Source organism: Macaca mulatta, chromosome 12, assembly GCF_049350105.2.
Source record: "Macaca mulatta isolate MMU2019108-1 chromosome 12, T2T-MMU8v2.0, whole genome shotgun sequence".
Lineage (NCBI taxonomy): Eukaryota > Metazoa > Chordata > Mammalia > Primates > Cercopithecidae > Macaca > Macaca mulatta.
In genome coordinates, this window is record NC_133417.1 from 35,377,155 (window position 1) to 35,521,333 (window position 144,179).

The window sequence follows — 144,179 nt, forward strand, 5'->3', positions numbered from 1 at the left end:
ACGAAATACAGATGTAACTCTGTGAGTGGAAGTCACATATCACAGAGCAGTTTCTCAGAAAGCTTCTTTCCAGATTTCATTGGAGGATATTTCCTTTTTCACCATTGCCCTCTATGGGCTTCCAAATATCACTTTGCCAATTCCACAAGAACTGTCTTAGAGAAAGGCTTCTTGAGGGGAAAGCTGTAACTCTGTGAGATGATTTCACAGAACACAAAGAAGTTTCTCAGAAAGCTTCTTTCTCTTTGTAATCGGAGGATATTTCCTTTGGCCATATAGTCTTCAAAGGGATCCGAAATATCTGTTCTCAGATTCCACAGAAATAAGGCTAGCAAAGAGATCCACGAAATACAGATGTAACTCTGTGAGTGGAAGTCACATATCACAGAGCAGTTTCTCAGAAAGCTTCTTTCCAGATTTCATCGGAGGATATTTCCTTTTTCACCATAGCCGTCTATGGGCTTCCAAATATCACTTTGCCAATTCCACAAGAACTGTCTTAGCGAAAGGCTTCTTGAGGGGAAAGCTCTAACTCTGTGAGATGATTTCACAGAACACAAAGAAGTTTCTCAGAAAGCTTCTTTCTCTTTGTTATCGGAGGATATTTCCTTTGGCCCTATAGTCTTCAAAGGGATCCGAAATATCTGTTCTCAGATTCCACAGAAATAAGGCTAGCAAAGAGATCCACGAAATACAGATATAACTCTGTGAGTGGAAGTCACATATCACAGAGCAGTTTCTCAGAAAGCTTCTTTCCAGATTTCATCCGAGGATATTTCCTTTTTCAAGATAGCCCTCTATGGGCTTCCAAATATCACTTTGCCATTTCCACAAGAACTGTCTTAGCGAAAGGCTTCTTGAGAGGAAAGCTGTAACTCAGGGAGATGATTTCACAGAACACAATGAAGTTTCTCAGAAAGCTTCTTTCTCTTTGTTATGGGAGGATATTTCCTTTCTCCCTATAGTCTTCAAAGGGATCCGAAATATCTGTTCTCAGATTCCACAGAAATAAGGCTAGCAAAGAGATCCACGAAATACAGATGTATCTCTGTGAGTGGAAGTCACATATCACAGAGCAGTTTCTCAGAAAGCTTCTTTCCAAATTTCATCGGAGGATATTTCCTTTTTCACCATAGCCCTCTATGGGCTTCCAAATATCACTTTGCCAATTCCACAAGAACTGTCTTAGCGAAAGGCTTCTTGAGGGGAAAGCTGTAACTCTGTGAGATGATTTCACACAACACAAAGAAGTTTCTCAGAAAGCTTCTTTCTCTTTGTTATCGGAGGATATTTCCTTTGGCCCTTTAGTCTTCAAAGGGATCCGAAATATCTGTTCTCAGATTCCACAGAAATAAGGCTAGCAAAGAGATCCACGAAATACAGATGTAACTCTGTGAGTGGAAGTCACATTTCACAGAGCAGTTTCTCAGAATGCTTCTTTCCAGATTTCATCGGAGGATATTTCCTTTTTCACCATAGCCGTCTATGGGCTTCCAAATATCACTTTGCCAACTCCACGAGAACTGTCTTAGCGAAAAGCTTCTTGAGGGGAAAGCTGCAACTCTGAGAGATGATTTCACAGAACACAAAGAAGTTTCTCAGAAAGCTTCTTTCTCTTTGTTATCGGAGGATATTTCCTTTGGCCCTATAGTATTCAAAGGGATCCGAAATAATTGTTCTCAGATTCCACAGAAATAAGGCTAGCAAAGAGATCCACGAAATACAGATGTAACTCTGTGAGTGGAAGTCACATATCACAGAGCAGTTTCTCAGAAAGCTTCTTTCCAGATTTCATCGGAGGATATTTCCTTTTTCACCATAGCCCTCTATGGGCTTCCAAATATCACTTTGCCAATTCCACAAGAACTGTCTTAGCGAAAGGCTTCTTGAGGGGAAAGCTGTAACTCTGTGAGATGATTTCACAGAACACAAAGAATTTTCTCAGAAAGCTTCTTTCTCTTTGTTATCGGAGGATATTTCCTGTGGCCCTATAGTCTTCAAAGGGATCCGAAATATCTGTTCTCAGATTCCACAGAAATAAGGCTAGCAAAGAGATCCACGAAATACAGATGTAACTCTGTGAGTGGAAGTCACATATCACAGAGCAGTTTCTCAGAAAGCTTCTTTCCAGATTTCATTGGAGGATATTTCCTTTTTTACCATTGCCCTCTATGGGCTTCCAAATATCACTTTGCCAATTCCACAAGAACTGTCTTAGAGAAAGGCTTCTTGAGAGGAAAGCTGTAACTCTGTGAGATGATTTCACAGAACACAAAGAAGTTTCTCGGAAAGCTTCTTTCTCTTTGTTATCGGAGGATATTTCCTTTGGCCCTATAGTCTTCAAAGGGATCCGAAATATCTGTTCTCAGATTCCACAGAAATAAGGCTAGCAAAGAGATCCACGAAATACAGATGTAACTCTGTGAGTGGAAGTCACATATCACAGAGCAGTTTCTCAGAAAGCTTCTTTCCAGATTTCATCGGAGGATATTTCCTTTTTCACCATAGCCGTCTATGGGCTTCCAAATATCACTTTGCCAATTCCACAAGAACTCTCTTAGCGAAAGGCTTCTTGAGGGGAAAGCTGTAACTCTGTGAGATGATTTCACAGAACACAAAGAAGTTTCTCAGAAAGCTTCTTTCTCTTTGTTATCGGAGGATATTTCCTTTGGCCCTTTAGTCTTCAAAGGGATCCGAAATATCTGTTCTCAGATTCCACAGAAATAAGGCTAGCAAAGAGATCCACGAAATACAGATGTAACTCTGTGAGTGGAAGTCACATATCACAGAGCAGTTTCTCAGAAATCTTCTTTCCAGATTTCATCGGAGGATATTTCCTTTTTCACCATAGCGGCCTATGGGCTTCCAAATATCACTTTGCCAATTCCACAAGAACTGTCTTAGCGAAAAGCTCCTTGCGGGGAAAGCTGCAACTCTAGAGATGATTTCACAGAACACAAAGAAGTTTCTCAGAAAGCTTCTTTCTCTTTGTTATCGGAGGATATTTCCTTTGGCCCTATAGTGTTCAAAGGGATCCGAAATATCTGTTCTCAGATTCCACAGAAATAAGGCTAGCAAAGAGATCCACGAAATACAGATGTAACTCTGTGAGTGAAAGTCACATATCACAGAGCAGTTTCTCAGAAAGCTTCTTTCCAGATTTCATCGGAGGATATTTCCTTTTTCACTATAGCCGTCTATGGGCTTCCAAATATCACTTTGCCAATTCCACAAGAACTGTCTTAGCGAAAGGCTTCTTGAGGGGAAAACTGTAACTCTGTGAGATGATTTCACAGAACACAAAGAAGTTTCTCAGAAAGCTTCTTTCTCTTTGTTATCGGAGGATATTTCCTTTGGCCCGATAGTCTTCAAAGGGATCCGAAATATCTGTTCTCAGATTCCACAGAAATAAGGCTAGCAAAGAGATCCACAAAATACAGATATAACTCTGTGAGTGGAAGTCACATATCACAGAGCAGTTTCTCAGAAAGCTTCTTTCCAGATTTCATCGGAGGATATTTCCTTTTTCAAGATAGCCCTCTATGGGCTTCCAAATATCACTTTGCCATTTCCACAAGAACTGTCTTAGCGAAAGGATTCTTGAGAGGAAAGCTGTAACTCAGGGAGATGATTTCACAGAACACAATGAAGTTTCTCAGAAAGCTTCTTTCTCTTTGTTATGGGAGGATATTTCCTTTCTCCCAATAGTCTTCAAAGGGATCCGAAATATCTGTTCTCAGATTCCACAGAAATAAGGCTAGCAAAGAGATCCACGAAATACAGATGTAACTCTGTGAGTGGAGGTCACATATCACAGAGCAGTTTCTCAGAAAGCTTCTTTCCAGATTTCATTGGAGGATTTTTCCTTTTTCACCATAGCCCTCTATGGGCTTCCAAATATCACTTTGCCAATTCCACAAGAACTGTCTTAGCGAAAGGCTTCTTGAGGGGAAAGCTGTAACTCTGTGAGATGATTTCACAGAACACAAAGAATTTTCTCAGAAAGCTTCTTTCTCTTTGTTATCGGAGGATATTTCCTGTGGCCCTATAGTCTTCAAAGGGATCCGAAATATCTGTTCTCAGATTCCACAGAAATAAGGCTAGCAAAGAGATCCACGAAATACAGATGTAACTCTGTGAGTGGAAGTCACATATCACAGAGCAGTTTCTCAGAAAGCTTCTTTCCAGATTTCATTGGAGGATATTTCCTTTTTTACCATTGCCCTCTATGGGCTTCCAAATATCACTTTGCCAATTCCACAAGAACTGCCTTAGAGAAAGGCTTCTTGAGGGGAAAGCTGTAACTCTGTGAGATGATTTCACAGAACACAAAGAAGTTTCTCAGAAAGCTTCTTTCTCTTTGTTATCGGAGGATATTTCCTTTGGCCCTATAGTCTTCAAAGGGATCCGAAATATCTGTTCTCAGATTCCACAGAAATAAGGCTAGCAAAGAGATCCACGAAATACAGATGTAACTCTGTGAGTGGAAGTCACATATCACAGAGCAGTTTCTCAGAAAGCTTCTTTCCAGATTTCATCGGAGGATATTTCCTTTTTCACCATAGCCGTCTATGGGCTTCCAAATATCACTTTGCCAATTCCACAAGAACTGTCTTAGCGAAAGGCTTCTTGAGGGGAAAGCTGTAACTCTGTGAGATGATTTCACAGAACACAAAGAAGTTTCTCAGAAAGCTTCTTTCTCTTTGTTATCGGAGGATATTTCCTTTGGCCCTTTAGTCTTCAAAGGGATCCGAAATATCTGTTCTCAGATTCCACAGAAATAAGGCTAGCAAAGAGATCCACGAAATACAGATGTAACTCTGTGAGTGGAAGTCACATATCACAGAGCAGTTTCTCAGAAATCTTCTTTCCAGATTTCATCGGAGGATATTTCCTTTTTCACCATAGCCGTCTATGGGCTTCCAAATATCACTTTGCCAATTCCACAAGAACTGTCTTAGCGAAAAGCTCCTTGCGGGGAAAGCTGCAACTCTGAGAGATGATTTCACAGAACACAAAGAAGTTTCTCAGAAAGCTTCTTTCTCTTTGTTATCGGAGGATATTTCCTTTGGCCCTATAGTCTTCAAAGGGATCCGAAATATCTGTTCTCAGATTCCACAGAAATAAGGCTAGCAAAGAGACCCACGAAATACAGATGTAACTCTGTGAGTGGAAGTCACATATCACAGAGCAGTTTCTCAGAAAGCTTCTTTCCAGATTTCATCGGAGGATATTTCCTTTTTCACTATAGCCGTCTATGGGCTTCCAAATATCACTTTGCCAATTCCACAAGAACTGTCTTAGCGAAAGGCTTCTTGAGGGGAAAGCTGTAACTCTGTGAGATGATTTCACAGAACACAAAGAAGTTTCTCAGAAAGCTTCTTTCTCTTTGTTATCGGAGGATATTTCCTTTGGCCCTATAGTCTTCAAAGGGATCCGAAATATCTGTTCTCAGATTCCACAGAAATAAGGCTAGCAAAGAGATCCACAAAATACAGATATAACTCTGTGAGTGGAAGTCACATATCACAGAGCAGTTTCTCAGAAAGCTTCTTTCCAGATTTCATCGGAGGATATTTCCTTTTTCAAGATAGCCCTCTATGGGCTTCCAAATATCACTTTGCCATTTCCACAAGAACTGTCTTAGCGAAAGGATTCTTGAGAGGAAAGCTGTAACTCAGGGAGATGATTTCACAGAACACAATGAAGTTTCTCAGAAAGCTTCTTTCTCTTTGTTATGGGAGGATATTTCCTTTCTCCCTATAGTCTTCAAAGGGATCCGAAATATCTGTTCTCAGATTCCACAGAAATAAGGCTAGTAAAGAGATCCACGAAATACAGATGTAACTCTGTGAGTGGAAGTCACATATCACAGAGCAGTTTCTCAGAAAGCTTCTTTCCAGATTTCATCGGAGGATATTTCCTTTTTCACCATAGCCCTCTATGGGCTTCCAAGTATCACTTTTCCAATTCCACAAGAACTGTTTTAGCGAAAGGCTTCTTGAGGGGAAAGCTGTAACTCTGACAGATGATTTCACAGAACACAAAGAAGTTTCTCAGAAAGCTTCTTTCTCTTTGTTATCGGAGGATATTTCCTTTGGCCCTATAGTCTTCAAAGGGATCCGAAATATCTGTTCTCAGATTCCACAGAAATAAGGCTAGCAAAGAGATCCACGAAATACAGATATAACTCTGTGAGTGGAAGTCACATATCACAGAGCAGTTTCTCAGAAAGCTTCTTTCCAGATTTCATCGGAGGATATTTCCTTTTTCAAGATAGCCCTCTATGGGCTTCCAAATATCACTTTGCCATTTCCACAAGAACTGTCTTAGCGAAAGGCTTCTTGAGAGGAAAGCTGTAACTCAGGGAGATGATTTCACAGAACACAACGAAGTTTCTCAGAAAGCTTCTTTCTCTTTGTTATGGGAGGATATTTCCTTTCTCCCTATAGTCTTCAAAGGGATCCGAAATATCTGTTCTCAGATTCCACAGAAATAAGGCTAGTAAAGAGATCCACGAAATACAGATGTAACTCTGTGAGTGGAAGTCACATATCACAGAGCAGTTTCTCAGAAAGCTTCTTTCCAGATTTCATCGGAGGATATTTCCTTTTTCACCATAGCCCTCTATGGGCTTCCAAGTATCACTTTTCCAATTCCACAAGAACTGTTTTAGCGAAAGCCTTCTTGAGGGGAAAGCTGTAACTCTGACAGATGATTTCACAGAACACAAAGAAGTTTCTCAGAAAGCTTCTTTCTCTTTGTTATCGGAGGATATTTCCTTTGGCCCTATAGTCTTCAAAGGGATCCGAATTATCTGTTCTCAGATTCCACAGAAATAAGGCTAGCAAAGAGATCCACGAAATACAGATGTAACTCTGTGAGTGGAAGTCACATATCACAGAGCAGTTTCTCAGAAAGCTTCTTTCCAGATTTCATTGGAGGATATTTCCTTTTTTACCATTGCCCTCTATGGGCTTCCAAATATCACTTTGCCAATTCCACAAGAACTGTCTTAGAGAAAGGCTTCTTGAGGGGAAAGCTGTAACTCTGTGAGATGATTTCACAGAACACAAAGAAGTTTCTCAGAAAGCTTCTTTCTCTTTGTTATTGGAGGATATTTCCTTTGGCCCTATAGTCTTCAAAGGGATCCGAAATATCTGTTCTCAGATTCCACAGAAATAAGGCTAGCAAAGAGATCCACGAAATACAGATGTAAATCTGTGAGTGGAAGTCACATATCAGAGAGCAGTTTCTCAGAAAGCTTCTTTCCGGATTTCATCGGAGGATATTTCCTTTTTCACCATAGCCGTCTAGGGCTTCCAAATATCACTTTGCCAATTCCACAAGAACTGTCTTAGCGAAAGGCTTCTTGAGGGGAAAGCTGTAACTCTGTGAGATGATTTCACAGAACACAAAGAAGTTTCTCAGAAAGCTTCTTTCTCTTTGTTATCGGAGGATATTTCCTTTGGCCCTTTAGTCTTCAAAGGGATCCGAAATATCTGTTCTCAGATTCCACAGAAATAAGGCTAGCAAAGAGATCCACGAAATAAAGATGTAACTCTGTGAGTGGAAGTCACATATCACGGAGCAGTTTCTCAGAAAGCTTCTTTCCAGATTTCATTGGAGGATATTTCCTTTTTCACCATTGCCCTCTATGGGCTTCCAAATATCACTTTGCCAATTCCACAAGAACTGTCTTAGCGAAAGGCTTCTTGAGAGGAAAGCTGTAACTCAGGGAGATGATTTCACAGAACACAATGAAGTTTCTCAGAAATCTTCTTTCTCTTTGTTTTAGGATCATATTTCCTTTCTCCCTATAGTCTTCAAAGGGATCCGAAATATCTGTTCTCAGATTCCACAGAAATAAGGCTAGTAAAGAGATCCACGAAATACAGATGTAACTCTGTGAGTGGAAGTCACATATCACAGAGCAGTTTCTCAGAAAGCTTCTTTCCAGATTTCATCGGAGGATATTTCCTTTTTCACCATAGCCCTCTATGGGCTTCCAAGTATCACTTTTCCAACTCCACAAGAACTGTTTTAGCGAAAGGCTTCTTGAGGGGAAAGCTGTAACTCTGACAGATGATTTCACAGAACACAAAGAAGTTTCTCAGAAAGCTTCTTTCTCTTTGTTATCGGAGGATATTTCCTTTGGCCCTATAGTCTTCAAAGGGATCCGAAATATCTGTTCTCAGATTCCACAGAAATAAGGCTAGCAAAGAGATCCACGAAATACAGATGTAACTCTGTGAGTGGAAGTCACATATCACAGAGCAGTTTCTCAGAAAGCTTCTTTCCGGATTTCATCCGAGGATATTTCCTTTTTCACCGTAGCCCCCTAAGGGCTTCCAAATATCACTTTGCCAATTCCACAAGAACTGTCTTAGCGAAAGGCTTCTTGAGGGGAAAGCTGTAACTCTGTGAGATGATTTCACAGAACACAAAGAAGTTTCTCAGAAAGCTTCTTTCTCTTTGTTATCGGAGGATATTTTCTTTGGCCCTTTAGTCTTCAAAGGGATCCGAAATATCTGTTCTCAGATTCCACAGAAATAAGGCTAGCAAAGAGATCCACGAAATACAGATGTAACTCTGTGAGTGGAAGTCACATATCACGGAGCAGTTTCTCAGAAAGCTTCTTTCCAGATTTCATTGGAGGATATTTCCTTTTTCACCATTGCCCTCTATGGGCTTCCAAATATCACTTTGCCAATTCCACAAGAACTGTCTTAGCGAAAGGCTTCTTGAGAGGAAAGCTGTAACTCAGGGAGATGATTTCACAGAACACAATGAAGTTTCTCAGAAATCTTCTTTCTCTTTGTTTTAGGATCATATTTCCTTTCTCCCTATAGTCTTCAAAAGGATCCGAAATATCTGTTCTCAGATTCCACAGAAATAAGGCTAGTAAAGAGATCCACGAAATACAGATGTAACTCTGTGAGTGGAAGTCACATATCACAGAGCAGTTTCTCAGAAAGCTTCTTTCCAGATTTCATCGGAGAATATTTCCTTTTTCACCATAGCCCTCTATGGGCTTCCAAGTATCACTTTTCCAATTCCACAAGAACTGTTTTAGCGAAAGGCTTCTTGAGGGGAAAGCTGTAACTCTGACAGATGATTTCACAGAACACAAAGAAGTTTCTCAGAAAGCTTCTTTCTCTTTGTTATCGGAGGATATTTCCTTTGGCCCTATAGTCTTCAAAGGGATCCGAAATATCTGTTCTCAGATTCCACAGAAATAAGGCTAGCAAAGAGATCCACGAAATACAGATGTAACTCTGTGAGTGGAAGTCACATATCACAGAGCAGTTTCTCAGAAAGCTTCTTTCCAGATTTCATCGGAGGATATTTCCATTTTCACCATAGCCGTCTATGGGCTTCCAAATATCACTTTGCCAATTCCACGAGAACTGTCTTAGCGAAAAGCTCCTTGAGGGGAAAGCTGCAACTCTGAGAGATGATTTCACAGAACACAAAGAAGTTTCTCAGAAAGCTTCTTTCTCTTTGTTATCGGAGGATATTTCCTTTGGCCCTATAGTCTTCAAAGGGATCCGAAATATCTGTTCTCAGATTCCACAGAAATAAGGCTAGCAAAGAGATCCACGAAAAAAAGATGTAACTCTGTGAGTGGAAGTCACATATCACAGAGCAGTTTCTCAGAAAGCTTCTTTCCAGATTTCATCGGAGGATATTTCCTTTTTCACCATAGCCGTCTATGGGCTTCCAAATATCACTTTGCCAATTCCACAAGAACTGTCTTAGAGAAAGGCTTCTTGAGGGGAAAGCTGTAACTCTGTGAGATGATTTCACAGAACACAAAGAAGTTTCTCAGAAAGCTTCTTTCTCTTTGTTATCGGAGGATATTTCCTTTGGCCCTATAGTCTTCAAAGGGATCCGAAATATCTGTTCTCAGATTCCACAGAAATAAGGCTAGCAAAGAGATCCACGAAATACAGATATAACTCTGTGAGTGGAAGTCACATATCACAGAGCAGTTTCTCAGAAAGCTTCTTTCCAGATTTCATCCGAGGATATTTCCTTTTTCAAGATAGCCCTCTATGGGCTTCCAAATATCACTTTGCCATTTCCACAAGAACTGTCTTAGCGAAAGGCTTCTTGAGAGGAAAGCTGTAACTCAGGGAGATGATTTCACAGAACACAATGAAGTTTCTCAGAAAGCTTCTTTCTCTTTGTTATGGGAGGATATTTCCTTTCTCCCTATAGTCTTCAAAGGGATCCGAAATATCTGTTCTCAGATTCCACAGAAATAAGGCTAGTAAAGAGATCCACGAAATACAGATGTAACTCTGTGAGTGGAAGTCACATATCACAGAGCAGTTTCTCAGAAAGCTTCTTTCCAGATTTCATCGGAGGATATTTCCTTTTTCACCATAGCCCTCTATGGGCTTCCAAGTATCACTTTTCCAATTCCACAAGAACTGTTTTAGAGAAAGGCTTCTTGAGGGGAAAGCTGTAACTCTGACAGATGATTTCACAGAACACAAAGAAGTTTCTCAGAAAGCTTCTTTCTCTTTGTTATCGGAGGATATTTCCTTTGGCCCTATAGTCTTCAAAGGGATCCGAAATATCTGTTCTCAGATTCCACAGAAATAAGGCTAGCAAAGAGATCCACGAAATACAGATGTAACTCTGTGAGTGGAAGTCACATATCACAGAGCAGTTTCTCAGAAAGCTTCTTTCCAGATTTCATTGGAGGATATTTCCTTTTTCACCATTGCCCTCTATGGGCTACCAAATATCACTTTGCCAATTCCACAAGAACTGTCTTAGAGAAAGGCTTCTTGAGGGGAAAGCTGTAACTCTGTGAGATGATTTCACAGAACACAAAGAAGTTTCTCAGAAATCTTCTTTCTCTTTGTTATCGGAGGATATTTCCTTTGGCCCTATAGTCTTCAAAGGGATCCGAAATATCTGTTCTCAGATTCCACAGAAATAAGGCTAGCAAAGAGATCCACGAAATACAAATATAACTCTGTGAGTGGAAGTCACATATCACAGAGCAGTTTCTCAGAAAGCTTCTTTCCAGATTTCATCCGAGTATATTTCCTTTTTCAAGATTGCCATCTATGGGCTTCCAAATATCACTTTGCCATTTCCACAAGAACTGTCTTAGCGAAAGGCTTCTTGAGAGGAAAGCTGTAACTCAGGGAGATGATTTCACAGAACACAATGAAGTTTCTCAGAAAGCTTCTTTCTCTTTGTTTTGGGAGGATATTTCCTTTCTCCCTATAGTCTTCAAAGGGATCCGAAATATCTGTTCTCAGATTCCACAGAAATAAGGCTAGTAAAGAGATCCACGAAATACAGATGTAACTCTGTGAGTGGAAGTCACATATCACAGAGCAGTTTCTCAGAAAGCTTCTTTCCAGATTTCATCGGAGGATATTTCCTTTTTCACCATAGCCGTCTATGGGCTTCCAAATATCACTTTGCCAATTCCACAAGAACTGTCTTAGCGAAAGACTTCTTGAGGGGAAAGCTGTAACTCTGTGAGATGATTTCACAGAACACAAAGAAGTTTCTCAGAAAGCTTCTTTCTCTTTGTTATCGGAGGATATTTCCTTTGGCCCTTTAGCCTTCAAAGGGATCCGAAATATCTGTTCTCAGATTCCACAGAAATAAGGCTAGCAAAGAGATCCATGAAATACAGATGTAACTCTGTGAGTGGAAGTCACATATCACAGAGCAGTTTCTCAGAAATCTTCTTTCCAGATTTCATCGGAGGATATTTCCTTTTTCACCATAGCCGTCTATGGGCTTCCAAATATCACTTTGCCAATTCCACGAGAACTGTCTTAGCGAAAAGCTTCTTGAGGGGAAAGCTGCAACTCTGAGAGATGATTTCACAGAACACAAAGAAGTTTCTCAGAAAGCTTCTTTCTCTTTGTTATCGGAGGATATTTCCTTTGGCCCTATAGTCTTCAAAGGGATCCGAAATATCTGTTCTCAGATTCCACAGAAATAAGGCTAGCAAAGAGATCCAGGAAATACAGATGTAACTCTGTGAGTGGAAGACACATATCACAGAGCAGTTTCTCAGAAAGCTTCTTTCCAGATTTCATCGGAGGATATTTCCTTTTTCACCATAGCCCTCTATGCGCTTCCAAATATCACTTTGCCAATTCCACAAGAACTGTCTTAGCGAAAGGCTTCTCGAGGGGAAAGCTGTAACTCTGTGAGATGATTTCACAGAACACAAAGAAGTTTCTCAGAAAGCTTCTTTCTCTTTGTTATCGGAGGATATTTCCTTTGGCCCTATAGTCTTCAAAGGGATCCGAAATATCTGTTCTCAGATTCCACAGAAATAAGGCTAGCAAAGAGATCCACGAAAAAAAGATGTAACTCTGTGAGTGGAAGTCACATATCACAGAGCAGTTTCTCAGAAAGCTTCTTTCCAGATTTCATCGGAGGATATTTCCTTTTTCACCATAGCCGTCTATGGGCTTCCAAATATCACTTTGCCAATTCCACAAGAACTGTCTTAGAGAAAGGCTTCTTGAGGGGAAAGCTGTAACTCTGTGAGATGATTTCACAGAACACAAAGAAGTTTCTCAGAAAGCTTCTTTCTCTTTGTTATCGGAGGATATTTCCTTTGGCCCTATAGTCTTCAAAGGGATCCGAAATATCTGTTCTCAGATTCCACAGAAATAAGGCTAGCAAAGAGATCCACGAAATACAGATATAACTCTGTGAGTGGAAGTCACATATCACAGAGCAGTTTCTCAGAAAGCTTCTTTCCAGATTTCATCCGAGGATATTTCCTTTTTCAAGATAGCCCTCTATGGGCTTCCAAATATCACTTTGCCATTTCCACAAGAACTGTCTTAGCGAAAGGCTTCTTGAGAGGAAAGCTGTAACTCAGGGAGATGATTTCACAGAACACAATGAAGTTTCTCAGAAAGCTTCTTTCTCTTTGTTATGGGAGGATATTTCCTTTCTCCCTATAGTCTTCAAAGGGATCCGAAATATCTGTTCTCAGATTCCACAGAAATAAGGCTAGTAAAGAGATCCACGAAATACAGATGTAACTCTGTGAGTGGAAGTCACATATCACAGAGCAGTTTCTCAGAAAGCTTCTTTCCAGATTTCATCGGAGGATATTTCCTTTTTCACCATAGCCCTCTATGGGCTTCCAAGTATCACTTTTCCAATTCCACAAGAACTGTTTTAGAGAAAGGCTTCTTGAGGGGAAAGCTGTAACTCTGACAGATGATTTCACAGAACACAAAGAAGTTTCTCAGAAAGCTTCTTTCTCTTTGTTATCGCAGGATATTTCCTTTGGCCCTATAGTCTTCAAAGGGATCCGAAATATCTGTTCTCAGATTCCACAGAAATAAGGCTAGCAAAGAGATCCACGAAATACAGATGTAACTCTGTGAGTGGAAGTCACATATCACAGAGCAGTTTCTCAGAAAGCTTCTTTCCAGATTTCATTGGAGGATATTTCCTTTTTCACCATTGCCCTCTATGGGCTACCAAATATCACTTTGCCAATTCCACAAGAACTGTCTTAGAGAAAGGCTTCTTGAGGGGAAAGCTGTAACTCTGTGAGATGATTTCACAGAACACAAAGAAGTTTCTCAGAAATCTTCTTTCTCTTTGTTATCGGAGGATATTTCCTTTGGCCCTATAGTCTTCAAAGGGATCCGAAATATCTGTTCTCAGATTCCACAGAAATAAGGCTAGCAAAGAGATCCACGAAATACAAATATAACTCTGTGAGTGGAAGTCACATATCACAGAGCAGTTTCTCAGAAAGCTTCTTTCCAGATTTCATCCGAGTATATTTCCTTTTTCAAGATTGCCATCTATGGGCTTCCAAATATCACTTTGCCATTTCCACAAGAACTGTCTTAGCGAAAGGCTTCTTGAGAGGAAAGCTGTAACTCAGGGAGATAATTTCACAGAACACAATGAAGTTTCTCAGAAAGCTTCTTTCTCTTTGTTTTGGGAGGATATTTCCTTTCTCCCTATAGTCTTCAAAGGGATCCGAAATATCTGTTCTCAGATTCCACAGAAATAAGGCTAGTAAAGAGATCCACGAAATACAGATGTAACTCTGTGAGTGGAAGTCACATATCACAGAGCAGTTTCTCAGAAAGCTTCTTTCCAGATTTCATCGGAGGATATTTCCTTTTTCACCATAGCCGTCTATGGGCTTCCAAATATCACTTTGCCAATTCCACAAGAACTGTCTTAGCGAAAGACTTCTTGAGGGGAAAGCTGTAACTCTGTGAGATGATTTCACAGAACACAAAGAAGTTTCTCAGAAAGCTTCTTTCTCTTTGTTATCGGAGGATATTTCCTTTGGCCCTTTAGCCTTCAAAGGGATCCGAAATATCTGTTCTCAGATTCCACAGAAATAAGGCTAGCAAAGAGATCCATGAAATACAGATGTAACTCTGTGAGTGGAAGTCACATATCACAGAGCAGTTTCTCAGAAATCTTCTTTCCAGATTTCATCGGAGGATATTTCCTTTTTCACCATAGCCGTCTATGGGCTTCCAAATATCACTTTGCCAATTCCACGAGAACTGTCTTAGCGAAAAGCTTCTTGAGGGGAAAGCTGCAACTCTGAGAGATGATTTCACAGAACACAAAGAAGTTTCTCAGAAAGCTTCTTTCTCTTTGTTATCGGAGGATATTTCCTTTGGCCCTATAGTCTTCAAAGGGATCCGAAATATCTGTTCTCAGATTCCACAGAAATAAGGCTAGCAAAGAGATCCAGGAAATACAGATGTAACTCTGTGAGTGGAAGACACATATCACAGAGCAGTTTCTCAGAAAGCTTCTTTCCAGATTTCATCGGAGGATATTTCCTTTTTCACCATAGCCCTCTATGCGCTTCCAAATATCACTTTGCCAATTCCACAAGAACTGTCTTAGCGAAAGGCTTCTCGAGGGGAAAGCTGTAACTCTGTGAGATGATTTCACAGAACACAAAGAAGTTTCTCAGAAAGCTTCTTTCTCTTTGTTATCGGAGGATATTTCCTTTGGCCCTATAGTCTTCAAAGGGATCCGAAATATCTGTTCTCAGATTCCACAGAAATAAGGCTAGCAAAGAGATCCAGGAAATACACATGTAACTCTGTGAGTGGAAGACACCTATCACAGAGCAGTTTCTCAGAAAGCTTCTTTCCAGATTTCATCGGAGGATATTTCCTTTTTCACCATTGCCCTCTATGGGCTTCCAAGTATCACTTTTCCAATTCCACAAGAACTGTTTTAGCGAAAGGCTTCTTGAGGGGAAAGCTGTAACTCTGACAGATGATTTCACAGAACAGAAAGAAGTTTCTCAGAAAGCTTCTTTCTCTTTGTTATCGGAAGATATTTCCTTTGGCCCTATAGTCTTCAAAGGGTTCCGAAATATCTGTTCTCAGATTCCACAGAAATAAGGCTAGCAAAGAGATCCACGAAATACAGATGTAACTCTGTGAGTGGAAGTCACATGTAACAGAGCAGTTTCTCAGAAAGCTTCTTTACAGATTTCATTGGAGGATATTTCCTTTTTCACAATAGCCCTCTATGGGCTTCCAAATATCACTTTGCCAATTCCACAAGAACTGTCTTAGCGAAAGGCTTCTTCAGGGGAAAGCTGTAACTCTGGGAGATGATTTCACAGAACACAAAGAAGTTTCTCAGAAAGCTTCTTTCTCTTTGTTATCGTTGGATATTTCTTTGGACCTATAGTCTTCAAGGGGATCCGAAATATCTGTTCTCAGATTCCACAGAAATAAGGCTTGCAAAGAGACCCACGAAATACAGATGTAACTCTGTGAGTGGAAGTCACATATCACAGAGCAGTTTCTCAGAAAGCTTCTTTCCAGATTTCATTGGAGGATATTTCCTTTTTCACCATTGCCCTCTATGGGCTTCCAAATATCACTTTGCCAATTCCACAAGAACTGTCTTAGAGAAAGGCTTCTTGAGGGGAAAGCTGTAACTCTGTGAGATGATTTCACAGAACCCAAAAAGTTTCTCAGAAAGCTTCTTTCTCTTTGTTATCGGAGGATATTTCCTTTGGCCCTATAGTCTTCAAAGGGATCCGAAATATCTGTTCTCAGATTCCACAGAAATAAGGCTAGCAAAGAGATCCACGAAATACAGATGTAACTCTGTGAGTGGAAGTCACATATCACAGAGCAGTTTCTCAGAAAGCTTCTTTCCAGATTTCATCGGAGGATATTTCCTTTTTCACCATAGCCGTCTATGGGCTTCCAAATATCACTTTGCCAATTCCACAAGAACTGTCTTAGCGAAAGGCTTCTTGAGGGGAAAGCTGTAAATCTGTGAGATGATTTCACAGAACACAAAGAAGTTTCTCAGAAAGCTTCTTTCTCTTTGTTATCGGAGGATATTTCCTTTGGCCCTTTAGTCTTCAAAGGGATCCGAAATATCTGTTCTCAGATTCCACAGAAATAAGGCTAGCAAAGAGATCCACGAAATACAGATGTAACTCTGTGAGTGGAAGTCACATATCACAGAGCAGTTTCTCAGAAATCTTCTTTCCAGATTTCATCGGAGGATATTTCCTTTTTCACCATAGCCGTCTATGGGCTTCCAAATATCACTTTGCCAATTCCACAAGAACTGTCTTAGCGAAAGGCTTCTTGAGGGGAAAGCTCAAACTCTGTGAGATGATTTCACAGAACACAAAGAAGTTTCTCAGAAAGCTTCTTTCTCTTTGTTATCGGAGGATATTTCCTTTGGCCCTATAGTCTTCAAATGGATCCGAAATATCTGTTCTCAGATTCCACAGAAATAAGGCTAGCAAAGAGATCCACGAAATACAGATATAACTCTGTGAGTGGAAGTCACATATCACAGAGCAGTTTCTCAGAAAGCTTCTTTCCAGATTTCATCCGTGGATATTTCCTTTTTCAAGATAGCCCTCTATGGGCTTCCAAATATCACTTTGCCATTTCCACAAGAATTGTCTTAGCGAAAGGCTTCTTGAGAGGAAAGCTGTAACTCAGGGAGATGATTTCACAGAACACAATGAAGTTTCTTAGAAAGCTTCTTTCTCTTTGTTATGGGAGGATATTTCCTTTGGCCCTATAGTCTTCAAAGGGATCCGAAATATCTGTTCTCAGATTCCACAGAAATAAGGCTAGCAAAGAGATCCACGAAATACAGATGTAACTCTGTGAGTGGAAGTCACATATCACAGAGCAGTTTCTCAGAAAGCTTCTTTCCAGATTTCATCGGAGGATATTTGCTTTTTCACCATAGCATTCTATGGGCTTCCAAGTATCACTTTTCCAATTCCACAAGAACTGTTTTAGCGAAAGGCTTCTTGAGGGGAAAGCTGTAACTCTGACAGATGATTTCACAGAACACAAAGAAGTTTCTCAGAAAGCTTCTTTCTCTTTGTTATCGGAGGATATTTCCTTTGGCCCTATAGTCTTCAAAGGGATCCGAAGTATCTGTTCTCAGATTCCACAGAAATAAGGCTAGCAAAGAGATCCACGAAATACAGATGTAACTCTGTGAGTGGAAGTCACATATCACAGAGCAGTTTCTCAGAAAGCTTCTTTCCAGATTTCTTCCGAGGATATTTCCTTTTTCACCGTAGCCCCCTATGGGCTTCCAAATATCACTTTGCCAATTCCACAAGAACTGTCTTAGCGAAAGGCTTCTTGAGGGGAAAGCTGTAACTCTGTGAGATGATTTCACAGAACACAAAGAAGTTTCTCAGAAAGCTTCTTTCTCTTTGTTATCGGAGGACATTTCTTTGGCCCTATAGTCTTCAAAGGGATCCGAAATATCTGTTCTCAGATTCCACAGAAATAAGGCTAGCAAAGAGATCCACGAAATACAGATGTAACTCTGTGAGTGGAAGTCACATGTAACAGAGCAGTTTCTCAGAAAGCTTCTTTCCAGATTTCATCCGAGGATATTTCCTTTTTCACAATAGCCCTCTATGGGCTTCCAAATATCACTTTGCCAATTCCACAAGAACTGTCTTAGCGAAAGGCTTCTTCAGGGGAAAGCTGTAACTCTGGGAGATGATTTCACAGAACACAAAGAAGTTTCTCAGAAAGCTTCTTGCTCTTTGTTATCGTTGGATATTTCCTTTGGCCCTATAGTCTTCAAAGGGATCCGAAATATCTGTTCTCAGATTCCACAGAAATAAGGCTAGCAAAGAGATCCACGAAATACAGATGTAACTCTGTGAGTGGAAGTCACATATCACAGAGCAGTTTCTCAGAAAGCTTCTTTCCAGATTTCATCGGAGGATATTTCCTTTTTCAACATAGCCGTCTATGGGCTTCCAAATATCACTTTGCCAATTCCACAAGAACTGTCTTAGCGAAAGGCTTCTTGAGGGGAAAGCTATAAATCTGTGAGATGATTTCACAGAACACAAAGAAGTTTCTCAGAAAGCTTCTTTCTCTTTGTTATCGGAGGATATTTCCTTTGGCCCTTTAGTCTTCAAAGGGATCCGAAATATCTGTTCTCAGATTCCACAGAAATAAGGCTAGCAAAGAGATCCACGAAATACAGATGTAACTCTGTGAGTGGAAGTCACATATCACAGAGTAGTTTCTCAGAAATCTTCTTTCCAGATTTCATCGGAGGATATTTCCTTTTTCACCATAGCCGTCTATGGGCTTCCAAATATCACTTTGCCAACTCCACGAGAACTGTCTTAGCGAAAAGCTCCTTGAGGGGAAAGCTGCAACTCTGAGAGATGATTTCACAGAACACAAAGAAGTTTCTCAGAAAGCTTCTTTCTCTTTGTTATCGGAGGATATTTCCTTTGGCCCTATAGTCTTCAAAGGGATCCGAAATATCTGTTCTCAGATTCCACAGAAATAAGGCTAGCAAAGAGATCCACGAAATACAGATGTAACTCTGTGAGTGGAAGTCACATATCACAGAGCAGTTTCTCAGAAAGCTTCTTTCCAGATTTCATCGGAGGATATTTCCTTTTTCACCATAGCCGTCTATGGGCTTCCAAATATCACTTTGCCAATTCCACAAGAACTGTCTTAGCGAAAGGCTTCTTGAGGGGAAAGCTCTAACTCTGTGAGATGATTTCACAGAACACAAAGAAGTTTCTCAGAAAGCTTCTTTCTCTTTGTTATGGGAGGATATTTCCTTTCTCCCTATAGTCTTCAAAGGGATCCGAAATATCTGTTCTCAGATTCCACAGAAATAAGGCTAGTAAAGAGATCCACGAAATACAGATGTAACTCTGTGAGTGGAAGTCACATATCACAGAGCAGTTTCTCAGAAAGCTTCTTTCCAGATTTCATCGGAGGATATTTCCTTTTTCACCATAGCCCTCTTTGGGCTTCCAAGTATCACTTTTCCATTTCCACAAGAACTGTTTTAGCGAAAGGCTTCTTGAGGGGAAAGCTGTAACTCTGACAGATGATTTCACAGAACACAAAGAAGTTTCTCAGAAAGCTTCTTTCTCTTTGTTATCGGAGGATATTTCCTTTGGCCCTATAGTCTTCAAAGGGAACCGAAATATCTGTTCTCAGATTACACAGAAATAAGGCTAGCAAAGAGATCCACGAAATACAGATGTAACTCTGTGAGTGGAAGTCACATATCACAGAGCAGTTTCTCAGAAAGCTTCTTTCCAGATTTCATCCGAGGATATTTCCTTTTTCACCGTAGCCCCCTAAGGGCTTCCAAATATCACTTTGCCAATTCCACAAGAACTGTCTTAGCGAAAGGCTTCTTGAGGGGAAAGCTGTAACTCTGTGAGATGATTTCACAGAACACAAAGAAGTTTCTCAGAAAGCTTCTTTCTCTTTGTTATCGGAGGATATTTCCTTTGGCCCTATAGTCTTCAAAGGCATCCGAAATATCTGTTCTCAGATTCCACAGAAATAAGGCTAGCAAAGAGATCCACGAAATACAGATGTAACTCTGTGAGTGGAAGTCGCATATCACAGAGCAGTTTCTCAGAAAGCTTCTTTCCAGATTTCATTGGAGGATATTTCCTTTTTCACCATTGCCCTCTGGGCTTCCAAATACCACTTTGCCAATTCCACAAGAACTGTCTTAGAGAAAGGCTTCTTGAGGGGAAAGCTGTAACTCTGTGAGATGATTTCACAGAACACAAAGAAGTTTCTCAGAAAGCTTCTTTCTCTTTGTTATCGGAGGATATTTCCTTTGGCCCTATAGTCTTCAAAGGGATCCGAAATATCTGTTCTCAGATTCCACAGAAATAAGGCTAGCAAAGAGATCCACAAAATACAGATATAAATCTGTGAGTGGAAGTCACATATCACAGAGCAGTTTCTCAGAAAGCTTCTTTCCAGATTTCATCGGAGGATATTTCCTTTTTCAAGATAGCCCTCTATGGGCTTCCAAATATCACTTTGCCATTTCCAGAAGAACTGTCTTAGCGAAAGGCTTCTTGAGAGGAAAGCTGTAACTCAGGGAGATGATTTCACAGAACACAATGAAGTTTCTCAGAAAGCTTCTTTCTCTTTGTTATGGGAGGATATTTCCGTTCTCCCTATAGTCTTCAAAGGGATCCGAAATATCTGTTCTCAGATTCCACAGAAATAAGGCTAGTAAAGAGATCCAGGAAATACAGATGTAACTCTGTGAGTGGAAGTCACATATCACAGAGCAGTTTCTCAGAAAGCTTCTTTCCAGATTTCATCGGAGGATATTTCCTTTTTCACCATAGCCCTCTATGGGCTTCCAAGTATCACTTTTCCAATTCCACAAGAACTGTTTTAGCGAAAGGCTTCTTGAGGGGAAAGCTGTAACTCTGACAGATGATTTCACAGAACACAAAGAAGTTTCTCAGAAAGCTTCTTTCTCTTTGTTATCGGAGGATATTTCCTTTGGCCCTATAGTCTTCAAAGGCATCCGAAATATCTGTTCTCAGATTCCACAGAAATAAGGCTAGCAAAGAGATCCAGGAAATACAGATGTAACTCTGTGAGTGGAAGTCACATATCACAGAGCAGTTTCTCAGAAAGCTTCTTTCCAGATTTCATTGGAGGATATTTCCTTTTTCACCATTGCCCTCTATGGGCTGCCAAATATCACCTTGCCAATTCCACAAGAACTGTCTTAGAGAAAGGCTTCTTGAGGGGAAAGCTGTAACTCTGTGAGATGATTTCACAGAACACAAAGAAGTTTCTCAGAAAGCTTCTTTCTCTTTTTTATCGGAGGATATTTCCTTTGGCCCTATAGTCTTCAAAGGGATCCGAAATATCTGTTCTCAGATTCCACAGAAATAAGGCTAGCAAAGAGATCCACGAAATACAGATGTAACTCTGTGAGTGGAAGTCACATATCACAGAGCAGTTTCTCAGAAAGCTTCTTTCCAGATTTCATCGGAGGATATTTCCTTTTTCACCATAGCCGTCTATGGGCTTCCAAATATCACTTTGCCAATTCCACGAGAACTGTCTTAGCGAAAAGCTCCTTGAGGGGAAAGCTGCAACTCTGAGAGATGATTTCACAGAACACAAAGAAGTTTCTCAGAAAGCTTCTTTCTCTTTGTTATCGGAGGATATTTCCTTTGGCCCTATAGTCTTCAAAGGGATCCGAATTATCTGTTCTCAGATTCCACAGAAATAAGGCTAGCAAAGAGATCCACGAAATACAGATGTAACTCTGTGAGTGGAGGTCACATATCACAGAGCAGTTTCTCAGAAAGCTTCTTTCCAGATTTCATTGGAGGATATTTCCTTTTTTACCATTGCCCTCTATGGGCTTCCAAATATCACTTTGCCAATTCCACAAGAACTGTCTTAGAGAAAGGCTTCTTGAGGGGAAAGCTGTAACTCTGTGAGATGATTTCACAGAACACAAAGAAGTTTCTCAGAAAGCTTCTTTCTCTTTGTTATTGGAGGATATTTCCTTTGGCCCTATAGTCTTCAAAGGGATCCGAAATATCTGTTCTCAGATTCCACAGAAATAAGGCTAGCAAAGAGATCCACGAAATACAGATGTAACTCTGTGAGTGGAAGTCACATATCAGAGAGCAGTTTCTCAGAAAGCTTCTTTCCGGATTTCATCGGAGGATATTTCCTTTTTCACCATAGCCGTCTAGGGCTTCCAAATATCACTTTGCCAATTCCACAAGAACTGTCTTAGCGAAAGGCTTCTTGAGGGGAAAGCTGTAACTCTGTGAGATGATTTCACAGAACACAAAGAAGTTTCTCAGAAAGCTTCTTTCTCTTTGTTATCGGAGGATATTTCCTTTGGCCCTTTAGTCTTCAAAGGGATCCGAAATATCTGTTCTCAGATTCCACAGAAATAAGGCTAGCAAAGAGATCCACGGAATACAGATGTAACTCTGTGAGTGAAAGTCACATATCACGGAGCAGTTTCTCAGAAAGCTTCTTTCCAGATTTCATTGGAGGATATTTCCTTTTTCACCATTGCCCTCTATGGGCTTCCAAATATCACTTTGCCAATTCCACAAGAACTGTCTTAGCGAAAGGCTTCTTGAGAGGAAAGCTGTAACTCAGGGAGATGATTTCACAGAACACAATGAAGTTTCTCAGAAATCTTCTTTCTCTTTGTTTTAGGATCATATTTCCTTTCTCCCTATAGTCTTCAAAGTGATCCGAAATATCTGTTCTCAGATTCCACAGAAATAAGGCTAGTAAAGAGATCCACGAAATACAGATGTAACTCTGTGAGTGGAAGTCACATATCACAGAGCAGTTTCTCAGAAAGCTTCTTTCCAGATTTCATCGGAGGATATTTCCTTTTTCACCATAGCCCTCTATGGGCTTCCAAGTATCACTTTTCCAACTCCACAACAACTGTTTTAGCGAAAGGCTTCTTGAGGGGAAAGCTGTAACTCTGACAGATGATTTCACAGAACACAAAGAAGTTTCTCAGAAAGCTTCTTTCTCTTTGTTATCGGAGGATATTTCCTGTGGCCCTATAGTCTTCAAAGGGATCCGAAATATCTGTTCTCAGATTCCACAGAAATAAGGCTAGCAAAGAGATCCACGAAATACAGATGTAACTCTGTGAGTGGAAGTCACATATCACAGAGCAGTTTCTCAGAAAGCTTCTTTCCAGATTTCATCCGAGGATATTTCCTTTTTCACCGTAGCCCCCTAAGGGCTTCCAAATATCACTTTGCCAATTCCACAAGAACTGTCTTAGCGAAAGGCTTCTTGAGGGGAAAGCTGTAACTCTGTGAGATGATTTCACAGAACACAAAGAAGTTTCTCAGAAAGCTTCTTTCTCTTTGTTATCGGAGGATATTTCCTTTGGCCCTTTAGTCTTCAAAGGGATCCGAAATATCTGTTCTCAGATTCCACAGAAATAAGGCTAGCAAAGAGATCCACGAAATACAGATGTAACTCTGTGAGTGGAAGTCACATATCACGGAGCAGTTTCTCAGAAAGCTTCTTTCCAGATTTCATTGGAGGATATTTCCTTTTTCACCATTGCCCTCTATGGGCTTCCAAATATCACTTTGCCAATTCCACAAGAACTGTCTTAGCGAAAGGCTTCTTGAGAGGAAAGCTGTAACTCAGGGAGATGATTTCACAGAACACAATGAAGTTTCTCAGAAATCTTCTTTCTCTTTGTTTTAGGATCATATTTCCTTTCTCCCTATAGTCTTCAAAAGGATCCGAAATATCTGTTCTCAGATTCCACAGAAAGAAGGCTAGTAAAGAGATCTACGAAATAGAGATGTAACTCTGTGAGTGGAAGTCACATATCACAGAGCAGTTTCTCAGAAAGCTTCTTTCCAGATTTCATCGGAGGATATTTCCTTTTTCACCATAGCCCTCTATGGGCTTCCAAGTATCACTTTTCCAATTCCACAAGAACTGTTTTAGCGAAAGGCTTCTTGAGGGGAAAGCTGTAACTCTGACAGATGATTTCACAGAACACAAAGAAGTTTCTCAGAAAGCTTCTTTCTCTTTGTTATCGGAGGATATTTCCTTTGGCCCTATAGTCTTCAAAGGGATCCGAAATATCTGTTCTCAGATTCCACAGAAATAAGGCTAGAAAAGAGATCCACGAAATACAGATGTAACTCTGTGATAGGAAGTCACATATCACAGAGCAGTTTCTCAGAAAGCTTCTTTCCAGATTTCATCCGAGGATATTTCCTTTTTCACCGTAGCCCCCTAAGGGCTTCCAAATATCACTTTGCCAATTCCACAAGAACTGTCTTAGCGAAAGGCTTCTTGAGGGGAAAGCTGTAACTCTGTGAGATGATTTCACAGAACACAAAGAAGTTTCTCAGAAAGCTTCTTTCTCTTTGTTATCGGAGGATATTTCCTTTGGCCCTATAGTCTTCAAAGGCATCCGAAATATCTGTTCTCAGATTCCACAGAAATAAGGCTAGCAAAGAGATCCACGAAATACAGATGTAACTCTGTGAGTGGAAGTGACATATCACAGAGCAGTTTCTCAGAAAGCTTCTTTCCAGATTTCATTGGAGGATATTTCCTTTTTCACCATTGCCCTCTATGGGCTGCCAAATATCACTTTGCCAATTCCACAAGAACTGTCTTAGAGAAAGGCTTCTTGAGGTGAAAGCTGTAACTCTGTGAGGTGATTTCACAGAACACAAAGAAGTTTCTCAGAAAGCTTCTTTCTCTTTGTTATCGGAGGATATTTCCTTTGGCCCTATAGTCTTCAAAGGGATCCGAAATATCTGTTCTCAGATTCCACAGAAATAAGGCTAGCAAAGAGATCCAGGAAATACAGATGTAACTCTTTGAGTGGAAGACACATATCACAGAGCAGTTTCTCAGAAAGCTTCTTTCCAGATTTCATCGGAGGATATTTCCATTTTCACCATAGCCGTCTATGAGCTTCCAAATATCACTTTGCCAATTCCACGAGAACTGTCTTAGCGAAAAGCTCCTTGAGGGGAAAGCTGCAACTCTGAGAGATGATTTCACAGAACACAAAGAAGTTTCTCAGAAAGCTTCTTTCTCTTTGTTATCGGAGGATATTTCCTTTGGCCCTATAGTCTTCAAAGGGATCCGAAATATCTGTTCTCAGATTCCACAGAAATAAGGCTAGCAAAGAGATCCACGAAAAAAAGATGTAACTCTGTGAGTGGAAGTCACATATCACAGAGCAGTTTCTCAGAAAGCTTCTTTCCAGATTTCATCGGAGGATATTTCCTTTTTCACCATAGCCGTCTATGGGCTTCCAAATATCACTTTGCCAATTCCACAAGAACTGTCTTAGAGAAAGGCTTCTTGAGGGGAAAGCTGTAAGTCTGTGAGATGATTTCATAGAACACAAAGAAGTTTCTCAGAAAGCTTCTTTCTCTTTGTTATCGGAGGATATTTCCTTTGGCCCTATAGTCTTCAAAGGGATCCGAAATATCTGTTCTCAGATTCCACAGAAATAAGGCTAGCAAAGAGATCCACGAAATACAGATATAACTCTGTGAGTGGAAGTCACATATCACAGAGCAGTTTCTCAGAAAGCTTCTTTCCAGATTTCATCCGAGGATATTTCCTTTTTCAAGATAGCCCTCTATGGGCTTCCAAATATCACTTTGCCATTTCCACAAGAACTGTGTTAGCGAAAGGCTTCTTGAGAGGAAAGCTGTAACTCAGGGAGATGATTTCACAGAACACAATGAAGTTTCTCAGAAAGCTTCTTTCTCTTTGTTATGGGAGGATATTTCCTTTCTCCCTATAGTCTTCAAAGGGATCCAAAATATCTGTTCTCAGATTCCACAGAAATAAGGCTAGTAAAGAGATCCACGAAATACAGATGTAACTCTGTGAGTGGAAGTCACATATCACAGAGCAGTTTCTCAGTAAGCTTCTTTCCAGATTTCATCGGAGGATATTTCCTTTTTCACCATAGCCCTCTATGGGCTTCCAAGTATCACTTTTCCAATTCCACAAGAACTGTTTTAGCGAAAGGCTTCTTGAGGGGAAAGCTGTAACTCTGACAGATGATTTCACAGAACACAAAGAAGTTTCTCAGAAAGCTTCTTTCTCTTTGTTATCGGAGGATATTTCCTTTGGCCCTATAGTCTTCAAAGGGATCCGAAATATCTGTTCTCAGATTCCACAGAAATAAGGCTAGCAAAGAGATCCACGAAATACAGATGTAACTCTGTGAGTGGAAGTCACATATCACAGAGCAGTTTCTCAGAAAGCTTCTTTCCAGATTTCATTGGAGGATATTTCCTTTTTCACCATTGCCCTCTATGGGCTTCCAAATATCACTTTGCCAATTCCACAAGAACTGTCTTAGAGAAAGGCTTCTTGAGGGAAAAGCTGTAACTCTGTGAGATGATTTCACAGAACACAAAGAAGTTTCTCAGAAATCTTCTTTCTCTTTGTTATCGGAGGATATTTCCTTTGGCCCTATAGTCTTCAAAGGGATCCGAAATATCTGTTCTCAGATTCCACAGAAATAAGGCTAGCAAAGAGATCCACGAAATACAAATATAACTCTGTGAGTGGAAGTCACATATCACAGAGCAGTTTCTCAGAAAACTTCTTTCCAGATTTCATCCGAGTATATTTCCTTTTTCAAGATTGCCCTCTATGGGCTTCCAAATATCACTTTGCCATTTCCACAAGAACTGTCTTAGCGAAAGGCTTCTTGAGAGGAAAGCTGTAACTCAGGGAGATGATTTCACAGAACACAATGAAGTTTCTCAGAAATCTTCTTTCTCTTTGTTTTGGGAGGATATTTCCTTTCTCCCTATAGTCTTCAAAGGGATCCGAAATATCTGTTCTCAGATTCCACAGAAATAAGGCTAGTAAAGAGATCCACGAAATACAGATGTAACTCTGTGAGTGGAAGTCACATATCACAGAGCAGTTTCTCAGAAAGCTTCTTTCCAGATTTCATCGGAGGATATTTCCTTTTTCACCATAGCCGTCTATGGGCTTCCAAATATCACTTTGCCAATTCCACGAGAACTGTCTTAGCGAAAAGCTTCTTGAGGGGAAAGCTGCAACTCTGAGAGATGATTTCACAGAACACAAAGAAGTTTCTCAGAAAGCTTCTTTCTCTTTGTTATCGGAGGATATTTCCTTTGGCCCTATAGTCTTCAAAGGGATCCGAAATATCTGTTCTCAGATTCCACAGAAATAAGGCTAGCAAAGAGATCCACGAAATACAGATGTAACTCTGTGAGTGGAAGTCACATATCACAGAGCAGTTTCTCAGAAAGCTTCTTTCCAGATTTCATCGGAGGATATTTCCTTTTTCACCATAGCCGTCTATGGGCTTCCAAATATCACTTTGCCAATTCCACAAGAACTGTCTTAGCGAAAGGCTTCTTGAGGGGAAAGCTGTAACTCTGTGAGATGATTTCACAGAACACAAAGAAGTTTCTCAGAAAGCTTCTTTCTCTTTGTTATTGGAGGATATTTCCTTTGGCCCTATAGTCTTCAAAGGGATCCGAAATATCTGTTCTCAGATTCCACAGAAATAAGGCTAGCAAAGAGATCCACGAAATACAGATGTAACTCTGTGAGTGGAAGTCACATATCAGAGAGCAGTTTCTCAGAAAGCTTCTTTCCGGATTTCATCGGAGGATATTTCCTTTTTCACCATAGCCGTCTAGGGCTTCCAAATATCACTTTGCCAATTCCACAAGAACTGTCTTAGCGAAAGGCTTCTTGAGGGGAAAGCTGTAACTCTGTGAGATGATTTCACAGAACACAAAGAAGTTTCTCAGAAAGCTTCTTTCTCTTTGTTATCGGAGGATATTTCCTTTGGCCCTTTAGTCTTCAAAGGGATCCGAAATATCTGTTCTCAGATTCCACAGAAATAAGGCTAGCAAAGAGATCCACGAAATACAGATGTAACTCTGTGAGTGGAAGTCACATATCACGGAGCAGTTTCTCAGAAAGCTTCTTTCCAGATTTCATTGGAGGATATTTCCTTTTTCACCATTGCCCTCTATGGGCTTCCAAATATCACTTTGCCAATTCCACAAGAACTGTCTTAGCGAAAGGCTTCTTGAGAGGAAAGCTGTAACTCAGGGAGATGATTTCACAGAACACAATGAAGTTTCTCAGAAATCTTCTTTCTCTTTGTTTTAGGATCATATTTCCTTTCTCCCTATAGTCTTCAAAAGGATCCGAAATATCTGTTCTCAGATTCCACAGAAAGAAGGCTAGTAAAGAGATCCACGAAATACAGATGTAACTCTGTGAGTGGAAGTCACATATCACAGAGCAGTTTCTCAGAAAGCTTCTTTCCAGATTTCATCGGAGAATATTTCCTTTTTCACCATAGCTCTCTATGGGCTTCCAAGTATCACTTTTCCAATTCCACAAGATCTGTTTTAGCGAAAGGCTTCTTGAGGGGAAAGCTGTAACTCTGACAGATGATTTCACAGAACACAAAGAAGTTTCTCAGAAAGCTTCTTTCTCTTTGTTATCGGAGGATATTTCCTTTGGCCCTATAGTCTTCAAAGGGATCCGAAATATCTGTTCTCAGATTCCACAGAAATAAGGCTAGCAAAGGGATCCACGAAATACAGATGTAACTCTCTGAGTGGAAGTCACATATCACAGAGCAGTTTCTCAGAAAGCTTCTTTCCAGATTTCATCCGAGGATATTCCCTTTTTCACCGTAGCCCCCTAAGGGCTTCCAAATATCACTTTGCCAATTCCACAAGAACTGTCTTAGCGAAAGGCTTCTTGAGGGGAAAGCTGTAACTCTGTGAGATGATTTCACAGAACACAAAGAAGTTTCTCAGAAAGCTTCTTTCTCTTTGTTATCGGAGGATATTTCCTTTGGCCCTATAGTCTTCAAAGGCATCCGAAATATCTGTTCTCAGATTCCACAGAAATAAGGCTAGCAAAGAGATCCACGAAATACAGATGTAACTCTGTGAGTGGAAGTCACATATCACAGAGCAGTTTCTCAGAAAGCTTCTTTCCAGATTTCATTGGAGGATATTTCCTTTTTCACCATTGCCCTCTATGGGCTTCCAAATATCACTTTGCCAATTCCACAAGAACTGTCTTAGAGAAAGGCTTCTTGAGGGGAAAGCTGTAACTCTGTGAGATGATTTCACAGAACACAAAGAAGTTTCTCAGAAAGCTTCTTTCTCTTTGTTATCGGAGGATATTTCCTTTGGCCCTATAGTCTTCAACGGGATCCGAAATATCTGTTCTCAGATTCCACAGAAATAAGGCTAGCAAAGAGATCCAAAAAATACAGATATAACTCTGTGAGTGGAAGTCACATATCACAGAGCAGTTTCTCAGAAAGCTTCTTTCCAGATTTCATCGGAGGATATTTCCTTTTTCAAGATAGCCCTCTATGGGCTTCCAAATATCACTTTGCCATTTCCACAAGAACTGTCTTAGCGAAAGGATTCTTGAGAGGAAAGCTGTAACTCAGGGAGATGATTTCACAGAACACAATGAAGTTTCTCAGAAAGCTTCTTTCTCTTTGTTATGGGAGGATATTTCCTTTCTCCCTATAGTCTTCAAAGGGATCCGAAATATCTGTTCTCAGATTCCACAGAAATAAGGCTAGTAAAGAGATCCACGAAATAGAGATGTAACTCTGTGAGTGGAAGTCACATATCACAGAGCAGTTTCTCAGAAAGCTTCTTTCCAGATTTCATCGGAGGATATTTCCTTTTTCACCATAGCCCTCTATGGGCTTCCAAGTATCACTTTTCCAATTCCACAAGAACTGTTTTAGCGAAAGGCTTCTTGAGGGGAAAGCTGTAACTCTGACAGATGATTTCACAGAACACAAAGAAGTTTCTCAGAAAGCTTCTTTCTCTTTGTTATCGGAGGATATTTCCTTTGGCCCTATAGTCTTCAAAGGGATCCGAAATATCTGTTCTCAGATTCCACAGAAATAAGGCTAGAAAAGAGATCCACGAAATACAGATGTAACTCTGTGAGTGGAAGTCACATATCACAGAGCAGTTTCTCAGAAAGCTTCTTTCCAGATTTCATCCGAGGATATTTCCTTTTTCACCGTAGCCCCCTAAGGGCTTCCAAATATCACTTTGCCAATTCCACAAGAACTGTCTTAGCGAAAGGCTTCTTGAGGGGAAAGCTGTAACTCTGTGAGATGATTTCACAGAACACAAAGAAGTTTCTCAGAAAGCTTCTTTCTCTTTGTTATCGGAGGATATTTCCTTTGGCCCTATAGTCTTCAAAGGCATCCGAAATATCTGTTCTCAGATTCCACAGAAATAAGGCTAGCAAAGAGATCCACGAAATACAGATGTAACTCTGTGAGTGGAAGTGACATATCACAGAGCAGTTTCTCAGAAAGCTTCTTTCCAGATTTCATTGGAGGATATTTCCTTTTTCACCATTGCCCTCTATGGGCTGCCAAATATCACTTTGCCAATTCCACAAGAACTGTCTTAGAGAAAGGCTTCTTGAGGTGAAAGCTGTAACTCTGTGAGGTGATTTCACAGAACACAAAGAAGTTTCTCAGAAAGCTTCTTTCTCTTTGTTATCGGAGGATATTTCCTTTGGCCCTATAGTCTTCAAAGGGATCCGAAATATCTGTTCTCAGATTCCACAGAAATAAGGCTAGCAAAGAGATCCAGGAAATACAGATGTAACTCTTTGAGTGGAAGACACATATCACAGAGCAGTTTCTCAGAAAGCTTCTTTCCAGATTTCATCGGAGGATATTTCCATTTTCACCATAGCCGTCTATGAGCTTCCAAATATCACTTTGCCAATTCCACGAGAACTGTCTTAGCGAAAAGCTCCTTGAGGGGAAAGCTGCAACTCTGAGAGATGATTTCACAGAACACAAAGAAGTTTCTCAGAAAGCTTCTTTCTCTTTGTTATCGGAGGATATTTCCTTTGGCCCTATAGTCTTCAAAGGGATCCGAAATATCTGTTCTCAGATTCCACAGAAATAAGGCTAGCAAAGAGATCCACGAAAAAAAGATGTAACTCTGTGAGTGGAAGTCACATATCACAGAGCAGTTTCTCAGAAAGCTTCTTTCCAGATTTCATCGGAGGATATTTCCTTTTTCACCATAGCCGTCTATGGGCTTCCAAATATCACTTTGCCAATTCCACAAGAACTGTCTTAGAGAAAGGCTTCTTGAGGGGAAAGCTGTAACTCTGTGAGATGATTTCATAGAACACAAAGAAGTTTCTCAGAAAGCTTCTTTCTCTTTGTTATCGGAGGATATTTCCTTTGGCCCTATAGTCTTCAAAGGGATCCGAAATATCTGTTCTCAGATTCCACAGAAATAAGGCTAGCAAAGAGATCCACGAAATACAGATATAACTCTGTGAGTGGAAGTCACATATCACAGAGCAGTTTCTCAGAAAGCTTCTTTCCAGATTTCATCCGAGGATATTTCCTTTTTCAAGATAGCCCTCTATGGGCTTCCAAATATCACTTTGCCATTTCCACAAGAACTGTGTTAGCGAAAGGCTTCTTGAGAGGAACGCTGTAACTCAGGGAGATGATTTCACAGAACACAATGAAGTTTCTCAGAAAGCTTCTTTCTCTTTGTTATGGGAGGATATTTCCTTTCTCCCTATAGTCTTCAAAGGGATCCGAAATATCTGTTCTCAGATTCCACAGAAATAAGGCTAGTAAAGAGATCCACGAAATACAGATGTAACTCTGTGAGTGGAAGTCACATATCACAGAGCAGTTTCTCAGTAAGCTTCTTTCCAGATTTCATCGGAGGATATTTCCTTTTTCACCATAGCCCTCTATGGGCTTCCAAGTATCACTTTTCCAATTCCACAAGAACTGTTTTAGCGAAAGGCTTCTTGAGGGGAAAGCTGTAACTCTGACAGATGATTTCACAGAACACAAAGAAGTTTCTCAGAAAGCTTCTTTCTCTTTGTTTTCGGAGGATATTTCCTTTGGCCCTATAGTCTTCAAAGGGATCCGAAATATCTGTTCTCAGATTCCACAGAAATAAGGCTAGCAAAGAGATCCACGAAATACAGATGTAACTCTGTGAGTGGAAGTCACATATCACAGAGCAGTTTCTCAGAAAGCTTCTTTCCAGATTTCATTGGAGGATATTTCCTTTTTCACCATTGCCCTCTATGGGCTTCCAAATATCACTTTGCCAATTCCACAAGAACTGTCTTAGAGAAAGGCTTCTTGAGGGAAAAGCTGTAACTCTGTGAGATGATTTCACAGAACACAAAGAAGTTTCTCAGAAATCTTCTTTCTCTTTGTTATCGGAGGATATTTCCTTTGGCCCTATAGTCTTCAAAGGGATCCGAAATATCTGTTCTCAGATTCCACAGAAATAAGGCTAGCAAAGAGATCCACGAAATACAAATATAACTCTGTGAGTGGAAGTCACATATCACAGAGCAGTTTCTCAGAAAGCTTCTTTCCAGATTTCATCCGAGTATATTTCCTTTTTCAAGATTGCCCTCTATGGGCTTCCAAATATCACTTTGCCATTTCCACAAGAACTGTCTTAGCGAAAGGCTTCTTGAGAGGAAAGCTGTAACTCAGGGAGATGATTTCACAGAACACAATGAAGTTTCTCAGAAATCTTCTTTCTCTTTGTTTTGGGAGGATATTTCCTTTCTCCCTATAGTCTTCAAAGGGATCCGAAATATCTGTTCTCAGATTCCACAGAAATAAGGCTAGTAAAGAGATCCACGAAATACAGATGTAACTCTGTGAGTGGAAGTCACATATCACAGAGCAGTTTCTCAGAAAGCTTCTTTCCAGATTTCATCGGAGGATATTTCCTTTTTCACCATAGCCGTCTATGGGCTTCCAAATATCACTTTGCCAATTCCACGAGAACTGTCTTAGCGAAAAGCTTCTTGAGGGGAAAGCTGCAACTCTGAGAGATGATTTCACAGAACACAAAGAAGTTTCTCAGAAAGCTTCTTTCTCTTTGTTATCGGAGGATATTTCCTTTGGCCCTATAGTCTTCAAGGGATCCGAAATATCTGTTCTCAGATTCCACAGAAATAAGGCTAGCAAAGAGATCCACGAAATACAGATGTAACTCTGTGAGTGGAAGTCACATATCACAGAGCAGTTTCTCAGAAAGCTTCTTTCCAGATTTCATCGGAGGATATTTCCTTTTTCACCATAGCCGTCTATGGGCTTCCAAATATCACTTTGCCAATTCCACAAGAACTGTCTTAGCGAAAGGCTTCTCGTGGGGAAAGCTGTAACTCTGTGAGATGATTTCACAGAACACAAAGAAGTTTCTCAGAAAGCTTCTTTCTCTTTGTTATCGGAGGATATTTCCTTTGGCCCTATAGTCTTCAAAGGGATCCGAAATATCTGTTCTCAGATTCCACAGAAATAAGGCTAGCAAAGAGATCCAGGAAATACAGATGTAACTCTGTGAGTGGAAGACACATATCACAGAGCAGTTTCTCAGAAAGCTTCTTTCCAGATTTCATCGGAGGATATTTCCTTTCTCACCATAGCCCTCTATGGGCTTCCAAATATCACTTTGCCAATTCCACAAGAACTGTCTTAGCGAAAGGCTTCTCGAGGGGAAAGCTGTAACTCTGTGAGATGATTTCACAGAACACAAAGAAGTTTCTCAGAAAGCTTCTTTCTCTTTGTTATCGGAGGATATTTCCTTTGGCCCTATAGTCTTCAAAGGGATCCGAAATATCTGTTCTCAGATTCCACAGAAATAAGGCTAGCAAAGAGATCCAGGAAATACACATGTAACTCTGTGAGTGGAAGACACCTATCACAGAGCAGTTTCTCAGAAAGCTTCTTTCCAGATTTCATCGGAGGATATTTCCTTTTTCACCATTGCCCTCTATGGGCTTCAAAATATCACTTTGCCAATTCCACAAGAACTGTCTTAGCGAAAGGCTTCTTGAGGGGAAAGCTGTAACTCTGTGAGATGATTTCACAGAACACAAAGAAGTTTCTCAGAAAGCTTCTTTCTGTTTGTTATGGGAGGATATTTCCTCTGGCCCTATAGTCTTCAAAGGGATTCTAACTATCTGCTCTCAGATTCCACAGAAATAAGGCTAGCAAAGAGATCGACGAAATACAGATGTAACTCTGTGAGTGGAAGTCACATATCACAGAGCAGTTTCTCAGAAAGCTTCTTTCCAGATTTCATCGGAGGATATTTCCTTTTTCACCATAGCCCTCTATGGGCTTCCAAGTATCACTTTTCCAATTCCACAAGAACTGTTTTAGCGAAAGGCTTCTTGAGGGGAAAGCTGTAACTCTGACAGATGATTTCACAGAACAGAAAGAAGTTTCTCAGAAAGCTTCTTTCTCTTTGTTATCGGAGGATATTTCCTTTGGCCCTATAGTCTTCAAAGGGTTCCGAAATATCTGTTCTCAGATTCCACAGAAATAAGGCTAGCAAAGAGATCCACGAAATACAGATGTAGCTCTGTGAGTGGAAGTCACATATCACAGAGCAGTTTCTCAGAAAGCTTCTTTCCAGATTTCATCCGAGGATATTTCCGTTTTCACCGTAGCCCCCTATGGGCTTCCAAATATCACTTTGCCAATTCCAAAAGAACTGTCTTAGCGAAAGGCTTCTTGAGGGGAAAGCTGTAACTCTGTGAGATGATTTCACAGAACACAAAGAAGTTTCTCAGAAAGCTTCTTTCTCTTTGTTATCGGAGGACATTTCTTTGGCCCTATAGTCTTCAAAGGGATCCGAAATATCTGTTCTCAGATTCCACAGAAATAAGGCTAGCAAAGAGATCCACAAAATACAGATGTAACTCTGTGAGTGGAAGTCACATGTCACAGAGCAGTTTCTCAGAAAGCTTCTTTCCAGATTTCATCTGAGGATATTTCCTTTTTCACCATAGCCCTCTATGGGCTTCCAAATATCACTTTGCCAATTCCACAAGAACTGTCTTAGCGAAAGGCTTCTTGAGGGGAAAGCTGTAACTCTATGAGATGATTTCACAGAACACAAAGAAGTTTCTCAGAAAGCTTCTTTCTCTTTGTTATCGGAGGATATTTCCTTTGGCCCTATAGTCTTCAAAGGGATCCGAAATATCTGTTCTCAGATTCCACAGAAATAAGGCTAGCAAAGAGATCCACGAAATACAGATGTAACTCTTTGAGTGGAAGTCACATATCACAGAGCAGTTTCTCAGAAAGCTTCTTTCCAGATTTCATCGGAGGATATTTCCTTTTTCACCATAGCCGTCTATGGGCTTCCAAATATCACTTCGCCAATTCCACGAGAACTGTCTTAGCGAAAAGCTCCTTGAGGGGAAAGCTGTAACTCTGTGAGATGATTTCACAGAACACAAAGAAGTTTCTCAGAAACCTTCTTTATCTTTGTTATCGGAGGATATTTCCTTTGGCCCTATAGTCTTCAAAGGGATCCGAAATATCTGTTCTCAGATTCCACAGAAATAAGGCTAGCAAAGAGATCCACGAAATACAGATGTAACTCTGTGAGTGGAAGTCACATATCACAGAGCAGTTTCTCAGAAAGCTTCTTTCCAGATTTCATCGGAGGATATTTCCTTTTTCACCATAGCCCTCTAAGGGCTTCCAAATATCACTTTGCCAATTCCACAAGAACTGTCTTAGCGAAAGGCTTCTTGAGGGGAAAGCTGTAACTCTGTGAGATGATTTCACAGAACACAAAGAAGTTTCTCAGAAAGCTTCTTTCTGTTTGTTATGGGAGGATATTTCCTTTGGCCCTATAGTCTTCAAAGGGATTCTAACTATCTGCTCTCAGATTCCACAGAAATAAGGCTAGCAAAGAGATCCACGAAATACAGATGTAACTCTGTGAGTGGAAGTCACATATCACAGAGCAGTTTCTCAGAAAGCTTCTTTCCAGATTTCATCGGAGGATATTTCCTTTTTCACCATAGCCCTCTATGGGCTTCCAAGTATCACTTTTCCAATTCCACAAGAACTGTTTAAGCGAAAGGCTTCTTGAGGGGAAAGCTGTAACTCTGACAGATGATTTCACAGAACAGAAAGAAGTTTCTCAGAAAGCTTCTTTCTCTTTGTTATCGGAGGATATTTCCTTTGGCCCTATAGTCTTCAAAGGGATCCGAAATATCTGTTCTCAGATTCCACAGAAATAAGGCTAGCAAAGAGATCCACGAATACAGATGTATCTCTGTGAGTGGAAGTCACATATCACAGAGCAGTTTCTCAGAAAGCTTCTTTCCAGATTTCATCCGAGGATATTTCCGTTTTCACCATAGCCCCCTCTGGGCTTCCAAATATCACTTTGCCAATTCCAGAAGAACTGTCTTAGCGAAAGGCTTCTTGAGGGGAAAGCTGTAACTCTGTGAGATGATTTCACAGAACCAAAGAAGTTTCTCAGAAAGCTTCTTTCTCTTTGTTATCGGAGGACATTTCTTTGGCCCTATAATCTTCAAAGGGATCCGAAATATCTGTTCTCAGATTCCACAGAAATAAGGCTAGCAAAGAGATCCACAAAATACAGATGTAACTCTGTGAGTGGAAGTCACATGTCACAGAGCAGTTTCTCAGAAAGCTTCTTTCCAGATTTCATTGGAGGATATTTCCTATTTCACAATAGCCCTCTTTGGGCTCCCAAATATCACTTTGCCAATTCCACAAGAACTGTCTTAGCGAAAGGCTTCTTCAGGGGAAAGCTGTAACTCTGGGAGATGATTTCACAGAACACAAAGAAGTTTCTCAGAAAGCTTCTTTCTCTTTTTTATCGTTGGATATTTCTTTGGCCCTATAGTCTTCAAAGGGATCCGAAATATCTGTTCTCAGATTCCACAGAAATAAGGCTAGCAAAGAGATCCACGAAATACAGATGTAACTCTGTGAGTGGAAGTCACATATCACAGAGCAGTTTCTCAGAAAGCTTCTTTCCAGATTTCATTGGAGGATATTTCCTTTTTCACCATAGCCCTCTCTGGGCTTCCAAATATCACTTTGCCAATTCCACAAGAAGTGTCTTAGCGAAAGGCTTCTTGAGGGGAAAGCTGTAACTCTGTGAGATGATTTCACAGAACACAAAGAATTTTCTCAGAAAGCTTCTTTCTCTTTGTTATCGGAGGATATTTCCTTTGGCCCTATAGTCTTCAAAGGGATCCGAAATATCTGTTCTCAGATTCCACAGAAAAAAGGCTAGCAAAGAGATCCACGAAATACAGATGTAACTCTGTGAGTGGAAGTCACATATCACAGAGCAGTTTCTCAGAAAGCTTCTTTCCAGATTACATTGGAGGATATTTCCTTTTTCACCTTTGCCCTCTATGGGCTTCCAAATATCACTTTGCCAATTCCACAAGAACTGTCTTAGAGAAAGGCTTCTTGAGGGGAAAGCTGTAACTCTGTGAGATGATTTCACAGAACACAAAGAAGTTTCTCAGAAAGCTTCTTTCTCCTTGTTATCGGAGGATATTTCCTTTGGCCCTATAGTCTTCAAAGGGATCCGAAATATCTGTTCTCAGATTCCACAGAAATAAGGCTAGCAAAGAGATCCACGAAATACAGATGTAACTCTGTGAGTGGAAGTCACATATCACAGAGCAGTTTCTCAGAAAGCTTCTTTCCAGATTTCATCGGAGGATATTTCCTTTTTCACCATAGCCGTCTATGGGCTTCCAAATATCACTTTGCCAATTCCACAAGAACTGTCTTAGCGAAAGGCTTCTCGAGGGGAAAGCTGTAACTCTGTGAGATGATTTCACAGAACACAAAGAAGTTTCTCAGAAAGCTTCTTTCTCTTTGTTATCGGAGGATATTTCCTTTGGCCCTATAGTCTTCAAAGGGATCCGAAATATCTGTTCTCAGATTCCACAGAAATAAGGCTAGCAAAGAGATCCAGGAAATACAGATGTAACTCTATGAGTGGAAGACACATATCACAGAGCAGTTTCTCAGAAAGCTTCTTTCCAGATTTCATCGGAGGATATTTCCTTTTTCACCATAGCGTTCTACGGGCTTCCAAATATCACTTTGCCAATTCCACAAGAACTGTCTTAGCGAAAGGCTTCTTGAGGGGAAAGCTGTAACTCTGTGAGATGATTTCACAGAACACAAAGAAGTTTCTCAGAAAGCTTCTTTCTGTTTGTTATGGGAGGATATTTCCTTTGCCCTATAGTCTTCAAAGGGATTCTAACTATCTGCTCTCAGATTCCACAGAAATAAGGCTAGCAAAGAGATCCACGAAATACAGATGTAACTCTGTGAGTGGAAGTCACATATCACAGAGCAGTTTCTCAGAAAGCTTCTTTCCAGATTTCATCGGAGGATATTTCCTTTTTCACCATAGCCCTCTATGGGCTTCCAAGTATCACTTTTCCAATTCCACAAGAACTGTTTTAGCGAAAGGCTTCCTGAGGGGAAAGCTGTAACTCTGACAGATGATTTCACAGAACAGAAAGAAGTTTCTCAGAAAGCTTCTTTCTCTTTGTTATCGGAGGATATTTCCTTTGGCCCTATAGTCTTCAAAGGGATCCGAAATATCTGTTCTCAGATTCCACAGAAATAAGGCTAGCAAAGAGATCCACGAAATACAGATGTAGCTCTGTGAGTGGAAGTCACATATCACAGAGCAGTTTCTCAGAAAGCTTCTTTCCAGATTTCATCCGAGGATATTTCCGTTTTCACCGTAGCCCCCTATGGGCTTCCAAATATCACTTTGCCAATTCCACAAGAACTGTCTTAGCGAAAGGCTTCTTGAGGGGAAAGCTGTAACTCTGTGAGATGATTTCACAGAACACAAAGAAGTTTCTCAGAAAGCTTCTTTCTCTTTGTTATCGGAGGACATTTCTTTGGCCCTATAGTCTTCAAAGGGATCCGAAATATCTGTTCTCAGATTCCACAGAAATAAGGCTAGCAAAGAGATCCACAAAATACAGATGTAACTCTGTGAGTGGAAGTCACATGTCACAGAGCAGTTTCTCAGAAAGCTTCTTTCCAGATTTCATTGGAGGATATTTCCTTTTTCACAATAGCCCTCTATGGGCTTCCAAATATCACTTTGCCAATTCCACAAGAACTGTCTTAGCGAAAGGCCTCTTCAGGGGAAAGCTGTAACTCTGGGAGATGATTTCACAGAACACAAAGAAGTTTCTCAGAAAGCTTCTTTCTCTTTTTTATCGTTGGATATTTCTTTGGCCCTATAGTCTTCAAAGGGATCCGAAATATCTGTTCTCAGATTCCACAGAAATAAGGCTAGCAAAGAGATCCACGAAATACAGATGTAACTCTGTGAGTGGAAGTCACATATCACAGAGCAGTTTCTCAGAAAGCTTCTTTCCAGATTTCATTGGAGGATATTTCCTTTTTCACCATACCCCTCTATGGGCTTCCAAATATCACTTTGCCAATTCCACAAGAAGTGTCTTAGCGAAAGGCTTCTTGAGGGGAAAGCTGTAACTCTGTGAGATGATTTCACAGAACACAAAGAAGTTTCTCAGAAAGCTTCTTTCTCTTTGTTATCGGAGGATATTTCCTTTGGCCCTATAGTCTTCAAAGGGATCCGAAATATCTGTTCTCAGATTCCACAGAAAAAAGGCTAGCAAAGAGATCCACGAAATACAGATGTAACTCTGTGAGTGGAAGTCACATATCACAGAGAAGTTTCTCAGAAAGCTTCTTTCCAGATTTCATTGGAGGATATTTCCTTTTTCACCATACCCCTCTATGGGCTTCCAAATATCACTTTGCCAATTCCACAAGAAGTGTCTTAGCGAAAGGCTTCTTGAGGGGAAAGCTGTAACTCTGTGAGATGATTTCACAGAACACAAAGAAGTTTCTCAGAAAGCTTCTTTCTCCTTGTTATCGGAGGATATTTCCTTTGGCCCTATAGTCTTCAAAGGGATCCGAAATATCTGTTCTCAGATTCCACAGAAATAAGGCTAGCAAAGAGATCCACGAAATACAGATGTAACTTTGTGAGTGGAAGTCACATATCACAGAGCAGTTTCTCAGAAAGCTTCTTTCCAGATTTCATCGGAGGATATTTCCTTTTTCACCATAGCCGTCTATGGGCTTCCAAATATCACTTTGCTAATTCCACGAGAACTGTCTTAGCGAAAGGCTTCTTGAGGGGAAAGCTGTAACTCTGTGAGATGATTTCACAGAACACAAAGAAGTTTCTCAGAAAGCTTCTTTCTCTTTGCTATCGGAGGATATTTCCTTTGGCCCTATAGTCTTCAAAGGGATCCGAAATATCTGTTCTCAGATTCCACAGAAATAAGGCTAGCAAAGAGATCCACGAAATACAGATGTAACTCTGTGAGTGGAAGTCACATATCACAGAGCAGTTTCTCGGAAAGCTTCTTTCCAGATTTCATCTGAGGATATTTCCTTTTTCACCATAGCCCTCTATGGGCTTCCAAATATCACTTTGCCAATTCCACAGGAAGTGTCTTAGCGAAAGGCTGCTTGAGGGGAAAGCTGTAACTCTGTGAGATGATTTCACAGAACACAAAGAATTTTCTCAGAAAGCTTCTTTCTCTTTGTTATCGGAGGATATTTCCTTTGGCCCTATAGTCTTCAAAGGGATCCGAAATATCTGTTCTCAGATTCCACAGAAAAAAGGCTAGCAAAGAGATCCACGAAATACAGATGTAACTCTGTGAGTGGAAGTCACATATCACAGAGCAGTTTCTCAGAAAGCTTCTTTCCAGATTTCATTGGAGGATATTTCCTTTTTCACCATTGCCCTCTATGGGCTTCCAAATATCACTTTACCAATTCCACAAGAACTGTCTTAGAGAAAGGCTTCTTGAGGGGAAAGCTGTAACTCTGTGAGATGATTTCACAGAACACAAAGAAGTTTCTCAGAAAGCTTCTTTCTCTTTGTTATCGGAGGATATTTCCTTTGGCCCTATAGTCTTCAAAGGGATCCGAAATATCTGTTCTCAGATTCCACAGAAATAAGGCTAGCAAAGAGATCCACGAAATACAGATGTAGCTCTGTGAGTGGAAGTCACATATCACAGAGCAGTTTCTCAGAAAGCTTCTTTCCAGATTTCATTGGAGGATATTTCCTTTTTCACCTTAACCGTCAATGGGCTTCCAAATATCACTTTGCCAATTCCACGAGAACTGTCTTAGCGAAAAGCTTCTTGAGGGGAAAGCTGTAACTCTGTGAGATGATTTCACAGAACACAAAGAATTTTCTCAGAAAGCTTCTTTCTCTTTGCTATCGGAGGATATTTCCTTTGGCCCTATAGTCTTCAAAGGCATCCGAAATATCTGCTCTCAGATTCCACAGAAATAAGGCTAGCAAAGAGATCCACGAAATACAGATGTAACTCTGTGAGTGGAAGTCACATATCACAGAGCAGTTTCTCAGAAAGCTTCTTTCCAGATTTCATTGGAGGATATTTCCTTTTTCACCATAGCCGTCTATGGGCTTCCAAATATCACTTTGCCAATTCCACGAGAACCGTCTTAGCGAAAGGCTTCTTGAGGGGAAAGCTGTAACTCTGTGAGATGATTTCACAGAACACAAAGAAGTTTCTCAGAAAGCTTCTTTCTCTTTGCTATCGGAGGATATTTCCTTTGGCCCTATAGTCTTCAAAGGGATCCGAAATATCTGTTCTCAGATTCCACAGAAATAAGGCTAGCAAAGAGATCCACGAAATACAGATGTAACTCTGTGAGTGGAAGTCACATATCACAGAGCAGTTTCTCGGAAAGCTTCTTTCCAGATTTCATCTGAGGATATTTCCTTTTTCACCATAGCCCTCTATGGGCTTCCAAATATCACTTTGCCAATTCCACAAGAAGTGTCTTAGCGAAAGGCTTCTTGAGGGGAAAGCTGTAACTCTGTGAGATGATTTCACAGAACACAAAGAATTTTCTCAGAAAGCTTCTTTCTCTTTGTTATCGGAGGATATTTCCTTTGGCCCTATAGTCTTCAAAGGGATCCGAAATATCTGTTCTCAGATTCCACAGAAAAAAGGCTAGCAAAGAGATCCACGAAATACAGATGTAACTCTGTGAGTGGAAGTCACATATCACAGAGCAGTTTCTCAGAAAGCTTCTTTCCAGATTTCATTGGAGGATATTTCCTTTTTTACCACTGCCCTCTATGGGCTTCCAAATATCACTTTGCCAATTCCACAAGAACTGTCTTAGAGAAAGGCTTCTTGAGGGGAAAGCTGTAACTCTGTGAGATGATTTCACAGAACACAAAGAAGTTTCTCAGAAAGCTTCTTTCTCTTTGTTATCGGAGGATATTTCCTTTGGCCGTATAGTCTTCAAAGGGATCCGAAATATCTGTTCTCAGATTCCACAGAAATAAGGCTAGCAAAGAGATCCACGAAATACAGATGTAACTCTGTGAGTGGAAGTCACATATCACAGAGCAGTTTCTCAGAAAGCTTCTTTCCAGATTTCATCGGAGGATATTTCCTTTTTCACCTTAGCCGTCTATGGGCTTCCAAATATCACTTTGCCAATTCCACGAGAACTGTCTTAGCGTAAGGCTTCTTGAGGGGAAAGCTGTAACTCTGTGAGATGATTTCACAGAACACAAAGAATTTTCTCAGAAAGCTTCTTTCTCTTTGCTATCGGAGGATATTTCCTTTGGCCCTATAGTCTTCAAAGGGATCCGAAATATCTGTTCTCAGATTCCACAGAAATAAGGCTAGCAAAGAGATCCACGAAATACAGATGTAACTCTGTGAGTGGAAGTCACATATCACAGAGCAGTTTCTCAGAAAGCTTCTTTCCAGATTTCATCTGAGGATATTTCCTTTTTCACCATAGCCCTCTATGGGCTTCCAAATATCACTTGGCCAATTCCACAAGAACTGTCTTAGCGAAAGGCTTCTTGAGGGGAAAGCTGTAACTCTGTGAGATGATTTCACAGAACACAAAGAAGTTTCTCAGAAAGCTTCTTTCTGTTTGTTATGGGAGGATATTTCCTTTGCCCTATAGTCTTCAAAGGGATTCTAACTATCTGCTCTCAGATTCCACAGAAATAAGGCTAGCAAAGAGATCCACGAAATACAGATGTAACTCTGTGAGTGGAAGTCACATATCACAGAGCAGTTTCTCAGAAAGCTTCTTTCCAGATTTCATCGGAGGATATTTCCTTTTTCACCATAGCCCTCTATGGGCTTCCAAGTATCACTTTTCCAATTCCACAAGAACTGTTTTAGCGAACGGCTTCCTGAGGGGAAAGCTGTAACTCTGACAGATGATTTCACAGAACAGAAGGAAGTTTCTCAGAAAGCTTCTTTCTCTTTGTTATCGGAGGATATTTCCTTTGGCCCTATAGTCTTCAAAGGGATCCGAAATATCTGTTCTCAGATTCCACAGAAATAAGGCTAGCAAAGAGATCCACGAAATACAGATGTAGCTCTGTGAGTGGAAGTCACATATCACAGAGCAGTTTCTCAGAAAGCTTCTTTCCAGATTTCATCCGAGGATATTTCCGTTTTCACCGTAGCCCCCTATGGGCTTCCAAATATCACTTTGCCAATTCCACAAGAACTGTCTTAGCGAAACGCTTCTTGAGGGGAAAGCTGTAACTCTGTGAGATGATTTCACAGAACACAATGAAGTTTCTCAGAAAGCTTCTTTCTCTTTGTTATCGGAGGACATTTCTTTGGCCCTATAGTCTTCAAAGGGATCCGAAATATCTGTTCTCAGATTCCACAGAAATAAGGCTAGCAAAGAGATCCACAAAATACAGATGTAACTCTGTGAGTGGAAGTCACATGTCACAGAGCAGTTTCTCAGAAAGCTTCTTTCCAGATTTCATTGGAGGATATTTCCTTTTTCAAAATAGCCCTCTATGGGCTTCCAAATATCACTTTGCCAATTCCACAAGAACTGTCTTAGCGAAAGGCTTCTTCAGGGGAAAGCTGTAACTCTGGGAGATGATTTCACAGAACACAAAGAAGTTTCTCAGAAAGCTTCTTTCTCTTTTTCATCGTTGGATATTTCTTTGGCCCTATAGTCTTCAAAGGGATCCGAAATATCTGTTCTCAGATTCCACAGAAATAAGGCTAGCAAAGAGATCCACGAAATACAGATGTAACTCTGTGAGTGGAAGTCACATATCACAGAGCAGTTTCTCAGAAAGCTTCTTTCCAGATTTCATTGGAGGATATTTCCTTTTTCACCATAGCCCTCTATGGGCTTCCAAATATCACTTTGCCAATTCCACAAGAAGTGTCTTAGCGAAAGGCTTCTTGAGGGGAAAGCTGTAACTCTGTGAGATGATTTCACAGAACACAAAGAATTTTCTCAGAAAACTTCTTTCTCTTTGTTATCGGAGGATATTTCCTTTGGCCCTATAGTCTTCAAAGGGATCCGAAATATCTGTTCTCAGATTCCACAGAAAAAAGGCTAGCAAAGAGATCCACGAAATACAGATGTAACTCTGTGAGTGGAAGTCACATATCACAGAAAAGTTTCTCAGAAAGCTTCTTTCCAGATTTCATTGGAGGATATTTCCTTTTTCACCATTGCCCTCTAAGGGCTTCCAAATATCACTTTGCCAATTCCACAAGAACTGTCTTAGAGAAAGGCTTCTTGAGGGGAAAGCTGTAACTCTGTGAGATGATTTCACAGAACACAAAGAAGTTTCTCAGAAAGCTTCTTTCTCCTTGTTATCGGAGGATATTTCCTTTGGCCCTATAGTCTTCAAAGGGATCCGAAATATCTGTTCTCAGATTCCACAGAAATAAGGCTAGCAAAGAGATCCACGAAATACAGATGTAACTCTGTGAGTGGAAGTCACATATCACAGAGCAGTTTCTCAGAAAGCTTCTTTCCAGATTTCATTGGAGGATATTTCCTTTTTCACCTTAACCGTCTATGGGCTTCCAAATATCACTTTGCCAATTCCACGAGAACTGTCTTAGCGAAAGCCTTCTTGAGGGGAAAGCTGTAACTCTGTGAGATGATTTCACAGAACACAAAGAATTTTCTCAGAAAGCTTCTTTCTCTTTGCTATCGGAGGATATTTCCTTTGGCCCTATAGTCTTCAAAGGGATCCGAAATATCTGTTCTCAGATTCCACAGAAATAAGGCTAGCAAAGAGATCCACGAAATACAGATGTAACTCTGTGAGTGGAAGTCACATATCACAGAGCAGTTTCTCAGAAAGCTTCTTTCCAGATTTCATCTGAGGATATTTCCTTTTTCACCATAGACGTCTATGGGCTTCCAAATATCACTTTGCCAATTCCACAAGAACTGTCTTAGCGAAAGGCTTCTTGAGGGGAAAGCTGTAACTCTATGAGATGATTTCACAGAACACAAAGAAGTTTCTCAGAAAGCTTCTTTCTCTTTGTTATCGGAGGATATTTCCTTTGGCCCTATAGTCTTCAAAGGCATCCGAAATATCTGTTCTCAGATTCCACAGAAATAAGGCTAGCAAAGAGATCCACGAAATACAGATGTAACTCTGTGAGTGGAAGTCACATATCACAGAGCAGTTTCTCGGAAAGCTTCTTTCCAGATTTCATCTGAGGATATTTCCTTTTTCACCATAGCCCTCTATGGGCTTCCAAATATCACTTTGCCAATTCCACAAGAAGTGTCTTAGCGAAAGGCTTCTTGAGGGGAAAGCTGTAACTCTGTGAGATGATTTCACAGAACACAAAGAATTTTCTCAGAAAGCTTCTTTCTCTTTGTTATCGGAGGATATTTCCTTTGGCCCTATAGTCTTCAAAGGGATCCGAAATATCTGTTCTCAGATTCCACAGAAAAAAGGCTAGCAAAGAGATCCACGAAATACAGATGTAACTCTGTGAGTGGAAGTCACATATCACAGAGCAGTTTCTCAGAAAGCTTCTTTCCAGATTTCATTGGAGGATATTTCCTTTTTTACCTTTGCCCTCTATGGGCTTCCAAATATCACTTTGCCAATTCCACAAGAACTGTCTTAGAGAAAGGCTTCTTGAGGGGAAAGCTGTAACTCTGTGAGATGATTTCACAGAACACAAAGAAGTTTCTCAGAAAGCTTCTTTCTCTTTGTTATCGGAGGATATTTCCTTTGGCCGTATAGTCTTCAAAGGGATCCGAAATATCTGTTCTCAGATTCCACAGAAATAAGGCTAGCAAAGAGATCCACGAAATACAGATGTAACTCTGTGAGTGGAAGTCACATATCACAGAGCAGTTTCTCAGAAAGCTTCTTTCCAGATTTCATCGGAGGATATTTCCTTTTTCACCTTAGCCGTCTATGGGCTTCCAAATATCACTTTGCCAATTCCACGAGAACTGTCTTAGCGTAAGGCTTCTTGAGGGGAAAGCTGTAACTCTGTGAGATGATTTCACAGAACACAAAGAATTTTCTCAGAAAGCTTCTTTCTCTTTGCTATCGGAGGATATTTCCTTTGGCCCTATAGTCTTCAAAGGGATCCGAAATATCTGTTCTCAGATTCCACAGAAATAAGGCTAGCAAAGAGATCCACGAAATACAGATGTAACTCTGTGAGTGGAAGTCACATATCACAGAGCAGTTTCTCAGAAAGCTTCTTTCCAGATTTCATCTGAGGATATTTCCTTTTTCACCATAGCCCTCTATGGGCTTCCAAATATCACTTTGCCAATTCCACAAGAACTGTCTTAGCGAAAGGCTTCTTGAGGGGAAAGCTGTAACTCTATGAGATGATTTCACAGAACACAAAGAAGTTTCTCAGAAAGCTTCTTTCTCTTTGTTATCGGAGGATATTTCCTTTGGCCCTATAGTCTTCAAAGGCATCCGAAATATCTGTTCTCAGATTCCACAGAAATAAGGCTAGCAAAGAGATCCACGAAATACAGATGTAACTCTGTGAGTGGAAGTCACATATCACAGAGCAGTTTCTCAGAAAGCTTCTTTCCAGATTTCATTGGAGGATATTTCCTTTTTCACCATAGCCGTCTATGGGCTTCCAAATATCACTTTGCCAATTCCACAAGAACTGTCTTAGCGAAAGGCTTCTTGAGGGGAAAGATCTAACTCTGTGAGATGATTTCACAGAACACAAAGAATTTTCTCAGAAAGCTTCTTTCTCTTTGTTATCGGAGGATATTTCCTTTGGCCCTATAGTCTTCAAAGGGATCCGAAATATCTGTTCTCAGATTCCACAGAAATAAGGCTAGCAAAGAGATCCACGAAATACAGATGTAACTCTGTGAGTGGATGTCACATATCACAGAGCAGTTTCTCAGAAAGCTTCTTTCCAGATTTCATTGGAGGATATTTCCTTTTTCACCATTGCCCTCTATGGGCTTCCAAATATCACTTTGCCAATTCCACAAGAACTGTCTTAGAGAAAGGTTTCTTGAGGGGAAAGCTGTAACTCTGTGAGATGATTTCACAGAACACAAAGAAGTTTCTCAGAAAGCTTCTTTCTCTTTGTTATCGGAGGATATTTCCTTTGGCCCTATAGTCTACAAAGGGATCCGAAATATCTGTTCTCAGATTCCACAGAAATAAGGCTAGCAAAGAGATCCACGAAATACAGATGTAACTCTGTGAGTGGAAGTCACATATCACAGAGCAGTTTCTCAGACAGCTTCTTTCCAGATTTCATCGGTGGATATTTCCTTTTTCACCATAGCCCTCAATGGGCTTCCAAGTATCACTTTTCCAATTCCACAAGATCTGCTTTAGCGAAAGGCTTCTTGAGGGGAAAGCTGTAACTCTGTGAGATGATTTCACAGAACACAAAGAAGTTTCTCAGAAAGCTTCTTTCTCTTTGTTATCGGAGGATATTTCCTTTGGCCCTATAGTCTTCAAAGGGATCCGAAATATCTGTTCTCAGATTCCACAGAAATAAGGCTAGCAAAGAGATCCACGAAATACAGATGTAACTCTGTGAGTGGAAGTCACATATCACAGAGCAGTTTCTCAGAAAGCTTCTTTCCAGATTTCATCGGAGGATATTTCCTTTTTCAACATAGCCCTCTATGGGCTTCCAAACATCACTTTGCCAATTCCACAAGAACTGTCTTAGCGAAAGGCTTCTTGAGGGGAAAACTGTAACTCTGTGAGATGATTTCACAGAACACAAAGAAGTTTCTCAGAAAGCTTCTTTCTGTTTGTTATGGGAGGATATTTCCTTTGGCCCTATAGTCTTCAAAGGGATTCTCACTATCTGCTCTCAGATTCCACAGAAATAAGGCTAGCAAAGAGATCCACGAAATACTGATGTAACTCTGTGAGTGGAAATCACATATCACAGAGCAGTTTCTCAGAATGCTTCTTTCCAGATTTCATTCGAGGATAATTCCTTTTTCACCATAGCCCTCTATGGGCTTCCAAGTATCACTTTTCCAATTCCACAAGAACTGTTTTAGCGAAAGGCTTCTTGAGGGGAAAGTTGTAACTCTGACAGATGATTTCACAGAACACAAAGAAGTTTCTCAGAAAGCTTCTTTCTCTTTGTTATCGGAGGATATTTCCTTTGGCCCAATAGTCTTCAAACGGATCCGAAATATCTGTTCTCAGATTCCACAGAAATAAGGCTAGCAAAGAGATCCACGAAATAGAGATGTAACTCTGTGACTGGAAGTCACATATCACAGAGCAGTTTCTCAGAAAGCTTCTTTCCAGATTTCATTGGAGGATATTTCCTTTTTCACCATTGCACTCTATGGGCTTCCAAATATCACTTTGCCAATTCCACAAGAACTGTCTTAGCGAAAGGCTTCTTGAGGGGAAAGCTCTAACTCTGTGAGATGATTTCACAGAACACAAAGAATTTTCTCAGAAAGCTTCTTTCTCTTTGTTATCGGAGGATATTTCCTTTGGCCCTATAGTCTTCAAAGGGATCCGAAATATCTGTTCTCAGATTCCACAGAAATAAGGCTAGCAAAGAGATCCACGAAATACAGATGTGACTCTGTGAGTGGAAGTCACATATCACAGAGCAGTTTCTCAGAAAGCTTCTTTCCAGATTTCATTGGAGGATATTTCCTTTTTCACCATAGCCCTCTATGGGCTTCCAAATATCACTTTGCCAATTCCACGAGAAGTGTCTTAGCGAAAAGCTTCTTGAGGGGAAAGCTGCAACTCTGAGAGATGATTTCACAGAACACAAAGAAGTTTCTCAGAAAGCTTCTTTCTCTTTGTTATCGGAGGATATTTCCTTTGGCCCTATAGTCTTCAAAGGGATCCGAAATATCTGTTCTCAGATTCCACAGAAAAAAGGCTAGCAAAGAGATCCACGAAATACAGATGTAACTCTGTGAGTGGAAGTCACATATCACAGAGCAGATTCTCAGAAAGCTTCTTTCCAGATTTCATCGGAGGATATTTCCTTTTTCACCATAGCCGTCTATGGGCTTCCAAATATCACTTTGCCAATTCCACAAGAACTGTCTTAGCGAAAGGCTTCTTGAGGGGAAAGCTGTAACTCTGTGAGATGATTTCACAGAACACAAAGAAGTTTCTCAGAAAGCTTCTTTCTCTTTGTTATCGGAGGATATTTCCTTTGGCCCTTTAGTCTTCAAAGGGATCCGAAATATCTGTTCTCAGATTCCACAGAAATAAGGCTAGCAAAGAGATCCACGAAATACAGATGTAACTCTGTGAGTGGAAGTCACATATCACAGAGCAGTTTCTCAGAAAGCTTCTTTCCAGATTTCATCGGAGGATATTTCCTTTTTCACCATAGCCGTCTATGGGCTTCCAAATATCACTTTGCCAATTCCACGACAACTGTCTTAGCGAAAAGCTTCTTGAGGGGAAAGCTGCAACTCTGAGAGATGATTTCACAGAACACAAAGAAGTTTCTCAGAAAGCTTCTTTCTCTTTGTTATCGGAGGATATTTCCTTTGGCCCTATAGTCTTCAAAGGGATCCGAAATATCTGTTCTCAGATTCCACAGAAATAAGGCTAGCAAAGAGATCCACGAAATACAGATGTAACTCTGTGAGTGGAAGTCACATATCACAGAGCAGTTTCTCAGAAAGCTTCTTTCCAGATTTCATCTGAGGATATTTCCTTTTTCACCAGAGCCCTCTATGGGCTTCCAAATATCACTTTGCCAATTCCACAAGAACTGTCTTAGTGAAAGGCTTCTTGAGGGGAAAGCTGTAACTCTATGAGATGATTTCACAGAACACAAAGAGGTTTCTCAGAAAGCTTCTTTCTCTTTGTTATCGGAGGATATTTCCTTTGGCCCTATAGTCTTCAAAGGCATCCGAAATATCTGTTCTCAGATTCCACAGAAATAAGGCTAGCAAAGAGATCCAGGAAATACAGATGTGACTCTGTGAGTGGAAGTCACATATCACAGAGCAGTTTCTCAGAAAGCATCTTTCCAGATTTCATCGGAGGATATTTCCTTTTTCACCGTAGCCCTCTATGGGCTTCCAAATATCACTTTGCCAATTCCACAAGAACTGTCTTAGCGAAAGGCTTCTTGACGGGAAAGCTGCAACTCTGGGAGATGATTTCACAGAACACAAAGAAGTTTCTCAGAAAGCTTCTTTCTCTTTCTTATGGGAGGATATTTCCTTTGGCCCTATAGTCTTCAAAGGGATCCGAAATATCTGTTCTCAGATTCCACAGAAATAAGGCTAGCAAAGAGATCCACGAAATGCAGATGTAACTCTGTGAGTGGAAGTCACATATCACAGAGCAGTTTCTCAGAAAACTTCTTTCCAGATTTCATCTGAGGATATTTCCTTTTTCACCATAGCCCTCTATGGGCTTCCAAATATCATTTTGCCAATTCCACAAGAACTGTCTTAGCGAAAGGCTTCTTGAGGGGAAAACTGTAACTCTATGAGATGATTTCACAGAACACAAAGAAGTTTCTCAGAAAGCTTCTTTCTCTTTGTTATCGTAGGATATTTCCTTTGGCCCTATAGTCTTCAAAGGGATCCGAAATATCTGTTCTCAGATTCCACAGAAATAAGGCTAGCAAAGAGATCCACAAAATACAGATGTAACTCTGTGAGTGGAAGTCACATATCACAGAGCAGTTTCTCAGAAAGCTTCTTTCCAGATTTCATCGGAGGATATTTCCTTTTTCACCATAGCCGTCTATGGGCTTCCAAATATCACTTTGCCAATTCCACAAGAACTGTCCTAGCGAAAGGCTTCTTGAGGGGAAAGCTGCAACTCTGGAAGATGATTTCACAGAACACAAAGAAGTTTCTCAGAAAGCTTCTTTCTCTTTGTTATCGGAGGATATTTCCTTTGGCCCTATAGTCTTCAAAGGGATCCGAAATATCTGTTTTCAGATTCCACAGAAATAAGGCTAGCAAAGAGATCCACGAAATACAGATGTAACTCTGTGAGTGGAAGTCACATATCACAGAGCAGTTTCTCAGAAAGCTTCTTTCCAGATTTCATCTGAGGATATTTCCTTTTTCACCATAGCCCTCTATGGGCTTCCAAATATCACTTTGCCAATTCCACAAGAACTGTCTTAGCGAAAGGCTTCTTGAGGGGAAATCTGTAACTCTGTGAGATGATTTAACAGAACACAAAGAAGTTTCTCAGAAATCTTCTTTCTCTTTGTTATCGGAGGATATTTCCTTTGGCCCTATAGTCTTCAAAGGGATCCGAAATATCTGTTCTCAGATTCCACAGAAATAAGGCTAGCAAAGAGATCCAAAAAATACAGATGTAACTCTGTGAGTGGAAGTCACATATCACAGAGCAGTTTCTCAGAAAGCTTCTTTCCAGATTTCATGGGAAGATATTTCCTTTTTCACCATAGCCCTCTATGGGCTTCCAAATATCACTTTGCCAATTCCACAAAAACTGTCTCAGCGAAAGGCTTCTTCAGGGGAAAGCTGTAACTCTGGGAGATGATTTCACAGAACACAAAGAAGTTTCTCAGAAAGCTTCTTTCTCTTTGTTATCGGAGGATATTTCCTTTGGTCCTATAGTCTTCAAAGGGATCCGAAATATCTGTTCTCAGACTCCACAGAAATAAGGCTAGCAAAGAGATCCACGAAATACAGATGAAACTCTGTGAGTGGAAGTCTCATATCACAGAGCAGTTTCTCAGAATGCTTCTTTCCAGATTTCATCGGAGGATATTTCCTTTTTCACCATAGCCCTCTATGGGCTTCCAAATATCACTTTGCCAATTCCACAAGAACTGTCTTAGCGAAAGGCTTCTTGAGGGGAAAGCTGCAACTCTGGGAGATGATTTCACAGAACACAAAGAAGTTTCTCAGAAAGCTTCTTTCTCTTTGTTATCGGAGGATATTTCCTTCGGCCATATAGTCTTCAAAGGGATCCGAAATATCTGTTCTCAGATTTCACAGAAACAAGGCTAGCAAAGAGATCCACGAAATACAGATGTGACGCTGTGAGTGGAAGTCTCATATCACAGAGCAGTTTCTCAGAATGCTTCTTTCCAGATTTCATCGGAGGATATTTCCTTTTTCACCATAGCCCTCTATGGGCTTCCAAATATCACTTTTTCAATTCCACAAGAACTGTCTTAGCGAAAGGCTTCATGAGGGGAAAGCTGTAACTCTGTGAGATGATTTCACAGAACACAAAGAAGTTTCTCAGAAAGCTTCTTTCTCTTTGTTATCGGAGGATATTTCCTTTGGCCCTATAGTCTTCAAAGGGATTCGAAATATCTGTTCTCAGATTCCACAGAAATAAGGCTAGCAAAGAGATCCACGAAATACAGATGTAACTCTGTGAGTGGAAGTCACATATCACAGAGCAGTTTATCAGAAAGCTTCTTTCCAGATTTCATCGGAGGATATTTCCTTTTTCACCATAGCCCTCTATGGGCTTCCAAATATCACTTTGCCAATTCCACAAGAACTGTCTTAGCGAAAGGCTTCTTGAGGGGAAAGCTGCAACTCTGGGACATGATTTCACAGAACACAAAGAAGTTTCTCAGAAAGCTTCTTTCTCTTTGTTATCGGAGGATATTTCCTTTGGCCCTATAGTCTTCAAAGGGATCCGAAATATCTCTTCTCAGATTCCACAGAAATAAGGCTAGCAAAGAGATCCACGAAATACAGATGTAACTCTGTGAGTGGAAGTCACATATCACAGAGCAGTTTCTCAGAAAGCTTCTTTCCAGATTTCATCTGAGGATATTTCCTTTTTCACCATAGCCCTCTATGGTCTTCCAAATATCACTTTGCCAATTCCACAAGAACTGTCTTAGCGAAAGGCTTCTTTAGGGGAAAGCTGTAACTCTATGAGATGATTTCACAGAACACAAAGTAGTTTCTCAGAAAGCTTCTTTCTCTTTGTTATCGGAGGATATTTCCTTTGGCCCTTTAGTCTTCAAAGGGATCCGAAATATCTGTTCTCAGATTCCACAGAAATAAGGCTAGCAAAGAGATCCACGAAATACAGATGTAACTCTGTGAGTGGAAGTCAAATATCACAGAGCAGTTTCTCAGAAAGCTTCTTTCCAGATTTCATCGGAGTATATTTCCTTTTTCACCATAGCCCTCTAAGGGCTTCCAAATATCACTTTTCTAATTCCACAAGAACTGTCTTAGCGAAAGTCTTCTTGAGGGGAAAGCTGTAACTCTGTGAGATGATTTCACAGAACACAAAGAAGTTTCTCAGAAAGCTTCTTTCTCTTTGTTATCGGAGGATATTTGCTTTGGCCCTATAGTCTTCAAGGGATCCGAAATATCTATTCTCAGACTCCACAGAAATAAGGCTAGCAAAGAGATCCACGAAATACAGATATAACTCTGTGAGTGGAAGTCACATATCACAGAGCAGTTTCTCAGAAAGATTCTTTCCAGATTTCATCGGAGGATATTTCCTTTTTCAAGATAGCCCTCTATGGGCTTCCAAATATCACTTTGCCTATTCCACAAGAACTGTCTTAGCGAAAGTCTTCTTGAGAGGAAAGCTGTTACTCTGGGAGATGATTTCAAAGAACACAAAGAAGTTTCTCAGAAAGCCTCTTTCTCTTTGTTATGGGAGGATATTTCCTTTCTCCCTATAGTCTTCAAACGGATCCGAAATATCTGTTCTCAGATTCCACAGAAATAAGGCTAGCAAAGAGATCCACGAAATACCGATGTAACTCTGTGAGTGGAAGTCACATATCACAGAGCAGTTTCTCAGAAAGCTTCTTTCCAGATTTCATCGGAGGATATTTCCTTTTTCACCGTAGCCCTCTATGGGCTTCCAAATATCACTTTGCCAATTCCACAAGAACTGTCTTAGCGAAAGGCTTCTTGAGGGGAAAGCTGCAACTCTGGGAGATGATTTCACAGAACACAAAGAAGTTTCTCAGAAAGCTTCTTTCTCTTTTTTATCGGAGGATATTTCCTTTGGCCCTATAGACTTCAAAGGGATCCGAAATATCTGTTCTCAGATTCCACAGAAATAAGGCTAGCAAAGAGATCCACGAAATACAGATGTAACTCTGTGAGTGGAAGTCACATATCACAGAGCAGTTTCTCAGAAAGCTTTTTTCCAGATTTCATCTGAGGATATTTCCTTTTACACCATAGCCCTCTATGGGCTTCCAAATATCACTTTGCCAATTCCACAAGAACTGTCTTAGCGAAAGTCTTCTTGAGGGGAAAGCTGTAACTCTATGAGATGATTTCACAGAACACAAAGAAGTTTCTCAGAAAGCTTCTTTCTCTTTGTTATCGGAGGATATTTCCTTTGGCCCTATAGTCTTCAAAGGGATCCGAAATATCTGTTCTCAGACTCCACAGAAACAAGGCTAGCAAAGAGATCCACGAAATACAGATGAAACTCTGTTAGTGGAAGTCTCATATCACAGAGGAGTTTCTCAGAATGCTTCTTTCCAGATTTCATCGAAGGATATTTCCTTTTTCCCCATAGCCGTCTATGGGCTTCCAAATATCACTTTGCCAATTCCACAAGAACTGTCTTAGCGAAAGGCTTCTTGAGGGGAAAGCTGTAACTCTGGGAGATGATTTCACAGAACACAAAGAAGTTTCTCAGAAAGCTTCTTTCTCTTTGTTATCGGAGGATATTTCCTTTGGCCCTATTGTCTTCAAAGGGATCCGAAATATCTGTTCTCAGATTCCACAGAAATAAGGCTAGCAAAGAGATCCACGAAATACAGATGTAACGCTGTGAGTGGAAGTCTCATATCACAGACCAGTTTCTCAGAATGCTTCTTTCCAGATTTCATCGGAGGATATTTCCTTTTTCACCATAGCCGTCTATGGGCTTTCAAATATCACTTTTTCAATTCCACAAGAACTGTCTTAGCGAAAGGCTTCTTGAGGGGAAAGCTGTAACTCTGTGAGATGATTTCACAGAACACAAAGAAGTTTCTCAGAAAGCTTCTTTCTCTTTGTTATCGGAGGATATTTCCTTTGGCCCTGTAGTCTTCAAAGGGATCCGAAATATCTGTTCTCAGATTCCACAAAAATAAGGCTAGCAAAGAGATCCACGAAATACAGATGTAACTCTTTGAGTGGAAGTCACATATCACAGAGCAGTTTCTCAGAAACCTTCTTTCCAGATTTCATCTGAGGATATTTCCTTTTTCAACATAGCCCTCTATGGGCTTCCAAATATCACTCTGCCAATTCCACAAGAACTGTCTTAGCGAAAGGCTTCTTGAGGGGAAAGCTGTAACTCTATGAGATGATTTCACAGAACACAAAGAAGTTTCTCAGAAAGCTTCTTTCTCTTTGTTATCGGAGGATATTTCCTTTGGCCCTATAGTCTTCAAAGGGATCCGAAATATCTGTTCTCAGATTCCACAGAAATAAGGCTAGCAAAGAGATCCACGAAATACAGATGTAACTCTGTGAGTGGAAGTCACATATCACAGAGCAGTTTCTCAGAAAGCTTCTTTCCAGATTTCATCGGAGGATATTTCCTTTTTCACCATAGCCCTCTATGGGCTTCCAAATATCACTTTGCCAATTCCAGAAGAACTGTCTTAGCGAAAGGCTTCTGGAGGGGAAAGCTGTAACTCTGTGAGATGATTTCACAGAACACAAAGAAGTTTTTCAGGAAGCTTCTTTCTCTTTGTTATGGGAGGATATTTCCTTTGGCCTTATAGTCTTCAAAGGGATTCTAAATATCTGCTCTCATATTCCACAGAAATAAGGCTAGCAAAGAGATCCACGAAATACAGATGTAACTCTGTGAGTGGAAATCACATATCACAGAGCAGTTTCTCAGAAAGCTTCTTTCCAGATTTCATTCGAGGATATTTCCTTTTTCACCATAGCCCTCTATGGGCTTCCAAATATCACTTTGCCAATTCCACAAGAACTGTCTTAGCGAAAGGCTTCTTGAGGGGAAAGCTGTAACTCTGTGAGATGATTTCACAGAACACAAAGAAGTTTCTCAGAAAGCTTCTTTCTCTTTGTTATCGGAGGATATTTCCTTTGGCCCTATAGTCTTCAAAGGGATCCGAAATATCTATTCTCAGACTCCACAGAAATAAGGCTAGCAAAGAGATCCACGAAATACAGATATAACTATGTGAGTGGAAGTCACATATCACAGAGCAGTTTCTCAGAAAGATTCTTTCCAGATTTCATCGGAGGATATTTCCTTTTTCAAGATAGCCCTCTATGGGCTTCCAAATATCACTTTGCCTATTCCACAAGAACTGTCTTAGCGAAAGTCTTCTTGAGAGGAAAGCTGTTACTCTGGGAGATGATTTCAAAGAACACAAAGAAGTGTCTCAGAAAGCTTCTTTCTCTTTGTTATGGGAGGATATTTCCTTTGGCCCTATAGTCTTCAAAGGGATCCGAAATATCTGTTCTCAGATTCCACAGAAATAAGGCTAGCAAAGAGATCCACGAAATACAGATGTAACTCTGTGAGTGGAAGTCACATATCACAGAGCAGTTTCTCAGAAAGCTTTTTTCCAGATTTCATCTGAGGATATTTCCTTTTACACCATAGCCCTTTATGGGCTTCCAAATATCACTTTGCCAATTCCACAAGAACTGTCTTAGCGAAAGGCTTCTTGAGGGGAAAGCTGTAACTCTATGAGATGATTTCACAGAACACAAAGAAGTTTCTCAGAAAGCTTCTTTCTCTTTGTTATCGGAGGATATTTCCTTTGGCCCTATAGTCTTCAAAGGGATCCGAAATATCTGTTCTCAGACTCCACAGAAACAAGGCTAGCAAAGAGATCCACGAAATACAGATGAAACTCTGTGAGTGGAAGTCTCATATCACAGAGGAGTTTCTCAGAATGCTTCTTTCCAGATTTCATCGGAGGATATTTCCTTTTTCACCATAGCCCTCTATGGGCTTCCAAATATCACTTTGCCAATTCCACAAGAACTGTCTTAGCGAAAGGCTTCTTGAGGGGAAAGCTGTAACTCTGGGAGATGATTTCACAGAACACAAAGAAGTTTCTCAGAAAGCTTCTTTCTCTTTGTTATCGGAGGATATTTCCTTTGGCCCTGTAGTCTTCAAAGGGATCCGAAATATCTGTTCTCAGATTCCACAGAAATAAGGCTAGCAAAGAGATCCACGAAATACAGATGTAACGCTGTGAGTGGAAGTCTCATATCACAGAGCAGTTTCTCAGAATGCTTCTTTCCAGATTTCATCGGAGGATATTTCCTTTTTCACCATAGCCGTCTATGGGCTTCCAAATATCACTTTTTCAATTCCACAAGAACTGTCTTAGCGAAAGGCTTCTTGAGGGGAAAGCTGTAACTCTGTGAGATGATTTCACAGAACACAAAGAAGTTTCTCAGAAAGCTTCTTTCTCTTTGTTATCAGAGGATATTTCCTTTGGCCCTGTAGTCTTCAAAGGGATCCGAAATATCTGTTCTCAGATTCCACAGAAATAAGGCTAGCAAAGAGATCCACGAAATACAGATGTAACTCTGTGAGTGGAAGTCACATATCACAGAGCAGTTTCTCAGAAAGCTTTTTACCAGATTTCATCTGAGGATATTTCCTTTTACACCATAGCCCTCTATGGGCTTCCAAATATCACTTTGCCAATTCCACAAGAACTGTCTTAGCGAAAGGCTTCTTGAGGGGAAAGCTGTAACTCTATGAGATGATTTCACAGAACACAAAGAAGTTTCTCAGAAAGCTTCTTTCTCTTTGTTATCGGAGGATATTTCCTTTGGCCCTATAGTCTTCAAAGGGATCCGAAATATCTGTTCTCAGACTCCACAGAAACAAGGCTAGCAAAGAGATCCACGAAATACAGATGTAACTCTGTGAGTGGAAGTCTCATATCATAGAGGAATTTCTCAGAATGCTTCTTTCCAGATTTCATCGGAGGATATTTCCTTTTTCACCATAGCCCTCTATGGGCTTCCAAATATCACTTTGCCAATTCCACAAGAACTGTCTTAGCGAAAGGCTTCTTGAGGGGAAAGCTGTACCTCTGGGAGATGATTTCACAGAACACAAAGAAGTTTCTCAGAAAGCTTCTTTCTCTTTGTTATCGGAGGATATTTCCTTTGGCCCTATTGTCTTCAAAGGGATCCGAAATATCTGTTCTCAGATTCCACAGAAATAAGGCTAGCAAAGAGATCCACGAAATACAGATGTAACGCTGTGAGTGGAAGTCTCATATCACAGAGCAGTTTCTCAGAATGCTTCTTTCCAGATTTCATCGGAGGATATTTCCTTTTTCACCATAGCCGTCTATGGGCTTCCAAATATCACTTTTTCAATTCCACAAGAACTGTCTTAGCGAAAGGCTTCTTGAGGGGAAAGCTGTAACTCTGTGAGATGATTTCACAGAACACAAAGAAGTTTCTCAGAAAGCTTCTTTCTCTTTGTTATCGGAGGATATTTCCTTTGGCCCTGTAGTCTTCAAAGGGATCCGAAATATCTGTTCTCAGATTCCACAGAAATAAGGCTAGCAAAGAGATCCACGAAATACAGATGTAACTCTGTGAGTGGAAGTCACATATCACAGAGCAGTTTCTCAGAAAGCTTCTTTCCAGATTTCATCGGAGGATATTTCCTTTTTCACCATAGCCCTCTATGGGCTTCCAAATATCACTTTGCCAATTCCACAAGAACTGTCTTAGCGAAAGGCTTCTTCAGGGGAAAGCTGTAACTCTGGGAGATGATTTCAAAGAACACAAAGAAGTTTCTCAGAAAGCTTCTTTCTCTTTGTTATCGGAGGATATTTCCTTTGGCCCTATATTCTTCAAAGGGTTCCGAAATATCTGTTCTCAGACTCCACAGAAATAAGGCTAGCAAAGAGATCCACGAAATACAGATGAAACTCTGTGAGTGGAAGTCTCATATCACAGAGCAGTTTCTCAGAATGCTTCTTTCCAGATTTCATCGGAGGATATTTCCTTTTTCACCATAGCCCTCTATGTTCTTCCAAATATCACTTTGCCAATTCCACAAGAACTGTCTTAGCGAAAGGCTTCTTGAGGGGAATGCTGAAACTTTGTGAGATGATTTCACAGAACACAAAGAAGTTTCTCAGAAAGCTTGTATCTCTTTGTTATCGGAGGATATTTCCTTTGGCCCTATAGTCTTCAAAGGGATCCGAAATATCTGTTCTCAGATTCCACAGAAATAAGGCTAGCAAAGAGATCCACGAAATACAGATGTAACTCTGTGAGTGGGAGTCACATATCACAGAGCAGTTTCTCAGAAAGCTTCTTTCCAGATTTCATTGGAGATTATTTCCTTTTTCACCATAGCCCTCTATGGGCTTCCAAATATCACTTTGCCAATTCCACAAGAACTGTCTTACCGAAAGGCTTCTTGAGGGGAAAGCTGTAACTCTGTGAGATGATTTCACAGAACACAAAGAAGTTTCTCAGAAAGCTTCTTTCTCTTTGTTATCGGAGGTTATTTCCTTTGGCCCTATTGTCTTCAAAGGGATCCAAAATATCTGTTCTCAGATTCCACAGAAATAAGGCTAGCAAAGAGATCCACGAAATACAGATGTAACTCTGTGAGTGGAAGTCACATATCACAGAGCAGTTTCTCAGAAAGCTTCTTTCCAGATTTCATCGGAGGATATTTCCTTTTTCAAGATAGCCCTCTATGGGCTTCCAAATATCACTTTGCCAATTCCACAAGAACTGTCTTAGCGAAAGGCTTCTTGAGAGGAAAGTTGTAACTCTGTGAGATGATTTCACAGAACACAATGAAGTTTCTAAGAAAGCTTCTTTCTCTTTGTTATGGGAGGATATTTCCTTTCGCCCTATAGTCTTCAAAGGGATCCAAAATAACTGTTCTCAGATTCCACAGAAATAAGGCTAGCAAAGAGATCCACGAAATACAGATGTAACTCTGTGAGTGGAAGTCACATATCACAGAGCAGTTTCTCAGAAAGCTTCTTTCCAGATTTCATCGGAGGATATTTCCTTTTTCACAATAGCCCTCTATGGGCTTCCAAATATAACTTTGCCAATTCCACAAGAACTGTCTTAGCGAAAGCCTTCTTGAGGTGAAAGCTGTAACTCTGGGAGATGACTTCACAGAACACAAAGAAGTTTCTCAGAAGGCTTCTTTCTCTTTGTTATCGGAAGATATTTCCTTTGGCCCTATAGTCTTCAAAGGGATCCGAAATATCTGTTCTCATATTCCACAGAAATAAGGCTAGCAAAGAGATCCACGAAATACAGATGTAACTCTGTGAGTGGAAGTCTCATATCACAGAGCAGTTTCTCAGAAAGCTTCTTTCCAGATTTCATGGGAAGATATTTCCTTTTTCACCATAGCCCTCTATGGGCTTCCAAATATCACCTTGCCAATTCCACAAGAACTGTCTTAGCGAAAGGCTTCTTGAGGGGAAAGCTGTAACTCTGAGAGATGATTTCACAGAACACAAAGAAGTTTCTCAGAAAGCTTCTTTCTCTTTGTTATGGGAGGATATTTCCTTTGGCCCTATAGTCTTCAAAGGGATCCGAAATATCTGTTCTCAGATTCCACAGAAATAAGGCTAGCAAAGAGATCCACGAAATACAGATGTAACTCTGTGAGTGGAAGTCACATATCACAGAGCAGTTTCTCAGAAAGCTTCTTTCCAGATTTCATCGGAGGATATTTCCTTTTTCACCATAGCCCTCTGTGGGTTTCCAAATATCACTTTGCCAATTCCACAAGAACTGTCTTAGCGAAAGGCTTCTTGAGGGGAAAGCTGTAACTCTATGAGATGATTTCACAGAACACAAAGAAGTTTCTCAGAAAGCTTCTTTCTCTTTGTTATCGGAGGATATTTCCTTTGGCCCTATTGTCTTCAAAGGGATCCGAAATATCTGTTCTCAGATACCACAGAAATACGGCTAGCAAAGAGATCCGCAAAATACAGATATAACTCTGTGAGTGGAAGTCACATATCATAGAGCAGTTTCTCAGAAAGCTTCTTTCCAGATTTCATCGGAGGATATTTCCTTTTTCAACGTAGCCCCCTAGGGGCTTCCAAATATCTCTTTGCCAATTCCACAAGAACTGTCTTAGCGAAAGGCTTCTTGAGGGAAAAGCTGTAACTCTGTGAGATGATTTCACAGAACACAAAGAAGTTTCTCAGGAAGCTTCTTTCTCTTTGTTATGGGAGGATATTTCCTTTGGCCCTATAGTCTTCAAAGGGATTCTAAATATCTGCTCTCAGATTCCACAGAAATAAGGCTAGCAAAGAGATCCACGAAATACAGATGTAACTCTATGAGTGGAAGTCACATATCTCAGAGCAGTTTCTCAGAAAGCTTCTTTCCAGATTTCATTGGAGATTATTTCCTTTTTCACCATAGCCCTCTATGGGCTTCCAAATATCACTTTGCCAATTCCACAAGAACTGTCTTAGCGAAAGGCTTCTTGAGTGGAAAGCTGTAACTCTGGGAGATGATTTCACAGAACACAAAGAAGTTTCTCAGAAAGCTTCTTTCTCTTTGTTATCTGAGGATATTTCCTTTGGCCCTATAGTCCTCAAAGGGATCCGAAATATCTGTTCTCAGATTCCACAGAAATAAGGCTAGCAAAGAGATCCACGAAATACAGATGTAACGCTGTGAGTGGAAGTCTCATATCACAGAGCAGTTTCTCAGAATGCTTCTTTCCAGATTTCATCGGAGGATATTTCCTTTTTCACCATAGCCCTCTATGGGCTTCCAAATATCACTTTGCCAATTCCACAAGAACTGTCTTAGCGAAAGGCTTCTTGAGTGGAAAGCTGTAACTCTGGGAGATGATTTCACAGAACACAAAGAAGTTTCTCAGAAAGCTTCTTTCTCTTTGTTATCGGAGGATATTTCCTTTGGCCCTTTAGTCTTCAAAGGGATCCGAAGTATCTGTTCTCAGATTCCACAGAAATAAGGCTAGCAAAGAGATCCACGAAATACAGATGTAACTCTGTGAGTGGAAGTCGCATATCAGAGAGCAGTTTCTCAGAAAGCTTCTTTCCAGATTTCATCGGAGGATATTTCCTTTTTCACCATAGCCGTCTATGGGCTTCCAAATATCACTTTGCCAATTCCACGAGAACTGTCTTAGCGAAAAGCTTCTTGAGGGAAAAGCTGCAACTCTAAGAGATGATTTCACAGAACACAAAGAAGTTTCTCAGAAAGCTTCTTTCTCTTTGTTATCGGAGGATATTTCCTTTGGCCCTATAGACTTCAAAGGGATTCTAAATATCTGCTCTCAGATTCCACAGAAATAAGGCTAGCAAAGAGATCCACGAAATACAGATGTAACTCTGTGAGTGGAAGTCACATATCACAGAGTAGTTTCTCAGAAAGCTTCTATCCAGATTTCATTGGAGATTATTTCCTTTTTCACCATAGCCCTCTAAGGGCTTCCAAATATCACTTTGCCAATTCCACAAGAACTGTCTTAGCGAAAGACTTCTTGAGGGGAAAGCTGTAACTCTATGAGATGATTTCACAGAACACAAAGAAGTTTCTCAGAAAGCTTCTTTCTCTTTGTTATCGGAGGATATTTCCTTTGGCCATATTGTCTTCAAAGGGATCGGAAATATCTGTTCTCAGATTACACAGAAATAAGGCTAGCAAAGAGATCCACGAAATACAGATGTAACTCTGTGAGTGGAAGTCAGATATCACAGAGCAGTTTCTCAGAAAGCTTCTTTCCAGATTTCATCGGAGGATATTTCCTTTTTCAAGATAGCCCTCTATGGGCTTCCAAATATCACCTTGCCAATTCAACAAGAACTGTCTTAGCGAAAGGCTTCTTCAGAGGAAAGCTGTAACTCTGTGAGATGATTTCACAGAACACAAAGAAGTTTCTCAGAAAGCTTCCTTCTCTTTGTTATGGGAGGATATTTACTTTCGCCCTATAGTCTTCAAAGGGATCCGAAATATCTGTTCTCAGATTCCACAGAAATAAGGCTAGCAAAGAGATCCACGAAATACAGATGTAACTCTGTGAGTGGAAGTCACATATCACAGAGCAGTTTCTCAGAAAGCTTCTTTCCAGATTTCATCGGAGGATATTTCCTTTTTCACAATAGCCCTCTAGGGGCTTCCAAATATCACTTTGCCAATTCCACAAGAACTGTCTTAGCGAAAGACTTCTTGAGGGGAAAGCTGTAACTCTGGGAGATGATTTCACAGAACACAAAGAAGTTTCTCAGAAAGCTTCTTTCTCTTTGTTATCGGAGGATATTTCTTTTGGCCCTATAGTCTTCAAAGGGATCCGAAATATCTGTTCTCAGATTCCACAGAAATAAGGCTAGCAAAGAGATCCACGAAATACAGATGTAACTCTGTGAGTGGAAGTCACATATCACAGAGCAGTTTCTCAGAAAGCTTCTTTCCAGATTTCATTGGAGATTATTTCCTTTTTCACCATAGCCCTCTATGGGCTTCCAAATATCACTTTGCCAATTCCACAAGAACTGTCTTAGCGAAAGGCTTCTTGAGGGGAAAGCTGTAACTCTGTGAGATGATTTCACAGAACACAAAGAAGTTTCTCAGAAAGCTTCTTTCTCTTTGTTATCGGAGGATATTTCCTTTGGCCCTATAGTCTTCAAAGGGATCCGAAATATCTGTTCTCAGACTCCACAGAAATAAGGCTAGCAAAGAGATCCAGGAAATACAGATGAAACTCTGTGAGTGGAAGTCTCATATCACAGAGCAGTTTCTCAGAATGCTTCTTTCCAGATTTCATCGGAGGATATTTCCTTTTTCACCATAGCCCTCTATGGGCTTCCAAATATCACTTTGCCAATTCCACAAGAACTGTCTTAGCGAAAGGCTTCTTGAGGGGAAAGCTGTAACTCTGTGAGATGATTTCACAGAACACAAAGAAGTTTCTCAGAAAGCTTCTTTCTCTTTGTTATGGGAGGATATTTCCTTTGGCCCTATAGTCTTCAAAGGGATCCGAAATATCTGTTCTCAGATACCACAGAAATACGGCTAGCAAAGAGATCCGCGAAATACAGATGTAACTCTGTGAGTGGAAGACACATATCATAGAGGAGTTTCTCAGAAAGCTTCTTTCCAGATTTCATCGGAGGATATTTCCTTTTTCACCGTAGCCCCATATGGGCTTCCAAATATCACTTTGCCAATTCCACAAGAACTGTCTTAGCGAAAGGCTTCTTGAGGGGACAGCTGTAACTCTGTGAGATGATTTCACAGAACACAAAGAAATTTCTCAGGAAGCTTCTTTCTCTTTGTTATGGGAGGATATTTCCTTTGGCCCTATAGTCTTCAAAGGGATTCTAAATATCTGCTCTCAGATTCCACAGAAATAAGGCTAGCAAAGAGATCCACGAAATACAGATGTAACTCTGTGAGTGGAAGTCTCATATCACAGAGCAGTTTCTCAGAAAGCTTCTTTCCAGATTTCATTGGAGATTATTTCCTTTTTCACCATAGCCCTCTATGGGCTTCCAAATATCACTTTGCCAATTCCACAAGAACTGTCTTAGCGAAAGGCTTCTTGAGGGGAAAGCTGTAACTCTGTGAGGTGATTTCACAGAACACAAAGAAGTTTCTCAGAAAGCTTCTTTCTCTTTGTTATCGGAGGATATTTCCTTTGGCCCTATAGTCTTCAAAGGGATCCGAAATATCTGTTCTCAGACTCCACAGAAATAAGGCTAGCAAAGAGATCCAGGAAATACAGATGAAACTCTGTGAGTGGAAGTCTCATATCACAGAGCAGTTTCTCAGAATGCTTCTTTCCAGATTTCATCGGAGGATATTTCCTTTTTCACCATAGCCCTCTATGGGCTTCCAAATATCACTTTGCCAATTCCACAAGAACTGTCTTAGCGAAAGGCTTCTTGAGGGTAAAGCTGTAACTCTGTGAGATGATTTCACAGAACACAAAGAAGTTTCTCAGAAAGCTTCTTTCTCTTTGTTATCGGAGGATATTTCCTTTGGCCCTATAGTCTTCAAAGGGGTCCGAAATATCTGTTCTCAGATTCCACAGAAATAAGGCTACCAAAGAGATCCAAAAAATACAGATGTAACTCTGTGAGTGGAAGTCACATATCACAGAGCAGTTTCTCAGAAAGCTTCTTTCCAGATTTCATTGGAGGGTATTTCCTTTTTCACAATAGCCCTCTATGGGCTTCCAAATATCACTTTGCCAATTCCACAAGAACTGTCTTTGCGAAAGGCTTCTTCAGGGGAAAGCTGTAACTCTGGGAGATGATTTCACAGAACACAAAGAAGTTTCTCAGAAAGCTTCTTTCTCTTTGTTATCGGAGGATATTTCCTTTGGCCCTATAGTCATCAAAGGGATCCGAAATATCTGTTCTCAGTTTCCACAGAAATAAGGCTAGCAAAGAGATCCACGAAATATAGATGTAACTCTGTGAGTGGAAGTCACATATCACAGAGCAGTTTCTCAGAAAGCTTCTTTCCAGATTTCATCGGAGGATATTTCCTTTTTCACCATAGCCCTCTATGGGCTTCCAAATATCACTTTTCCAATTCCACAAGAACTGTCTTAGCGAAAGGCTTCTTGAGGGGAAAGCTGTAACTCTGTGAGATGATTTCACAGAACACTAAGAAGTTTCTCAGAAAGCTTCTTTCTCTTTGTTATCGGAGGATATTTCCTTTGGCCCTATAGTCTTCAAAGGGTTTCTAAATATCTGCTCTCAGATTCCACAGAAATAAGGCTAGCAAAGAGATCCACGAAATACAGATGTAACTCTTTGTGTGGAAGTCACATATCACAGAGCAGTTTCTCAGAAAGCTTCTTTCCAGATTTCATTGGAGGATATTTCCTTTTTCACCATAGCCCTCTATGGGCTTCCAAATATCACTTTGCCAATTCCACAAGAACTGTCTTAGCTAAAGGCTTCTTGAGGAGAAAGCTGTAACTCTGTGAGATGATTTCACAGAACACAAAGAAGTTTCTCAGAAAGCTTATTTTTCTTTGTTATCGGAGGATATTTCCTTTGGCCCTATAGTCTTCAATGGGATCCGAAATATCTGTTCTCAGATTCCACAGAAATAAGGCTAGCAAAGAGATCCACGAAATACAGATGTAACTCTGTGAGTGGAAGTGACATATCACAGAGCAGTTTCTCAGAAAGCTTCTTTCTAGATTTCATCGGAGGATATTTCCTTTTTCACCATAGCCGTCTATGGGCTTCCAAATATCACTTTGCCAATTCCACGAGAACTGTCTTAGCGTAAGGCTTCTTGAGGGGAAAGCTGTAACTCTGTGAGATGATTTCACAGAACACAAAGAAGTTTCTCAGAAAGCTTCTATCTCTTTGTTATCGGAGGATATTTCCTTTGGCCCTATAGTCTTCAAAGGGATCGGAAATATCTGTTCTCAGATTCCACAGAAATAAGGCTAGCAAAGAGATCCACGAAATGCAGATGTAACTCTTTGAGTGGAAGTCACATATCACAGAGCAGTTTCTCAGAAAGCTTCTTTCCAGATTTCATCAGAGGATATTTCCTTTTTCACCATAGCCGTCAATGGGCTTCCAAATATCACTTTGCCAATTCCACAAGAACTGTCTTAGCGAAAGGCTTCTTGAGGGGAAAGCTGCAACCTCTGGGAGATGATTTCACAGAACACAAAGAAGTTTCTCAGAAAGCTTCTTTTCTTTGTTATCGGAGGATATTTCCTTTGGCCCTATAGTCTTCAAAGGGATCCGAAATATCTGTTCTCGGATTCCACAGAAGTAAGGCTAGCAAAGAGATCCATGAAATACAGATTTAACTCTGTGAGTGGAAGTCACGTATCACAGAGCAGTTTCTCAGAAAGCTTCTTTCCAGATTTCATCTGAGGATATTTCCTTTTTCACCATAGCCCTCTATGGGCTTCCAAATATCACTTTGCCAATTCCACAAGAACTGTCTTAGCGAAAGGCTTCTTGAGGGGAAAGCTGTAACTCTATGAGATGATTTCACAGAACACAAAGAAGTTTCTCAGAAAGCTTCTTTCTCTTTGTTTTCGGAGGATATTTCCTTTGGCCCTATAGTCTTCAAAGGGATCCAAAATATCTGTTCTCAGATTCCACAGAAATAAGGCTAGCAAAGAGATCCACGAAATACAGATGTAACTCTGTGAGTGGAAGTCACATATCACAGAGCAGTTTCTCAGAAAGCTTCTTTCCAGATTTCATTGGAGGGTATTTCCTTTTTCACAATAGCCCTCTATGGGCTTCCAAATATCACTTTGCCAATTCCACAAAAACTGTCTTAGCGAAAGGCTTCTTAAGGGGAAAGCTGTAACTCTGGGAGATGATTTCACAGAACACAAAGAAGTTACTCAGAAAGCTTCTTTCTCTTTGTTATCGGAGGATATTTCCTTTGGCCCTATAGTCTTCAAAGGGATCCGAAATATCTGTTCTCAGATTCCACAGAAATAAGGCTAGCAAAGAGATCCACGAAATACAGATGTAACTCTGTGATTGGAAGTCACATATCACAGAGCAGTTTCTCAGAAAGCTTCTTTCCAGATTTCATCTGAGGATATTTCCTTTTTCACCATAGCCCTCTATGGGCTTCCAAATATCACTTTGCCAATTCCACAAGAACTGTCTTAGCGAAAGGCTTCTTGAGGGGAAAGCTGTAACTCTGTGAGATGATTTCACAGAACACAAAGAAGTTTCTCAGAAAGCTTCTTTCTCTTTGTTATCGGAGGATATTTCCTTTGGCCCTATAGTCTTCAAAGGGATCCGAAATATCTGTTCTCAGATTCCACAGAAATAAGGCTAGCAAAGAGATCCACAAAATACAGATGTAACTCTGTGAGTGGAAGTCACATATCACAGAGCAGTTTCTCAGAAAGCTTCTTTCCAGATATCATTGGATGGCATTTCCTTTTTCACAATAGCCCTCTATGGCCTTCCAAATATCACTTTTCCAATTCCACCAAAACTGTCTTAGCGAAAGGCTTCTTCAGTGGAAAGCTGTAACTCTGGGAGATGATTTCACAGAACACAAAGAAGTTTCTCAGAAAGCTTCTTTCTCTTTGTTATCGGAGGATATTTCCTTTGTCCCTATAGTCTTCAAAGGGATCCGAAATATCTGTTCTCAGACTCCACAGAAATAAGGCTAGCAAAGAGATCCACGAAATACAGATGAAACTCTGTGAGTGGAAGTCTCATATCACAGAGCAGTTTCTCAGAATGCTTCTTTCCAGATTTCATCGGAGGATATTTCCTTTTTCACCATAGCCCTCTATGGGCTTCCAAATATCACTTTGCCAATTCCACAAGAACTGTCTTAGCGAAAGGCTTCTTGAGTGGAAAGCTGTAACTCTGGGAGATGATTTCACAGAACACAAAGAAGTTTCTCAGAAAGCTTCTTTCTCTTTGTTATCGGAGGATATTTCCTTTGGCCCTATAGTCTTCAAAGGGATCCGAAATATCTGTTCTCAGATTCCACAGAAATAAGGCTAGCAAAGAGATCCACGAAATACAGATGTAACTCTGTGAGTGGAAGTCACATATCACAGAGCAGTTTCTCAGAAAGCTTCTTTCCAGATTTCATCGGAGGATATTTCCTTTTTCACCATAGCCCTCTATGGGCTTCCAAATATCACTTTGCCAATTCCACAAGAACTGTCTTAGCGAAAGGCTTCTTGAGGGGAAAGCTGTAACTCTGTGAGATGATTTCACAGAACACAAAGAAGTTTCTCACAAAGCTTCTTTCTCTTTGTTATCGGAGGATATTTCCTTTGGCCCTATAGTCTTCAAAGGGATCCGAAATATCTGTTCTCAGATTCCACAGAAATAATGCTAGCAAAGAGATCCACGAAATACAGATGTAACGCTGTGAGTGGAAGTCTCATATCACAGAGCAGTTTCTCAGAATGCTTCTTTCCAGATTTCATCGGAGGATATTTCCTTTTTCACCATAGCCGTCTATGGGCTTCCAAATATCACTTTGCCAATTCCACAAGAACTGTCTTAGCGAAAGGCTTCTTGAAAGGAAAGCTGTAAGTCTGTGAGATGATTTCACAGAACACAAAGAAGTTTCTCAGAAAGCTTCTTTCTCTTTGTTATCGGAGGATATTTCCTTTGGCCCTTTAGTCTTCGAAGGGATCCGAAGTATCTGTTCTCAGATTCCACAGAAATAAGGCTAGCAAAGAGATCCACGAAATACAGATGTAACTCTGTGAGTGGAAGTCACATATCACAGAGCAGTTTCTCAGAAAGCTTCTTTCCAGATTTCATCGGAGGATATTTCCTTTTTCACCATAGCCCTCTAGGGGTTCCAAATATCACTTTGCCAATTCCACAAGAACTGTCTTAGCGAAAGGCTTCTTGAGGGGAAAGCTGTAACTCTGTGAGATGATTTCACAGAACACAAAGAAGTTTCTCACAAAGCTTCTTTCTCTTTGTTATCGGAGGATATTTCCTTTGGCCCTATAGTCTTCAAAGGGATCCGAAATATCTGTTCTCAGATTCCACAGAAATAATGCTAGCAAAGAGATCCACGAAATACAGATGTAACGCTGTGAGTGGAAGTCTCATATCACAGAGCAGTTTCTCAGAATGCTTCTTTCCAGATTTCATCGGAGGATATTTCCTTTTTCACCATAGCCGTCTATGGGCTTCCAAATATCACTTTGCCAATTCCACAAGAACTGTCTTAGCGAAAGGCTTCTTGAAAGGAAAGCTGTAAGTCTGTGAGATGATTTCACAGAACACAAAGAAGTTTCTCAGAAAGCTTCTTTCTCTTTGTTATCGGAGGATATTTCCTTTGGCCCTTTAGTCTTCAAAGGGATCCGAAGTATCTGTTCTCAGATTCCACAGAAATAAGGCTAGCAAAGAGATCCACGAAATACAGATGTAACTCTGTGAGTGGAAGTCACATATCACAGAGCAGTTTCTCAGAAAGCTTCTTTCCAGATTTCATCGGAGGATATTTCCTTTTTCACCATAGCCGTCTATGGGCTTCCAAATATCACTTTGCCAATTCCACGAGAACTGTCTTAGCGAAAAGCCTCTTGAGGGAAAAGCTGCAACTCTGAGAGATGATTTCACATAACACAAAGAAGTTTCTCAGAAAGCTTCTTTCTCTTTGTTATCGGAGGATATTTCCTTTGGCCCTATAGTATTCAAAGGGATCCGATATATCTGTTCTCAGATTCCACAGAAATAAGGCTAGCAAAGAGATCCACGAAATACAGATGTAACTCTGTGAGTGGAAGTCACATATCACAGAGCAGTTTCTCAGAAAGCTTCTTTCCAGATTTCATCTGAGGATATTTCCTTTTTCACCATAGCCCTCTATGGGCTTCCAAATATCACTTTGCCAATTCCACAAGAACTGTCTTAGCGAAAGGCTTCTCGAGGGGAAAGCTGTAACTCTGTGAGATGATTTCACAGAACACAAAGAAGTTTCTCAGAAAGCTTCTTTCTCTTTGTTATCGGAGGATATTTCCTTTGGCCCTATAGTCTTCAAAGGGATCCGAAATATCTGTTCTCAGATACCACAGAAATAAGGGAAGCAAAGAGATCCACGAAATACAGATGTAACTCTCTGAGTGGAAGTCACATATCATAGAGCAGTTTCTCAGAAAGCTTCTGTCCAGATTTCATCGGAGGATATTTCCTTTTTCACCTTAGCCCCCTATGGGCTTCCAAATATCACTTTGACAATTCCACAAGAACTGTCTTAGCGAAAGGCTTCTTGAGGGGACAGCTGTAACTCTGTGAGATGATTTCACAGAACACAAAGAAGTTTCTCAGGAAGCTTCTTTCTCTTTGTTATGGGAGGATATTTCCTTTGGCCCTATAGTTTTCAAAGGGATTCTAAATATCTGCTCTCAGATTCCTCAGAAATAAGGCTAGCAAAGAGATCCACGAAATACAGATGTAACGCTGTGAGTGTAAGTCTCATATCACAGAGCAGTTTCTCAGAATGCTTCTTTCCAGATTTCATCGGAGGATATTTCCTTTTTCACCATAGCCGTCTATGGGCTTCCAAATATCACTTTGCCAATTCCACAAGAACTGTCTTAGCGAAAGGCTTCTTGAGGGGAAAGCTGCAATTCTGGGAGATGATTTCACAGAACACAAAGAAGTTTCTCAGAAACCTTCTTTCTCTTTGTTATCGGAGGATATTTCCTTTGGCCCTATAGTCTTCAAAGGGATCCGAAATATCTGTTCTCAGATTCCACAGAAATAAGGCTAGCAAAGAGATCCACGAAATACAGATGTAACTCTGTGAGTGGAAGTCACATATCACAGAGCAGTTTCTCAGAAAGCTTCTTTCCAGATTTCATCTGAGGATATTTCCTTTTTCACCATAGCCCTCTATGGGCTTCCAAATATCACTTTGCCAATTCCACAAGAACTGTCTTAGCGAAAGGCTTCTTGAGGGGAAAGCTGTAACTCTATGAGATGATTTCACAGAACACAAAGAAGTTTCTCAGAAAGCTTCTTTCTCTTTGTTATCGGAGGATATTTCCTTTGGCCCTATAGTCTTCAAAGGGATCCGAAATATCTGTTCTCAGATTCCACAGAAATAAGGCTAGCAAAGAGATCCACGAAATACAGATGTAACTCTGTGAGTGGAAGTCACATATCACAGAGCAGTTTCTCAGAAAGCTTCTTTCCAGATTTCATCGGAGGATATTTCCTTTTTCACCATAGCCCTCTATGGGCTTCCAAATATCACTTTGCCAATTCCACAAGAACTGTCTTAGCGAAAGGCTTCTTGAGGGGAAAGCTGTAACTCTGTGAGATGATTTCACAGAACACAAAGAAGTTTCTCACAAAGCTTCTTTCTCTTTGTTATCGGAGGATATTTCCTTTGGCCCTATAGTCTTCAAAGGGATCCGAAATATCTGTTCTCAGATTCCACAGAAATAAGGCTAGCAAAGAGATCCACAAAATACAGATGTAACTCTGTGAGTGGAAGTCACATATCACAGAGCAGTTTCTCAGAAAGCTTCTTTCTAGATATCATTGGATGGTATTTCCTTTTTCACAATAGCCCTCTATGGGCTTCCAAATATCACTTTTCCAATTCCACCAAAACTGTCTTAGGAAAGGCTTCTTCAGTGGAAAGCTGTAACTCTGGGAGATGATTTCACAGAACACAAAGAAGTTTCTCAGAAAGCTTCTTTCTCTTTGTTATCGGAGGATATTTCCTTAGGCCCTATAGTCTTCAAAGGGATCCGAAATATCTGTTCTCAGACTCCACAGAAATAAGGCTAGCAAAGAGATCCACGAAATACAGATGAAACTCTGTGAGTGGAAGTCTCATATCACAGAGCAGTTTCTCAGAATGCTTCTTTCCAGATTTCATCGGAGGATATTTCCTTTTTCACCATAGCCCTCTATGGGCTTCCAAATATCACTTTGCCAATTCCACAAGAACTGTCTTAGCGAAAGGCTTCTTGTGTGGAAAGCTGTAACTCTGGGAGATGATTTCACAGAACACAAAGAAGTTTCTCAGATAGCTTCTTTCTCTTTGTTATCAGAGGATATTTCCTTTGGCCCTATAGTCTTCAAAGGGATCCGAAATATCTGTTCTCAGATTCCACAGAAATAATGCTAGCAAAGAGATCCACGAAATACAGATGTAACGCTGTGAGTGGAAGTCTCATATCACAGAGTAGTTTCTCAGAATGCTTCTTTCCAGATTTCATCGGAGGATATTTCCTTTTTCACCATAGCCGTCTATGGGCTTCCAAATATCACTTTGCCAATTCCACAAGAACTGTCTTAGCGAAAGGCTTCTTGAAAGGAAAGCTGTAAGTCTGTGAGATGATTTCACAGAACACAAAGAAGTTTCTCAGAAAGCTTCTTTCTCTTTGTTATCGGAGGATATTTCCTTTGGCCCTTTAGTCTTCAAAGGGATCCGAAGTATCTGTTCTCAGATTCCACAGAAATAAGGCTAGCAAAGAGATCCACGAAATACAGATGTAACTCTGTGAGTGGAAGTCACATATCACAGAGCAGTTTCTCAGAAAGCTTCTTTCCAGATTTCATCGGAGGATAATTCCTTTTTCACCATAGCCGTCTATGGGCTTCCAAATATCACTTTGCCAATTCCACGAGAACTGTCTTAGCGAAAAGCCTCTTGAGGGAAAAGCTGCAACTCTGAGAGATGATTTCACATAACACAAAGAAGTTTCTCAGAAAGCTTCTTTCTCTTTGTTATCGGAGGATATTTCCTTTGGCCCTATAGTATTCAAAGGGATCCGATATATCTGTTCTCAGATTCCACAGAAATAAGGCTAGCAAAGAGATCCACGAAATACAGATGTAACTCTGTGAGTGGAAGTCACATATCACAGAGCAGTTTCTCAGAAAGCTTCTTTCCAGATTTCATCGGAGGATATTTCCTTTTTCACCATAGCCCTCTATGGGCTTCCAAATATCACTTTGCCAATTCCACAAGAACTGTCTTAGCGAAAGGCTTCTCGAGGGGAAAGCTGTAACTCTGTGAGATGATTTCACAGAACACAAAGAAGTTTCTCAGAAAGCTTCTTTCTCTTTGTTATCGGAGGATATTTCCTTTGGCCCTATAGTCTTCAAAGGGATCCGAAATATCTGTTCTCAGATACCACAGAAATAAGGGAAGCAAAGAGATCCACGAAATACAGATGTAACTCTCTGAGTGGAAGTCACATATCATAGAGCAGTTTCTCAGAAAGCTTCTGTCCAGATTTCATCGGAGGATATTTCCTTTTTCACCTTAGCCCCCTATGGGCTTCCAAATATCACTTTGACAATTCCACAAGAACTGTCTTAGCGAAAGGCTTCTTGAGGGGACAGCTGTAACTCTGTGAGATGATTTCACAGAACACAAAGAAGTTTCTCAGGAAGCTTCTTTCTCTTTGTTATGGGAGGATATTTCCTTTGGCCCTATAGTTTTCAAAGGGATTCTAAATATCTGCTCTCAGATTCCTCAGAAATTAGGCTAGCAAAGAGATCCACGAAATACAGATGTAACGCTGTGAGTGGAAGTCTCATATCACAGAGCAGTTTCTCAGAATGCTTCTTTCCAGATTTCATCGGAGGATATTTCCTTTTTCACCATAGCCGTCTATGGGCTTCCAAATATCACTTTGCCAATTCCACAAGAACTGTCTTAGCGAAAGGCTTCTTGAGGGGAAAGCTGCAATTCTGGGAGATGATTTCACAGAACACAAAGAAGTTTCTCAGAAAGCTTCTTTCTCTTTGTTATCGGAGGATATTTCCTTTGGCCCTATAGTCTTCAAAGGGATCCGAAATATCTGTTCTCAGATTCCACAGAAATAAGGCTAGCAAAGAGATCCACGAAATACAGATGTAACTCTGTGAGTGGAAGTCACATATCACAGAGCAGTTTCTCAGAAAGCTTCTTTCCAGATTTCATCGGAGGATATTTCCTTTTTCACCATAGCCCTCTATGGGCTTCCAAATATCACTTTGCCAATTCCACAAGAACTGTCTTAGCGAAAGGCTTCTTGAGGGGAAAGCTGTAACTCTATGAGATGATTTCACAGAACACAAAGAAGTTTCTCAGAAAGCTTCTTTCTCTTTGTTATCGGAGGATATTTCCTTTGGCCCTATAGTCTTCAAAGGGATCCGAAATATCTGTTCTCAGATTCCACAGAAATAAGGCTAGCAAAGAGATCCACGAAATACAGATGTAACTCTGTGAGTGGAAGTCACATATCACAGAGCAGTTTCTCAGAAAGCTTCTTTCCAGATTTCATCGGAGGATATTTCCTTTTTCACCATAGCCCTCTATGGGCTTCCAAATATCACTTTGCCAATTCCACAAGAACTGTCTTAGCGAAAGGCTTCTTGAGGGGAAAGCTGTAACTCTGTGAGATGATTTCACAGAACACAAAGAAGTTTCTCACAAAGCTTCTTTCTCTTTGTTATCGGAGGATATTTCCTTTGGCCCTATAGTCTTCAAAGGGATCCGAAATATCTGTTCTCAGATTCCACAGAAATAAGGCTAGCAAAGAGATCCACAAAATACAGATGTAACTCTGTGAGTGGAAGTCACATATCACAGAGCAGTTTCTTAGAAAGCTTCTTTCTAGATATCATTGGATGGTATTTCCTTTTTCACAATAGCCCTCTATGGGCTTCCAAATATCACTTTTCCAATTCCACCAAAACTGTCTTAGGAAAGGCTTCTTCAGTGGAAAGCTGTAACTCTGGGAGATGATTTCACAGAACACAAAGAAGTTTCTCAGAAAGCTTCTTTCTCTTTGTTATCGGAGGATATTTCCTTAGGCCCTATAGTCTTCAAAGGGATCCGAAATATCTGTTCTCAGACTCCACAGAAATAAGGCTAGCAAAGAGATCCACGAAATACAGATGAAACTCTGTGAGTGGAAGTCTCATATCACAGAGCAGTTTCTCAGAATGCTTCTTTCCAGATTTCATCGGAGGATATTTCCTTTTTCACCATAGCCCTCTATGGGCTTCCAAATATCACTTTGCCAATTCCACAAGAACTGTCTTAGCGAAAGGCTTCTTGTGTGGAAAGCTGTAACTCTGGGAGATGATTTCACAGAACACAAAGAAGTTTCTCAGATAGCTTCTTTCTCTTTGTTATCAGAGGATATTTCCTTTGGCCCTATAGTCTTCAAAGGGATCCGAAATATCTGTTCTCAGATTCCACAGAAATAATGCTAGCAAAGAGATCCACGAAATACAGATGTAACGCTGTGAGTGGAAGTCTCATATCACAGAGCAGTTTCTCAGAATGCTTCTTTCCAGATTTCATCGGAGGATATTTCCTTTTTCACCATAGCCGTCTATGGGCTTCCAAATATCACTTTGCCAATTCCACAAGAACTGTCTTAGCGAAAGGCTTCTTGAAAGGAAAGCTGTAAGTCTGTGAGATGATTTCACAGAACACAAAGAAGTTTCTCAGAAAGCTTCTTTCTCTTTGTTATCGGAGGATATTTCCTTTGGCCCTTTAGTCTTCAAAGGGATCCGAAGTATCTGTTCTCAGATTCCACAGAAATAAGGCTAGCAAAGAGATCCACGAAATACAGATGTAACTCTGTGAGTGGAAGTCACATATCACAGAGCAGTTTCTCAGAAATCTTCTTTCCAGATTTCATCGGAGGATATTTCCTTTTTCACCATAGCCGTCTATGGGCTTCCAAATATCACTTTGCCAATTCCACGAGAACTATCTTAGCGAAAAGCCTCTTGAGGGAAAAGCTGCAACTCTGAGAGATGATTTCACATAACACAAAGAAGTTTCTCAGAAAGCTTCTTTCTCTTTGTTATCGGAGGATATTTCCTTTGGCCCTATAGTATTCAAAGGGATCCGATATATCTGTTCTCAGATTCCACAGAAATAAGGCTAGCAAAGAGATCCACGAAATACAGATGTAACTCTGTGAGTGGAAGTCACATATCACGGAGCAGTTTCTCAGAAAGCTTCTTTCCAGATTTCATCTGAGGATATTTCCTTTTTCACCATAGCCCTCTATGGGCTTCCAAATATCACTTTGCCAATTCCACAAGAACTGTCTTAGCGAAAGGCTTCTCGAGGGGAAAGCTGTAACTCTATGACATGATTTCACAGAACACAAAGAAGTTTCTCAGAAAGCTTCTTTCTCTTTGTTATCGGAGGATATTTCCTTTGGCCCTATAGTCTTCAAAGGGATCCGAAATATCTGTTCTCAGATACCACAGAAATAAGGGAAGCAAAGAGATCCACGAAATACAGATGTAACTCTGTGAGTGGAAGTCACATATCACAGAGCAGTTTCTTAGAAAGCTTCTTTCTAGATATCATTGGATGGTATTTCCTTTTTCACAATAGCCCTCTATGGGCTTCCAAATATCACTTTTCCAATTCCACCAAAACTGTCTTAGGAAAGGCTTCTTCAGTGGAAAGCTGTAACTCTGGGAGATGATTTCACAGAACACAAAGAAGTTTCTCAGAAAGCTTCTTTCTCTTTGTTATCGGAGGATATTTCCTTAGGCCCTATAGTCTTCAAAGGGATCCGAAATATCTGTTCTCAGACTCCACAGAAATAAGGCTAGCAAAGAGATCCACGAAATACAGATGAAACTCTGTGAGTGGAAGTCTCATATCACAGAGCAGTTTCTCAGAATGCTTCTTTCCAGATTTCATCGGAGGATATTTCCTTTTTCACCATAGCCCTCTATGGGCTTCCAAATATCACTTTGCCAATTCCACAAGAACTGTCTTAGCGAAAGGCTTCTTGTGTGGAAAGCTGTAACTCTGGGAGATGATTTCACAGAACACAAAGAAGTTTCTCAGATAGCTTCTTTCTCTTTGTTATCAGAGGATATTTCCTTTGGCCCTATAGTCTTCAAAGGGATCCGAAATATCTGTTCTCAGATTCCACAGAAATAATGCTAGCAAAGAGATCCACGAAATACAGATGTAACGCTGTGAGTGGAAGTCTCATATCACAGAGCAGTTTCTCAGAATGCTTCTTTCCAGATTTCATCGGAGGATATTTCCTTTTTCACCATAGCCGTCTATGGGCTTCCAAATATCACTTTGCCAATTCCACAAGAACTGTCTTAGCGAAAGGCTTCTTGAAAGGAAAGCTGTAAGTCTGTGAGATGATTTCACAGAACACAAAGAAGTTTCTCAGAAAGCTTCTTTCTCTTTGTTATCGGAGGATATTTCCTTTGGCCCTTTAGTCTTCAAAGGGATCCGAAGTATCTGTTCTCAGATTCCACAGAAATAAGGCTAGCAAAGAGATCCACGAAATACAGATGTAACTCTGTGAGTGGAAGTCACATATCACAGAGCAGTTTCTCAGAAATCTTCTTTCCAGATTTCATCGGAGGATATTTCCTTTTTCACCATAGCCGTCTATGGGCTTCCAAATATCACTTTGCCAATTCCACGAGAACTATCTTAGCGAAAAGCCTCTTGAGGGAAAAGCTGCAACTCTGAGAGATGATTTCACATAACACAAAGAAGTTTCTCAGAAAGCTTCTTTCTCTTTGTTATCGGAGGATATTTCCTTTGGCCCTATAGTATTCAAAGGGATCCGATATATCTGTTCTCAGATTCCACAGAAATAAGGCTAGCAAAGAGATCCACGAAATACAGATGTAACTCTGTGAGTGGAAGTCACATATCACGGAGCAGTTTCTCAGAAAGCTTCTTTCCAGATTTCATCTGAGGATATTTCCTTTTTCACCATAGCCCTCTATGGGCTTCCAAATATCACTTTGCCAATTCCACAAGAACTGTCTTAGCGAAAGGCTTCTCGAGGGGAAAGCTGTAACTCTATGACATGATTTCACAGAACACAAAGAAGTTTCTCAGAAAGCTTCTTTCTCTTTGTTATCGGAGGATATTTCCTTTGGCCCTATAGTCTTCAAAGGGATCCGAAATATCTGTTCTCAGATACCACAGAAATAAGGGAAGCAAAGAGATCCACGAAATACAGATGTAACTCTGTGAGTGGAAGTCACATATCATAGAGCAGTTTCTCAGAAAGCTTCTGTCCAGATTTCATCGGAGGATATTTCCTTTTTCACCTTAGCCCCCTATGGGCTTCCAAATATCACTTTGCCAATTCCACAAGAACTGTCTTAGCGAAAGGCTTCTTGAGGGTACAGCTGTAACTCTGTGAGATGATTTCACAGAACACAAAGAAGTTTCTCAGGAAGCTTCTTTCTCTTTGTTATGGGAGGATATTTCCTTTGGCCCTATAGTTTTCAAAGGGATTCTAAATATCTGCTCTCAGATTCCTCAGAAATAAGGCTAGCAAAGAGATCCACGAAATACAGATGTAACTCTGTGAGTGGAAGTCACATATCACAGAGCAGTTTCTCAGAAAGCTTCTACCCAGATTTCATTGGAGATTATTTCCTTTTTCACCATAGCCTTCTAAGGGCTTCCAAATATCACTTTGCCAATTCCACAAGAACTGTCTTAGCGAAAGACTTCTTGAGGGGAAAGCTGTAACTCTGTGAGATGATTTCACAGAACACAAAGAAGTTTCTCAGAAAGCTTCTTTCTCTTTGTTATCGGAGGATAATTCCTTTGGCCATATTGTCTTCAAAGGGATCGGAAATATCTGTTCTCAGATTCCACAGAAATAAGGCTAGCAAAGAGATCCACGAAATACAGATGTAACTCTGTGAGTGGAAGTCAGATATCACAGAGCAGTTTCTCAGAAAGCTTCTTTCCAGATTTCATCGGAGGATATTTCCTTTTTCAAGATAGCCCTCTATGGGCTTCCAAATATCACCTTGCCAATTCAACAAGAACTGTCTTAGCGAAAGGCTTCTTCAGAGGAAAGCTGTAACTCTGTGAGATGATTTCACAGAACACAAAGAAGTTTCTCAGAAAGCTTCTTTCTCTTTGTTATGGGAGGATATTTACTTTCGCCCTATAGTCTTCAAAGGGATCCGAAATATCTGTTCTCAGATTCCACAGAAATAAGGCTAGCAAAGAGATCCACGAAATACAGCTGTAACTCTGTGAGTGGAAGTCACATATCACAGAGCAGTTTCTCAGAAAGCTTCTTTCCAGATTTCATCGGAGGATATTTCCTTTTTCACCGTAGCCCCATATGGGCTTCCAAATATCACTTTGCCAATTCCACAAGAACTGTCTTAGCGAAAGACTTCTTGAGGGGAAAGCTGTAACTCTGTGAGATGATTTCACAGAACACAAAGAAGTTTCTCAGAAAGCTTCTTTCTCTTTGTTATCGGAGGATATTTCCTTTGGCCATATTGCCTTCAAAGGGATCGGAAATATCTGTTCTCAGATTCCACAGAAATAAGGCTAGCAAAGAGATCCACGAAATACAGATGTAACTCTGTGAGTGGAAGTCACATATCACAGAGCAGTTTCTCAGAAAGCTTCTTTCCAGATTTCATCGGAGGATATTTCCTTTTTCAAGATAGCCCTCTATGGGCTTCCAAATATCACCTTGCCAATTCAACAAGAACTGTCTTAGCGAAAGGCTTCTTCAGGGGAAAGCTGTAACTCTGTGAGATGATTTCACAGAACACAAAGAAGTTTCTCAGAAAGCTTCTTTCTCTTTGTTATGGGAGGATATTTACTTTCGCCCTACAGTCTTCAAAGGGATCCGAAATATCTGTTCTCAGATTCCACAGAAATAAGGCTAGCAAAGAGATCCACGAAATACAGATGTAACTCTGTGAGTGGAAGTCACGTATCACAGAGCAGTTTCTCAGAAAGCTTCTTTCCAGATTTCATCGGAGGATATTTCCTTTTTCACCGTAGCCCCATATGGGCTTCCAAATATCACTTTGCCAATTCCACAAGAACTGTCTTAGCGAAAGGCTTCTTGAGGGGAAAGCTGTAACTCTGTGAGATGATTTCACAGAACACAAAGAAGTTTCTCAGGAAGCTTCTTTCTCTTTGTTATGGGAGGATATTTCCTTTGGCCCTATAGTCTTCCAAGGGATTCTAAATATCTGCTCTCAGATTCCACAAAAATAAGACTAGCAAAGAGATCCACGAAATACAGATGTAACTCTGTGAGTGGAAGTCACATATCACAGAGCAGTTTCTCAGAAAGCTTCTTTCCATTTTTCATTGGAGATTATTTCCTTTTTCACCATAGCCCTCTATGGGCTTCCAAATATCACTTTGCCAATTCCACAAGAACTGTCTTAGCGAAAGGCTTCTTGAAAGGAAAGCTGTAAGTCTGTGAGATGATTTCACAGAACACAAAGAAGTTTCTCAGAAAGCTTCTTTCTCTTTGTTATCGGAGGATATTTCCTTTGGCCCTTTAGTCTTCAAAGGGATCCGAAGTATCTGTTCTCAGATTCCACAGAAATAAGGCTAGCAAAGAGATCCACGAAATACAGATGTAACTCTGTGAGTGGAAGTCACATATCACAGAGCAGTTTCTCAGAAAGCTTCTTTCCAGATTTCATCGGAGGATAATTCCTTTTTCACCATAGCCGTCTATGGGCTTCCAAATATCACTTTGCCAATTCCACGAGAACTGTCTTAGCGAAAAGCCTCTTGAGGGAAAAGCTGCAACTCTGAGAGATGATTTCACATAACACAAAGAAGTTTCTCAGAAAGCTTCTTTCTCTTTGTTATCGGAGGATATTTCCTTTGGCCCTATAGTATTCAAAGGGATCCGATATATCTGTTCTCAGATTCCACAGAAATAAGGCTAGCAAAGAGATCCACGAAATACAGATGTAACTCTGTGAGTGGAAGTCACATATCACAGAGCAGTTTCTCAGAAAGCTTCTTTCCAGATTTCATCGGAGGATATTTCCTTTTTCACCATAGCCCTCTATGGGCTTCCAAATATCACTTTGCCAATTCCACAAGAACTGTCTTAGCGAAAGGCTTCTCGAGGGGAAAGCTGTAACTCTGTGAGATGATTTCACAGAACACAAAGAAGTTTCTCAGAAAGCTTCTTTCTCTTTGTTATCGGAGGATATTTCCTTTGGCCCTATAGTCTTCAAAGGGATCCGAAATATCTGTTCTCAGATACCACAGAAATAAGGGAAGCAAAGAGATCCACGAAATACAGATGTAACTCTCTGAGTGGAAGTCACATATCATAGAGCAGTTTCTCAGAAAGCTTCTGTCCAGATTTCATCGGAGGATATTTCCTTTTTCACCTTAGCCCCCTATGGGCTTCCAAATATCACTTTGACAATTCCACAAGAACTGTCTTAGCGAAAGGCTTCTTGAGGGGACAGCTGTAACTCTGTGAGATGATTTCACAGAACACAAAGAAGTTTCTCAGGAAGCTTCTTTCTCTTTGTTATGGGAGGATATTTCCTTTGGCCCTATAGTTTTCAAAGGGATTCTAAATATCTGCTCTCAGATTCCTCAGAAATTAGGCTAGCAAAGAGATCCACGAAATACAGATGTAACGCTGTGAGTGGAAGTCTCATATCACAGAGCAGTTTCTCAGAATGCTTCTTTCCAGATTTCATCGGAGGATATTTCCTTTTTCACCATAGCCGTCTATGGGCTTCCAAATATCACTTTGCCAATTCCACAAGAACTGTCTTAGCGAAAGGCTTCTTGAGGGGAAAGCTGCAATTCTGGGAGATGATTTCACAGAACACAAAGAAGTTTCTCAGAAAGCTTCTTTCTCTTTGTTATCGGAGGATATTTCCTTTGGCCCTATAGTCTTCAAAGGGATCCGAAATATCTGTTCTCAGATTCCACAGAAATAAGGCTAGCAAAGAGATCCACGAAATACAGATGTAACTCTGTGAGTGGAAGTCACATATCACAGAGCAGTTTCTCAGAAAGCTTCTTTCCAGATTTCATCGGAGGATATTTCCTTTTTCACCATAGCCCTCTATGGGCTTCCAAATATCACTTTGCCAATTCCACAAGAACTGTCTTAGCGAAAGGCTTCTTGAGGGGAAAGCTGTAACTCTATGAGATGATTTCACAGAACACAAAGAAGTTTCTCAGAAAGCTTCTTTCTCTTTGTTATCGGAGGATATTTCCTTTGGCCCTATAGTCTTCAAAGGGATCCGAAATATCTGTTCTCAGATTCCACAGAAATAAGGCTAGCAAAGAGATCCACGAAATACAGATGTAACTCTGTGAGTGGAAGTCACATATCACAGAGCAGTTTCTCAGAAAGCTTCTTTCCAGATTTCATCGGAGGATATTTCCTTTTTCACCATAGCCCTCTATGGGCTTCCAAATATCACTTTGCCAATTCCACAAGAACTGTCTTAGCGAAAGGCTTCTTGAGGGGAAAGCTGTAACTCTGTGAGATGATTTCACAGAACACAAAGAAGTTTCTCACAAAGCTTCTTTCTCTTTGTTATCGGAGGATATTTCCTTTGGCCCTATAGTCTTCAAAGGGATCCGAAATATCTGTTCTCAGATTCCACAGAAATAAGGCTAGCAAAGAGATCCACAAAATACAGATGTAACTCTGTGAGTGGAAGTCACATATCACAGAGCAGTTTCTTAGAAAGCTTCTTTCTAGATATCATTGGATGGTATTTCCTTTTTCACAATAGCCCTCTATGGGCTTCCAAATATCACTTTTCCAATTCCACCAAAACTGTCTTAGGAAAGGCTTCTTCAGTGGAAAGCTGTAACTCTGGGAGATGATTTCACAGAACACAAAGAAGTTTCTCAGAAAGCTTCTTTCTCTTTGTTATCGGAGGATATTTCCTTAGGCCCTATAGTCTTCAAAGGGATCCGAAATATCTGTTCTCAGACTCCACAGAAATAAGGCTAGCAAAGAGATCCACGAAATACAGATGAAACTCTGTGAGTGGAAGTCTCATATCACAGAGCAGTTTCTCAGAATGCTTCTTTCCAGATTTCATCGGAGGATATTTCCTTTTTCACCATAGCCCTCTATGGGCTTCCAAATATCACTTTGCCAATTCCACAAGAACTGTCTTAGCGAAAGGCTTCTTGTGTGGAAAGCTGTAACTCTGGGAGATGATTTCACAGAACACAAAGAAGTTTCTCAGATAGCTTCTTTCTCTTTGTTATCAGAGGATATTTCCTTTGGCCCTATAGTCTTCAAAGGGATCCGAAATATCTGTTCTCAGATTCCACAGAAATAATGCTAGCAAAGAGATCCACGAAATACAGATGTAACGCTGTGAGTGGAAGTCTCATATCACAGAGCAGTTTCTCAGAATGCTTCTTTCCAGATTTCATCGGAGGATATTTCCTTTTTCACCATAGCCGTCTATGGGCTTCCAAATATCACTTTGCCAATTCCACAAGAACTGTCTTAGCGAAAGGCTTCTTGAAAGGAAAGCTGTAAGTCTGTGAGATGATTTCACAGAACACAAAGAAGTTTCTCAGAAAGCTTCTTTCTCTTTGTTATCGGAGGATATTTCCTTTGGCCCTTTAGTCTTCAAAGGGATCCGAAGTATCTGTTCTCAGATTCCACAGAAATAAGGCTAGCAAAGAGATCCACGAAATACAGATGTAACTCTGTGAGTGGAAGTCACATATCACAGAGCAGTTTCTCAGAAATCTTCTTTCCAGATTTCATCGGAGGATATTTCCTTTTTCACCATAGCCGTCTATGGGCTTCCAAATATCACTTTGCCAATTCCACGAGAACTATCTTAGCGAAAAGCCTCTTGAGGGAAAAGCTGCAACTCTGAGAGATGATTTCACATAACACAAAGAAGTTTCTCAGAAAGCTTCTTTCTCTTTGTTATCGGAGGATATTTCCTTTGGCCCTATAGTATTCAAAGGGATCCGATATATCTGTTCTCAGATTCCACAGAAATAAGGCTAGCAAAGAGATCCACGAAATACAGATGTAACTCTGTGAGTGGAAGTCACATATCACGGAGCAGTTTCTCAGAAAGCTTCTTTCCAGATTTCATCTGAGGATATTTCCTTTTTCACCATAGCCCTCTATGGGCTTCCAAATATCACTTTGCCAATTCCACAAGAACTGTCTTAGCGAAAGGCTTCTCGAGGGGAAAGCTGTAACTCTATGACATGATTTCACAGAACACAAAGAAGTTTCTCAGAAAGCTTCTTTCTCTTTGTTATCGGAGGATATTTCCTTTGGCCCTATAGTCTTCAAAGGGATCCGAAATATCTGTTCTCAGATACCACAGAAATAAGGGAAGCAAAGAGATCCACGAAATACAGATGTAACTCTGTGAGTGGAAGTCACATATCACAGAGCAGTTTCTTAGAAAGCTTCTTTCTAGATATCATTGGATGGTATTTCCTTTTTCACAATAGCCCTCTATGGGCTTCCAAATATCACTTTTCCAATTCCACCAAAACAGTCTTAGGAAAGGCTTCTTCAGTGGAAAGCTGTAACTCTGGGAGATGATTTCACAGAACACAAAGAAGTTTCTCAGAAAGCTTCTTTCTCTTTGTTATCGGAGGATATTTCCTTAGGCCCTATAGTCTTCAAAGGGATCCGAAATATCTGTTCTCAGACTCCACAGAAATAAGGCTAGCAAAGAGATCCACGAAATACAGATGAAACTCTGTGAGTGGAAGTCTCATATCACAGAGCAGTTTCTCAGAATGCTTCTTTCCAGATTTCATCGGAGGATATTTCCTTTTTCACCATAGCCCTCTATGGGCTTCCAAATATCACTTTGCCAATTCCACAAGAACTGTCTTAGCGAAAGGCTTCTTGTGTGGAAAGCTGTAACTCTGGGAGATGATTTCACAGAACACAAAGAAGTTTCTCAGATAGCTTCTTTCTCTTTGTTATCAGAGGATATTTCCTTTGGCCCTATAGTCTTCAAAGGGATCCGAAATATCTGTTCTCAGATTCCACAGAAATAATGCTAGCAAAGAGATCCACGAAATACAGATGTAACGCTGTGAGTGGAAGTCTCATATCACAGAGCAGTTTCTCAGAATGCTTCTTTCCAGATTTCATCGGAGGATATTTCCTTTTTCACCATAGCCGTCTATGGGCTTCCAAATATCACTTTGCCAATTCCACAAGAACTGTCTTAGCGAAAGGCTTCTTGAAAGGAAAGCTGTAAGTCTGTGAGATGATTTCACAGAACACAAAGAAGTTTCTCAGAAAGCTTCTTTCTCTTTGTTATCGGAGGATATTTCCTTTGGCCCTTTAGTCTTCAAAGGGATCCGAAGTATCTGTTCTCAGATTCCACAGAAATAAGGCTAGCAAAGAGATCCACGAAATACAGATGTAACTCTGTGAGTGGAAGTCACATATCACAGAGCAGTTTCTCAGAAATCTTCTTTCCAGATTTCATCGGAGGATATTTCCTTTTTCACCATAGCCGTCTATGGGCTTCCAAATATCACTTTGCCAATTCCACGAGAACTATCTTAGCGAAAAGCCTCTTGAGGGAAAAGCTGCAACTCTGAGAGATGATTTCACATAACACAAAGAAGTTTCTCAGAAAGCTTCTTTCTCTTTGTTATCGGAGGATATTTCCTTTGGCCCTATAGTATTCAAAGGGATCCGATATATCTGTTCTCAGATTCCACAGAAATAAGGCTAGCAAAGAGATCCACGAAATACAGATGTAACTCTGTGAGTGGAAGTCACATATCACGGAGCAGTTTCTCAGAAAGCTTCTTTCCAGATTTCATCTGAGGATATTTCCTTTTTCACCATAGCCCTCTATGGGCTTCCAAATATCACTTTGCCAATTCCACAAGAACTGTCTTAGCGAAAGGCTTCTCGAGGGGAAAGCTGTAACTCTATGACATGATTTCACAGAACACAAAGAAGTTTCTCAGAAAGCTTCTTTCTCTTTGTTATCGGAGGATATTTCCTTTGGCCCTATAGTCTTCAAAGGGATCCGAAATATCTGTTCTCAGATACCACAGAAATAAGGGAAGCAAAGAGATCCACGAAATACAGATGTAACTCTGTGAGTGGAAGTCACATATCATAGAGCAGTTTCTCAGAAAGCTTCTGTCCAGATTTCATCGGAGGATATTTCCTTTTTCACCTTAGCCCCCTATGGGCTTCCAAATATCACTTTGCCAATTCCACAAGAACTGTCTTAGCGAAAGGCTTCTTGAGGGTACAGCTGTAACTCTGTGAGATGATTTCACAGAACACAAAGAAGTTTCTCAGGAAGCTTCTTTCTCTTTGTTATGGGAGGATATTTCCTTTGGCCCTATAGTTTTCAAAGGGATTCTAAATATCTGCTCTCAGATTCCTCAGAAATAAGGCTAGCAAAGAGATCCACGAAATACAGATGTAACTCTGTGAGTGGAAGTCACATATCACAGAGCAGTTTCTCAGAAAGCTTCTACCCAGATTTCATTGGAGATTATTTCCTTTTTCACCATAGCCTTCTAAGGGCTTCCAAATATCACTTTGCCAATTCCACAAGAACTGTCTTAGCGAAAGACTTCTTGAGGGGAAAGCTGTAACTCTGTGAGATGATTTCACAGAACACAAAGAAGTTTCTCAGAAAGCTTCTTTCTCTTTGTTATCGGAGGATAATTCCTTTGGCCATATTGTCTTCAAAGGGATCGGAAATATCTGTTCTCAGATTCCACAGAAATAAGGCTAGCAAAGAGATCCACGAAATACAGATGTAACTCTGTGAGTGGAAGTCAGATATCACAGAGCAGTTTCTCAGAAAGCTTCTTTCCAGATTTCATCGGAGGATATTTCCTTTTTCAAGATAGCCCTCTATGGGCTTCCAAATATCACCTTGCCAATTCAACAAGAACTGTCTTAGCGAAAGGCTTCTTCAGAGGAAAGCTGTAACTCTGTGAGATGATTTCACAGAACACAAAGAAGTTTCTCAGAAAGCTTCTTTCTCTTTGTTATGGGAGGATATTTACTTTCGCCCTATAGTCTTCAAAGGGATCCGAAATATCTGTTCTCAGATTCCACAGAAATAAGGCTAGCAAAGAGATCCACGAAATACAGCTGTAACTCTGTGAGTGGAAGTCACATATCACAGAGCAGTTTCTCAGAAAGCTTCTTTCCAGATTTCATCGGAGGATATTTCCTTTTTCACCGTAGCCCCATATGGGCTTCCAAATATCACTTTGCCAATTCCACAAGAACTGTCTTAGCGAAAGACTTCTTGAGGGGAAAGCTGTAACTCTGTGAGATGATTTCACAGAACACAAAGAAGTTTCTCAGAAAGCTTCTTTCTCTTTGTTATCGGAGGATATTTCCTTTGGCCATATTGCCTTCAAAGGGATCGGAAATATCTGTTCTCAGATTCCACAGAAATAAGGCTAGCAAAGAGATCCACGAAATACAGATGTAACTCTGTGAGTGGAAGTCACATATCACAGAGCAGTTTCTCAGAAAGCTTCTTTCCAGATTTCATCGGAGGATATTTCCTTTTTCAAGATAGCCCTCTATGGGCTTCCAAATATCACCTTGCCAATTCAACAAGAACTGTCTTAGCGAAAGGCTTCTTCAGGGGAAAGCTGTAACTCTGTGAGATGATTTCACAGAACACAAAGAAGTTTCTCAGAAAGCTTCTTTCTCTTTGTTATGGGAGGATATTTACTTTCGCCCTACAGTCTTCAAAGGGATCCGAAATATCTGTTCTCAGATTCCACAGAAATAAGGCTAGCAAAGAGATCCACGAAATACAGATGTAACTCTGTGAGTGGAAGTCACGTATCACAGAGCAGTTTCTCAGAAAGCTTCTTTCCAGATTTCATCGGAGGATATTTCCTTTTTCACCGTAGCCCCATATGGGCTTCCAAATATCACTTTGCCAATTCCACAAGAACTGTCTTAGCGAAAGGCTTCTTGAGGGGAAAGCTGTAACTCTGTGAGATGATTTCACAGAACACAAAGAAGTTTCTCAGGAAGCTTCTTTCTCTTTGTTATGGGAGGATATTTCCTTTGGCCCTATAGTCTTCCAAGGGATTCTAAATATCTGCTCTCAGATTCCACAAAAATAAGACTAGCAAAGAGATCCACGAAATACAGATGTAACTCTGTGAGTGGAAGTCACATATCACAGAGCAGTTTCTCAGAAAGCTTCTTTCCATTTTTCATTGGAGATTATTTCCTTTTTCACCATAGCCCTCTATGGGCTTCCAAATATCACTTTGCCAATTCCACAAGAACTGTCTTAGCGAAAGGCTTCTTGAGGGGAAAGCTGTAACTCTGTGAGATGATTTCACAGAACACAAAGAAGTTTCTCAGAAAGCTTCTTTCTCTTTGTTATCGGAGGATATTTCCTTTGGCCCTATAGTCTTCAAAGGGATCCGAAATATCTGTTCTCAGACTCCACAGAAATAAGGCTAGCAAAGAGATCCAGGAAATACAGATGAAACTCTGTGAGTGGAAGTCTCATATCACAGAGCAGTTTCTCAGAATGCTTCTTTCCAGATTTCATCGGAGGATATTTCCTTTTTCAACATAGCCCTCTATGGGCTTCCAAATATCACTTTGCCAATTCCACAAGAACTGTCTTAGCGAAAGGCTTCTTGAGGGGAAAGCTGTAACTCTGTGAGATGATTTCACAGAACACAAAGAAGTTTCTCAGAAAGCTTCTTTCTCTTTGTTATCGGAGGATATTTCCTTTGGCCCTATAGTCTTCAAAGGGGTCCGAAATATCTGTTCTCAGATTCCACAGAAATAAGGCTAGCAAAGAGATCCACAAAATACAGATGTAACTCTGTGAGTGGAAGTCACATATCACAGAGCAGTTTCTCAGAAAGCTTCTTTCCAGATTTCATTGGAGGGTATTTCCTTTTTCACAATAGCACTCTATGGGCTTCCAAGTATCACTTTGCCAATTCCACAAAAACTGTCTTTGCGAAAGGCTTCTTCAGGGGAAAGCTGTAACTCTGGGAGATGATTTCACAGAACACAAAGAAGTTTCTCAGAAAGCTTCTTTCTCTTTGTTATCAGAGGATATTTCCTTTGGCCCTATAGTCATCAAAGGGATCCGAAATATCTGTTCTCAGATTCCACAGAAATAAGGCTAGCAAAGAGATCCACGAAATACAGATGTAACTCTGTGTGTGGAAGTCACATATCACAGAGCAGTTTCTCAGAAAGCTTCTTTCCAGATTTCATCGGAGGATATTTCCTTTTTCACTATAGCCCTCTATGGGCTTCCAAATATCACTTTGCCAATTCCACAAGAACTGTCTTAGCGAAAGGCTTCTTGAGGAGAAAGCTGTAACTCTGTGAGATGATTTCACAGAACACAAAGAAGTTTCTCAGAAAGCTTCTTTCTCTTTGTTATCGGAGGATATTTCCTTTGGCCCTATAGTCTTCAATGGGATCCGAAATATCTGTTCTCAGATTCCACAGAAATAAGGCTAGCAAAGAGATCCACGAAATACAGATGTAACTCTGTGAGTGGAAGTGACATATCACAGAGCAGTTTCTCAGAAAGCTTCTTTCCAGATTTCATCGGAGGATATTTCCTTTTTCACCATAGCCGTCTATGGGCTTCCAAATATCACTTTGCCAATTCCACAAGAACTGTCTTAGCGAAAGGCTTCTTGAGGGGAAAGCTGTAACTCTGTGAGATGATTTCACAAAACACAAAGAAGTTTCTCAGAAAGCTTCTATCTCTTTGTTATCGGAGGATATTTCCTTTGGTCCTATAGTCTTCAAAGGGATCCGAAATATCTGTTCTCAGATTCCACAGAAATAAGGCTAGCAAAGAGATCCACCAAATGCAGATGTAACTCTTTGAGTGGAAGTCACATATCACAGAGCAGTTTCTCAGAAAGCTTCTTTCCAGATTTCATCAGAGGATATTTCCTTTTTCACCATAGCCGTCAATGGGCTTCCAAATATCACTTTGCCAATTCCACAAGAACTGTCTTAGCGAAAGGCTTCTTGAGGGGAAAGCTGCAACTCTGGGAGATGATTTCACAGAACACAAAGAAGTTTCTCAGAAAGCTTCTTTCTCTTTGTTATCGGAGGATATTTCCTTTGGCCCTATAGTCTTCAACGGTATCCGAAATATCTGTTCTCGGATTCCACAGAAGTAAGGCTAGCAAAGAGATCCACGAAATACAGATTTAACTCTGTGAGTGGAAGTCACGTATCACAGAGCAGTTTCTCAGAAAGCTTCTTTCCAGATTTCATCTGAGGATATTTCCTTTTTCACCATAGCCCTCTATGGGCTTCCAAATATCACTTTGCCAATTCCACAAGAACTGTCTTAGCGAAAGGCTTCTTGAGGGGAAAGCTGTAACTCTATGAGATGATTTCACAGAACACAAAGAAGTTTCTCAGAATGCTTCTTTCTCTTTGTTTTCGGAGGATATTTCCTTTGGCCCTATAGTCTTCAAAGGGATCCGAAATATCTGTTCTCAGATTCCACAGAAATAAGGCTAGCAAAGAGATCCACGAAATACAGATGTAACTCTGTGAGTGGAAGTCACATATCACAGAGCAGTTTCTCAGAAAGCTTCTTTCCAGATTTCATTGGAGGGTATTTCCTTTTTCACAATAGCCCTCTATGTGCTTCCAAATATCACTTTGCCAATTCCACAAAAACTGTCTTAGCGAAAGGCTTCTTAAGGGGAAAGCTGTAACTCTGGGAGATGATTTCACAGAACACAAAGAAGTTTCTCAGAAAGCTTCTTTCTCTTTGTTATCGGAGGATATTTCCTTTGGCCCTATAGTCTTCAAAGGGATCCGAAATATCTGTTCTCAGACTCCACAGAAATAAGGCTAGCAAAGAGATCCACGAAATACAGATGAAACTCTGTGAGTGGAAGTCTCATATCACAGAGCAGTTTCTCAGAATGCTTCTTTCCAGATTTCATCGGAGGATATTTCCTTTTTCACCATAGCCCTCTATGGGCTTCCAAATATCACTTTGCCAATTCCACAAGAACTGTCTTAGCGAAAGGCTTCTTGTGTGGAAAGCTGTAACTCTGGGAGATGATTTCACAGAACACAAAGAAGTTTCTCAGAAAGCTTCTTTCTCTTTGTTATCGGAGGATATTTCCTTTGGCCCTATAGTCTTCAAAGGGATCCGAAATATCTGTTCTCAGATTCCACAGAAATAAGGCTAGCAAAGAGATCCACGAAATACAGATGTAACGCTGTGAGTGGAAGTCTCATATCACAGAGCAGTTTCTCAGAATGCTTCTTTCCAGATTTCATCGGAGGATATTTCCTTTTTCACCATAGCCGTCTATGGGCTTCCAAATATCACTTTGCCAATGCCACAAGAACTGTCTTAGCGAAAGGCTTCTTGAAAGGAAAGCTGTAAGTCTGTGAGATGATTTCACAGAACACAAAGAAGTTTCTCAGAAAGCTTCTTTCTCTTTGTTATCGGAGGATATTTCCTTTGGCCCTTTAGTCTTCAAAGGGATCCGAAGTATCTGTTCTCAGATTCCACAGAAATAAGGCTAGCAAAGAGATCCACGAAATACAGATGTAACTCTGTGAGTGGAAGTCACATATCACAGAGCAGTTTCTCAGAAAGCTTCTTTCCAGATTTCATCGGAGGATATTTCCTTTTTCACCATAGCCGTCTATGGGCTTCCAAATATCACTTTGCCAATTCCATAAGAACTGTCTTAGCGAAAAGCCTCTTGAGGGAAAAGCTGCAACTCTGAGAGATGATTTCACATAACACAAAGAAGTTTCTCAGAAAGCTTCTTTCTCTTTGTTATCGGAGGATATTTCCTTTGGCCCTATAGTATTCAAAGGGATCCGATATATCTGTTCTCAGATTCCACAGAAATAAGGCTAGCAAAGAGATCCACGAAATACAGATGTAACTCTGTGAGTGGAAGTCACATATCACAGAGCAGTTTCTCAGAAAGCTTCTTTCCAGATTTCATCTGAGGATATATCCTTTTTCACCATAGCCCTCTATGGGCTTCCAAATATCACTTTGCCAATTCCACAAGAACTGTCTTAGCGAAAGGCTTCTCGAGGGGAAAGCTGTAACTCTATGAGATGATTTCACAGAACACAAAGAAGTTTCTCAGAAAGCTTCTTTCTCTTTGTTATCGGAGGATATTTCCTTTGGCCCTATAGTCTTCAAAGGGATCCGAAATATCTGTTCTCAGATACCACAGAAATAAGGGAAGCAAAGAGATCCACGAAATACAGATGTAACTCTGTGAGTGGAAGTCACATATCATAGAGCAGTTTCTCAGAAAGCTTCTGTCCAGATTTCATCGGAGGATATTTCCTTTTTCACCTTAGCCCCCTATGGGCTTCCAAATATCACTTTGCCAATTCCACAAGAACTGTCTTAGCGAAAGGCTTCTTGAGGGGACAGCTGTAACTCTGTGAGATGATTTCACAGAACACAAAGAAGTTTCTCAGGAAGCTTCTTTCTCTTTGTTATGGGAGGATATTTCCTTTGGCCCTATAGTTTTCAAAGGGATTCTAAATATCTGCTCTCAGATTCCACAGAAATAAGGCTAGCAAAGAGATCCACGAAATACAGATGTAACTCTGTGAGTGGAAGTCACATATCACAGAGCAGTTTCTCAGAAAGCTTCTATCCAGATTTCATTGGAGATTATTTCCTTTTTCACCATAGCCCTCTAAGGGCTTCCAAATATCACTTTGCCAATTCCACAAGAACTGTCTTAGCGAAAGACTTCTTGAGGGGAAAGCTGTAACTCTGTGAGATGATTTCACAGAACACAAAGAAGTTTCTCAGAAAGCTTCTTTCTCTTTGTTATCGGAGGATATTTCCTTTGGCCATATTGTCTTCAAAGGGATCGGAAATATCTGTTCTCAGATTCCACAGAAATAAGGCTAGCAAAGAGATCCACGAAATACAGATGTAACTCTGTGAGTGGAAGTCAGATATCACAGAGCAGTTTCTCAGAAAGCTTCTTTCCAGATTTCATCGGAGGATATTTCCTTTTTCAAGATAGCCCTCTATGGGCTTCCAAATATCACCTTGCCAATTCAACAAGAACTGTCTTAGCGAAAGGCTTCTTCAGAGGAAAGCTGTAACTCTGTGAGATGATTTCACAGAACACAAAGAAGTTTCTCAGAAAGCTTCTTTCTCTTTGTTATGGGAGGATATTTACTTTCGCCCTATTGTCTCCAAAGGGATCCGAAATATCTGTTCTCAGATTCCACAGAAATAAGGCTAGCAAAGAGATCCACGAAATACAGATGTAACTCTGTGAGTGGAAGTCACATACCACAGAGCAGTTTCTCAGAAAGCTTCTTTCCAGATTTCATCGGAGGATATTTCCTTTTTCACCGTAGCCCCATATGGGCTTCCAAATATCACTTTGCCAATTCCACAAGAACTGTCTTAGCGAAAGGCTTCTTGAGGGGAAAGCTGTAACTCTGTGAGATGATTTCACAGAACACAAAGAAGTTTCTCAGGAAGCTTCTTTCTCTTTGTTATGGGAGGATATTTCCTTTGGCCCTATAGTCTTCAAAGGGATTCTAAATATCTGCTCTCAGATTCCACAAAAATAAGGCTAGCAAAGAGATCCACGAAATACAGATGTAACTCTGTGAGTGGAAGTCACATATCACAGAGCAGTTTCTCAGAAAGCTTCTTTCCATTTTTCATTGGAGATTATTTCCTTTTTCACCATAGCCCTCTATGGGCTTCCAAATATCACTTTGCCAATTCCACAAGAACTGTCTTAGCGAAAGGCTTGTTGAGGGGAAAGCTGTAACTCTGGGAGATGATTTCACAGAACACAAAGAAGTTTCTCAGAAAGCTTCTTTCTCTTTGTTATCGGAGGATATTTCCTTTGGCCCTATAGTCTTCAATGGGATCCGAAATATCTGTTCTCAGACTCCACAGAAATAAGGCTAGCAAAGAGATCCACGAAATACAGATGAAACTCTGTGAGTGGAAGTCTCATATCACAGAGCAGTTTCTCAGAATGCTTCTTTCCAGATTTCATCGGAGGATATTTCCTTTTTCACCATAGCCCTCTATGGGCTTCCAAATATCACTTTGCCAATTCCACAAGAACTGTCTTAGTGAAAGGCTTCTTGAGGGGAAAGCTGTAACTCTGTGAGATGATTTCACAGAACACAAAGAAGTTTCTCAGAAAGCTTCTTTCTCTTTGTTATCGGAGGATATTTCCTTTGGCCCTATAGTCTTCAAAGATATCCGAAATATCTGTTCTCAGATTCCAGAGAAATAAGGCTAGCAAAGAGATCCACGAAATACAGATGTAACGCTGTGAGTGGAAGTCTCATATCACAGAGCAGTTTCTCAGAATGCTTCTTTCCAGATTTCATCGGAGGATATTTCCTTTTTCACCATAGCCGTCTATGGGCTTCCAAATATCACTTTGCCAATTCCACAAGAACTGTCTTAGCGAAAGGCTTCTTGAAAGGAAAGCTGTAAGTCTGTGAGATGATTTCATAGAACACAAAGATGTTTCTCAGAAAGCTTCTTTCTCTTTGTTATCGGAGGATATTTCCTTTGGCCCTTTAGTCTTCAAAGGGATCCGAAGTATCTGTTCTCAGATTCCACAGAAATAAGGCTAGCAAAGAGATCCACGAAATACAGATGTAACTCTGTGAGTGGAAGTCACATATCACAGAGCAGTTTCTCAGAAAGCTTCTTTCCAGATTTCATCGGAGGATATTTCCTTTTTCACCATAGCCGTCTATGGGCTTCCAAATATCACTTTGCCAATTCCACGAGAACTGTCTTAGTGAAAAGCTTCTTGAGGGAAAAGCTGCAACTCTGAGAGATGATTTCACAGAACACAAAGAAGTTTCTCAGAAAGCTTCTTTCTCTTTGTTATCGGAGGATATTTCCTTTGGCCCTATAGTATTCAAAGGGATCCGATATATCTGTTGTCAGATTCCACAGAAATAAGGCTAGCAAAGAGATCCACGAAATACAGATGTAACTCTGTGAGTGGAAGTCACATATCACAGAGCAGTTTCTCAGAAAGCTTCTTTCCAGATTTCATCTGAGGATATTTCCTTTTTCACCATAGCCCTCTATGGGCTTCCAAATATCACTTTGCCAATTCCACAAGAACTGTCTTAGCGAAAGGCTTCTTGAGGGGAAAGCTGCAACTTTGGGAGATGATTTCACAGAACACAAAAAAGTTTCTCAGAAAGCTTCTTTCTCTTTGTTATCGGAGGATATTTCCTTTGGCCCTATAGTCTTCAAAGGGATCCGAAATATCTGTTCTCGGATTCCACAGAAGTAAGGCTAGCAAAGAGATCCATGAAATACAGATTTAACTCTGTGAGTGGAAGTCACGTATCACAGAGCAGTTTCTCAGAAAGCTTCTTTCCAGATTTCATCTGAGGATATTTCCTTTTTCACCATAGCCCTCTATGGGCTTCCAAATATCACTTTGCCAATTCCACAAGAACTGTCTTAGCGAAAGGCTTCTTGAGGGGAAAGCTGTAACTCTATGAGATGATTTCACAGAACACAAAGAAGTTTCTCAGAAAGCTTCTTTCTCTTCGTTTTCGGAGGATATTTCCTTTGGCCCTATAGTCTTCAAAGGGATCCGAAATATCTGTTCTCTGATTCCACAGAAATAAGGCTTGCAAAGAGATCCACGAAATACAGATGTAACGCTGTGAGTGGAAGTCACATATCACAGAGCAGTTTCTCAGAAAGCTTCTTTCCAGATATCATTGGAGGGTATTTCCTTTTTCACAATAGCCCTCTATGGGCTTCCAAATATCACTTTGCCAATTCCACAAAAACTGTCTTAGCGAAAGGCTTCTTAAGGGGAAAGCTGTAACTCTGGGAGATGATTTCACAGAACACAAAGAAGTTTCTCAGAAAGCTTCTTTCTCTTTGTTATCGGAGGATATTTCCTTTGGCCCTATAGTCTTCAAAGGGATCCGAAATATCTGTTCTCAGACTCCACAGAAATAAGGCTAGCAAAGAGATCCACGAAATACAGATGAAACTCTGTGAGTGGAAGTCTCATATCACAGAGCAGTTTCTCAGAATGCTTCTTTCCAGATTTCATCGGAGGATATTTCCTTTTTCACCATAGCCCTCTATGGGCTTCCAAATATCACTTTGCCAATTCCACAAGAACTGTCTTAGCGAAAGGCTTCTTGAGGGGAAAGCTGTAACTCTGTGAGATGATTTCACAGAACACAAAGAAGTTTCTCAGAAAGCTTGTATCTCTTTGTTATCGGAGGATATTTCCTTTGGCCCTATAGTCTTCAAAGGGATCCGAAATATCTGTTCTCAGATTCCACAGAAATAAGGCTAGCAAAGAGATCCACGAAATACAGATGTAACTCTGTGAGTGGAAGTCACATATCACAGAGCAGTTTCTCAGAAAGCTTCTTTCCAGATTTCATCGGAGGATATTTCCTTTTTCACCATAGCCGTCTATGGGCTTCCAAATATCACTTTGCCAATTCCACAAGAACTGTCTTAGCGAAAGGCTTCTTGAGGGGAAAGCTGCAACTCTGGGAGATGATTTCAAGAACACAAAGAAGTTTCTCAGAAAGCTTCTTTCTCTTTGTTATCGGAGGATATTTCCTTTGGCCCTATAGTCTTCAAAGGGATCCGAAATATCCTTTCTCAGATTCCACAGAAATAAGGCTAGCAAAGAGATCCACGAAATACAGATGTAACTCTGTGAGTGGAAGTCACATATCACAGAGCAGTTTCTCAGAAAGCTTCTTTCCAGATTTCATCTGAGGATATTTCCTTTTTCACCATAGGCGTCTATGGGCTTCCAAATATCACTTTGCCAATTCCACAAGAACTGTCTTAGCGAAAGGCTTCTTGAGGGGAAAGTTGTAACTCTATGAGATGATTTCACAGAACACAAAGAAGTTTCTCAGAAAGCTTCTTTCTCTTTGTTATCGGAGGATATTTCCTTTGGCCCTATAGTCTTCAAAGGGATCCGAAATATCTGTTATCAGATTCCACAGAAATAAGGCTAGCAAAGAGATCCACGAAATACAGATGTAACTCTGTGAGTGGAAGTCACATATCACAGAGCAGTTTCTCAGAAAGCTTCTTTCCAGATTTCATCGGAGGATATTTCCTTTTTCACCATAGCCCTCTATGGGCTTCCAAATATCACTTTGCCAATTCCACAAGAACTGTCTTAGTGAAAGGCTTCTTGAGGGGAAAGCTGTAACTCTGGGAGATGATTTCACAGAACACAAAGAAGTTTCTCAGAAAGCTTCTTTCTCTTTGTTATCGGAGGATATTTCCTTTGGCCCTTTAGTCTTCAAAGGGATCCGAAGTATCTGTTCTCAGATTCCACAGAAATAAGGCTAGCAAAGAGATCCACGAAATACAGATGTAACTCTGTGAGTGGAAGTCACATATCACAGAGCAGTTTCTCAGAAAGCTTCTTTCCAGATTTCATCGGAGGATATTTCCTTTTTCACCATAGCCGTCTATGGGCTTCCAAATATCACTTTGCCAATTCCACGAGAACTGTCTTAGCGAAAAGCTTCTTGAGGGAAAAGCTGCAACTCTGAGAGATGATTTCACAGAACACAAAGAAGTTTCTCAGAAAGCTTCTTTCTCTTTGTTATCGGAGGATATTTCCTTTGGCCCTATAGTATTCAAAGGGATCCGATATATCTGTTGTCAGATTCCACAGAAATAAGGCTAGCAAAGAGATCCACGAAATACAGATGTAACTCTGTGAGTGGAAGTCACATATCACAGAGCAGTTTCTCAGAAAGCTTCTTTCCAGATTTCATCTGAGGATATTTCCTTTTTCACCATAGCCCTCTATGGGCTTCCAAATATCACTTTGCCAATTCCACAAGAACTGTCTTAGCGAAAGGCTTCTTGAGGGGAAAGCTGCAACTCTGGGAGATGATTTCACAGAACACAAAAAAGTTTCTCAGAAAGCTTCTTTCTCTTTGTTATCGGAGGATATTTCCTTTGGCCCTATAGTCTTCAAAGGGATCCGAAATATCTGTTCTCGGATTCCACAGAAGTAAGGCTAGCAAAGAGATCCATGAAATACAGATTTAACTCTGTGAGTGGAAGTCACGTATCACAGAGCAGTTTCTCAGAAAGCTTCTTTCCAGATTTCATCTGAGGATATTTCCTTTTTCACCATAGCCCTCTATGGGCTTCCAAATATCACTTTGCCAATTCCACAAGAACTGTCTTAGCGAAAGGCTTCTTGAGGGGAAAGCTGTAACTCTATGAGATGATTTCACAGAACACAAAGAAGTTTCTCAGAAAGCTTCTTTCTCTTCGTTTTCGGAGGATATTTCCTTTGGCCCTATAGTCTTCAAAGGGATCCGAAATATCTGTTCTCAGATTCCACAGAAATAAGGCTTGCAAAGAGATCCACGAAATACAGATGTAACGCTGTGAGTGGAAGTCACATATCACAGAGCAGTTTCTCAGAAAGCTTCTTTCCAGATATCATTGGAGGGTATTTCCTTTTTCACAATAGCCCTCTATGGGCTTCCAAATATCACTTTGCCAATTCCACAAAAACTGTCTTAGCGAAAGGCTTCTTAAGGGGAAAGCTGTAACTCTGGGAGATGATTTCACAGAACACAAAGAAGTTTCTCAGAAAGCTTCTTTCTCTTTGTTATCGGAGGATATTTCCTTTGGCCCTATAGTCTTCAAAGGGATCCGAAATATCTGTTCTCAGACTCCACAGAAATAAGGCTAGCAAAGAGATCCACGAAATACAGATGAAACTCTGTGAGTGGAAGTCTCATATCACAGAGCAGTTTCTCAGAATGCTTCTTTCCAGATTTCATCGGAGGATATTTCCTTTTTCACCATAGCCCTCTATGGGCTTCCAAATATCACTTTGCCAATTCCACAAGAACTGTCTTAGCGAAAGGCTTCTTGAGGGGAAAGCTGTAACTCTGTGAGATGATTTCACAGAACACAAAGAAGTTTCTCAGAAAGCTTGTATCTCTTTGTTATCGGAGGATATTTCCTTTGGCCCTATAGTCTTCAAAGGGATCCGAAATATCTGTTCTCAGATTCCACAGAAATAAGGCTAGCAAAGAGATCCACGAAATACAGATGTAACTCTGTGAGTGGAAGTCACATATCACAGAGCAGTTTCTCAGAAAGCTTCTTTCCAGATTTCATCGGAGGATATTTCCTTTTTCACCATAGCCGTCTATGGGCTTCCAAATATCACTTTGCCAATTCCACAAGAACTGTCTTAGCGAAAGGCTTCTTGAGGGGAAAGCTGCAACTCTGGGAGATGATTTCAAGAACACAAAGAAGTTTCTCAGAAAGCTTCTTTCTCTTTGTTATCGGAGGATATTTCCTTTGGCCCTATAGTCTTCAAAGGGATCCGAAATATCTGTTCTCAGATTCCACAGAAATAAGGCTAGCAAAGAGATCCACGAAATACAGATGTAACTCTGTGAGTGGAAGTCACATATCACAGAGCAGTTTCTCAGAAACTTCTTTCCAGATTTCATCTGAGGATATTTCCTTTTTCACCATAGCCCTCTAGGGGCTTCCAAATATCACTTTGCCAATTCCACAAGAACTGTCTTAGCGAAAGGCTTCTTGAGGGGAAAGTTGTAACTCTATGAGATGATTTCACAGAACACAAAGAAGTTTCTCAGAAAGCTTCTTTCTCTTTGTTATCGGAGGATATTTCCTTTGGCCCTATAGTCTTCAAAGGGATCCGAAATATCTGTTATCAGATTCCACAGAAATAAGGCTAGCAAAGAGATCCACGAAATACAGATGTAACTCTGTGAGTGGAAGTCACATATCACAGAGCAGTTTCTCAGAAAGCTTCTTTCCAGATTTCATCGGAGGATATTTCCTTTTTCACCATAGCCCTCTATGGGCTTCCAAATATCACTTTGCCAATTCCACAAGAACTGTCTTAGTGAAAGGCTTCTTGAGGGGAAAGCTGTAACTCTGGGAGATGATTTCACAGAACACAAAGAAGTTTCTCAGAAAGCTTCTTTCTCTTTGTTATCGGAGGATATTTCCTTTGGCCCTTTAGTCTTCAAAGGGATCCGAAGTATCTGTTCTCAGATTCCACAGAAATAAGGCTAGCAAAGAGATCCACGAAATACAGATGTAACTCTGTGAGTGGAAGTCACATATCACAGAGCAGTTTCTCAGAAAGCTTCTTTCCAGATTTCATCGGAGGATATTTCCTTTTTCACCATAGCCGTCTACGGGCTTCCAAATATCACTTTGCCAATTCCACGAGAACTGTCTTAGCGAAAAGCTTCTTGAGGGAAAAGCTGCAACTCTGAGAGATGATTTCACAGAACACAAAGAAGTTTCTCAGAAAGCTTCTTTCTCTTTGTTATCGGAGGATATTTCCTTTGGCCCTATAGTATTCAAAGGGATCCGATATATCTGTTGTCAGATTCCACAGAAATAAGGCTAGCAAAGAGATCCACGAAATACAGATGTAACTCTGTGAGTGGAAGTCACATATCACAGAGCAGTTTCTCAGAAAGCTTCTTTCCAGATTTCATCTGAGGATATTTCCTTTTTCACCATAGCCCTCTATGGGCTTCCAAATATCACTTTGCCAATTCCACAAGAACTGTCTTAGCGAAAGGCTTCTTGAGGGGAAAGCTGCAACTCTGGGAGATGATTTCACAGAACACAAAAAAGTTTCTCAGAAAGCTTCTTTCTCTTTGTTATCGGAGGATATTTCCTTTGGCCCTATAGTCTTCAAAGGGATCCGAAATATCTGTTCTCGGATTCCACAGAAGTAAGGCTAGCAAAGAGATCCATGAAATACAGATTTAACTCTGTGAGTGGAAGTCACGTATCACAGAGCAGTTTCTCAGAAAGCTTCTTTCCAGATTTCATCTGAGGATATTTCCTTTTTCACCATAGCCCTCTATGGGCTTCCAAATATCACTTTGCCAATTCCACAAGAACTGTCTTAGCGAAAGGCTTCTTGAAGGGAAAGCTGTAACTCTATGAGATGATTTCAAAGAACACAAAGAAGTTTCTCAGAAAGCTTCTTTCTCTTCGTTTTCGGAGGATATTTCCTTTGGCCCTATAGTCTTCAAAGGGATCCGAAATATCTGTTCTCAGATTCCACAGAAATAAGGCTTGCAAAGAGATCCACGAAATACAGATGTAACGCTGTGAGTGGAAGTCACATATCACAGAGCAGTTTCTCAGAAAGCTTCTTTCCAGATATCATTGGAGGGTATTTCCTTTTTCACAATAGCCCTCTATGGGCTTCCAAATATCACTTTGCCAATTCCACAAAAACTGTCTTAGCGAAAGGCTTCTTAAGGGGAAAGCTGTAACTCTGGGAGATGATTTCACAGAACACAAAGAAGTTTCTCAGAAAGCTTCTTTCTCTTTGTTATCGGAGGATATTTCCTTTGGCCCTATAGTCTTCAAAGGGATCCGAAATATCTGTTCTCAGACTCCACAGAAATAAGGCTAGCAAAGAGATCCACGAAATACAGATGAAACTCTGTGAGTGGAAGTCTCATATCACAGAGCAGTTTCTCAGAATGCTTCTTTCCAGATTTCATCGGAGGATATTTCCTTTTTCACCATAGCCCTCTATGGGCTTCCAAATATCACTTTGCCAATTCCACAAGAACTGTCTTAGCGAAAGGCTTCTTGAGGGGAAAGCTGTAACTCTGTGAGATGATTTCACAGAACACAAAGAAGTTTCTCAGAAAGCTTGTATCTCTTTGTTATCGGAGGATATTTCCTTTGGCCCTATAGTCTTCAAAGGGATCCGAAATATCTGTTCTCAGATTCCACAGAAATAAGGCTAGCAAAGAGATCCACGAAATAAAGATGTAACTCTGTGAGTGGAAGTCACATATCACAGAGCAGTTTCTCAGAAAGCTTCTTTCCAGATTTCATCGGAGGATATTTCCTTTTTCACCATAGCCCTCTATGGGCTTCCAAATATCACTTTGCCAATTCCACAAGAACTGTCTTAGCGAAAGGCTTCTTGAGGGGAAAGCTGTAACTCTATGAGATGATTTCACAGAACACAAAGAAGTTTCTCAGAAAGCTTCTTTCTCTTTGTTATCGGAGGATATTTCCATTGGCCCTATAGTCTTCAAAGGGATCCGAAATATCTGTTATCAGATTCCACAGAAATAAGGCTAGCAAAGAGATCCACGAAATACAGATGTAACTCTGTGAGTGGAAGTCACATATCACAGAGCAGTTTCTCAGAAAGCTTCTTTCCAGATTTCATCGGAGGATATTTCCTTTTTCACCATAGCCCTCTATGGGCTTCCAAATATCACTTTGCCAATTCCACAAGAACTGTCTTAGCGAAAGGCTTCTTGAGGGGAAAGCTGTAACTCTGTGAGATGATTTCACAGAACACAAAGAAGTTTCTCAGAAAGCTTCTTTCTCTTTGTTATCGGAGGATATTTCCTTTGGCCCTATAGTCTTCAAAGGGATCCGAAATATCTGTTCTCAGATTCCACAGAAATAAGGCTAGCAAAGAGATCCACAAAATACAGATGTAACTCTGTGAGTGGAAGTCACATATCACAGAGCAGTTTCTCAGAAAGCTTCTTTCCAGATATCATTGGATGGTATTTCCTTTTTCACAATAGCCCTCTATGGGCTTCCAAATATCACTTTTCCAATTCCACGAAAACTGTCTTAGCGAAAGGCTTCTTCAGTGGAAAGCTGTAACTCTGGGAGATGATTTCACAGAACACAAAGAAGTTTCTCAGAAAGCTTCTTTCTCTTTGTTATCGGAGGATATTTCCTTTGGCCCTATAGTCTTCAAAGGGATCCGAAATATCTGTTCTCAGACTCCACAGAAATAAGGCTAGCAAAGAGATCCACGAAATACAGATGAAACTCTGTGAGTGGAAGTCTCATATCACAGAGCAGTTTCTCAGAATGCTTCTTTCCAGATTTCATCGGAGGATATTTCCTTTTTCACCATAGCCCTCTATGGGCTTCCAAATATCACTTTGCCAATTCCACAAGAACTGTCTTAGCGAAAGGCTTCTTGAGTGGAAAGCTGTAACTCTGGGAGATGATTTCACAGAACACAAAGAAGTTTCTCAGAAAGCTTCTTTCTCTTTGTTATCGGAGGATATTTCCTTTGGCACTATAGTCTTCAAAGGGATCCGAAATATCTGTTCTCAGATTCCACAGAAATAAGGCTAGCAAAGAGATCCAAGAAATACAGATGTAACGCTGTGAGTGGAAGTCTCATATCACAGAGCAGTTTCTCAGAATGCTTCTTTCCACATTTCATCGGAGGATATTTCCTTTTTCAAGATAGCCCTCTATGGGCTTCCAAATATCACTTTGCCAATTCCACAAGAACTGTCTTAGCGAAAGGCTTCTTGAAAGGAAAGCTGTAAGTCTGTGAGATGATTTCACAGAACACAAAGAAGTTTCTCAGAAAGCTTCTTTCTCTTTGTTATCGGAGGATATTTCCTTTGGCCCTTTAGTCTTCAAAGGATCCGAAGTATCTGTTCTCAGATTCCACAGAAATAAGGCTAGCAAAGAGATCCACGAAATACAGATGTAACTCTGTGAGTGGAAGTCACATATCACAGAGCAGTTTCTCAGAAAGCTTCTTTCCAGATTTCATCGGAGGATATTTCCTTTTTCACCATAGCCGTCTATGGGCTTCCAAATATCACTTTGCCAATTCCACGAGAACTGTCTTAGCGAAAAGCTTCTTGAGGGAAATGCTGCAAATCTGAGAGATGATTTCACAGAACACAAAGAAGTTTCTCAGGAAGCTTCTTTCTCTTTGTTATGGGACGATATTTCCTTTGGCCCTATAGTCTTCAAAGGGATTCTAAATATCTGCTCTCAGATTCCACAGAAATAAGGCTAGCAAAGAGATCCACGAAATACAGATGTAACTCTGTGAGTGGAAGTCACATATCACAGAGCAGTTTCTCAGAAAGCTTCTTTCCAGATTTCATCGGAGGATATTTCCTTTTTCACCATAGCCGTCTATGGGCTTCCAAATATCACTTTGCCAATTCCACAAGAACTGTCTTAGCGAAAGGCTTCTTGAGGGGAAAGCTGTAACTCTGTGAGATGATTTCACAGAACACAAAGAAGTTTCTCAGAAAGCTTCTTTCTCTTTGTTATGGGAGGATATTTCCTTTGGCCCTATAGTCTTCAAAGGGATTCTAACTATCTGCTCTCAGATTCCACAGAAATAAGGCTAGCAAAGAGATCCAGGAAATACTGATGTAACTCTGTGAGTGGAAATCACATATCACAGAGCAGTTTCCCAGAAAGCTTCTTTCCAGATTTCATTCGAGGATATTTCCTTTTTCACCTTAGCCCTCTATGGGCTTCCAAATATCACTTTGCCAATTCCACAAGAACTGTCTTAGCGAAAGGCTTCTTGAGGGGAAAGCTGTAACTCTGTGAGATGATTTCACAGAACACAAAGAAGTTTCTCAGAAAGCTGCTATCTCTTTGTTATCGGAGGATATTTCCTTTTGCCCTATAGTCTTCAAAGGGATCCGAAATATCTGTTCTCGGATTCCACAGAAGTAAGGCTAGCAAAGAGATCCATGAAATACAGATTTAACTCTGTGAGTGGAAGTCACGTATCACAGAGCAGTTTCTCAGAAAGCTTCTTTGAGGATTTCATCTGAGGATATTTCCTTTTTCACCATAGCCCTCTATGGGCTTCCAAATATCACTTTGCCAATTCCACAAGAACTGTCTTAGCGAAAGGCTTCTTGAGGGGAAAGCTGTCACTCTATGAGATGATTTCACAGAACACAAAGAAGTTTCTCAGAAAGCTTCTTTCTCTTTGTTTTCGGAGGATATTTCCTTTGGCCCTATAGTCTTCAAAGGGATCCGAAATATCTGTTCTCAGATTCCACAGAAATAAGGCTAGCAAAGAGATCCACGAAATACAGATGTAACTCTGTGAGTGGAAGTCACATATCACAGAGCAGTTTCTCAGAAAGCTTCTTTCCAGATTTCATTGGAGGGCATTTCCTTTTTCACAATAGCCCTCTATGGGCTTCCAAATATCACTTTGCCAATTCCACAAGAACTGTCTTAGCGAAAGGCTTCTTGAGGGGAAAGCTGCAACTCTGTGAGATGATTTCACAGAACACAAAGAAGTTTCTCGGAAAGCTTCTTTCTCTTTGTTATCGGAGGATATTTCCTTTGGCCCTATAGTCTTCAAAGGGATCCGAAATATCTGTTCTCAGATTCCACAGAAATAAGGCTAGCAAAGAGATCCACGAAATACAGATGTAACTCTGTGAGTGCAAGTCACATATCACAGAGCAGTTTCTCAGAAAGCTTCTTTCCAGATTTCATTGGAGATTATTTCCTTTTTCACCATAGCCCTCAATGGGCTTCCAAATATCACTTTGCCAATTCCACAAGAACTGTCTTAGCGAAAGGCTTCTTGAGGGGAAAGCTGTAACTCTGTGAGATGATTTCACAGAACACAAAGAAGTTTCTCAGAAAGCTTTTTTCTCTTTGTTATCGGAGGATATTTCCTTTGGCCCTATAGTCTTCAAAGGGATCCGAAATATCTGTTCTCAGACTCCACAGAAATAAGGCTAGCAAAGAGATCCAGGAAATACAGATGAAACTCTGTGAGTGGAAGTCTCATATCACAGAGCAGTTTCTCAGAATGCTGCTTTCCAGATTTCATCGGAGGATATTTCCTTTTTAACCATAGCCCTCTATGGGCTTCCAAATATCACTTTGCCAATTCCACAAGAACTGTCTTATCGAAAGGCTTCTTGAGGGGAAAGCTGTAACTCTGTGAGATGATTTCACAGAACACAAAGAAGTTTCTCAGAAAGCTTCTTTCTCTTTGTTATCGGAGGATATTTCCTTTGGCCCTATAGTCTTCAAAGGGGTCCGAAATATCTGTTCTCAGATTCCACAGAAATAAGGCTAGCAAAGAGATCCACAAAATACAGATGTAACTCTGTGAGTGGAAGTCACATATCACAGAGCAGTTTCTCAGAAAGCTTCTTTCCAGATTTCATTGGAGGGTATTTCCTTTTTCACAATAGCCCTCTAAGGGCTTCCAAATATCACTTTGCCAATTCCACAAAAACTGTCTTTGCGAAAGGCTTCTTCAGGGGAAAGCTGTAACTCTGGGAGATGATTTCACAGAACACAAAGAAGTTTCTCAGAAAGCTTCTTTCTCTTTGTTATCGGAGGATATTTCCTTTGGCCCTATAGTCATCAAAGGGATCCGAAATATCTGTTCTCAGTTTCCACCGAAATAAGGCTAGCAAAGAGATCCACGAAATACAGATGTAACTCTGTGAGTGGAAGTCACATATCACAGAGCAGTTTCTCAGAAGGCTTCTTTCCAGATTTCATCGGAGGATATTTCCTTTTTCACCATAGCCCTCTATGGGCTTCCAAATATCACTTTGCCAATTCCACAAGAACTGTCTTAGCGAAAGGCTTCTTGAGGGGAAAGCTGTAACTCTGTGAGATGATTTCACAGAACACAAAGAATTTTCTCAGAAAGCTTCTTTCTCTTTGTTATCGGAGGATATTTAATTTGGCCCTATAGTCTTCAAAGGGTTTCTAAATATCGGCTCTCAGATTCCACAGAAAAAAGGCTAGCAAAGAGATGCACGAAATACAGATGTAACTCTGTGTGTGGAAGTCAAATATCACAGAGCAGTTTCTCAGAAAGCTTCTTTCCAGATTTCATTGGAGGATATTTCCTTTTTCACCATAGCCCTCTATGGGCTTCCAAATATCACTTTGCCAATTCCACAAGAACTGTCTTAGCTAAAGGCTTCTTGAGGAGAAAGCTGTAACTCTGTGAGATGATTTCACAGAACACAAAGAAGTTTCTCAGAAAGCTTGTTTCTCTTTGTTATCGGACGATATTTCCTTTGGCCCTATAGTCTTCAATGGGATCCGAAATATCTGTTCTCAGATTCCACAGAAATAAGGCTAGCAAAGACATCCACGAAATACAGATGTAACTCTGTGAGTGGAAGTCACATATCACAGAGCAGTTTCTCAGAAAGTTCTTTCCAGATTTCATCGGAGGATATTTCCTTTTTCACCATAGCCCTCTATGGGCTTCTAAATATCACTTTGCCAATTCCACAAGAACTGTCTTAGCGAAAGGATTCTTGAGGGGAAAGCTGTAACTCTGTGAGATGATTTCACAGAACACAAAGAAGTTTCTCAGAAAGCTTCTTTCTCTTTGTTATGGGAAGATATTTCCTTTGGCCCTATAGTCTTCAAAGGGTTTTTAAATATCTGCTCTCAGATTCCACAGAAATGAGGCTAGCAAAGAGATCCACGAAATACAGATGTAACTCTGTGAGTGGAAGTAACATATCACAGAGCAGTTACTCAGAAAGCTTCTTTCCAGATTTCATTGGAGGATATTTCCTTTTTCACCATAGCCGTCTATGGGCTTCCAAATATCACTTTGCCAATTCCACAAGAACTGTCTTAGCGAAAGGCTTCTTGAGGAGAAAGCTGTAACTCTGTGAGATGATTTCACAGAACACAAAGAAGTTTCTCAGAAAGCTTCTTTCTCTTTGTTATCGGAGGTATTTCCTTTGGCCCTATAGTCTTCATTGGGATCGGAAATATCTGTTCTCAGATCCACAGAAATAAGGCTAGCAAAGAGATCCACGAAATACAGATGTAACTCTGTGAGTGGAAGTCACATATCACAGAGCAGTTTCTCAGAAAGCTTCTTTCCAGATTTCATCTGAGGATATTTCCTTTTTCACCATAGCCCTCTATGGGCTTCCAAATATCACTTTGCCAATTCCACAAGAACTGTCTTAGCGAAAGGCTTCTTGAGGGGAGAGCTGTAACTCTGTGAGATGATTTCACAGAACACAAAGAAGTTTCTCAGAAAGGTTCTTTCTCTTTGTTATCGGAGGATATTTCCTTTGGCCCTATAGTCTTCAAAGGGATCCGAAATATCTGTTCTCAGATTCCACAGAAATAAGGCTAGCAAAGAGATCCACAAAATACAGATGTAACCCTGTGAGTGGAACTCACATATCACAGAGCAGTTTCTCAGAAAGCTTCTTTCCGGATTTCATTGGAGGGTATTTTCTTTTTCACAATAGCCCTCTATGGGCTTCCAATTATCACTTTGCCAATTCAACAAAAACTGTCTTAGCGAAAGGCTTCTTCTGGGGAAAGCTGTAACTCTGTGAGATGATTTCACGGAACACAAAGAAGTTTCTCAGAAAGCTTCTATCTCTTTGTTATCGGAGGATATTTCCTTTGGCCCTATAGTCTTCAAAGGGATCCGAAATATCTGTTCTCAGATTCCACAGAAATAAGGCTAGCAAAGAGATCCACGAAATACAGATGTAACTCTGTGAGTGGAAGTCACATATCACAGAGCAGTTTCTCAGAAAGCTTCTTTCCAGATTTAATTCGAGGATATTTCCTTTTTCACCATAGCCCTCTATGGGCTTCCAAATATCACTTCGCCAATTCCACAAGAACTGTCTTACCGAAAGGCTTCTTGAGGGGAAAGCTGTAACTCTATGAGATGATTTCACAGAACACAAAGAAGTTTCTCAGAAAGCTTCTTTCTCTTTGTTATGGGAGGATATTTCCTTTGGCCCTATAGTCTTCAAAGGGATCCGAAATATCTGTTCTCAGATACCACAGAAATAATGCTAGCAAAGAGATCCGCGAAATACAGATGTAACTCTGTGAGTGGAAGTCACATATCATAGAGCAGTTTCTCAGAAAGCTTCTTTCCAGATTTCATCGGAGGATATTTCCTTTTTCACCGTAGCCCCAAATGGGCTTCCAAATATCACTTTGCCAATTCCACAAGAACTGTCTTAGCCAAAGGCTTCTTGAGGGGACAGCTGTAACTCTGTGAGATGATTTCACAGAACACAAAGAAGTTTCTCAGGAAGCTTCTTTCTCTTTGTTATGGGAGGATATTTCCTTTGGCCCTATAGTCTTCAAAGGGATTCTAAATATCTGCTCTCAGATTCCACAGAAATAAGGCTAGCAAAGAGATACACGAAATACAGATGTAACTCTGTGAGTGGAAGTCACATATCACAGAGCAGTTTCTCAGAAAGCTTCTTTCCAGATTTCATTGGAGATTATTTCCTTTTTCACCACAGCCCTCTATGGGCTTCCAAATATCACTTTGCCAATTCCACAAGAACTGTCTTAGCGAAAGGCTTCTTGAGGGGAAAGCTGTAACTCTGTGAGATGATTTCACAGAACACAAAGAAGTTTCTCAGAAAGCTTCTTTCTCTTTGTTATCGGAGGATATTTCCTTTGGCCCTATAGTCTTCAAAGGGATCCGAAATATCTGTTCTCAGATTCCACAGAAATAAGGCTAGCAAAGAGATCCCCAAAATACAGATGTAACTCTGTGAGTGGAACTCACATATCACAGAGCAGTTTCTCAGAAAGCTTCTTTCCGGATTTCATTGGAGGGTATTTTCTTTTTCACAATAGCCCTCTATGGGCTTCCAAATATCAGTTTGCCAATTCCACAAAAACTGTCTTAGCAAAAGGCTTCTTCAGGGGAAAGCTGTAACTCTGGGAGATGATTTCACAGAACACAAAGAAGTTTCTCAGAAAGCTTCTTTCTCTTTGTTATCGGAGGATATTTCCTTTGGCCCTATAGTCTTCAAAGGGATCCGAAATATCTGTTCTCAGACTCCACAGAAATAAGGCTAGCAAAGAGATCCAGGAAATACAGATGAAACTCTGTGAGTGGAAGTCTCATATCACTGAGCAGTTTCTCAGAATGCTTCTTTCCAGATTTCATCGGAGGATATTTCCTTTTTCACCATAGCCCTCTATGGGCTTCCAAATATCACTTTGCCAATTCCACAAGAACTGTCTTAGCGAAAGGCTTCTTGAGGGGAAAGCTGTAACTCTGTGAGATGATTTCACGGAACACAAAGAAGTTTCTCAGAAAGCTTCTATCTCTTTGTTATCTGAGGATATTTCCTTTGGCCCTATAGTCTTCAAAGGGATCCGAAATATCTGTTCTCAGATTCCACAGAAATAAGGCTAGCAAAGAGATCCACGAAATAGAGATGTAACTCCGTGAGTGCAAGTCAGTTGTCACAGAGCAGTTTCTCAGAAAGCTTCTTTCCAGATTTCATCGGAGGGTATTTCCTTTTTCACCATAGCCCTCTATGGGCTTCCAAATATCACTTTGCCAATTCCACAAGAACTGTCTTAGCGAAAGGCTTCTTGAGGGGAAAGCTGTAACTCTGTGAGATGATTTCACAGAACACAAAGAAGTTTCTCAGAAAGCTTCTTTCTCTTTGTTATGGGAGGATATTTCCTTTGGCCCTATAGTCTTCAAAGGGATTCTAACTATCTGCTCTCAGATTCCACAGAAATAAGGCTAGCAAAGAGATCCACGAAATACAGATGTAACTCTGTGAGTGGAAGTCACATATCACAGAGCAGTTTCTCAGAAAGCTTCTTTCCAGATTTCATCGGAGGATATTTCCTTTTTCACCATAGCCCTCTATGGGCTTCCAAATATCACTTTGCCAATTCCACAAGAACTGTCTTAGCGAAAGGCTTCTTGAGGGGAAAGCTGTAACTCTGTGAGATGATTTCACAGAACACAAAGAAGTTTCTCAGAAAGCTTCTTTCTCTTTGTTATGGGAGGATATTTCCTTTGGCCCTATAGTCTTCAAAGGGATTCTAACTATCTGCTCTCAGATTCCACAGAAATAAGGCTAGCAAAGAGATCCACGAAATACTGATGTAACTCTGTGAGTGGAAATCACATATCACAGAGCAGTTTCTCAGAAAGCTTCTTTCCAGATTTCATTCGAGGATATTTCCTTTTTCACCTTAGCCCTCTATGGGCTTCCAAATATCACTTTGCCAATTCCACAAGAACTGTCTTAGCGAAAGGCTTCTTGAGGGGAAAGCTGTAACTCTGTGAGATGATTTCACAGAACACAAAGAAGTTTCTCAGAAAGCTTCTTTCTCTTTGTTATCGGAGGATATTTCCTTTGGCCTTATAGTCTTCAAAGGGATCCGAAATATCTGTTCTCAGAGTCCACAGAAATAAGGCTAGCAAAGAGATCCACGAAATACAGATGAAACTCTGTGAGTGGAAGTCTCATATCACAGAGCAGTTTCTCAGAATGCTTCCTTCCAGATTTCATCGGAGGATATTTCCTTTTTCACCTTAGCCCCCTATGGGCTTCCAAATATCACTTTGCCAATTCCACAAGAACTGTCTTAGCGAAAGGCTTCTTGAGGGGACAGCTGTAACTCTGTGAGATGATTTCACAGAACACAAAGAAGTTTCTCAGGAAGCTTCTTTCTCTTTGTTATGGGACGATATTTCCTTTGGCCCTATAGTCTTCAAAGGGATTCTAAATATCTGCTCTCAGATTCCACAGAAATAAGGCTAGCAAAGAGATCCACGAAATACAGATGTAAATCTGTGAGTGGAAGTCACATATCACAGAGCAGTTTCTCAGAAAGCTTCTATCCAGATTTCATTGGAGATTATTTCCTTTTTCACCATAGCCCTCTAAGGGCTTCCAAATATCACTTTGCCAATTCCACAAGAACTGTCTTAGCGAAAGACTTCTTGAGGGGAAAGCTGTAACTCTGTGAGATGATTTCACAGAACACAAAGAAGTTTCTCAGAAAGCTTCTTTCTCTTTGTTATAGGAGGATATTTCCTTTGGCCCTATAGTCTTCAAGGGATCCGAAATATCTGTTCTCAGATTCCACAGAAATAAGGCTAGCAAGGAGATCCACGAACTACAGATGTAACTCTGTGAGTGGAAGTCACATATCCCAGAGCAGTTTCTCAGAAAGCTTCTTTCCAGATTTCATCGGAGGATATTTCCTTTTTCACCATAGCCCTCTATGGGCTTCCAAATATCACTTTGCCAATTCCACAAGAACTGTCTTAGCGAAAGGCTTCTTGAGGGGAAAGCTGTAACTCTGTGAGATGATTTCACAGAACACAAAGAAGTTTCTCAGAAAGCTTCTTTCTCTTTGTTATGGGAGGATATTTCCTTTGGCCCTATAGTCTTCAAAGGGATTCTAACTATCTGCTCTCAGATTCCACAGAAATAAGTCGAGCAAAGAGATCCACGAAATACTGATGTAACTATGTGAGTGGAAATCACATATCACAGAGCAGTATCCCAGAAAGCTTCTTTCCAGATTTCATTCGAGGATATTTCCTTTTTCACCTTAGCCCTCTATGGGCTTCCAAATATCACTTTGCCAATTCCACAAGAACTGTCTTAGCGAAAGGCTTCTTGAGGGGAAAGCTGTAACTCTGTGAGATGATTTCACAGAACACAAAGAAGTTTCTCAGAAAGCTTCTATCTCTTTGTTATCGGAGGATATTTCCTTTGGCACTATAGTCTTCAAAGGGATCCGAAATATCTGTTCTCAGATTCCACAGAAATAAGGCTAGCAAAGAGATCCACGAAATACAGATGTAACGCTGTGAGTGGAAGTCTCATATCACAGAGCAGTTTCTCAGAATGCTTCTTTCCAGATTTCATCGGAGGATATTTCCTTTTTCACCATAGCCGTCTATGGGCTTCCAAATATCACTTTGCCAATTCCACAAGAACTGTCTTAGCGAAAGGCTTCTTGAAAGGAAAGCTGTAAGTCTGTGAGATGATTTCACAGAACACAAAGAAGTTTCTCAGAAAGCTTCTTTCTCTTTGTTATCGGAGGATATATCCTTTGGCCCTTTAGTCTTCAAAGGGATCCGAAGTATCTGTTCTCAGATTCCACAGAAATAAGGCTAGCAAAGAGATCCACGAAATACAGATGTAACTCTGTGAGTGGAAGTCACATATCACAGAGCAGTTTCTCAGAAAGCTTCTTTCCAGATTTAATCGGAGGATATTTCCTTTTTCACCATAGCCGTCTATGGGCTTCCAAATATCACTTTGCCAATTCCACGAGAACTGTCTTAGCGAAAAGCTTCTTGAGGGAAATGCTGCAACTCTGAGAGATGATTTCACAGAACACAAAGAAGTTTCTCAGAAAGCTTCTTTCTCTTTGTTATCGGAGGATATTTCCTTTGGCCCTATAGTATTCAAAGGGATCCGATATATCTGTTCTCAGATTCCACAGAAATAAGGCTAGCAAAGAGATCCACGAAATACAGATGTAACTCTGAGAGTGGAAGTCACATATCACAGAGCAGTTTCTCAGAAAGCTTCTTTCCAGATTTCATCGGAGGATATTTCCTTTTTCACCATAGCCCTCTATGGGCTTCCAAATATCACTTTGCCAATTCCACAAGAACTGTCTTAGCGAAAGGCTTCTTGAGGGGAAGCTGTAACTCTATGAGATGATTTCACAGAACACAAAGAAGTTTCTCAGAAAGCTTCTTTCTCTTTGTTATCGGAGGATATTTCCTTTGGCCCTATAGTCTTCAAAGGGATCCGAAATATCTGTTCTCAGATACCACAGAAATAAGGGAAGCAAAGAGATCCACGAAATACAGATGTAACTCTGTGAGTGGAAGTCACATATCATAGAGCAGTTTCTCAGAAAGCTTCTGTCCAGATTTCATCGGAGGATATTTCCTTTTTCACCTTAGCCCCCTATGGGCTTCCAAATATCACTTTGCCAATTCCACAAGAACTGTCTTAGCGAAAGGCTTCTTGAGGGGACAGCTGTAACTCTGTGAGATGATTTCACAGAACACAAAGAAGTTTCTCAGGAAGCTTCTTTCTCTTTGTTATGGGAGGATATTTCCTTTGGCCCTATAGTCTTCAAAGGGATTCTAAATATCTGCTCTCAGATTCCACAGAAATAAGGCTAGCAAAGAGATCCACGAAATACAGATGTAAATCTGTGAGTGGAAGTCACATATCACAGAGCAGTTTCTCAGAAAGCTTCTATCCAGATTTCATTGGAGATTATTTCCTTTTTCACCATAGAACTCTAAGGGCTTCCAAATATCACTTTGCCAATTCCACAAGAACTGTCTTAGCGAAAGGCTTCTTGAGGGGAAAGCTGTAACTCTGTGAGATGATTTCACAGAACACAAAGAAGTTTCTCAGAAAGCTTCTATCTCTTTGTTATCGGAGGATATTTCCTTTTGCCCTATAGTCTTCAAAGGGATCCGAAATATCTGTTCTCGGATTCCACAGAAGTAAGGCTAGCAAAGAGATCCATGAAATACAGATTTAACTCTGTGAGTGGAAGTCACGTATCACAGAGCAGTTTCTCAGAAAGCTTCTTTCCAGATTTCATCTGAGGATATTTCCTTTTTAACCATAGCCCTCTATGGGCTTCCAAATATCACTTTGCCAATTCCACAAGAACTGTCTTAGCGAAAGGCTTCTTGAGGGGAAAGCTGTAACTCTATGAGATGATTTCACAGAACACAAAGAAGTTTCTCAGAAAGCTTCTTTCTCTTTGTTTTCGGAGGATATTTCCCTTGGCCCTGTAGTCTTCAAAGGGATCCGAAATATCTGTTCTCTGATTCCACAGAAATAAGGCTAGCAAAGAGATCCACGAAATACAGATGTAACTCTGTGAGTGGAAGTCACATATCACAGAGCAGTTTCTCAGAAAGCTTCTTTCCAGATTTCATTGGAGGGTATTTCCTTTTTCACAATAGCCCTCTATGGGCTTCCAAATATCACTTTGCCAATTCCACAAGAACTGTCTTAGCGAAAGGCTTCTTGAGGGGAAAGCTGCAACTCTGTGAGATGATTTCACAGAACACAAAGAAGTTTCTCAGAAAGCTTCATTCTCTTTGTTATCGGAGGATATTTCCTTTGGCCCTATAGTCTTCAAAGGGATCCGAAATATCTGTTCTCAGATTCCACAGAAATAAGGCTAGCAAAGAGATCCACAAAATACAGATGTAACTCTGTGAGTGGAAGTCACATATCACAGAGCAGTTTCTCAGAAAGCTTCTTTCCAGATATCATTGGATGGTATTTCCTTTTTCACAATAGCCCTCTATGGGCTTCCAAATATCACTTTTCCAATTCCACCAAAACTGTCTTAGCGAAAGGCTTCTTCAGTGGAAAGCTGTAACTCTGGGAGATGATTTCACAGAACACAAAGAAGTTTCTCAGAAAGCTTCTTTCTCTTTGTTATCGGAGGATATTTCCTTTGGCCCTATAGTCTTCAAAGGGATCCGAAATATCTGTTCTCAGAATCCACAGAAATAAGGCTAGCAAAGAGATCCACGAAATACAGATGAAACTCTGTGAGTGGAAGTCTCATATCACAGAGCAGTTTCTCAGAATGCTTCTTTCCAGATTTCATCGGAGGATATTTCCTTTTTCACCATAGCCCTCTATGGGCTTCCAAATATCACTTTGCCAATTCCACAAGAACTGTCTTAGCGAAAGGCTTCTTGAGTGGAAAGCTGTAACTCTGGGAGATGATTTCACAGAACACAAAGAAGTTTCTCAGAAAGCTTCTTTCTCTTTGTTATCGGAGGATATTTCCTTTGGCACTATAGTCTTCAAAGGGATCCGAAATATCTGTTCTCAGATTCCACAGAAATAAGGCTAGCAAAGAGATCCACGAAATACAGATGTAACGCTGTGAGTGGAAGTCTCATATCACAGAGCAGTTTCTCAGAATGCTTCTTTCCAGATTTCATCGGAGGGTATTTCCTTTTTCACCATAGCCGTCTATGGGCTTCCAAATATCACTTTGCCAATTCCACAAGAACTGTCTTAGCGAAAGGCTTCTTGAAAGGAAAGCTGTAAGTCTGTGAGATGATTTCAGAGAACACAAAGAAGTTTCTCAGAAAGCTTCTTTCTCTTTGTTATCGGAGGATATTTCCTTTGGCCCTTTAGTCTTCAAAGGGATCCGAAGTATCTGTTCTCAGATTCCACAGAAATAAGGCTAGCAAAGAGATCCACGAAATACAGATGTAACTCTGTGAGTGGAAGTCACATATCACAGAGCAGTTTCTCAGAAAGCTTCTTTCCAGATTTCATCGGAGGATATTTCCTTTTTCACCATAGCCGTCTATGGGCTTCCAAATATCACTTTGCCAATTCCACGAGAACTGTCTTAGCGAAAAGCTTCTTGAGGGAAAAGCTGCAACTCTGAGAGATGATTTCACAGAACACAAAAAGTTTCTCAGAAAGCTTCTTTCTCTTTGTTATCGGAGGATATTTCCTTTGGCCCTATAGTATTCAAAGGGATCCGATATATCTGTTCTCAGATTCCACAGAAATAAGGCTAGAAAAGAGATCCACGAAATACAGATGTAACTCTGTGAGTGGAAGTCTCATATCACAGAGCAGTTTCTCAGAAAGCTTCTTTCCAGATTTCATGGGAAGATATTTCCTTTTTCACCATAGCCCTCTATGGGCTTCCAAATATCACTTTGCCAATTCCACAAGAACTGTCTTAGCGAAAGGCTTCTTGAGGGGAAAGCTGTAACTCTGTGAGATGATTTCAAAGAACACAAAGAAGTTTCTCAGAAAGCTTCTTTCTCTTTGTTATCGGAGGATATTTCCTTTGGCCCTATAGTGTTCAAAGGGATCCGAAATATCTGTTCTCAGATTCCACAGAAATAAGGCTAGCAAAGAGATCCACGAAATACAGATGGAACTCTGTGAGTGGAAGTCACATATCACAGAGCAGTTTCTCAGAAAGCTTCTTTCCAGATTTCATCGGAGGATATTTCCCTTTTCACAATAGCTCTCTAGGGGCTTCCAAATATCACTTTGCCAATTCCACAAGAACTGTCTTATCGAAAGACTTCTTGAGGGGAAAGCTGAAACTCTGGGAGATGATTTCACAGAACACAAAGAAGTTTCTCAGAAAGCTTCTTTCTCTTTGTTATCGGAGGATATTTCTTTTGGCCCTAGAGTCTTCAAAGGGATCCGAAATATCTGTTCTCAGATTCCACAGAAATAAGGCTAGCAAAGAGATCCATGAAATACAGATGTAACTCTGTGAGTGGAAGTCACATATCACAGAGCAGTTTCTCAGAAAGCTTCTTTCCAGATTTAATTCGAGGATATTTCCTTTTTCACCATAGCCCTCTATGGGCTTCCAAATATCACTTCGCCAATTCAACAAGAACTGTCTTACCGAAAGGCTTCTTGAGGTGAAAGCTGTAACTCTATGAGATGATTTCACAGAACACAAAGAAGTTTCTCAGAACCTTCTTTCTCTTTGTTATGGGAGGATATTTCCTTTGGCTCTATAGTCATCAAAGGGATCCGAAATATCTGTTCTCAGATTCCACAGAAATAAGGATAGCAAAGAGATCCACGAAATACAGATGTAACTCTGTGAGTGGAAGTCACATATCACAGAGCAGTTTCTCAGAAAGCTTCTTTCCAGATTTCATTGGAGATTATTTCCTTTTTCACCATAGCCCTCTATGGGCTTCCAAATATCACTTTGCCAATTCCACAAGAACTGTCTTAGCGAAAGGCTTCTTGAGGGGAAAGCTGTAACTCTGTGAGATGATTTCACAGAACACAAAGAAGTTTCTCAGAAAGCTTCTTTCTCTTTGTTATGGGAGGATATTTCCTTTGGCCCTATAGTCTTCAAAGGGATTCTAACTATCTGCTCTCAGATTCCACAGAAATAAGGCTAGCAAAGATATCCACGAAATACTGATGTAACTCTGTGAGTGGAAATCACATATCACAGAGCAGTTTCCCAGAAAGCTTCTTTCCAGATTTCATTCGAGGATATTTCCTTTTTCACCTTAGCCCTCTATGGGCTTCCAAATATCACTTTACCAATTCCACAAGAACTGTCTTAGCGAAAGGCTTCTTGAGGGGAAAGCTGTAACTCTGTGAGATGATTTCACAGAACACAAAGAAGTTTCTCAGAAAGCTTCTATCTCTTTGTTATCGGAGGATATTTCCTTTTGCCCTATAGTCTTCAAAGGGACCCGAAATATCTGTTCTCGGATTCCACAGAAGTAAGGCTAGCAAAGAGATCCATGAAATACAGATTTAACTCTGTGAGTGGAAGTCACGTATCACAGAGCAGTTTCTCAGAAAGCTTCTTTCCAGATTTCATCTGAGGATATTTCCTTTTTCACCATAGCCCTCTATGGGCTTCCAAATATCACTTTGCCAATTCCACAAGAACTGTCTTAGCGAAAGGCTTCTTGAGGGGAAAGCTGTAACTCTATGAGATGATTTCACAGAACACAAAGAAGTTTCTCAGAAAGCTTCTTTCTCTTTGTTTTCGGAGGATATTTCCTTTGGCTCTATAGTCTTCAAAGGGATCCGAAATATCTGTTCTCAGATTCCACAGAAATAAGGCTAGCAAAGAGATCCACGAAATACAGATGTAACTCTGTGAGTGGAAGTCACATATCACAGAGCAGTTTCTCAGAAAGCTTCTTTCCAGATGTCATTGGAGGGTATTTCCTTTTTCACAATAGCCATCTATGGGCTTCCAAATATCACTTTGCCAATTCCACAAGAACTGTCTTAGCGAAAGGCTTCTTGAGGGGAAAGCTGCAACTCTGTGAGATGATTTCACAGAACACAAAGAAGTTTCTCAGAAAGCTTCTTTCTCTTTGTTATCGGAGGATATTTCTTTTGGCCCTATAGTCTTCAAAGGGATCCGAAATATCTGTTCTCAGATTCCACAGAAATAAGGCTAGCAAAGAGATCCACAAAATACAGATGTAACTCTGTGAGTGGAAGTCACATATCACAGAGCAGTTTCTCAGAAAGCTTCTTTCCAGATATCATTGGATGGTATTTCCTTTTTCAGAATAGCCCTCTATGGGCTTCCAAATATCACTTTTCCAATTCCACCAAAACTGTCTTAGCGAAAGGCTTCTTCAGTGGAAAGCTGTAACTCTGGGAGATGATTTCACAGAACACAAAGAAGTTTCTCAGAAAGCTTCTTTCTCTTTGTTATCGGAGGATATTTCCTTTGGCCCTATAGTCTTCAAAGGGATCCGAAATATCTGTTCTCAGAATCCACAGAAATAAGGCTAGCAAAGAGATCCACGAAATACAGATGAAACTCTGTGAGTGGAAGTCTCATATCACAGAGCAGTTTCTCAGAATGCTTCTTTCCAGATTTCATCGGAGGATATTTCCTTTTTCACCATAGCCCTCTATGGGCTTCCAAATATCACTTTGCCAATTCCACAAGAACTGTCTTAGCGAAAGGCTTCTTGAGTGGAAAGCTGTAACTCTGGGAGATGATTTCACAGAACACAAAGAAGTTTCTCAGAAAGCTTCTTTCTCTTTGTTATCGGAGGATATTTCCTTTGGCACTATAGTCTTCAAAGGGATCCGAAATATCTGTTCTCAGATTCCACAGAAATAAGGCTAGCAAAGAGATCCACGAAATATAGATGTAACGCTGTGAGTGGAAGTCTCATATCACAGAGCAGTTTCTCAGAATGCTTCTTTCCAGATTTCATCGGAGGGTATTTCCTTTTTCACCATAGCCGTCTATGGGCTTCCAAATATCACTTTGCCAATTCCACAAGAACTGTCTTAGCGAAAGGCTTCTTGAAAGGAAAGCTGTAAGTCTGTGAGATGATTTCAGAGAACACAAAGAAGTTTCTCAGAAAGCTTCTTTCTCTTTGTTATCGGAGGATATTTCCTTTGGCCCTTTAGTCTTCAAAGGGATCCGAAGTATCTGTTCTCAGATTCCACAGAAATAAGGCTAGCAAAGAGATCCACGAAATACAGATGTAACTCTGTGAGTGGAAGTCACATATCACAGAGCAGTTTCTCAGAAAGCTTCTTTCCAGATTTCATCGGAGGATATTTCCTTTTTCACCATAGCCGTCTATGGGCTTCCAAATATCACTTTGCCAATTCCACGAGAACTGTCTTAGCGAAAAGCTTCTTGAGGGAAAAGCTGCAACTCTGAGAGATGATTTCACAGAACACAAAGAAGTTTCTCAGAAAGCTTCTTTCTCTTTGTTATCGGAGGATATTTCCTTTGGCCCTATAGTCTTCAAACGGATCCGAAATATCTGTTCTCAGATTCCACAGAAATAAGGCTAGCAAAGAGATCCACGAAATACAGATGTAACTCTGTGAGTGGAAGTCACATATCACAGAGCAGTTTCTCAGAAAGCTTCTTTCCAGATTTCATCGGAGGATATTTCCTTTTTCAAGATAGCCCTCTATGGGCTTCCAAATATCACTTTGCCAATTCCACAAGAATTGTCTTAGCGAAAGGCTTCTTGAGAGGACAGCTGTAACTCTGTGAGATGATTTCACAGAACACAATGAAGTTTCTCAGAAAGCTTCTTTCTCTTTGTTATGGGAGGATATTTCCTTTCTCCCTATAGTCTTCAAAGGGATCCGAAATATCTGTTCTCAGATTCCACAGAAATAAGGCTAGCAAAGAGATCCACAAAATACAGAAGTAACTCTGTGAGTGGAAGTCATATATCACAGAGCAGTTTCTCAGAAAGCTTCTTTCCAGATTTCATCTGTGGATATTTCCTTTTTCAACATAGCCCTCTATGGGCTTCCAAATATCACTTTGTCAATTCCACAAGAACTGTCTTAGCGAAAGGCTTCTTGAGGGGAAAGCTGTAACTCTGTGAGATGATTTCACAGAACACAAAGAAGTTTCTCAGAAAGCTTCTTTCTCTTTGTTATCGGAGGATATTTCCTTTGGCTCTATAGTCATCAAAGGGATCCGAAATATCTGTTCTCAGATTCCACAGAAATAAGGATAGCAAAGAGATCCACGAAATACAGATGTAACTCTGTGAGTGGAAGTCACATATCACAGAGCAGTTTCTCAGAAAGCTTCTTTCCAGATTTCATTGGAGATTATTTCCTTTTTCACCATAGCCCACTTTGGGCTTCCAAATATCACTTTGCCAATTCCACAAGAACTGTCTTAGCGAAAGGCTTCTTGAGGGGAAAGCTGTAACTCTGTGAGATGATTTCACAGAACACAAAGAAGTTTCTCAGAAAGCTTCTTTCTCTTTGTTATCGGAGGATATTTCCTTTGGCCCTATTGTCTTCAACGGGATCCGAAATATCTGTTCTCAGATTCCACAGAAATAAGGCTAGCAAAGAGATCCACGAAATACCGATGTAACTCTGTGAGTGGAAGTCAGATATCACAGAGCAGTTTCTCAGAAAGCTTCTTTCCAGATTTCCTCGGAGGATATTTCCTTTTTCAAGATAGCCCTTTATGGGCTTCCAAATATCACTTTGCCAATTCCACAAGAATTGTCTTAGCGAAAGGCTTCTTGAGAGGACAGCTGTAACTCTGTGAGATGATTTCACAGAACACAATGAAGTTTCTCAGAAAGCTTCTTTCTCTTTGTTATGGGAGGATATTTCCTTTCTCCCTATAGTCTTCAAAGGGATCCGAAATATCTGTTCTCAGATTCCACAGAAATAAGGCTAGCAAAGAGATCCACAAAATACAGAAGTAACTCTAGTGGAAGTCATATATCACAGAGCAGTTTCTCAGAAAGCTTCTTTCCAGATTTCATCTGTGGATATTTCCTTTTTCAACATAGCCCTCTATGGGCTTCCAAATATCACTTTGTCAATTCCACAAGAACTGTCTTAGCGAAAGGCTTCTTGAAGGGAAAGCTGTAACTCTGTGAGATGATTTCACAGAACACAAAGAAGTTTCTCAGAAAGCTTCTTTCTCTTTGTTATCGGAGGATATTTCCTTTGGCTCTATAGTCATCAAAGGGATCCGAAATATCTGTTCTCAGATTCCACAGAAATAAGGATAGCAAAGAGATCCACGAAATACAGATGTAACTCTGTGAGTGGAAGTCACATATCACAGAGCAGTTTCTCAGAAAGCTTCTTTCCAGATTTCATTGGAGATTATTTCCTTTTTCACCATAGCCCTCTTTGGGCTTCCAAATATCACTTTGCCAATTCCACAAGAACTGTCTTAGCGAAAGGCTTCTTGAGGGGAAAGCTGTAACTCTGTGAGATGATTTCACAGAACACAAAGAAGTTTCTCAGAAAGCTTCTCTCTCTTTGTTATCGGAGGATATTTCCTTTGGCCCTATTGTCTTCAAAGGGATCCGAAATATCTGTTCTCAGATTCCACAGAAATAAGGCTAGCAAAGAGTTCCACGAAATACAGATGTAACTCTGTGAGTGGAAGTCAGATATCACAGAGCAGTTTCTCAGAAAGCTTCTTTCCAGATTTCATCGGAGGATATTTCCTTTTTCAAGATAGCCCTCTATGGTCTTCCAAATATCACTTTGCCAATTCCACAAGAACTGTCTTAGCGAAAGGCTTCTTGAGAGGAAAGCTGTAACTCTGTGAGATGATTTCACAGAACACAATGAAGTTTCTCAGAAAGCTTCTTTCTCTTTGTTATGGGAGGATATTTCCTTTCTCCCTATAGTATTCAAAGGGATCCGAAATATCTGTTCTCAGATTCCACAGAAATAAGGCTAGCAAAGAGATCCACGAAATACAGATGTAACTCTGTGAGTGGAAGTCACATATCACAGAGGAGTTTCTCAGAAACCTTCTTTCCAGATTTCATCGGAGGATATTTCCTTTTTCAGCATAGCCCTCTATGGGCTTCCAAATATCACTTTGCCAATTCCACAAGAACTGTCTTAGCGAAAGCCTTCTTGAGGGGAAACCTGTAACTCTGGGAGATGATTTCACAGAACACAAAGAAGTTTCTCAGAAAGCTTCTTTCTGTTTGTTATGGGAGGATATTTACTTTGACCCTATAGTCTTCAAAGGGATCCGAAATATCTGTTCTCAGATTCCACAGAAATAAGGCTAGCAAAGAGATCCACGAAATACAGATGTAAATCTGTGAGTGGAAGTCTCATATCACAGAGCAGTTTCTCAGAAAGCTTCATTCCAGATTTAATCGGAAGATATTTCCTTTTTCACCATAGCCCTCTATGGGCTTCCAAATATCACTTTGCCAATTCCACAAGAACTGTCTTAGCGAAAGGCTTCTTGAGGGGAAAGCTGTAACTCTGTGAGATGATTTCACAGAACACAAAGAAGTTTCTCAGAAAGCTTCTTTCTCTTTGTTATCGGAGGATATTTCCTTTTGACCTATAGTCTTCAAAGGGATCCGAAATATCTGTTCTCAGATTCCACAGAAATAAGGCTAGCAAAGAGATCCACGAAATACAGATGTAAATCTGTGAGTGGAAGTCACATATCACAGAGCAGTTTCTCAGAAAGCTTCTTTCCAGATTTCATCGGAGGATATTTCCGTTTTCAGCATAGCCCTCTTTGGGCTTACAAATATCACTTTGCCAATTCCACAAGAACTGTCTTAGCGAAAGGCTTCTTGAGGGGAAAGCTGTAACTCTGGGAGATGATTTCACAGAACACAAAGAAGTTTCTCAGAAAGCTTCTTTGTGTTTGTTATGGGAGGATATTTACTTTGACCCTATAGTCTTCAAAGGGATCCGAAATATCTGTTCTCAGATTCCACAGAAATAAGGCTAGCAAAGAGATCCACGAAATACAGATGTAACTCTGTGAGTGTAAGTCTCATATCACAGAGCAGTTTCTCAGAAAGCTTCATTCCAGATTTCATCGGAAGATATTTCCTTTTTCACCATAGCCCTCTATGGGCTTCCAAATATCACTTTGCCAATTCCACAAGAACTGTCTTAGCGAAAGGCTTCTTGAGGGGAAAGCTGTAACTCTGTGAGATGATTTCACAGAACACAAAGAAGTTTCTCAGAAAGCTTCTTTCTCTTTGTTATGGGAGGATATTTCATTTGGCCCTATAGTGTTCAAAGGGATCCGAAATATCTGTTCTCAGATTCCACAGAAATAAGGCTAGCAAAGAGATCCACGAAATACAGATGTATCTCTGAGAGTGGAAGTCACATATCACAGAGCAGTTTCTCAGAAAGCTTCTTTCCAAATTTCATTGGAGGATATTTCCTTTTTCACAATAGCCCTCTATGGGCTTCCAAATATCACTTTGCCAATTCCACAAGAACTGTCTTAGCGAAAGGCTTCTTGAGGGGAAAGCTGTAACTCTGTGAGATGATTTCACAGAACACAAAGAAGTTTCTCAGAAAGCTTCTTTCTGTTTGTTATTGGAGGATATTTACTTTGACCCTATAGTCTTCAAAGGGATCCGAAATATCTGTTCTCAGATTCCACAGAAATAAGGCTAGCAAAGAGATCCACGAAATACAGATGTAACTCTGTGAGTGGAAGTCTCATATCACAGAGCAGTTTCTCAGAAAGCTTCATTCCAGATTTCATCGGAAGATATTTCCTTTTTCACCATAGCCCTCTATGGGCTTCCAAATATCACTTTGCCAATTCCACAAGAACTGTCTTAGCGAAAGGCTTCTTGAGGGGAAAGCTGTAACTCTGTGAGATGATTTCACAGAACACAAAGAAGTTTCTCAGAAAGCTTCTTTCTCTTTGTTATGGGAGGATATTTCATTTGGCCCTATAGTGTTCAAAGGGATCCGAAATATCTGTTCTCAGATTCCACAGAAATAAGGCTAGCAAAGAGATCCACGAAATACAGATGTATCTCTGAGAGTGGAAGTCACATATCACAGAGCAGTTTCTCAGAAAGCTTCTTTCCAGATTTCATTGGAGGATATTTCCTTTTTCACAATAGCCCTCTATGGGCTTCCAAATATCACTTTACCAATTCCACAAGAACTGTCTTAGCGAAAGGCTTCTTGAGGGGAAAGCTGCAATTCTGGGAGATGATTTCACAGAACACAAAGAAGTTTCTCAGAAAGCTTCTTTCTCTTTGTTATCGGAGGATATTTCCTTTGGCCCTATAGTCTTCAAAGGGATCCGAAATATCTGTTCTCAGATTCCACAGAAATAAGGCTAGCAAAGAGATCCACGAAATACAGATGTAACTCTGTGAGTGGAAGTCACATATCACAGAGCAGTTTCTCAGAAAGCTTCTTTCCAGATTTCATCGGAGGATATTTCCTTTTTCACCATAGCCCTCTATGGGCTTCCAAATATCACTTTGCCAATTCCACAAGAACTGTCTTAGCGAAAGGCTTCTTGAGGGGAAAGCTGTAACTCTATGAGATGATTTCACAGAACACAAAGAAGTTTCTCAGAAAGCTTCTTTCTCTTTGTTATCGGAGGATATTTCCTTTGGCCCTATAGTCTTCAAAGGGATCCGAAATATCTGTTCTCAGATTCCACAGAAATAAGGCTAGCAAAGAGATCCACGAAATACAGATGTAACTCTGTGAGTGGAAGTCACATATCACAGAGCAGTTTCTCAGAAAGCTTCTTTCCAGATTTCATCGGAGGATATTTCCTTTTTCACCATAGCCCTCTATGGGCTTCCAAATATCACTTTGCCAATTCCACAAGAACTGTCTTAGCGAAAGGCTTCTTGAGGGGAAAGCTGTAACTCTGTGAGATGATTTCACAGAACACAAAGAAGTTTCTCACAAAGCTTCTTTCTCTTTGTTATCGGAGGATATTTCCTTTGGCCCTATAGTCTTCAAAGGGATCCGAAATATCTGTTCTCAGATTCCACAGAAATAAGGCTAGCAAAGAGATCCACAAAATACAGATGTAACTCTGTGAGTGGAAGTCACATATCACAGAGCAGTTTCTTAGAAAGCTTCTTTCTAGATATCATTGGATGGTATTTCCTTTTTCACAATAGCCCTCTATGGGCTTCCAAATATCACTTTTCCAATTCCACCAAAACTGTCTTAGGAAAGGCTTCTTCAGTGGAAAGCTGTAACTCTGGGAGATGATTTCACAGAACACAAAGAAGTTTCTCAGAAAGCTTCTTTCTCTTTGTTATCGGAGGATATTTCCTTAGGCCCTATAGTCTTCAAAGGGATCCGAAATATCTGTTCTCAGACTCCACAGAAATAAGGCTAGCAAAGAGATCCACGAAATACAGATGAAACTCTGTGAGTGGAAGTCTCATATCACAGAGCAGTTTCTCAGAATGCTTCTTTCCAGATTTCATCGGAGGATATTTCCTTTTTCACCATAGCCCTCTATGGGCTTCCAAATATCACTTTGCCAATTCCACAAGAACTGTCTTAGCGAAAGGCTTCTTGTGTGGAAAGCTGTAACTCTGGGAGATGATTTCACAGAACACAAAGAAGTTTCTCAGATAGCTTCTTTCTCTTTGTTATCAGAGGATATTTCCTTTGGCCCTATAGTCTTCAAAGGGATCCGAAATATCTGTTCTCAGATTCCACAGAAATAATGCTAGCAAAGAGATCCACGAAATACAGATGTAACGCTGTGAGTGGAAGTCTCATATCACAGAGCAGTTTCTCAGAATGCTTCTTTCCAGATTTCATCGGAGGATATTTCCTTTTTCACCATAGCCGTCTATGGGCTTCCAAATATCACTTTGCCAATTCCACAAGAACTGTCTTAGCGAAAGGCTTCTTGAAAGGAAAGCTGTAAGTCTGTGAGATGATTTCACAGAACACAAAGAAGTTTCTCAGAAAGCTTCTTTCTCTTTGTTATCGGAGGATATTTCCTTTGGCCCTTTAGTCTTCAAAGGGATCCGAAGTATCTGTTCTCAGATTCCACAGAAATAAGGCTAGCAAAGAGATCCACGAAATACAGATGTAACTCTGTGAGTGGAAGTCACATATCACAGAGCAGTTTCTCAGAAATCTTCTTTCCAGATTTCATCGGAGGATATTTCCTTTTTCACCATAGCCGTCTATGGGCTTCCAAATATCACTTTGCCAATTCCACGAGAACTATCTTAGCGAAAAGCCTCTTGAGGGAAAAGCTGCAACTCTGAGAGATGATTTCACATAACACAAAGAAGTTTCTCAGAAAGCTTCTTTCTCTTTGTTATCGGAGGATATTTCCTTTGGCCCTATAGTATTCAAAGGGATCCGATATATCTGTTCTCAGATTCCACAGAAATAAGGCTAGCAAAGAGATCCACGAAATACAGATGTAACTCTGTGAGTGGAAGTCACATATCACGGAGCAGTTTCTCAGAAAGCTTCTTTCCAGATTTCATCTGAGGATATTTCCTTTTTCACCATAGCCCTCTATGGGCTTCCAAATATCACTTTGCCAATTCCACAAGAACTGTCTTAGCGAAAGGCTTCTCGAGGGGAAAGCTGTAACTCTATGACATGATTTCACAGAACACAAAGAAGTTTCTCAGAAAGCTTCTTTCTCTTTGTTATCGGAGGATATTTCCTTTGGCCCTATAGTCTTCAAAGGGATCCGAAATATCTGTTCTCAGATACCACAGAAATAAGGGAAGCAAAGAGATCCACGAAATACAGATGTAACTCTGTGAGTGGAAGTCACATATCACAGAGCAGTTTCTTAGAAAGCTTCTTTCTAGATATCATTGGATGGTATTTCCTTTTTCACAATAGCCCTCTATGGGCTTCCAAATATCACTTTTCCAATTCCACCAAAACTGTCTTAGGAAAGGCTTCTTCAGTGGAAAGCTGTAACTCTGGGAGATGATTTCACAGAACACAAAGAAGTTTCTCAGAAAGCTTCTTTCTCTTTGTTATCGGAGGATATTTCCTTAGGCCCTATAGTCTTCAAAGGGATCCGAAATATCTGTTCTCAGACTCCACAGAAATAAGGCTAGCAAAGAGATCCACGAAATACAGATGAAACTCTGTGAGTGGAAGTCTCATATCACAGAGCAGTTTCTCAGAATGCTTCTTTCCAGATTTCATCGGAGGATATTTCCTTTTTCACCATAGCCCTCTATGGGCTTCCAAATATCACTTTGCCAATTCCACAAGAACTGTCTTAGCGAAAGGCTTCTTGTGTGGAAAGCTGTAACTCTGGGAGATGATTTCACAGAACACAAAGAAGTTTCTCAGATAGCTTCTTTCTCTTTGTTATCAGAGGATATTTCCTTTGGCCCTATAGTCTTCAAAGGGATCCGAAATATCTGTTCTCAGATTCCACAGAAATAATGCTAGCAAAGAGATCCACGAAATACAGATGTAACGCTGTGAGTGGAAGTCTCATATCACAGAGCAGTTTCTCAGAATGCTTCTTTCCAGATTTCATCGGAGGATATTTCCTTTTTCACCATAGCCGTCTATGGGCTTCCAAATATCACTTTGCCAATTCCACAAGAACTGTCTTAGCGAAAGGCTTCTTGAAAGGAAAGCTGTAAGTCTGTGAGATGATTTCACAGAACACAAAGAAGTTTCTCAGAAAGCTTCTTTCTCTTTGTTATCGGAGGATATTTCCTTTGGCCCTTTAGTCTTCAAAGGGATCCGAAGTATCTGTTCTCAGATTCCACAGAAATAAGGCTAGCAAAGAGATCCACGAAATACAGATGTAACTCTGTGAGTGGAAGTCACATATCACAGAGCAGTTTCTCAGAAATCTTCTTTCCAGATTTCATCGGAGGATATTTCCTTTTTCACCATAGCCGTCTATGGGCTTCCAAATATCACTTTGCCAATTCCACGAGAACTATCTTAGCGAAAAGCCTCTTGAGGGAAAAGCTGCAACTCTGAGAGATGATTTCACATAACACAAAGAAGTTTCTCAGAAAGCTTCTTTCTCTTTGTTATCGGAGGATATTTCCTTTGGCCCTATAGTATTCAAAGGGATCCGATATATCTGTTCTCAGATTCCACAGAAATAAGGCTAGCAAAGAGATCCACGAAATACAGATGTAACTCTGTGAGTGGAAGTCACATATCACGGAGCAGTTTCTCAGAAAGCTTCTTTCCAGATTTCATCTGAGGATATTTCCTTTTTCACCATAGCCCTCTATGGGCTTCCAAATATCACTTTGCCAATTCCACAAGAACTGTCTTAGCGAAAGGCTTCTCGAGGGGAAAGCTGTAACTCTATGACATGATTTCACAGAACACAAAGAAGTTTCTCAGAAAGCTTCTTTCTCTTTGTTATCGGAGGATATTTCCTTTGGCCCTATAGTCTTCAAAGGGATCCGAAATATCTGTTCTCAGATACCACAGAAATAAGGGAAGCAAAGAGATCCACGAAATACAGATGTAACTCTGTGAGTGGAAGTCACATATCATAGAGCAGTTTCTCAGAAAGCTTCTGTCCAGATTTCATCGGAGGATATTTCCTTTTTCACCTTAGCCCCCTATGGGCTTCCAAATATCACTTTGCCAATTCCACAAGAACTGTCTTAGCGAAAGGCTTCTTGAGGGTACAGCTGTAACTCTGTGAGATGATTTCACAGAACACAAAGAAGTTTCTCAGGAAGCTTCTTTCTCTTTGTTATGGGAGGATATTTCCTTTGGCCCTATAGTTTTCAAAGGGATTCTAAATATCTGCTCTCAGATTCCTCAGAAATAAGGCTAGCAAAGAGATCCACGAAATACAGATGTAACTCTGTGAGTGGAAGTCACATATCACAGAGCAGTTTCTCAGAAAGCTTCTACCCAGATTTCATTGGAGATTATTTCCTTTTTCACCATAGCCTTCTAAGGGCTTCCAAATATCACTTTGCCAATTCCACAAGAACTGTCTTAGCGAAAGACTTCTTGAGGGGAAAGCTGTAACTCTGTGAGATGATTTCACAGAACACAAAGAAGTTTCTCAGAAAGCTTCTTTCTCTTTGTTATCGGAGGATAATTCCTTTGGCCATATTGTCTTCAAAGGGATCGGAAATATCTGTTCTCAGATTCCACAGAAATAAGGCTAGCAAAGAGATCCACGAAATACAGATGTAACTCTGTGAGTGGAAGTCAGATATCACAGAGCAGTTTCTCAGAAAGCTTCTTTCCAGATTTCATCGGAGGATATTTCCTTTTTCAAGATAGCCCTCTATGGGCTTCCAAATATCACCTTGCCAATTCAACAAGAACTGTCTTAGCGAAAGGCTTCTTCAGAGGAAAGCTGTAACTCTGTGAGATGATTTCACAGAACACAAAGAAGTTTCTCAGAAAGCTTCTTTCTCTTTGTTATGGGAGGATATTTACTTTCGCCCTATAGTCTTCAAAGGGATCCGAAATATCTGTTCTCAGATTCCACAGAAATAAGGCTAGCAAAGAGATCCACGAAATACAGCTGTAACTCTGTGAGTGGAAGTCACATATCACAGAGCAGTTTCTCAGAAAGCTTCTTTCCAGATTTCATCGGAGGATATTTCCTTTTTCACCGTAGCCCCATATGGGCTTCCAAATATCACTTTGCCAATTCCACAAGAACTGTCTTAGCGAAAGACTTCTTGAGGGGAAAGCTGTAACTCTGTGAGATGATTTCACAGAACACAAAGAAGTTTCTCAGAAAGCTTCTTTCTCTTTGTTATCGGAGGATATTTCCTTTGGCCATATTGCCTTCAAAGGGATCGGAAATATCTGTTCTCAGATTCCACAGAAATAAGGCTAGCAAAGAGATCCACGAAATACAGATGTAACTCTGTGAGTGGAAGTCACATATCACAGAGCAGTTTCTCAGAAAGCTTCTTTCCAGATTTCATCGGAGGATATTTCCTTTTTCAAGATAGCCCTCTATGGGCTTCCAAATATCACCTTGCCAATTCAACAAGAACTGTCTTAGCGAAAGGCTTCTTCAGGGGAAAGCTGTAACTCTGTGAGATGATTTCACAGAACACAAAGAAGTTTCTCAGAAAGCTTCTTTCTCTTTGTTATGGGAGGATATTTACTTTCGCCCTACAGTCTTCAAAGGGATCCGAAATATCTGTTCTCAGATTCCACAGAAATAAGGCTAGCAAAGAGATCCACGAAATACAGATGTAACTCTGTGAGTGGAAGTCACGTATCACAGAGCAGTTTCTCAGAAAGCTTCTTTCCAGATTTCATCGGAGGATATTTCCTTTTTCACCGTAGCCCCATATGGGCTTCCAAATATCACTTTGCCAATTCCACAAGAACTGTCTTAGCGAAAGGCTTCTTGAGGGGAAAGCTGTAACTCTGTGAGATGATTTCACAGAACACAAAGAAGTTTCTCAGGAAGCTTCTTTCTCTTTGTTATGGGAGGATATTTCCTTTGGCCCTATAGTCTTCCAAGGGATTCTAAATATCTGCTCTCAGATTCCACAAAAATAAGACTAGCAAAGAGATCCACGAAATACAGATGTAACTCTGTGAGTGGAAGTCACATATCACAGAGCAGTTTCTCAGAAAGCTTCTTTCCATTTTTCATTGGAGATTATTTCCTTTTTCACCATAGCCCTCTATGGGCTTCCAAATATCACTTTGCCAATTCCACAAGAACTGTCTTAGCGAAAGGCTTCTTGAGGGGAAAGCTGTAACTCTGTGAGATGATTTCACAGAACACAAAGAAGTTTCTCAGAAAGCTTCTTTCTCTTTGTTATCGGAGGATATTTCCTTTGGCCCTATAGTCTTCAAAGGGATCCGAAATATCTGTTCTCAGACTCCACAGAAATAAGGCTAGCAAAGAGATCCAGGAAATACAGATGAAACTCTGTGAGTGGAAGTCTCATATCACAGAGCAGTTTCTCAGAATGCTTCTTTCCAGATTTCATCGGAGGATATTTCCTTTTTCAACATAGCCCTCTATGGGCTTCCAAATATCACTTTGCCAATTCCACAAGAACTGTCTTAGCGAAAGGCTTCTTGAGGGGAAAGCTGTAACTCTGTGAGATGATTTCACAGAACACAAAGAAGTTTCTCAGAAAGCTTCTTTCTCTTTGTTATCGGAGGATATTTCCTTTGGCCCTATAGTCTTCAAAGGGGTCCGAAATATCTGTTCTCAGATTCCACAGAAATAAGGCTAGCAAAGAGATCCACAAAATACAGATGTAACTCTGTGAGTGGAAGTCACATATCACAGAGCAGTTTCTCAGAAAGCTTCTTTCCAGATTTCATTGGAGGGTATTTCCTTTTTCACAATAGCACTCTATGGGCTTCCAAGTATCACTTTGCCAATTCCACAAAAACTGTCTTTGCGAAAGGCTTCTTCAGGGGAAAGCTGTAACTCTGGGAGATGATTTCACAGAACACAAAGAAGTTTCTCAGAAAGCTTCTTTCTCTTTGTTATCAGAGGATATTTCCTTTGGCCCTATAGTCATCAAAGGGATCCGAAATATCTGTTCTCAGATTCCACAGAAATAAGGCTAGCAAAGAGATCCACGAAATACAGATGTAACTCTGTGTGTGGAAGTCACATATCACAGAGCAGTTTCTCAGAAAGCTTCTTTCCAGATTTCATTGGAGGATATTTCCTTTTTCACCATAGCCCTCTATGGGCTTCCAAATATCACTTTGCCAATTCCACAAGAACTGTCTTAGCGAAAGGCTTCTTGAGGAGAAAGCTGTAACTCTGTGAGATGATTTCACAGAACACAAAGAAGTTTCTCAGAAAGCTTCTTTCTCTTTGTTATCGGAGGATATTTCCTTTGGCCCTATAGTCTTCAATGGGATCCGAAATATCTGTTCTCAGATTCCACAGAAATAAGGCTAGCAAAGAGATCCACGAAATACAGATGTAACTCTGTGAGTGGAAGTGACATATCACAGAGCAGTTTCTCAGAAAGCTTCTTTCCAGATTTCATCGGAGGATATTTCCTTTTTCACCATAGCCGTCTATGGGCTTCCAAATATCACTTTGCCAATTCCACAAGAACTGTCTTAGCGAAAGGCTTCTTGAGGGGAAAGCTGTAACTCTGTGAGATGATTTCACAAAACACAAAGAAGTTTCTCAGAAAGCTTCTATCTCTTTGTTATCGGAGGATATTTCCTTTGGTCCTATAGTCTTCAAAGGGATCCGAAATATCTGTTCTCAGATTCCACAGAAATAAGGCTAGCAAAGAGATCCACCAAATGCAGATGTAACTCTTTGAGTGGAAGTCACATATCACAGAGCAGTTTCTCAGAAAGCTTCTTTCCAGATTTCATCAGAGGATATTTCCTTTTTCACCATAGCCGTCAAAGGGCTTCCAAATATCACTTTGCCAATTCCACAAGAACTGTCTTAGCGAAAGGCTTCTTGAGGGGAAAGCTGCAACTCTGGGAGATGATTTCACAGAACACAAAGAAGTTTCTCAGAAAGCTTCTTTCTCTTTGTTATGGGAGGATATTTCCTTTGGCCCTATAGTCTTCAACGGTATCCGAAATATCTGTTCTCGGATTCCACAGAAGTAAGGCTAGCAAAGAGATCCACGAAATACAGATTTAACTCTGTGAGTGGAAGTCACGTATCACAGAGCAGTTTCTCAGAAAGCTTCTTTCCAGATTTCATCTGAGGATATTTCCTTTTTCACCATAGCCCTCTATGGGCTTCCAAATATCACTTTGCCAATTCCACAAGAACTGTCTTAGCGAAAGGCTTCTTGAGGGGAAAGCTGTAACTCTATGAGATGATTTCACAGAACACAAAGAAGTTTCTCAGAATGCTTCTTTCTCTTTGTTTTCGGAGGATATTTCCTTTGGCCCTATAGTCTTCAAAGGGATCCGAAATATCTGTTCTCAGATTCCACAGAAATAAGGCAAGCAAAGAGATCCACGAAATACAGATGTAACTCTGTGAGTGGAAGTCACATATCACAGAGCAGTTTCTCAGAAAGCTTCTTTCCAGATTTCATTGGAGGGTATTTCCTTTTTCACAATAGCCCTCTATGTGCTTCCAAATATCACTTTGCCAATTCCACAAAAACTGTCTTAGCGAAAGGCTTCTTAAGGGGAAAGCTGTAACTCTGGGAGATGATTTCACAGAACACAAAGAAGTTTCTCAGAAAGCTTCTTTCTCTTTGTTATCGGAGGATATTTCCTTTGGCCCTATAGTCTTCAAAGGGATCCGAAATATCTGTTCTCAGACTCCACAGAAATAAGGCTAGCAAAGAGATCCACGAAATACAGATGAAACTCTGTGAGTGGAAGTCTCATATCACAGAGCAGTTTCTCAGAATGCTTCTTTCCAGATTTCATCGGAGGATATTTCCTTTTTCACCATAGCCCTCTATGGGCTTCCAAATATCACTTTGCCAATTCCACAAGAACTGTCTTAGCGAAAGGCTTCTTGTGTGGAAAGCTGTAACTCTGGGAGATGATTTCACAGAACACAAAGAAGTTTCTCAGAAAGCTTCTTTCTCTTTGTTATCGGAGGATATTTCCTTTGGCCCTATAGTCTTCAAAGGGATCCGAAATATCTGTTCTCAGATTCCACAGAAATAAGGCTAGCAAAGAGATCCACGAAATACAGATGTAACGCTGTGAGTGGAAGTCTCATATCACAGAGCAGTTTCTCAGAATGCTTCTTTCCAGATTTCATCGGAGGATATTTCCTTTTTCACCATAGCCGTCTATGGGCTTCCAAATATCACTTTGCCAATGCCACAAGAACTGTCTTAGCGAAAGGCTTCTTGAAAGGAAAGCTGTAAGTCTGTGAGATGATTTCACAGAACACAAAGAAGTTTCTCAGAAAGCTTCTTTCTCTTTGTTATCGGAGGATATTTCCTTTGGCCCTTTAGTCTTCAAAGGGATCCGAAGTATCTGTTCTCAGATTCCACAGAAATAAGGCTAGCAAAGAGATCCACGAAATACAGATGTAACTCTGTGAGTGGAAGTCACATATCACAGAGCAGTTTCTCAGAAAGCTTCTTTCCAGATTTCATCGGAGGATATTTCCTTTTTCACCATAGCCGTCTATGGGCTTCCAAATATCACTTTGCCAATTCCATAAGAACTGTCTTAGCGAAAAGCCTCTTGAGGGAAAAGCTGCAACTCTGAGAGATGATTTCACATAACACAAAGAAGTTTCTCAGAAAGCTTCTTTCTCTTTGTTATCGGAGGATATTTCCTTTGGCCCTATAGTATTCAAAGGGATCCGATATATCTGTTCTCAGATTCCACAGAAATAAGGCTAGCAAAGAGATCCACGAAATACAGATGTAACTCTGTGAGTGGAAGTCACATATCACAGAGCAGTTTCTCAGAAAGCTTCTTTCCAGATTTCATCTGAGGATATTTCCTTTTTCACCATAGCCCTCTATGGGCTTCCAAATATCACTTTGCCAATTCCACAAGAACTGTCTTAGCGAAAGGCTTCTCGAGGGGAAAGCTGTAACTCTATGAGATGATTTCACAGAACACAAAGAAGTTTCTCAGAAAGCTTCTTTCTCTTTGTTATCGGAGGATATTTCCTTTGGCCCTATAGTCTTCAAAGGGATCCGAAATATCTGTTCTCAGATACCACAGAAATAAGGGAAGCAAAGAGATCCACGAAATACAGATGTAACTCTGTGAGTGGAAGTCACATATCATAGAGCAGTTTCTCAGAAAGCTTCTGTCCAGATTTCATCGGAGGATATTTCCTTTTTCACCTTAGCCCCCTATGGGCTTCCAAATATCACTTTGCCAATTCCACAAGAACTGTCTTAGCGAAAGGCTTCTTGAGGGGACAGCTGTAACTCTGTGAGATGATTTCACAGAACACAAAGAAGTTTCTCAGGAAGCTTCTTTCTCTTTGTTATGGGAGGATATTTCCTTTGGCCCTATAGTTTTCAAAGGGATTCTAAATATCTGCTCTCAGATTCCACAGAAATAAGGCTAGCAAAGAGATCCACGAAATACAGATGTAACTCTGTGAGTGGAAGTCACATATCACAGAGCAGTTTCTCAGAAAGCTTCTATCCAGATTTCATTGGAGATTATTTCCTTTTTCACCATAGCCCTCTAAGGGCTTCCAAATATCACTTTGCCAATTCCACAAGAACTGTCTTAGCGAAAGACTTCTTGAGGGGAAAGCTGTAACTCTGTGAGATGATTTCACAGAACACAAAGAAGTTTCTCAGAAAGCTTCTTTCTCTTTGTTATCGGAGGATATTTCCTTTGGCCATATTGTCTTCAAAGGGATCGGAAATATCTGTTCTCAGATTCCACAGAAATAAGGCTAGCAAAGAGATCCACGAAATACAGATGTAACTCTGTGAGTGGAAGTCAGATATCACAGAGCAGTTTCTCAGAAAGCTTCTTTCCAGATTTCATCGGAGGATATTTCCTTTTTCAAGATAGCCCTCTATGGGCTTCCAAATATCACCTTGCCAATTCAACAAGAACTGTCTTAGCGAAAGGCTTCTTCAGAGGAAAGCTGTAACTCTGTGAGATGATTTCACAGAACACAAAGAAGTTTCTCAGAAAGCTTCTTTCTCTTTGTTATGGGAGGATATTTACTTTCGCCCTATTGTCTCCAAAGGGATCCGAAATATCTGTTCTCAGATTCCACAGAAATAAGGCTAGCAAAGAGATCCACGAAATACAGATGTAACTCTGTGAGTGGAAGTCACATACCACAGAGCAGTTTCTCAGAAAGCTTCTTTCCAGATTTCATCGGAGGATATTTCCTTTTTCACCGTAGCCCCATATGGGCTTCCAAATATCACTTTGCCAATTCCACAAGAACTGTCTTAGCGAAAGGCTTCTTGAGGGGAAAGCTGTAACTCTGTGAGATGATTTCACAGAACACAAAGAAGTTTCTCAGGAAGCTTCTTTCTCTTTGTTATTGGAGGATATTTCCTTTGGCCCTATAGTCTTCAAAGGGATTCTAAATATCTGCTCTCAGATTCCACAAAAATAAGGCTAGCAAAGAGATCCACGAAATACAGATGTAACTCTGTGAGTGGAAGTCACATATCACAGAGCAGTTTCTCAGAAAGCTTCTTTCCATTTTTCATTGGAGATTATTTCCTTTTTCACCATAGCCCTCTATGGGCTTCCAAATATCACTTTGCCAATTCCACAAGAACTGTCTTAGCGAAAGGCTTGTTGAGGGGAAAGCTGTAACTCTGGGAGATGATTTCACAGAACACAAAGAAGTTTCTCAGAAAGCTTCTTTCTCTTTGTTATCGGAGGATATTTCCTTTGGCCCTATAGTCTTCAATGGGATCCGAAATATCTGTTCTCAGACTCCACAGAAATAAGGCTAGCAAAGAGATCCACGAAATACAGATGAAACTCTGTGAGTGGAAGTCTCATATCACAGAGCAGTTTCTCAGAATGCTTCTTTCCAGATTTCATCGGAGGATATTTCCTTTTTCACCATAGCCCTCTATGGGCTTCCAAATATCACTTTGCCAATTCCACAAGAACTGTCTTAGTGAAAGGCTTCTTGAGGGGAAAGCTGTAACTCTGTGAGATGATTTCACAGAACACAAAGAAGTTTCTCAGAAAGCTTCTTTCTCTTTGTTATCGGAGGATATTTCCTTTGGCCCTATAGTCTTCAAAGATATCCGAAATATCTGTTCTCAGATTCCAGAGAAATAAGGCTAGCAAAGAGATCCACGAAATACAGATGTAACGCTGTGAGTGGAAGTCTCATATCACAGAGCAGTTTCTCAGAATGCTTCTTTCCAGATTTCATCGGAGGATATTTCCTTTTTCACCATAGCCGTCTATGGGCTTCCAAATATCACTTTGCCAATTCCACAAGAACTGTCTTAGCGAAAGGCTTCTTGAAAGGAAAGCTGTAAGTCTGTGAGATGATTTCATAGAACACAAAGATGTTTCTCAGAAAGCTTCTTTCTCTTTGTTATCGGAGGATATTTCCTTTGGCCCTTTAGTCTTCAAAGGGATCCGAAGTATCTGTTCTCAGATTCCACAGAAATAAGGCTAGCAAAGAGATCCACGAAATACAGATGTAACTCTGTGAGTGGAAGTCACATATCACAGAGCAGTTTCTCAGAAAGCTTCTTTCCAGATTTCATCGGAGGATATTTCCTTTTTCACCATAGCCGTCTATGGGCTTCCAAATATCACTTTGCCAATTCCACGAGAACTGTCTTAGTGAAAAGCTTCTTGAGGGAAAAGCTGCAACTCTGAGAGATGATTTCACAGAACACAAAGAAGTTTCTCAGAAAGCTTCTTTCTCTTTGTTATCGGAGGATATTTCCTTTGGCCCTATAGTATTCAAAGGGATCCGATATATCTGTTGTCAGATTCCACAGAAATAAGGCTAGCAAAGAGATCCACGAAATACAGATGTAACTCTGTGAGTGGAAGTCACATATCACAGAGCAGTTTCTCAGAAAGCTTCTTTCCAGATTTCATCTGAGGATATTTCCTTTTTCACCATAGCCCTCTATGGGCTTCCAAATATCACTTTGCCAATTCCACAAGAACTGTCTTAGCGAAAGGCTTCTTGAGGGGAAAGCTGCAACTCTGGGAGATGATTTCACAGAACACAAAAAAGTTTCTCAGAAAGCTTCTTTCTCTTTGTTATCGGAGGATATTTCCTTTGGCCCTATAGTCTTCAAAGGGATCCGAAATATCTGTTCTCGGATTCCACAGAAGTAAGGCTAGCAAAGAGATCCATGAAATACAGATTTAACTCTGTGAGTGGAAGTCACGTATCACAGAGCAGTTTCTCAGAAAGCTTCTTTCCAGATTTCATCTGAGGATATTTCCTTTTTCACCATAGCCCTCTATGGGCTTCCAAATATCACTTTGCCAATTCCACAAGAACTGTCTTAGCGAAAGGCTTCTTGAGGGGAAAGCTGTAACTCTATGAGATGATTTCACAGAACACAAAGAAGTTTCTCAGAAAGCTTCTTTCTCTTCGTTTTCGGAGGATATTTCCTTTGGCCCTATAGTCTTCAAAGGGATCCGAAATATCTGTTCTCAGATTCCACAGAAATAAGGCTTGCAAAGAGATCCACGAAATACAGATGTAACGCTGTGAGTGGAAGTCACATATCACAGAGCAGTTTCTCAGAAAGCTTCTTTCCAGATATCATTGGAGGGTATTTCCTTTTTCACAATAGCCCTCTATGGGCTTCCAAATATCACTTTGCCAATTCCACAAAAACTGTCTTAGCGAAAGGCTTCTTAAGGGGAAAGCTGTAACTCTGGGAGATGATTTCACAGAACACAAAGAAGTTTCTCAGAAAGCTTCTTTCTCTTTGTTATCGGAGGATATTTCCTTTGGCCCTATAGTCTTCAAAGGGATCCGAAATATCTGTTCTCAGACTCCACAGAAATAAGGCTAGCAAAGAGATCCACGAAATACAGATGAAACTCTGTGAGTGGAAGTCTCATATCACAGAGCAGTTTCTCAGAATGCTTCTTTCCAGATTTCATCGGAGGATATTTCCTTTTTCACCATAGCCCTCTATGGGCTTCCAAATATCACTTTGCCAATTCCACAAGAACTGTCTTAGCGAAAGGCTTCTTGAGGGGAAAGCTGTAACTCTGTGAGATGATTTCACAGAACACAAAGAAGTTTCTCAGAAAGCTTGTATCTCTTTGTTATCGGAGGATATTTCCTTTGGCCCTATAGTCTTCAAAGGGATCCGAAATATCTGTTCTCAGATTCCACAGAAATAAGGCTAGCAAAGAGATCCACGAAATACAGATGTAACTCTGTGAGTGGAAGTCACATATCACAGAGCAGTTTCTCAGAAAGCTTCTTTCCAGATTTCATCGGAGGATATTTCCTTTTTCACCATAGCCGTCTATGGGCTTCCAAATATCACTTTGCCAATTCCACAAGAACTGTCTTAGCGAAAGGCTTCTTGAGGGGAAAGCTGCAACTCTGGGAGATGATTTCAAGAACACAAAGAAGTTTCTCAGAAAGCTTCTTTCTCTTTGTTATCGGAGGATATTTCCTTTGGCCCTATAGTCTTCAAAGGGATCCGAAATATCCTTTCTCAGATTCCACAGAAATAAGGCTAGCAAAGAGATCCACGAAATACAGATGTAACTCTGTGAGTGGAAGTCACATATCACAGAGCAGTTTCTCAGAAAGCTTCTTTCCAGATTTCATCTGAGGATATTTCCTTTTTCACCATAGGCGTCTATGGGCTTCCAAATATCACTTTGCCAATTCCACAAGAACTGTCTTAGCGAAAGGCTTCTTGAGGGGAAAGTTGTAACTCTATGAGATGATTTCACAGAACACAAAGAAGTTTCTCAGAAAGCTTCTTTCTCTTTGTTATCGGAGGATATTTCCTTTGGCCCTATAGTCTTCAAAGGGATCCGAAATATCTGTTATCAGATTCCACAGAAATAAGGCTAGCAAAGAGATCCACGAAATACAGATGTAACTCTGTGAGTGGAAGTCACATATCACAGAGCAGTTTCTCAGAAAGCTTCTTTCCAGATTTCATCGGAGGATATTTCCTTTTTCACCATAGCCCTCTATGGGCTTCCAAATATCACTTTGCCAATTCCACAAGAACTGTCTTAGTGAAAGGCTTCTTGAGGGGAAAGCTGTAACTCTGGGAGATGATTTCACAGAACACAAAGAAGTTTCTCAGAAAGCTTCTTTCTCTTTGTTATCGGAGGATATTTCCTTTGGCCCTTTAGTCTTCAAAGGGATCCGAAGTATCTGTTCTCAGATTCCACAGAAATAAGGCTAGCAAAGAGATCCACGAAATACAGATGTAACTCTGTGAGTGGAAGTCACATATCACAGAGCAGTTTCTCAGAAAGCTTCTTTCCAGATTTCATCGGAGGATATTTCCTTTTTCACCATAGCCGTCTATGGGCTTCCAAATATCACTTTGCCAATTCCACGAGAACTGTCTTAGCGAAAAGCTTCTTGAGGGAAAAGCTGCAACTCTGAGAGATGATTTCACAGAACACAAAGAAGTTTCTCAGAAAGCTTCTTTCTCTTTGTTATCGGAGGATATTTCCTTTGGCCCTATAGTATTCAAAGGGATCCGATATATCTGTTGTCAGATTCCACAGAAATAAGGCTAGCAAAGAGATCCACGAAATACAGATGTAACTCTGTGAGTGGAAGTCACATATCACAGAGCAGTTTCTCAGAAAGCTTCTTTCCAGATTTCATCTGAGGATATTTCCTTTTTCACCATAGCCCTCTATGGGCTTCCAAATATCACTTTGCCAATTCCACAAGAACTGTCTTAGCGAAAGGCTTCTTGAGGGGAAAGCTGCAACTCTGGGAGATGATTTCACAGAACACAAAAAAGTTTCTCAGAAAGCTTCTTTCTCTTTGTTATCGGAGGATATTTCCTTTGGCCCTATAGTCTTCAAAGGGATCCGAAATATCTGTTCTCGGATTCCACAGAAGTAAGGCTAGCAAAGACATCCATGAAATACAGATTTAACTCTGTGAGTGGAAGTCACGTATCACAGAGCAGTTTCTCAGAAAGCTTCTTTCCAGATTTCATCGGAGGATATTTCCTTTTTCACCATAGCCCTCTATGGGCTTCCAAATATCACTTTGCCAATTCCACAAGAACTGTCTTAGCGAAAGGCTTCTTGAGGGGAAAGCTGTAACTCTATGAGATGATTTCACAGAACACAAAGAAGTTTCTCAGAAAGCTTCTTTCTCTTCGTTTTCGGAGGATATTTCCTTTGGCCCTATAGTCTTCAAAGGGATCCGAAATATCTGTTCTCAGATTCCACAGAAATAAGGCTTGCAAAGAGATCCACGAAATACAGATGTAACGCTGTGAGTGGAAGTCACATATCACAGAGCAGTTTCTCAGAAAGCTTCTTTCCAGATATCATTGGAGGGTATTTCCTTTTTCACAATAGCCCTCTATGGGCTTCCAAATATCACTTTGCCAATTCCACAAAAACTGTCTTAGCGAAAGGCTTCTTAAGGGGAAAGCTGTAACTCTGGGAGATGATTTCACAGAACACAAAGAAGTTTCTCAGAAAGCTTCTTTCTCTTTGTTATCGGAGGATATTTCCTTTGGCCCTATAGTCTTCAAAGGGATCCGAAATATCTGTTCTCAGACTCCACAGAAATAAGGCTAGCAAAGAGATCCACGAAATACAGATGAAACTCTGTGAGTGGAAGTCTCATATCACAGAGCAGTTTCTCAGAATGCTTCTTTCCAGATTTCATCGGAGGATATTTCCTTTTTCACCATAGCCCTCTATGGGCTTCCAAATATCACTTTGCCAATTCCACAAGAACTGTCTTAGCGAAAGGCTTCTTGAGGGGAAAGCTGTAACTCTGTGAGATGATTTCACAGAACACAAAGAAGTTTCTCAGAAAGCTTGTATCTCTTTGTTATCGGAGGATATTTCCTTTGGCCCTATAGTCTTCAAAGGGATCCGAAATATCTGTTCTCAGATTCCACAGAAATAAGGCTAGCAAAGAGATCCACGAAATACAGATGTAACTCTGTGAGTGGAAGTCACATATCACAGAGCAGTTTCTCAGAAAGCTTCTTTCCAGATTTCATCGGAGGATATTTCCTTTTTCACCATAGCCGTCTATGGGCTTCCAAATATCACTTTGCCAATTCCACAAGAACTGTCTTAGCGAAAGGCTTCTTGAGGGGAAAGCTGCAACTCTGGGAGATGATTTCAAGAACACAAAGAAGTTTCTCAGAAAGCTTCTTTCTCTTTGTTATCGGAGGATATTTCCTTTGGCCCTATAGTCTTCAAAGGGATCCGAAATATCTGTTCTCAGATTCCACAGAAATAAGGCTAGCAAAGAGATCCACGAAATACAGATGTAACTCTGTGAGTGGAAGTCACATATCACAGAGCAGTTTCTCAGAAAGCTTCTTTCCAGATTTCATCTGAGGATATTTCCTTTTTCACCATAGCCCTCTAGGGGCTTCCAAATATCACTTTGCCAATTCCACAAGAACTGTCTTAGCGAAAGGCTTCTTGAGGGGAAAGTTGTAACTCTATGAGATGATTTCACAGAACACAAAGAAGTTTCTCAGAAAGCTTCTTTCTCTTTGTTATCGGAGGATATTTCCTTTGGCCCTATAGTCTTCAAAGGGATCCGAAATATCTGTTATCAGATTCCACAGAAATAAGGCTAGCAAAGAGATCCACGAAATACAGATGTAACTCTGTGAGTGGAAGTCACATATCACAGAGCAGTTTCTCAGAAAGCTTCTTTCCAGATTTCATCGGAGGATATTTCCTTTTTCACCATAGCCCTCTATGGGCTTCCAAATATCACTTTGCCAATTCCACAAGAACTGTCTTAGTGAAAGGCTTCTTGAGGGGAAAGCTGTAACTCTGGGAGATGATTTCACAGAACACAAAGAAGTTTCTCAGAAAGCTTCTTTCTCTTTGTTATCGGAGGATATTTCCTTTGGCCCTTTAGTCTTCAAAGGGATCCGAAGTATCTGTTCTCAGATTCCACAGAAATAAGGCTAGCAAAGAGATCCACGAAATACAGATGTAACTCTGTGAGTGGAAGTCACATATCACAGAGCAGTTTCTCAGAAAGCTTCTTTCCAGATTTCATCGGAGGATATTTCCTTTTTCACCATAGCCATCTACGGGCTTCCAAATATCACTTTGCCAATTCCACGAGAACTGTCTTAGCGAAAAGCTTCTTGAGGGAAAAGCTGCAACTCTGAGAGATGATTTCACAGAACACAAAGAAGTTTCTCAGAAAGCTTCTTTCTCTTTGTTATCGGAGGATATTTCCTTTGGCCCTATAGTATTCAAAGGGATCCGATATATCTGTTGTCAGATTCCACAGAAATAAGGCTAGCAAAGAGATCCACGAAATACAGATGTAACTCTGTGAGTGGAAGTCACATATCACAGAGCAGTTTCTCAGAAAGCTTCTTTCCAGATTTCATCTGAGGATATTTCCTTTTTCACCATAGCCCTCTATGGGCTTCCAAATATCACTTTGCCAATTCCACAAGAACTGTCTTAGCGAAAGGCTTCTTGAGGGGAAAGCTGCAACTCTGGGAGATGATTTCACAGAACACAAAAAAGTTTCTCAGAAAGCTTCTTTCTCTTTGTTATCGGAGGATATTTCCTTTGGCCCTATAGTCTTCAAAGGGATCCGAAATATCTGTTCTCGGATTCCACAGAAGTAAGGCTAGCAAAGAGATCCATGAAATACAGATTTAACTCTGTGAGTGGAAGTCACGTATCACAGAGCAGTTTCTCAGAAAGCTTCTTTCCAGATTTCATCTGAGGATATTTCCTTTTTCACCATAGCCCTCTATGGGCTTCCAAATATCACTTTGCCAATTCCACAAGAACTGTCTTAGCGAAA